This window comes from Microtus oregoni, unplaced genomic scaffold, assembly GCF_018167655.1.
Source record: "Microtus oregoni isolate MIOR12 unplaced genomic scaffold, Mior012 000028F_ref0000031, whole genome shotgun sequence".
In the NCBI taxonomy this organism is placed as follows: Eukaryota; Metazoa; Chordata; class Mammalia; order Rodentia; family Cricetidae; genus Microtus; species Microtus oregoni.
This window is the reverse complement of record NW_024543087.1, coordinates 27,467,430-27,600,926: the sequence shown is the minus strand read 5'-3', so window position 1 is coordinate 27,600,926 and position 133,497 is coordinate 27,467,430. Positions and strand designations below refer to the sequence as shown.

General features: G+C 40.1%; 1 protein-coding gene across 13 annotated transcripts; it reads left to right on the top strand.

Moving 5' to 3' along the window:
• The first annotated feature begins 13,870 nt into the window (after positions 1–13,870).
• On the top strand, positions 13,871–132,729 carry Tfdp2 (transcription factor Dp-2). Of its 13 annotated transcripts, none has more exons than XM_041676882.1 (13): positions 13,871–14,186; positions 19,472–19,540; positions 42,346–42,450; positions 49,582–49,648; positions 85,414–85,517; positions 97,284–97,405; positions 100,046–100,093; positions 104,320–104,482; positions 106,612–106,758; positions 120,399–120,550; positions 124,162–124,328; positions 132,219–132,324; positions 132,514–132,729. In XM_041676882.1, the coding sequence occupies exons 3-13, from the start codon at positions 42,436–42,438 to the stop codon at positions 132,695–132,697; spliced, it is 1,275 nt and encodes a 424-aa protein (XP_041532816.1). In that variant the 5' UTR covers positions 13,871–14,186; positions 19,472–19,540; positions 42,346–42,435; the 3' UTR covers positions 132,698–132,729. The 13 variants fall into 13 exon arrangements, with proteins under 13 accessions (XP_041532816.1, XP_041532811.1, XP_041532817.1 ...); XM_041676877.1 differs by lacking the exon at positions 19,472–19,540 and adding an exon at positions 108,961–109,029 and having other exon boundaries at positions 13,873–14,186; XM_041676883.1 differs by lacking the exons at positions 19,472–19,540; positions 42,346–42,450 and adding an exon at positions 108,961–109,029 and having other exon boundaries at positions 13,873–14,186.
• Positions 132,730–133,497: the final 768 nt, after the last annotated feature.

Below are 133,497 nucleotides of genomic sequence, written 5' to 3'. Positions count from 1 at the left end.
TTGCTCTTCGGCTTTCTGGCCATATTTTATTGACAGAGCTTAGTGATTCTTGTAAGATTTAAGTAAATAAAGTCTGCCGAGTAGTGGTGGCGCATGCCTTTAATCCCAGCACTCAGGAGGCAGAGACAGGAGGATTTCTGTGAGTTCAAGGCCAGCCTGGTCTACAAGAGCTAGTTCCAGGACAAGCTCCAAAGCTACAGAGAAACCCTGTTTCAGAAAAAAAAAAAAAAAAAAAACAACAAAAAACCAAGATTTAGTAAAATTGCCAAATCAAAATACTATGTTGTTTGTGGCTGTAGAGACAGCTGTTAATCAAAAACAATTGAAGAACATTGTTTCTTCATATGCCTTTTGAAAATAATTTTAATATACTAATACTTCTTAGCATATTTTCTTTTCACCTTGTAGACGTTCCAGGCATTCGTCTCCAGCAAACTCAATAAGGACAGTGTTCCTGTGCAGTCTATCTTAAAGTGTTACTAACTGCTCTGTACTGACTTACTGATCTTAAATCTCTTATATCCACCTGTGATATGGTTTCCCAATGTCAGCATTGATCTTTGTTTTGTTTTGTTTTCATGACAGGGTCTTACCATATAGCCCTGGATATCCTGGAACTCACCATGTAGAACCGGCTGTCCCCAGACTCACAGAACTCTGCCTGCCTCTGCCTCTTGAGTTCTGGGGTTAAAGGTGTGCGCCACCATATTTTGCAACACTGACATTTTGAGCTGCATCTGTGTTTGCTCTGGGATGCTATAGTAGACACATATGCTTGGCAGTATCCCTGCCCAAAATGCTTGCCCAAATTGGCCACCCTGGGAGGCAAAAATATTGCCATTTAAGAACCACTGATACAGGCTATTAGGAGAAAAATGAAGATTTGGTAACTAGTTGCATTGCCAATGTTCTCTGCCTTGTTTTCCCTTAGGAAATGAATTTTTAACAGCAGTGGAAAAGTAGGGAGTATCCTAAAATGCAGTTTCTATTTTGCTGGGGTAATAAAGAAAAAGTTGTGTTGATTGTCTGTGTTCCTCAGCCCTCACCTCTGTGGTTGGATCAAGCCTGGTCCCTGAGCCTGATGGTCAACTCTTCCCCTACTGAGCTCCACCCAGCTAGTACTTATGCACCTCAGTCCTGCTCCTGTGTGGTCACAATTAGTAGACATGTGACCTCATGGTATGACTGATACATTCTGTAGATCATCTGTGACTTGATCTGTCCTCACCCCAGTTTTCCCGAGACAGGATCGATCTTACTCTGTGGCCCAGAATAGCCTGAACTCATGGGTGCTGGGATTACAGGCATGAGTCACCACATCTGGCTTTGCTTCACTTTCTTCTCTGAACAAGGAAAAGATTGTCCCAAACCTTCCCTAGATTTGATGCTTCCGGAAGCGGAAGCCATGTTTGTTCTCCATTCTGCCCCAGCCCCCTCCAACTTAATTAACACTGTGCCTTCGTTGTTTATGGGTGAATTTTTACTTCACATTTATCTTTGATGTTACATTTATTGATAATATCTTATACTTGTTGAAAAGGAAGATATTTACAACTAGAGTCATGATGTTTATTGTAAAAAAATCATGTCTATGTATTTTCAGATATATTTTTCTAGAGATATACATCCATGATATATATGGGTATAACAGCTTTTTGATTGCTGGTCTGGGAATGGACCGTGGAACCTGGTGCATGCTGAACATGCCCAGCTACTTTTAACTTTTTAAGGTCTAGTTGAAACTTTCTTTCACAGGTTTTATATATTTGACTTCAGATAAGTAACATTGTATTTTAAGAGTACCCAACACTCTGTTGCTAGAGGAAGGAACCACAGAAGTAGCCCTTAAGCAAAACATCTAATTAACATCTAATTGGGGACTTTTTTTTTTTTTTTTGGTTTTTTTTGTTTTTTTTTTTTTTCGAGACAAGGTTTCTCTGTGGTTTTGGATCCTGTCCTGGAACTAGCTCTGTAGACCAGGCTGGTCTCGAACTCACAGAGATCCGCCTGCCTCTGCCTCCCGAGTGCTGGGATTACAGGCGTGCGCCACCACCGCCCGGCTAATTGGGGACTTTTGTTTTTTGTTTTTTTTCTGTTGTTGTTTGGTTTAATTTGGTTGTTTTTTGAAATAGGATCTCCCTTTATAGCTCTGACTGCCCTGGAACTCACTCTGTAAACCAAGCTGACCTCACAAGATATCTGCCTCTGCCTCTGCCTCCCACATGCTGCAATTAAAGGTTCCCCAGACCCACTCTTCCTGGCTCTGGGAACTGGTTTTTAATGTAAAATAGAACAACCCAAGAGGCTGGCAAGACTTTTACAGTTCTTTGTTTTTTTCAAGACAGGGTTTCTTTGTCTAGCGCTACTCATCCTGGAACAATGTAGACCAGGCTGGTCTTGAACTCACAGAGATACACCTGCCTCTGCCTCCAGAGTGCGGGGAATAAAGGTTTATAACACTACCCACCCAGTGACTTTTACAATTCTTTGAGGAGATGTAATTGCTGTGCCTCAGTCCTTCAACTTTGAGTCTAGAGTCACCAAGAAACAGTCTGAAGAAGACTTGAATCCACTTGACCAAATTTTTTTTTTGTGTGTTTTAGATTTGTTTTGTTTTTTGAGACAGAGTTTCTCTGTTACTGTATTATCCCTGTCTGTCCTGGAACTCCCTCTGTAGACCAGGCTGGCCTCAAACTCACAGAGATCCGCCTGCCTCTGTGCCACCATTGCCTGGCCACTTGAATAATTCTTAATTCCTTTAGGAAGTTTAGATTGTGCTTTTTAAGTAAAAGTAGGAAGTTTCAGACACACTGTGAACCTGTATGATTCTCCTGGTAGGGAACCAAAAGCCCAAGGAGCTTTCAGAATCGGATAATTCCGAACTTCTGTTATTCTGTTCTCAAAGCTTTCCTTCCCTCTGCATTCTTTTCTCCACATCTAGATAGCCATTGAGACTGAATAGGAAAAAATGACATAGGAACTCCAGCTTAAATGGTTCTTAGTTTAGTGTGATAGAGCGCTTGTGCACAGGGCCCTGGGTTTGATCCTTACCTACAATCAGTGTGTGAACGATTCGGTTTCTCCATGTTCTCTCAGCAGCATTTGGTGATGTTGAATATGATTTCATGTGCCTTTTACCATCTGCTCACCATCATCTTTTAAATCTTTGTTCATGTCTTTGTCAGATTGCCAATTGGATTGTTTGCTAAATGAGCCGTAATTTTTTACAGTGAAATCAAACTTCAGAAGTCATTGAGTAGGATTTTTCAAGTTATTTAAGGCAAAATGTTATAGCATCTTGAACATCGCCTTATGATGTGCCTAGCAAAAGGGCTGTTACCTCTGTGCCTGTAGTGCGGGGCTCACACTGTGAAAGAAACCAAGGTTTCAAAGGCAACTTAAGATGTCCCATAGTGTGTCTGGGACAAATATATATATTTGTATATCGCATTCATCATGATTCTAACTCTGTGCAAAACTCTATGATTTATGTAAAAGTTCAGGATGATTTTGTGGAAAATTAATTTAAAAATATGAAAAAGTATAGATTTGAATTCTCATGTATCAGTATTATGATTTTATTTCCCTGTTATTGTTATGGATGTCAGTTTTATTAAATAGTTATTGAGACTGTCATAAACCATCTTAAAGATCTTTAATAAAATTGAAGATGAACACAGCCATAGAAACACTCTTCATTTTGTTCTGGGCTTTTGTTTAAGACATACTTTTTTGTTTGTTTGTTTTGGTTTCATTGTTGCTGTTTTCTGAGACAAGGTTTCTCTGTGCAGGAACGGTGAAGACTGTCCTAGAACTCAATCTGTAGATCAGGCTCGGCTCAAACGCTTCACCAACTGAACAGTCTCTCCATAATATTTTTTTATCTGTTTTAATTTATAGGTTTATATTTTATGTTACTTGAACTTTTATTGAATACTGTTTCCTACTCTGGTTTCTGCACACTGAGAAAAATTCCAGAAGGGGCTCAGGTTGTGCCTGTTAGGAGTCAGCTTTCCTGGGGTTCGTGAAGCTCGGGGCACTCTCCAGTACTCCTTAAACTAGGTGTGGTCTCACACATGGAGAATCCCAACATTTGGGAGGTGGGATCCAAAAGGTCAGGAGCTCAAAGCCAGCCTCTGCTACCTAGCAAGTCACAGAGTAACTCGGGTGTAGCTCATGGTAGAGCACTTGCCTTGCAGGGATGAGACCTGGGTTTGATCCCCACCACTGCATAAAAGAATGAAAGGGAAGGAGAGAAGCCAGAGAAATAAGCCTGTTAATGACAGGTGTCACTCAAGTTAAAATTTGCGTGTATGGTTAAAGGATAAAAGGGTTTGCCTCTCTGGAATCCATTTTGTTTGCTTTTTTTGAGACTGGGTCTCACTCTGTAGTCCAGGCTAGCCTCAGATTCATTATGCAGCCCAGGTTAGCATTGATGAGGCATTTCTGTCTCATCTTCTCAAGTGCTAGGCTTATAGGCATGATCTACCATGCATGACTTTATATTCTTTATTTAATTTTAATTGTTTTTAAGATTTTACTGTGTAGCTCGGACTGGCTCAAACTCATAGCAGTCCGTATTCCCTAATCTCCCAAGGGCTGGTATTGTAACCGTGCTCCACCCACTGGGTCTCTCTAGGTTCTCTTTTAGACTCTTATTCTCTCTCTAGGTTCTCTTTTAGACTCTTATTCTCTAGTTAAATTCTTACAGAGAGGAAATTACTTAACAAGATGATTTCTTCTTTGTAATTGGGGAATAATTTGTTGTAAAGCTATAGCATCTTTTAAAATATTTAGAAAGATTATATAAATAACTGAAAGGCAATTTGATATATTAATATAGTAGAATTAGCCCTGCAGAGAATAATAATAATAACAATATTTTATTAGTTTTTTTCGAGACAAGGTTGCTTTGTAGCTTTGTAGCCTGTCCTGGAACTAGCTCTTGTAGACCAGGCTGGCCTCGAACTCACAGAGATCCGCCTGCCTCTCCCCTCCGAGTGCTGAGATTAAAGGTGTGCACCACCACAGCCCAGCTCCCTGCAGATTTTATAATCCTTTCTGAAAACTATAATTTAAATTATTTAGGAAACTACCATGATACAATGAATGAATAGCTGTCCTGTAAATGCTAGTGTATTAAAGTCACTTTAGTTGGGTGTGTTTTATTTGTTGCTTTAGTTTACATACATAATTAGAGACAAACGGTGGTGGAAGATTCAGCCAGATTATCTGTTATGCCCTTATGAGCCATGCCTCTGCCAGCCCCCCAGAGATCACCAGGAGTCCGAATTTGTATGCAAAAGCAAAGAGCCTTTATTGCAAGCTTGACTTTGGAATTTCCTTTCACAGTGGTTAAATCAGCAAGAGCACTGAGCTCAGCTGTGCAAGGATTTTTAGGAATAAAGAACGGAGGGGAGGGGAATTGCAGATTCAAATGGGGGTTGAACTCCTGATTGGGCAGGAGTGGGGTAACAGAAGTCTTGTCAAACAGGAATTGGTACTGGTGGTGCCGCAAGGAAATTGGCAACCTATGTACAAGTTAGGTAAGCTATCCTTAATGTTCTGCAGCATCTAGTACTTGTTTATCTCAATTCTGATTGGTCCCCCACAGGGTACAGTCTGTGTTTCTTCCTGGTTATTATGAGAGTGAAGCCTGGTCCCACCCTCTTAGTCTGCAGCTTAGTCTGTAACCTGCCATGGCTGCACTCATGTTAAGTTAGGCCTCTTCATTATCTAGTCAGGCTCCCTAGCCAGAGTAGCATCTCTACCTTCTCTGAGTCCATGGTGGTGCAATTGTTCTCAGCCATCCTTAACACAGTTCCTCATGTTGTGCTGACCTCAACCATAAAATTACTTTCGTTGCTGCTTCATAACTGTAATTTTGCTACTTATGAACCACAAGGTAAATATCTGTTTTCTGATGGTCTCAGGTGACCCCTGTGAAAGGGTCATTCGACCCCCAAAGGGTTAAGAACCACCACTGTGGTGGGACATTCGATGATGATAAACACCCAGGTCTTTGAGGAAAGGAAGAGGTTTTGTTACTGTGTTTTTTTTTTTTTTTTTTTTTGGTTTTTCGAGACAGGGTTTCTCTGTGGTTTTTAAAGTAATAGTCTGATGATGAGGAAGAACGAGGGCGCTATGCAGGTAAAAGGAGACTTTATGTGGAGCTGGGTTTCCCCCCCAAGCATCTAGATTAGGTTGGCCTGTGAGGGATCTTCCTTGCTGGATTAGTGGAGGTGGGAAGACTCATCCTCAGTGTGGCTGGCATCATTTCATTGGCTGGGCCCTGAGCTGAATTAAAGGGAAGAGCACACTGAATGATAACACGAATGAATGAATTCATTTCTCTCTATTGTATTCTTTTAAAGATTTATTTTTATTTATGGTATGCCATACATGTACAAGGTGCTCTTAGAGGCCAGAAGAGGGGATCAGATCCCCTGGAACTGGAGTTAGAGACAGTCATGAGCAGTACAGTATACGTGCTAGCAATAACTCAGGTCATCTGCGAGAACAGAAAGCATTCTTCCTCCCTGAGCCGTCTCTACAGCCACTCCACTGCTGACTCTGGATGTAGTTTCCTTAGCTGCTCTGTGGGCCTGCCACTTTGGTTTTCCCAAGATGATGCTCTGTAACCTGGAATTGTGAACCAAATAAACCCTTTCTCCCTACAATAGTTTTGTCAAGTGTTTTTTTTTTCCTTCTTAATTTATTTAAGTTTATTTTTTGTGCATTGGTGTGAAGGTGTCAGATCCTCTGAAACTGGAGTTATACAGACAGTTGTGCACTGCCATGTGGATACTTGGAATTGAACCCAGGTCCTCTGGAAGAGCAGCCAGGGCTCTTACCTCCTGAGCCATCTCTCCAGCTCCTTTCTCAAGTGTTTTATCAGCAAAAGGAAGTGAAACTAAGGCATGCGTTATGTAGAACCGCCTCCAGTCAAGACATTCATTATCGACTCTGCACTTTCATGCTTAAATACATACGTACAGTCTGGGCATGGTGGTGACGCAGCCTTCAGCAGCGACTACCTCGGTTCCATCCTTGGACTGAAATTTCCTACCTGTTCGCACTCCTGTTCTTTGTAGCAATCTCCCCGAATAAACCACCAGCATGTACTAATCCATGTCTAGGTGGGCCCCGTTGACACACACCTCTAATCCCAGCATTTGGGATGCAGAAGCTGGCACATCTGCCAGTAGAAGAAGCCTAGCTTTGGCTAGGGAGTTCAGGGCAACCATGGCTACATAGGGGCTTTGTCTCAAAAGGAAAAAAAAAGTTGCTTCTACGGGGGACTGAGGAGATGACTCAGCATGGTAAAGTGCTTGCGACGTCAGCATGAGACCACCCTGAGTTCTAGCTCCAGGATCCATGCTTTAGAAGGGGGTGGGGCCGCATTCAACGTGAGGAAGTCGGCCAGACAGGGGCTTCCCAGTATTGTGCTGGCTCAGCAACCAGGCAGCACAGCCAAGTGGTGAGCCCCAGGTTCAGTGAGAGACCTTGTCTTAAAAAATAAGATAAATACACCCAGTATTAACCTCCAGCCTCGACAGATACATGTAGATGAACGCGTGCTCATGTGTGCACACACATGCATATTCTACATACTAAATAAATAAAAATTTTAAAAAAATATATTAATATATTTTGTCAAAATGTTTGTGGCAAACAAACAGGTCTCTGTACCCTTAGTTGTTATTCATTTATTTATTTAATTTCCATTGGTGTTTTGCCTGCATGCGCGTCTGTGTGAGGGTGTCGGAAGCCCTGAAACTATAGTTGCAGGCAGGTGTGAGCTGCCATGTGAGTGCTGGGAATTAAACCTGGGACCTCTGGAAGAGGAGTCAGTGCTCTTACCCGCTGAGCCATCTCTCCAGTCCCAGTTGTTAAATATTTTGACTCCCACCCTTGTATAATAGCCTAAAACTCCAAAGACATTTCTACAGATGTAAGAGACATCTACAAGGAAATTCAGAGCATCAAAATAGGGGGGAAAAAGGCAAAATCCAAAAAGTTGTTTATCAGTAAGAATTTATACATTTTTTAAAAAATTTATTTGCTTTTTGAGATAGAGGCTCCTCTAAGCCTGGGCTAGACTTGAATTTCTATGTAACCAAGAAGAAGCAGGAGGATGCAGAGTTCCTGGCCAGCCTGGGCTACAAGAGTGAGATCTTTTCTAAGCAGGTAAATAAAATGAAAGGTGAAATTAAGAAGTTTGCTTTCATGTAGGGTAACTGAAATTCTTCTACTACTCGAATGAACGAGGGAGAGGCTGTATTTCAAATTCAAGGCCCCCGTTCCACCCTGTACTGCTTCCGTGGGTGGTTCATCTGTACGTGCAAGGAGTATAGCTCCCAGAAGGCACCCAGGTTGACTTGACGTTTCCCTTAAGTGCTTTTCCTTCCTTCAGTCAATGAATGGATTGGATATAGAAGAGGATGCATTAAAAAAAAAAAAAGATATTTGTAACTGTTTTGACAGCAGATTTTTCTGTGTGGTTAAAAAGGGGTCAAAAGGGGTGTCCGGGCTCACATTGTGTTTGGCTGGTGAAGCAGTAGCAGCAACCCTTTGGGAGTTTGTAGGAAATGTGGAATCTAGGCCATCCCTTGTAATATAAAGTTTAATGAGAATTCCCCGGGTGATTCCTAGGACATTAAAGCTGGAGAGGCCCAGACTTTCACAAGCCTGCAGTTTTCATAGCTCCCTTCCCTTCCGTGGTTCTGTGGCACACGTATTTACAAGGGAGGCTGACCGCTGAGAGTTTCCTTATTATTACTGTGTGCATGAGTGAGTGCGGACCTGTGTGGGCCCTCGCGTGCCTGTGGAGGTCGGAGGACAGCTTTTAGGAGTTGTTGGTTCTTTCCTTCCATCGTGAGCCCTGGGGATTTAACTCCTTATCAGCCCATCGGGATTATGTAGCAAAAACCTTTACCCATTTTCCTGGCTAGTTTTATGTCAGCTTGACACAAGGTAGAGTCATCTGAAAGGAGGGAATCTGAGCTGAGAAAATGCCTCCGTAAGAGCCAGCTGTAGGTCATTTTTTAAATTGGCGATTGATGCAGGCGCGCGGGGGGGGGGTGGGGGGGGGGTGGGGGGGGGGTGGGGTGGGGGGGGGCACTCGTTGTGGGTGATGCCATTATGGTGGTTCCAGATTCTATAAGAAAGCAGCCTGAGGGGCTGGAGAGATGGCTCAGTAGTTAAGAGCATTGACTGCTCTTCCAGAGGACCTGGGTTCAATTCCCAGCATGCACATGGCAACTTAGTACTGTCTGTAACTGCAGTTCTAGGGGACCCCTCACACAGACATACATGCAGGCAAAACACAAATGATTGTAAAAGAAAGAAAGAAAGAAAGAAAGAAAGAAAGAAAGAAAGAAAGCAGGTTGAGCAAACCCTGAGGAGCCGCCAGGAAACAGCCCTCCACTGTGGCTTCTACTTCAGCCTCCGGTTCCTGCCCTGTTTGAGTTCCTGTCCTGACTTCCTTGATGATGGGCTGTCAGGTGGAAATGTAAGCCAAATAAGCTCCCCTCCCACTTGCTTTTTCTTCATGGTGTTTCAGCACAACACTAGAAACCCCAACTGAGATATTCACATTCACGGAGCCAAATCAGGAGCTCTGTATTTGTGCGTTTTTTGAGACCTGTTTCTTGTAGGGCTTCTTCATTCCTGCTGGCCTTGGACTCACCATAGGGTAGAGTCTGAATTTGAATTCCCTGAACTTCCTGCTTCCACCTCCCCAAAGTGCTGCCAGTCTAGGCCAGAATCGCCGTGCCTGACTAAGGGTGACTTTATCTGGGTATCTTTTTGTTGGCAATGGTAACTGAACTCAGGGCCTTGTAGGTGATAGGCAATAGGCAAATGCTCTCCCAGTGAGCTACGTGCCCAGTCTTTGTCCTTTTAAAATTTAGTTTAGTACAGAGTTTCCCGGGTTGCTTTTGAACTCACTATGTACCCTAGGTTGGTCTTGAGCTCGCAACTCTGCGGTCTCAATCTTCTGAATACCTAGGTGTGCAAATCATGCCGTGTTCCTTATACTTTGCTTCCCCTTTCAAATGTACTTACTGGCTAGCTGCTGTGTGTTTGTCGATAATGGCACTGAAAATGAGTCGCTCTGACTCCGAAGGCGCTCACAGCTCAGCAGGCTACAGATCCAAGTGGATCATTACATCTTTATTCAACGTTAGCAAGGCAGACAACATTGTATGAGGAGAAAGAGCTGGAAATGGGCGGCCAAGAGACTCCTCTTTGGAGTAAGGAAAGCTTAGCTGATAAGGCATAAAGTGAACTGGGTGAGCCGAGGGGTTTTCTAAGATCACGAGATACCACTTAACAGCTCCTGAGACATTTATGTTTGTGCTTCTGATCTGTGCTCAGTGTTTGGCACACAGTAAGTGCCTAGTAAGTGCTGAATCAATAGATGTGCCGTCCCAGCTCAGACATCTATTCTCCGGCACTGGAGATGATGAAGACTTCATTTCTTTTTCAAAGGAAATAGGATCTCTTAATGGAGAGATGAGAAGGTAGACAGAAAGCTGCTTGTGCACATTGCTAAATTGAAACTAGGAGTGGGAATGAAAAATTGATTTACATGAATTTTCATCCCTGTAGCAACTCAATTTATTCAGTACCGGAGAACTTTCAGTATTTGGCTTCAAAACCAAGCTGTTCTTCCTCGTTCTGAGTTCTTGGCCTGTTGTGAAACTAGCGTTTACCGTCTTTTACAGCATACCCCCATTAGGTCATGGAAATTCACAGTTAGATCAAACTAGTGTATGGAAAAATTTGAAGGCTTCTCCTGCGGATTTAGCTCTTTTGGCTTTGGAAAGTACTGTGGAATGTGGACTTTTCAGTTATCTGTTTCAGAAGCAACGCTGAAGAACAGATGGCATACTTGGTGAACATTTACTGTTCGTATTGCGTGTCTCGTGCGAATGCTCACAAGAGGACACCAAACCACACAGTAGCTTCATATAGTTCCACTTACTTTTGTTTTTCTTCTGGCTTTTTGAGACATGATCGTTCTATGCAGCCCAGGCTTGCTAGAACTCAATGTGTAGACCAGGCTGGACTGGAACTCAAAGAGATCTACATGCTTCTTCCTCCCGCATGCTGAGACTGAAGGCATGCATCACGTGACTGGCCCAACTTAGGTTTTGTCTTTCAAGCTTCCACCGTAGAAAGAGTTCAAGGGAATATGGCAAGATGGATCAGGGGTTATAGGCATTTGCTGCCAAACCTGACACCCTGATTTTAATCCCGAGACCCACAGAAGAAAAGAACCCATGTCGGCAAGTACTCTGATCTCCACACTTATGCATTCCCTTGGACGTGGACTGGTTCCTTGACCTGGAGTGAGGTCCTGGGTACCCCTTTCTCCACATTAGCCCCCACAGTTCGTGTCTCTGCTTCCTTATAGCTATACATGTTGAGGCACTTCATAATTCTCTACTGGATCTAGGTAAAGATTTTTTTTTTCTGCCATGCTGACTTTTGTATCTTTAATGCCAAGATTAGTAATTTTGTTGCTTTTTGTTTTGTTTGTTTGCTTGAGACACGGTTTCTCTGGGTAGCCCTGGCTATTTAGGAACTCACTCTGTAGATGACTCTGGCCTCAAACTTAGAGATCTGCCTGCTTCTGCCTCCCTAATGTTAGGCTTAAAGGTTAGTCCACTCCCACCCAGCATGGTATTTACTAAATAAGGTGAACACAATACACTAACAAAATTTCTTGTGGAAATTAAATAAATCCGAATTCACTTGTCAGTGGGAAAGGCAATCATTCAATTGAAGTTTTTGGATTTTAGAATCATAGGACTACTGTGTGTTGAAATTTTGGAATTCTGAGGATTTTACCCATGAACATTGTGCAAAATTTATATCGAATACTAGCAAAGAAAGAGCCAAAGGTGTTTGTTCCTTGTCCCCCTCACCTCTTTATACATTTATTCTACTCCATCTACCTTTCTCTATATTCTATCTATCTATCTATCTATCTATCTATTGTTTTTGGAGACAGGACTTCTCTGGGTAGCTTTGGAGCCTGTCCTGGAACTCACTCTGTAGACCAGGCTGGCCTCGAACTCACAGAGATCCACCTGCCTCTGCCTCCCGAGTGCTGAGATTAAATGTGTGCACTACCACCACCCCATTGTATCTCTATTTTTTTGAGAAAGGATCTCCTGTAGACCAGGTTGGTTTTAAACCCCTGGCTCTGCCTCCCAGAAGCATATGCCACCACTCTGGGCTGATATTTACTTAGCGGTAACCTCTCAGAGTTGATTTCCCTTATCACACTACTTTAGTTCTGTGCTTAGTTTATTTTTATCTGTAACATCATGGAGTATAGTAGCTTTGTTGTTGTTGGACCTGTTTTTGTGAAATGCAGGGTAATGTAGGCCAGGATGGCATCAAATGGCTTTGTAGCTGAGGTTGACTTTGAACTTCTGATTTTTTGCTTCTACCTAGGAATACCAGGATTACTATCATTTGAGGGTGTTCCCCCCTCCCCCACAGTATTTCACTGTTGCTTTGGAGGTCCTAGAACTCACTTTGTAGACCAGGCTGGCCTCGAACTCATGGAGATCTGCCTGACACTAGGAGTAAACAAAACCTGCCCTTATGCTCGCCGAGGCTTGTACCACCACTGCCTGGTTTAGATTTCTTTTAGTATTTCGACGATCATCTTCCCACCTCATTGGAACATAAAATCAATGAAGCTAAGAATTTGTGACTCTTGTATACATATCCCCAGCATCACAAATTGTGTTTGGCTCATTGAGTTATAAAGAAATTAAAATGAGAAAGATCGAAGTATCTAAATTTTTAATTTATTTTACTTTGTTTTTTTTTTTTTTTTTTTTTCGAGACAGGGTTTCTCCGTGAAGTCCTGGCTGTCCTGGAATTTGCTCTGTAGACCAGACTAGACTGGCCTCAAACTGGCTTCTGTCTCCTGAACGCTGGGATTATTATTTAAAAGTCAGAATCTCCTATTTTACCTCCAACCTTCCGCACTAACAAAGGCTCACACAGGATTTTACATATGCACCTGAAACGGCAACCCCTACCCCCACCCCCACCCCCTGCCCTTTTTTTTTTCCTTTTTCGAGACTATGTCTCACTGTGAAGCCCTGCCTGGGTCTGAATTCAATAGGTTGTCAATGCTGGTCTCAAACTCGCATTGCTTTGTCTGTGTCTGCCTTTGTCTGAGTCCGGGGATTAAAGACATGAGCCATCACATCAAACTGAGTATTTAATAAATGACCAGGTACTTGGGAGTGTGTGCCTTCACTTTCTCTTCGACTTCAACGTGGTTGTTGTGATCAGGTCTAATTTGTATCCGCACTTCTCCAGGAATTGAAGTAGGACCCCCTCCTCTGGGGTCTACGCGTGGCCTCGGGGTCACTATTGTCCCTCAGCCTCTCAGCTACTTCAGGAATAGTGGAACGTCGAAGGTCCGTGATGAGATGTAAGGACCTTAGTTCCGGTCTTCCCTAGAGAGGTGGGATGGAAAAGAACCACGCTCTAGAGCAGAGAGAAGCCAGGTGGTGGGCGGAGGTGAGGTGCGGGGCCGACGGGGGAAGGGCGAGCTTAGCCATTCAGGCCTCTGGCCGCGCGGCCGCCCCCGGAGGTGGCAGGGGACCGGCGGCAGGCAGGGCTGCAGGGCGGCCCCTAGTGGGGAGCGCGGCCACGGAGGTCAAAGGGCCGGGGCGAGCTCCGGGGAGCCCGCCACCCACCTCGGCCCCTCCCCTCGGCGGCGAGCCCGGGGGCGGGTTTTGTTTACTCCCTACACGCACCGCGGCCCGGCCAATCCGCGGAGAGCGTCGCCGCGCGTCAGGACCCCGGACGACCAATCGGCGCGCACCGTGCTGCTCCGCCGCCAAAGCGAGCGCGGGGGAAGCGGCGCCGCGGCCGTGTCGCTGAGGGCGGACGGCGTTGGGCGCGCTGGGCTGTGCGGCCGTCGCTGCCTGGCACGCGGGGCGCGCCTTGACCCTTCTTGCCACCGCAGGCTGCAGACGCGCGCGGGAGCGTCGCGAAGGCCGCGGCTGCGCTGGTGGAAGCTCGCTCGCTCGCTCGCTCTCACCCGACCTGGCTCTGCTTGAGGAGCGCCAGCTCCCGAAGACGCGTCCCGGACGTGGGCCGAGGGCTGTACGCGCCGCCCGCCCCTCTGCACCGAGCGGCCGGTAAGGTCCGGGAAAGGGCGCGGGCCTGCACGCCGGGGCCTTTGGACCGGGCGCGGTTCCTGCCTGTCGGCCCTCCCTGTCTCGTCGCGGGACTTCTTGTCGCGGGGCTCGCTGCGTGTCCCCAGGGTTTCTGGGCAGCCCGGCTAAGCAACCCTCCCCTCCTCCCCCCCAGTGCCTGATGAGGCTCGGAAGCCTGCAGGCTCTCCCTGCTCTAGGATCAGGAAGGGCAAGGGCTGCCTGGATTTTCACTCAGGTCTTCTGACTTTTCCTCCGGGCTTCGTGGTTCACAAGCCTCTGGTTTCTGCCGGGCGCTTCACAGAGTTCCAAAGCTCTACGTACCTGGAGACCCCCCAGGCTCCCTTAAGTAACTTTTACTTTTAAATGGAGGTTCCATTCTCTATCCGATGTCTCGGAGGAATTAGGCAGGACTCATGGTTGCTGTGCACAGGGCAGTGGGAAAGTGTCCGTGGGCTCCCGCCGAGAGATGGCACGGTGACGTGCATGGACACTCGCCCGTGTTCCCGTGCTTTGTGTGGGCTCGGTGTATTCATCTGTGGACCAGATCTGCCTCTGCGAGGAGGGGGAGGGTGGCGCGATCGGGAAAGGGTCTGATCTCGGGGATGCACTTAGAACAAAGCTTCCCTCTATGAAACGCGTAACCACCTCGCCCGGTGGGACTCTGGACCCCATGTTGTTTCCCCTTTCCATTTGAAATAAGTCACCGGTCTTGTATAGCCTGCTTGTAGCTCGGTGGGACAGTGTTTGCTGAACATTCCTAAAGCCCTGGGTTCGATTTCCAACGCTGCAGCAATAAAAATGCCACAGCCAGAAACAGTTAGCAGGTTCGTGCTTTTTTCTCTGGTAGTTGCTGAACGTGCTTTCGAGTCTTTGAATGCTTCTGTGTCTTTCCTCATTCCATCTCAAGGGGCTCCGACTCCCTAGCCCACGTCCCTACCTTCCTCTACAGACTCGGCTGCCGCCTTTCATTTGACTTATAATTTTTTTTTTCTGGGTCACTTGTGTTTTGTTCCCTTAATGGTTTGAAATCATCTTAACCAGGAAATACGGTTTAACTTACTTGTCTTTTTTTTTCAGTGTGGCAGAATTCAAAGTTGAATATAAAGTGTCGACATAATCTGTTTTGCATTTTGCTCTTTCCGTTTCACCGGTTAACATCAGCGATTTAGGTAAAGCTTCACACCACTGTCCCATTGCTAGAATTGGTGTCTATTCTCACATCGCAGCAGGAGATAACTTCCGCGGCCAGACCCCAGGTTCTGTCACGCTTGTGTACTGGCTCTGGACGGGCTTACTTTTAGAACATCTTGTGACTGGAACTAGCTTAGTGTTATGGCAGACATGGTGTCTGTAGCACGGTGCTGGCATGCGGTTGCAGTTTCAGGAATGCAGCGCTTACATTGGTTAAGAAAGGCCCGAGATTATTAAATGCCCTAGTTACCTTAATTACATGCCGTTTACTTAAGAAAGGAAGTTGAGTTTTAATTATTCCTATTAATATTTTGTGGCTATAATTCCCTCCTCTCCACCCTTGTGAATGTGCAGTCCTTGGCATTTGCAAGTTTTACCCATGCAGCCAAAATTCTTAACTGAGCTGTGAGCTTTCAGTACAGTTTGAGGGCTGGGCCATAGCTCAGTGGTACGGTAATTACCCACACCCTATTTGGAGGCCCAGCACTAGGAAAATAAGAGTAATAAAACCCCACCTTTAAATAGGATGTGCATTCTTTTTTTCTTTTGCTTTTGTTTTGTTTTGTGTTTGGAGACAGGGTTTCCCTGTGTAACAGTCCTAGCTGTCCTGGAACTAGCCCTTATAAACTCACAGAGATCCGCCTGCCTCTGCCTCCCGAGTGCTGGGATCAAAGGTGTGCACCACCTCCGCCCCGCTAGGATGTACATTCTTTTCACGATCTTTTAGACTCATTGCAGTAAGTGTCATAATGGATCTCAGAAGAAATCAGGCTGGGAGTTTGTAAGGATTTTAAAGCCAATTAAATGTAAAATGGGGCTGGCAAGATAGTTCAGTGGGTAAAGGTGCTTGACACCAAGATTGCTGACCGTAGCTGCTCCTCTGGGACCCACAGGGTGCATGGAGTTTCAGGATAACTCCTGGAGGTTATCCTCTTATTTTTCCACGTCTGTGCTCTCCTCAAAAAAGAGAGTGAGAGAGAGAAAATTTACTCCTTTAGGACTCTAAAGATCCATAAATTATTTAAATAAAGGCTAATGAACCCTTCGAAGTGGTTTGCAAAATAATTTGTATTTGTACATTTTTGAGAGGTCATTCACAGTTTCATAGACAAAGTTACTTGAATAACTAACTTTTTTGTGTGTGTTTTTGAGACAGGTTCTTGCTATGCATTCCAGGCTGGTCTTAAACTGACTTTAGCCCACGGTTGCAGTAATCCTCTTGCATTAGCCTCCCTACCTCCCCCCCACCCCTGGTTGCTAGGATTACAGGCTTGGCTTGTACCACCATTCCTAACCTAATTTTTATTGGTTATTTCTTTTATTGAACTGGTAATTGTATTTTCACATTATGTTCTCATTTCAGATATTTCAAGTTACATACAATTAATTGTCCTCTTATTTCTTCTCTCTTCTAGTCTGCTAGTTTTGTTGTGTGGCTCAGGCTGGTCATTTATCTACTAGGTAGTTCAGGCTGGCCTTAAATTTACAGGAATCTTCTTGCCTCAGCCTGCTGAATGCTTTGATTACATGAGCGTGTCAGCACACCTGGCAGTTCTTTTCTGCTTTAGGCAAACCTCCCTCCCTCCCTCCCTCCCTCCCTCCCTCCCTCCCTCCTTCCCTCCCTCTTTTCCTCCCTCCCTTCCCCTCTCCTCCCCTTCCCTCCCTCCCGTCTTTATCCCTAACACAGGGTCTCACTATAGTTCTGGATGTCCTGGAACTCACTAAAGAGTTTTTTCTTTCACTGTCCTTTTGAAAGCTCTTCACAGGACTAGTGACTTCTTTATGGATTATACCGTTCTCTCTGTTTTAATGTGTATGTGCACATGTGAATGCTATTGTCTACAAGCGCACATGTGGAGGTGAGAACTCAAGCCACTTTTCTAGGGCTCTCCACCCTGTCTGTCTGAGACGGCGCTTACAGAAACATGAGCTCGCTGATTGGCTAGTCTGGCTGGCTTGCTAGCGGGTATCCACCTCTTTCTCCTCCACTTCTCCCCCAGTGCTAGTAGGGTTACAGATGTGCGCCGTTATTCCTGGCTTTCCACTGCCTTTAAAACAGTTGATTTGTTTCATTGGCAGTCACATCCTGCTAATTTATAATCATATAAATTAAACTCTTACTTTCAACAGAGCCTCACACTGTAGCACAGGCTGACCTAGAACTTACTATTTAGCTCCAGCTGATCTAAACTTGCATTAGACCGCTTGCCTTAGTCTTATGAGTGCTAGCTTTATAGGCCTAAATCATTGTGGCTGGGGCAGAAATTAAAATTTTGATTTCTTATATTAATTAAGGAGATAAGTTCTGGAGCTGGCATTCCTTGTTTTAAATCTTGACTGTACAATGGGCTTCAGTTTCTTCATCTTTAAAATGGGATTAATGTTAGTATTGATCTTGTAGGATTTACAGTCTATATTAAGAAAGGGAGGGGCTTTTAAAAGACAGCACTTCTCAGTAGAGAACCACAAAATTGCTTTTTTTGTGCTCTCCTAAGTCTGGGTGGTGGTTTTGAGATAGGGTCTTGTTCTTCTTCTCAACTCACTGTTTTTTGTCTGAAATCACAGGCACATTCCACCATACCTGGTTCTGCCAGTTTTTCTTTTTAAATTTGATGACTTTTTGTGTGTAGTTATGGGCATGCTTGTGTGTAGGCACCTGCAGTGAGCAGAAGAGGACATCAGATCCCCAGAGATGGAGACTCAATTGTATTGTTACTGCCCCTCCCCCAAGATAGGGTTTCTCTATGTAACAACCCTGTCTATCTTGGAAATTCACTCTCCAAACCAGGCTGGCCTCGAACTCACAGACATGCACTTGCCTCTGCCTCCCGAGTGCTGGGATTAAAGGTGTGTGCCACCACCACCTGGTTACTTGTATTATTTTTTAAAAATTGTATGTATGTGAGTGTGTCTGTGTGTATGTGAGTGTGTCTGTGTGTGGGTGTGTCCACTTGAGTGCAGCTGTCCGAGAAATCCAGAGGTGTCAGGTTCCTGGAGCTGGAGCTCTAGGTGGTTGTGAGCTGCTCTACATGAGTGTTGGGATTTGAGCTGGGTCCTCTGCAGGAGTAGTAAATGCTCCTAACTGCTGAGCTGTCTCTCAGTCCCAAACAGATTTCTTTGTAACGAAATATTTAAGTCATATTTTTCTCTTGCTACATTACAGGTTTGACTTATTAGAAATTAAATCAGTGTAAGCCAAAAGTAAAGAGGAATATTATGAAAAGATTTATGAAACCTAAAAAGTATTGAAAGAATGCTGGCAAGATGGTTCAGGGAAAGCCTTTCCTGTGCAAGCTGATGATACAGACCTTCAATCCCCAGATCAGATCCCAGGTGAAGGGAAAAGGAGAACGGATCCCATAAAATTGTCCTCTAATCTCCACACAGGTGCTGTGGCTTGTGTGCCCATTTCCCAAACAAATAAGATAAATTTTATAAATTTGAAAGCTATCAAAAAAGAAAAAACCTAAATATATTTCAGAGGGAATATAAACATACAATAGCAATTATAGTAGCCATCTGTTATTAGTCTTAGTACTTACTAGAGATGCTATGGCTAATGTTGCCCTTGTGAATAGGGGTATGAGTATACCTGGTTAATTAAATATGTAACTGTGAAAATAGTGTATTTAAAAATAAGATGTAGGGCCCGGCGGTTGTGGCGCACACCTTAATCCCAGCACTTGGGAGGCAGAGGCAGGCGGATCTCTGTGAGTTCGAGACCAGCCTGATCTACAAGAGCTAGTTCCAAAGCCGGGCGGTGGTGGCGCACGCCTTTAATCCCAGCACTCGGGAGGCAGAGGCAGGCGGATCTCTGTGAGTTCGAGACCAGCCTGGTCTACAAGAGCTAGTTCCAGAACAGGCTCCAAAACCACAGAGAAACCCTGTCTCGAAAAACCAAAAAAAAAAAAAAAAAAAAAAAAGAGCTAGTTCCAGGATAGGCTCCAAAACCACAGAGAAACCCTATCTCGAAAAACCCAAAAAAAAAAAAAAAAAAAAGATGTAGATAATATATATATATACTATAAAATTAGAAAATATTACACAAAAGATTGTTTTTTCTCTCTTCACTTTAGGTTTGTATTGAAGTATGCAGTATGCACTCTGACAAACTGATGAACAGAGAGCCTTAGTAGACTGTCCAGGTGTGTATGTGTTTCTGTGTCTATACTTCTGTAAATACACACATATAAGCATAAATTCACTGTACAGAGGAAGAGTTTGAAGCTCGTTTTAACTTGGATTGTTCTTGAGTGAAAACAAAGAACTATTACTCTCATTTATATAGAACATTTTCTAAGTTTTTTGGTCTGTGTTCATGTGTATGTGCCAGTGCAGGTGCATGTGTGTGCACACATGAATGTGGAGGTCAGAGGTGAATGTCAAGTGTTTTCTTCAGTCATTTTACTTTGTTTTTTGAGACAGTCTCTCACTGAACCTGGAGTTCACTGATTTGTTTGGACTTACCTAATTCACCAAGCCCAGGGATCTTCCTATCACTGCTGTTCTGATGCTGGACTATAGGCACATGCCACTGCACCTGACATTTCTGTATGGGTGCTGAGGATCGGAACTCAGGCCCCATGTTTGCACGGTAAGCACTGTACCAATTGAGCCATCTCCCAGCCTTTTCTTTCTTTCCTTTTTTTTTTTCTGAGACAGAGTTTCTCTGTAGCCCTGGCTATTCTGGAACTAGCTCTATCAACCAGGCTGGCCTTGAACTCAGAGATCTGTCTGCCACTGCCTCCCAAGTGGTAGAACTAAAGGCCTGCACCACCACTTTCCAGCCAGCCTTCATTTTTTGACTTTTATTACAGGAAGGATAAATTTTTGGCTTAACATCTAGTTATTAGGATTCCTACAGCAGCAGGCATACATAGTAATGCTTTTTTCTTCTTGTTCTGTTTTATGAGTAGCCACTTGGATGAATTTAAAATTAATCTGTATCTGTTTTTAATAATCAATCTGTTTTTAGTGAAGTGTTTATGTCTAAAATTAGAAGCCTTCGTTCTCCTTTTCTTCCTTTTTCTTTTTCTTCTTTTTCTCAGATAGGGTCTCACTGTGTAGCCCCAGCTTGCCTGGACCTTCTTATATATTTTCTTATAAGTTCCTATATAGTTTCTATAAGTTGGCCTCAATCTTACAGAGATCTACCTGCCTCTTCCTCCTGAGTGCTGGGATTATAGGAGTGAGTCACCATGCCCAGCTCCAGTTTGTATTTTGTAATTCACACTTAGTTACTTTTCTTATTAGTGTGAATCAGTAGCTTACAAGAACAACTTAAGAAGGAAAGGTTATTTTTTATTTTTAAAAAGATTGATTTTAGGGGGCTGGAGAGATGGCTTAGAGGTTAAGAGCACCTCTTCCAGAGGTCCAGAGTTCAAGTCCCAGTAACCACATGGTGACTCAACCATCTGTAATGAAACCTGGTGCCCTCCTCTGGTGTGCAGACATACATGCAGGCAGGATATTGTATACATAAGTGAATAAATCTTAAAAAATTAATTTTATTTTTATTTATGTGCATGTATGTGCATGTGTTTCTGCCATGTGTAGAGACCAGAAGAGAGAGTCAGACGTCCTGGAACTGGAGTTATAGGCAGTTGTGAGCCACCTCATGTGGGTGCTAGGTGCTTATTTTCTTCTGAAAGAGCAGCAAGCCATCTTCCACCTCCAAAAGGGTTTACTTTAGCTTGTATTTGAAGTAGAATCCATTGTGATGGAGAAGTCATGGCAGCAAGAGCTTGAAGCAGCTGGTCACATTGTAGCTGCAGTCATGAAGTAGAGAGGGATAACAGCTAGCAGTTCATAGCTTTTTTTTTAATGCTTTCTGGGACCCCAACCCAGGGGTGCTGCTCGTAGTTATGATGGGTACCCCAATTAGCCGTATCTGTCTAGACAGTTCTCCATAGATATATTCAGAGCCTTGTCTCTTTAGGATTCTATATCCTGTCAATTAGACAGTATTAGCCATCATTTTTACAAATTGTGAGTCTTATTTGAGTTGGGTAGCTCTCTAATTAATCTTTAAAAAGATAGGAAATCGAGGTCAGGTGTGGTGGCACACACCTTTGATCTCAGCACTTGGAAGCAGAGGCAGAAAGAGTTTGAGCTCAGCCTGGTCTACAGTGAGTTCCAGAACAGACAGAGAAACCCTGTTGCAAAAAAAAAAAAAAAAAAAAAGAAAAACCCCAAAAAACCCAACAACAAAAAAAGATAGTAGATCTAGTGTCCAAAATGAGGAAAGTAGTAGGCTAGGTTTATTTTCAGGGTTCCCCTGGGCCTAATGTCCGAAGTTTGCCCTTTTTACTTGTTATAGTTAGTTATTTGTTATAGTTAGTTACTGCTTTAAATTGAAAGAATTTTTAAATCTTTCTATCTTTATTACTAGAGGTAAAACTATCTTAAAAAATACTTGAGGTGGAGGGCTGGAGAAACGGTTCAGTGTCTAAGAGTACTTGCTGCTCTTGCTAAAGATCAGGTTCAGTTCCTAGCACCAACATGGCAGCTTACAACTGCCTGCAACTCCGGTTCCAGGGATTTGACACCCTCATCTGGCCTCCAAGGGAACCAGGCAAGCTCATGGTGTACATATATACATGCAGGCAAACACTCATATGCATAAAATAAAGTAGATAACTCTTTAAAAAATGGGCCTCCGGGCGGTGGTGGTACATGCCTTTAATCCCAGCACTGAGTTTGAGGCCAGCCTGGTCTACAAGAGCTAGTTCTGGGACAGACACCAAAGCTACAGAGAAACCCTGTCTCGAAAAACCAAAAAAGAAAAGAAAAGAAAAAGAAAAAAAATTAATGGGCACTGAGCGATGGTGGTGCTTTAATTTCAGCACTCTAGAGGCAGAGGCAGTGGATCTCTGAGTTTGAGGACAGCCTGGTGTTCAAGAGCTAGTGCCAGGACGGGCTCCAAAGCTACAGAGAAATCCTGTCTTGAAAAATATCAAAAAAATCAAATAAATAAAAATTAATGAGCTGAAAAGATTGTTAGTGGTAACAAAGCACTTGTGCTCTTTCAGAGGATCAGGATTTGAGTCCTAGCACCAGTGGCTAACAGCTCTAGTTAGGAATTGGTGCCTTCTTGCCTCTGCTGACACTACACACAAGCAGGCAAAATACCAGTACACAAAATAAAAGTAAATAGTTAAAAAAAAATACTTTTGGGGAAATGTGATAGATTAAAAAATTGCACATATAATAATCATTTAGTGAATTTTCACTAAATATATCTGCCAGTCTCAGACCAGAAAGATAGTGGTGCCCTAGCAGTAATACCTCTTTCTAGTCTTGAGCCTTTTCTTCCCCAGGGTGACTACTGACTTATGGACTGATAAAATTTTTGTTCTGACCTCTTTCTCTCTTCTCTCTCCCTCCCTCCCTCCCTCCCTCCCTCCCTCTCCCTCTCCCCCTCTCCATATCTATCTATCTATATCTATCTGAAAATATTTTTATTTGTATATATGTGAGTGTGTGCCATATGTGTGTGGGTACCCTCAAGAGGCCAAACGAAGGTATAGAATCTTTTGGAGTTGAAGTTACAGGCAGTTCCAAGACACCATTTTTTTGGTTTTCAAGATAAGGTTTCTCTGTGTAACAGCACCGGCTGTTCTGGAACTTGCTTTTATAGTCCAGACTGGCCTCAAACTCAGCAATTCGCCCGCCTCTGCCTCCCAGAGTGCTGGGAATAAAGGTGTGTCCCACACTGCCCAGCCAGTTCAGAGACACTTGGTATGGGTTCTGGGAATCAAATTCGGGTTCTTTGAAAGAACAGGAAACCCCTAACCACTGAGCCATCTCTCCAGCCTCAATAATTCTTTCTTTCTTTCTTTCTTTCTTTCTTTCTTTCTTTCTTTCGAGACAAGATTTAAAGTTGATCTTGAACTCACTGAATAGCTGAGGAGGACTTTGAACTTCTGATCCTGCCAACCAACCCCTCCTGAGTGCTGGGATTACAGGCATACACCACTACACCTATTTGGTTTGTGTGTTGTGCTAGGGATTCACATGAGAGCTTTTAAGCAAGCACTCCAACTGAGCCATATCCCCCAGCCCAAATGTTTGACTTGGAACTATTTTAGGTCATAGGAAACTTACGAAAATAATATAAAGTGTTTTGTTATAGTCATTGTTCTATTTCCAATGATATTAACAGTTTTGTGTATGTTGTGCATATGTGTGTTCATATGTATATATGCAGTAAGCCCCAGGCATCCATCTATTGCACTCCTTCCCCTGCCAGTGCTGGGGTTACAGATGAGTGCTTCTGCACCTGGCTTTTTTATGTAGGTGGTAGATCCTAAGTCAAATCTTCATGCTTTGATGTGACTGCATCTCACTAGCTCAAATATTAAGTTTTACATTAGTGTAGCATAGTGTTTCAGCTAGTAGCATACATAACAGTGCTCTCATAAGGATATAATGGCAATAAAAAATTCCTAATACCTAGTGATTAGTCCATTGTAGTCTTGCATCTTAGTAATATATTGGTGAAGATATTCATATAAACAAAGCCCATTGTGCTACTAGTCATAAGAAAATTTAATGTGCTGGGTGGTGGTTGTGCAGAAAAGGGCACCAGATCTCAGTATAGATGGTTGTGAGCCACTATGTGGTTGCTGGGGATTGAACTCAGGACCTCCAGAAGAGCAGCCAATGGGGGCCTCTTAGAGAGATGGCTCAGTGGTTAAGAGCATTGCCTGCTCTTCCAAAGGTCCTGAGTTCAATTCCCAGCAACCACATGGTGGCTCACAACCATCTGTAATGAGGTCTGGTGCCCTCTTCTGGCCTGCAGGCATACATGCAGACAGAACACTATCTATAATAAATAAATACATAATAAATAAATATTAAAAAAAAAGTAAATCAATCTTTAAAAAAAAAAAAAAGAGCAGCCAGTGCTAACCTCAGCCATCTCTCTGGCCCTTGTTTTTTTTTTTTTTTTTTTTCAAGACTTGCTTTATTATGTCCTTGACTGACCTGGGACTTGCAAAGGTCTGGCTTTGAACTCACAGAGGCCTCCCTCCACCCTACCTCCCTTGCCTCCCTTGTGCTGGCATTAAAGATGTTTGCCATCATGCCTGACTCTTTTTTTCTTTAAATAATAATCCTTTATCCTAACTTTTGTATATTTTTTAGTGTATGGTCCACCCCCACCCCCACCACCTCTTTTTTTTTTTTTTTTTTTTGAGACAGGGTTTCCCTATGTAGCCCTAGGCTGTTCTCTAACTAAGATCTTCCTGCCTCTGCCTTGCGATTAAAGGTGGGTGCCATTGCTGGCTGTCATTTCATTCTCTTGACAATGTCTTTTGCAGTGTAAAAATTTCTTTATACATTTTCTGTTTATTTTGGGTATGGATGTTTTATTTGCATCTGTGCATGTACATCATGTGCATGCCTGGGGTTCACAGCCTCAGGAAGGTTTCAGATCCCCCGAAACTGATGTTACAGGTGGTTGGGAATTGCCATGTGGGTGTTGGGCATTGGGCACAGGTCCTCTGCTGAAGGACCTTGAACTCCTGGTACTTTTTCATCTCCCAAGTGCTGCAATTATAGGCATTTGCTACTGTGCCTAGGAAGCACAATATATTAAATATACTGTAGACTTTGTTTGAATTTCATTCACTTTTCCACTATTTATATGTATATATATTACACTATTATATATGTGTATATTTTGTTTTATTAATTATTTTGTTTTTTCGAGACAGGGTTTCTCTGTAGCTTTTGGAGTCTGTCCTGGAACTCGCTCTGTAGACCAGGCTGGCCTCGAACTGACAGAGATCTGCCTGTCTCTGCTTCCTGGGTTCTGGGATTAAAGGCATGCGCTGCTACTGATTGATTTATATTTGGTGTTTTTGAAATAGAGTCTATGTAGTCTTGGCTGGTTGGTGTCCCTGAAAGTGTCATGGCCAACAGGGAAATGATCGGAGCTGGTGAAGAATGAAACACGGGTCAGCATCACTTTAGCAGGTGCTGGGTCAAAACTTCCAGAGTCTGACCTCTCATTTTCCTTACACATTTAAAACTCAGTAAAAATTTGGAAAACAGTCTCTGTGTGACTGTTATCACAGCTAAGCTTCAGGGATGGCTACATCAAAACTTCTTTGCAAAGTAGCAAAGCTCCGGAGGTCTTTAAAATAAGAATGAGTTGTATTGAGTGTAAGAACCCAGGGAGGAAGGATTTGTCATAAGCATAAGAATGGGTTCTATTGATGGAGGATGTGAAGTACACAGGATCTCTTTCATAAAGATTGTTTTATTCAATGAGACGAAGCTCAGAATTAGGGCTTAAACAATGCTCAGGATTTGGGATTCAGGTGTAGACTGGCTCCTAATAGAATAGCAAAGGATCATCAGGTTGTTAGACAGCAGCCACTCCAGCCGTCCCTGGTAGAAAATAGGCCTTTGTGCTTAACAATTCTGGCTTCTCCAATTCCTGCTCTGAGCTGCACCTCCTACACTGACTGTCCTGAAACTCTATGTAAATCAGGCTCGTCTCAAACGCACAGAGATCTGCCTACCTCTGCCTCCCAAGTATTGGGATTAAAGGTATGCACCACCACTGCCCAGTTTTATTTACTTTATGTGTGTGAGTCTTTTGTCTGGATGTATGTATGTATACTGTATTCATACATGGCTTTCAAGAATATCAGAAGCGAGTGTTGGGTCCTCTGGAACTGGAGTTACAGATGATTGTTTGAACTTGGGTCCTCTGAAAGAGCAGAGGTTAACCACTTAACCACTGAGCCATCTCTCCAGCCCCCATCTACTTTTTTATGATTATATATATTATATAACACACACATATATTTGTAGTGGCCTAACTTTTTAGTGAGCGCTGTAATTTGAAACAGTACTTCTTGTGCCAGTGAGATGCTCAGCAGGTGAAAGTGCTTACCACCAAGCCTGATGACCCATGTGGTGGAGGGAGAGAACTGACTCCTTGAAAACTGTCCTCTGACTTCTCCATATGTTAAAAAGAAAGTTTATAAATTAAAGCCTTCAGTACTTCCTGAATCATGTATGACTTAGAAATTTTAAGTGCTGTTCAAAGTCTCCCTTCTTGTTATAGTTGCTCAGACTATGTTTCCTTCTGGTTTCTTCCTTTTTCCTCTTGCATTATCTTCTGAAATTAGTACACCACCCATAGAACTGAATGCTTACATATACTTATATTATATTCATATCTTTTTTATTTTAGTGGTTCCCTGATCGTGAAATTTGAGTAGTTTGTATTTTTCAGAAGCACATATTGTGGAAGGTCTCTTGTAGTCTAGGCTGGCCTTGAGCTTGATAAATAGTTGAGGTTGGTCTTGAGTTCCTGATTCTCCTGCTTCTGTTGTCTGACTCCTGGAGTTGCCCGTGTGTGTCACTATACCTGGCTGTTAGTAGATCTGTATTGAATGTCTATTGAAAGTCAACTTTTTTTTTTTTTTTTTTTTAAAGACCCAGTCTCATGCTATTCAGGCTAGCCTTAAGCTCACTTTATGGCTGAGAATAGTCTTGAATGTTTGATTTTCCTGTCTATTTCCCACATGCTGGGATTACAGTTGTGCACCACCACACTTGGCTTTGAAAGTCAACTATTTGAAAATATCTTTATATCCCCTGATATATATATATATATATATATATATATCAGTGTTTGTGTGACCCATGTGTGCAGGTGCCTGAAGAGGGCATCAGATCTGGAACTGGAGATAGAGGCAGTTGTAAGCTACCTGATGTGGGTGCTACGAATCAAACCCAGGTTCTCTTGCAAGAGCAGCAAATCAGCAAATACTGCTGCTCCGGCTCTCTACCTGCATTTTGAAAACTAATTTGAGCCAGGTGGTGATACATTCCTTTAATCCCAGCACTTGGGAACAGAGGCAGGCAGATCTCTGTGAATTTGAAGTCAGTCTGGTCTACGAGACCTAGTTCCAGGACAGGCACCAAAGGCTACAGAGAAACCATGTCTTGAAAAACCAAAAGAAAAAAGAAAAAGAAAACTAATTGATAGTCTGTTTTGATATTATCCTTCCTGAGTACCTTGAGGATATCACTTTGTTTCTAGTGTTGTTGAGAGATCTTGTGCAGTGTAATTGTCACTCCTTTGTAGATAATTTGTTTTTCTCTCTGTCTGCCTTTTTGGTCCAAGGTTCACTTTACTGCCCCCATACCAGGGACCAAACCCAGGGCTTGGCCATCACTTTACAGGGTCAAAGACATGTATCACCACTACCCAGTATATCTCAACTATTTTTAAGAGCATGGCTTAGCCAGGCAGTGGTGGCTTTTAATTCCAGCACTCGGGAGGCAGAGGTAGACTGATCCCTGAGTTTGAGGACAGCCTGATCTACACAGTGAGTTCCCGGACAGTCAAGACTGTGTAGAAACCTTGTCCCAACCCCCCAAAAAACAACAAAATAAACAAGAACAAAAAACACAGTTTAGTGCTTTCAAGTACATTCATGCCATTGTACAGCCTTCTCCAGAACTTCTTTTATCTTGCATCATTGAAATTCTATATCTGCTAAATAGTAGTTCCCTATTTCATTTGCCCTAATGCCTCCAGCCACCATTTTATTTTATAAAGTCAGCTTCTCTAGTTACCTCATGCATGACATAAAGCGCTTATCTCTTAATGTCAGGTTTATCTCACTAGTGATGATGCCTTTAGGCTTCATCAGTGTTACAGCATTTCATTTCTTTTTGAAGCTCTCCTTTTTTAATGCACTATGACATTTATATGCTCCACTTGATTATAAATTCATCCTTCAATAGATTCTTAGCTTTTTTTCCTACATCTTAACTATTGTGACTGGTGCTACTGTGGACATGAACGTGCAAATATATTTTTAAATCAGGACATGGTAACTCATGTAATTGCAGTACTTGGGGGTCAGAGGCAGGTAGATCATCAAAAGATCAGGGTCAGTCTAGTCTACAGATAAGTTCCAGGCTTCCTACCGAGGACTGCACTGTGAGACCCTGTCCCCAGAACAAAGACTTGTTTGTGACTTCACTTTTAGTTCTTTTGGGTATGTACCAGATGTGGAATTATTACTGCATCACATGATTAGGTTGGTGGGTATTTTGTTTTTGGAGTGTTGGGTGTTGTTTCTGGGGCTTCATGCATATTAGGTAAACACTGTACCACGGAGCAACACTGCTAACTTTAGTAGTTTTTAGTTTTGGAGCAACCACCATACTGTTTTTTTCACCATAACTATATATATTTTCACCAGCAGTACATACAGCCCCTTGCAAATACTTGACATTTCCTGTGTGTGCACATGCACACAGGGGCGTGCCAAGCTTTGTTTCTCTTGGGTATGAACTGGTATCTCATTGTGGATTTGGTTTGTATTTTTTTTTAGTGATAGTGAGCATTTTTCATGTTTTTTTTCTTTTTTTTCTTTGTGTGTATTTGTGTTCACTTTGGTTCTTTATTTTTTATTTTAAATTTTTTATTCATTTTATGTATCAACCATAGTTCCACATCCTTTCCCCCCCACCACCATTTTCATGTTCTTATTGGCCCTTTATCTCTCTCTCTCTCTCTCTCTCTCTCTCTCTCTCTCTCTCACACACACACACACACACACACACACACACAAAATGTTCTGTCTGCATGTATGCCTACTCACCAGAAGAGGGCACCAGATCTCATTATAGATGTTTGTGAGCCAACATGTGGTTGCTGGGAATTGAATTTAGGACCTTTGGTAGAGCAGCCAGTGCTCTTAACCTGTGAACCATCTCCCCAGCACTATATTTTTCTTTGGAAGTCCTTTGTATTCTCTTTTCCTCCCCATAGGTGGAGGATCTGGCTGTATTGCCTAGGCTAGTCACTAATTTGTAGGTTAAAGTGATCCTTTCATCTTGGCCTCCCACTGGTAACTGGGGCCACAAATATCCTTTGCCCATTTTAAAATTAATAGAGTTTTTTTGTTGGTTTGTTTGTTTGTTTGTTGTTGTTGTTGGTTTTTTTTTTTTTTAGTTTTTCGAGACAGGGTTTATCTGTAGCTTTGGAGCCTGTCCTGGCACTCTTGTAAACCAGGCTGGCCTCGAACTCACAGAGATCCACCTGCCTCTGCCTCCCGAGTGCTGGGATTAAAGGCGTGCTCCACCACCGCCCGGCTAACAGAGTTTTTGTATCATGATATAGTTTCTTTAAAAAATATTTATTTATTTATTTATTTATTTATTTATTTATTTATTATGTATACAATATTCTGTCTGTGTGTATGCTACAGGCCAGAAGAGGGCACCAGATCCCATTACAGATGGTTGTGAGCCGCTGGGAATTGAACTCAGGACCTTTGGAAGTGGAGGCAATGCTCTTAACCTCTGAGCCATCTCTCCAGCCCCGCATGATATAGTTTTAAGAATTTTTTTGTTTATCTGCAAATTAATTTTTTGTCAGATACATGATTTGCAAATGTCCTTTAACTTCATACTATTTTTAGGTGTGTATGTGTGTGTGCATGTTTGTATGCACACATGCATGCTCAGTGTATATATGTATGTGTTCATGTGTGCCTACCTATAGAGGCATTTCATTTGTATTTTAATAAATAAAGCTTGCCTGAGGATCAGAAAAATTAAACAACCACACTGGCCAGCCCTATAGACCAGGCTGGCCAATGACACACATTTTTAATCCCAGTAGCCGCACTAGTTTGCCATAGAAACCAGGCAATAGTGTTGCACGCACGCCCTTAACCCCAGAGTTTAGAGAGGAATATAAAACGGAAGAGTCAGCTTTCAGTTTCAGTCCCATTCTGAGATTCCTGGAGACAGGACTGCCACTTCTAACTGAGGTAGAGGGAAGAGCCAGTGTCTGGCTGTTTTGTTATTCTGACCTTCAGGTTTAACCCCAGTTTCTGTCTGAGTTTTTAAAACTACCCGTATATATATTGTGTAGGCTAGAAGTTGACATTAGGTGCTTTTATTTGCTTTTTTTTGTTTGTTTTGTTTTTTGAGACAGGGTTTGTCTGTAATCCTGACTGTCCTGGAATTCACTCTGTAGATCAGGCTGGCATGGAACTCAAGAGATCCACCTGCCTCTGCCTCCCAGTGTTGGGATTAAAGGTGTGTGCCACCACCTCCTGTCTAGCTAACTTTCTTTAAGTAAAACAAGTAATATTTTACTTAACTATTTGTCTGTTTCTTTTGCTTGCTGAGTCTTATTTATCTTTTTTTTTTTTTAATGGAGCTTATACTCTAATGTATTCACATGAAAGAGACTGTTTGTTCTTCCTCCCTGTAAAGTATTTCATCAAGAGCTTCATGCAGTCATGGTTTCTCTGTGTAGCCCTGACTGTCCTGGAACTCACTGTGTAGTCCAGGCTGGCCTTGAACTCTTAAAGACCTGCCTCTGCCTCTCAAGTGCTGGGATTAAAGGTGTGCAGCAACCCCGCCCAGCTCGGTATAGCGTTCTTATTTCACAGTTTGACATATTTCATTCCACGCTCTTCTGGCTTTATGGATACTGATATTTCTTTGTTGTATGTTGAGTTGATATGTGGTCCAGGTTGGCAGCTCCCTCCCTCAGTGTTTCACTGTAGAGCCCTGACTGGCAGACTGGAACTCATGGCCTCAAACTCCGAGAGATCTGCTTCCTGAGTACTAAAGGCATCTGCCAACTATGCCCAGCTCTGTTAGGTTTGACGAGATTTTGAAATGTGATTTTATTTTACATATTGTCAACTTTTTAAATGTTACTTGCAAGCTTTTATTATCATTAATTAAAAATATTGATACTCTGTTAAAATTATATGTATTTGAATACAAATATCATTAAGGTTTTAGCAATACATTAATAATCCAACTGTGCCAGGGATTAAGAGAGGAATTTACTTTAGGGAATTTATATGGTGAAGTATAAGGGCGTCCAGTTTCCCTTTAGTGTGAAGTGACTAGTTACACTAATTGCTTTGTTTGAGCTGGGGATGTAGATCAGTTGATAGTATCTTGCCTAATATATGTTTTTAGCACTGATGGCACATACCTATAATCCCAGCTGGGAGACAGGGATTAGGAGTTTAAAGCTTGGTTTAAACTTTATCTGCATAAAGTCAGTCTGTCTGGGTTCCATGTGACACTGTCTTTTGTTGTTGTTGTCGTCAGAAGGCAAAAATGAATAAGAAAATAACTGAGTATGATGTACCTACTGTAATCTCAGCCTTGGGAGATATAGCCATGGAGGTTGGAGGCAGAAAGATTGAAGAATTTCATATAGCAATATTCTGTCTCCAAATAAAAATAACAGAAACTCAAATACAATTGATATAGCTGTGTTTAAAGGAATTAGAATGCAGAGCCAGCAGGATTGCTTTGTAGGGAAAGGCACTGGCTGCCTGATGACCTGAGTTTATTTCTGGGACCTATATAACAGAAGGAAAAAACTGACTCATAAAATGTTGTTTTCTCCTTTCCCTTTCTTTCTTTCTTTCTTTCTTTCTTTCTTTCACTTTATTATGTATAGTGTTCTGTCTGCATGTATCCCTGCAGGCCAGAAGAGGGCGCCAGATCTCATTATAGATGGTTGTGAGCTACCGTGTGGTTGTTGGGAATTGAACTCAGGACCTCTGGAAGAATAGCCAGTGCTCTTAACCTCTGAGCCATCTCTCCAGCCCTAGAAGGTTGTTTTCTGACCTCCACACATGGACTGTGGGACATGCATCCCATCCTATGTCCCACATACACCAAGTAATTATATACATAAACATAGCAAAATTTTAAAGAATTCAGATGCAAATAAATTTTCAACTTTTGGAGACCTAAATTTCTGGTTCAGATACTGTAACTGTTTATCTAAAATCTTTTATCTGCTTCCGCTAATCTGAAAAGAGACATCTCTTAGCACCTCCCTTTTTGTTGTAAGAACAGACTTCCTAGAGCTTTCTATATGTTGTTTTTCCTCTAGCTCCTCCCCATCCCATGTTGTTAACCTTTTGGCTGTAGTGTATCCTATCCCTTTCTTTCAGCCATCAGTTTACTGTTTTTTTTTTTTGTTTGTTTGTTTCTTGGTACATATATGTGTTATGTTAATTTTGGAGCTTTGTTCATACTCAACTCTTCTATAAAACGTCTATGTTTCCATGCATCTTTTGTATGTTTTAATAGTTGTACTAATTGTCATTAAGTAGTTCATTCTGACGTTTACTTTTAGATAGATGTTTTCATAGATATAATGTAAGCACTATGAAGGCACAGACTGTCATTTCCCTTGGCATCTTTAATATTTGGCATTTAATGATCATTGTATTGTTCAGTGTTTGATGTGTAGCAGTAATCAGAAGCAACTTATTTATTAATAAGTGAGTTAATAAAGCTAAAATAACATTTTCCCATCATTCCAGTGCACACATGTGGTATATTATTATTTCTTTTAATATTATAATACCCGGTTTTGTCATCGTAGTATCATTGGAGGAAAAAGCTTATATAAGTCTAGATTTAAAATAGGAGCAGTGAACAAAAATAATTCAATCCTTTTCTTTGTAAACAGTGTATGTTCTGGGTGTGATGGTTCACACTTTTAATTTCAGCACTTGGGAGGCAAAGCCATATGGATCTCTGTGACTTCCAGGATAGCCAGGGCAACATAGAGATCCCTATCTTAAAGAAAAGGAAGACAAGAGAAGTGTTAAGAGTATAGCTCAGTGATAGAATGTTATTCTAGCTTATGTGAAGTCCCTTGATTTCACCGTCAACATTAAGAATGGGGTTATTATATTAATTGTTTTGTGGGTTTTTTTTTTTTTTTGGTTTTTCGAGACAGGGTTTCGCTGTGGCTTTGGAGCCTGTCCTGGAACTAGCTCTGTAGACCAGGCTGGTCTCGAACTCACAGAGATCCGCCTGCCTCTGCCTCCCGAGTGCTGGGATTAAAGGCGTGCGCCACCACCGCCCGGCTTGTGGGTTTTTTTTTTTTTTTTGGTGTGTGCATGAGCATATGCATTTGTGTGCTCATTTTATGGGTGTATGTGTGTGTCAGGTCAAGTGTGGTGGAGGGCAGAGGACAACTTGTGGAAATTGGTTCTTTTCTTGAACCATGTGCATTCTGTGGATTGAACTACTGGAAAACACCTTTTCTTGCTATGCCATCTTGGTGGTGTATTTTTTATTACATTTACTTAATGATGTGCATGGGTGTGTACCTGCTAGTGTGTGTGTGTGTGTGTGTGTGTGTGTGTGTGTGTGTGTGTGAATTAGAGGACAGGTTTGGGAAGTTGGTTTTTCTCCTTCCACCATGTGGGTTTTTCTGTGTCTTACGATCAGCTGTGTTCTGCCAGCTATATCCCAAATAACTACTCAGAGACTTATTAATTACAAATGCTTGGCTAATAGCTCAGACTTAATACTAACTAGCTCTTACAATTTAACCCATTTCTGTTCATCTGTGTGCTGCTTCAAGATTTTTACCTCTCTTGTTTGTCCTGCTTCCTTTTCTTCTGGCTGGTACTCACGATTCTGCCTTTTTTCTGGTTCTCCTGCCTAACCTTATCCTAACTGTTGACCAATCAGTTTTTTTATTAAACCAATCACTAAAGGAATATACCACAAGACCCTGACCAATAAATAAATAAATAAACAAACAAACAAACAAATAAATAAATAAATAATTGTCTCTTACATTGTTTCATTAGAACTTATAATACTATTTAGAAGGAATGCCATTTACAACGTATACTGTTTTCATTTAAGAATTTGCCGGTATCAGGCTTTCCTGCATCTGAAACCAATATAATATCAGCAAGGTCACATTCTCATTCAGAGAGAGAAAGCAAAGGCAGCCTCCTGGAGGTACGGGAAAACATTTCTGTCCCAATCCTTTTAGTAGTCCACAAGATATGTTCTTTCAGACCATGTGTAGATAGTTTCATTTTCTTCCGCATGGGTAGCATTGGCCATAAGTTTTGTCTTGGATATCAGCAAATTCCTTGTACTGTGTGTGCATCCAAATGATTTGCCTCTAAGTAAGATCAAGTGAAAATAATTAAAAGGGAGAGCTGAGTTCTAGAGATAAGGTACTATGAATATGGTCATAGTAATTGCAGGCATAGAAGATGTCTTTTATTTTCCATTTATTTATTCAGATCATTTATTTTTTATCATATGGATTTATGCACATATATTCATAGTTTATCTTATAATCCAGTACTGCTGTTTATTTTGTGGCTTGAGTTATCCCATCTTGGGATGCTTTTTGCCTAATGGGTGTGTGGCTCTGACACTGAAACTCAGGACTTTCTACATCCCAGGCAAGTATTCTACCACTGAGCTTTGTCCCTAGCCCTGTCCCCTACCTACCTACTATCCACCCACCCACCCATCCATCCATCCATCCATCCATCCATTTAACGTGTATAGGCAGTTTGCCTGTATGTATGTCTGTATACCACGTGAGTACCTCTACCCATAGAGGCTGGAAGAGAGGACTGGATCCCCTGGAATTGGAGTTATAGACTGTTGTGAGCCACCATGTAGATGCTGGGGATTGAATGCAGGTCCTCTGGAAGGGCAACCAGTGCTTTTTACTCTATCTAAGCCAGCCCCTTAGCATTTTCTTTTAAAAAATGAATTTTTATCTATTCTTTTTATATCAATAATAAAATTAAGCTGAATGTTGTGGTGGTTTATGTATGTAAAAATCCCAGTTCTTAGATGGAGAAACAGGTTTAATACAAGTTTGAGACCAGCCAGAACTACCAAATGAATTCCTGGATAGCCTAGAAATAAGAAATTGAGGATCTGTCTCAAACAGTGAAGCTAAATGTTCTCTACTACAAATATATCTTCCATTATACCTTTAAAAAATTATCATACAAAGATATGCTAGTTCTAAAATCCTTTTGTTCATTGTGATGAGACTGTGATATTTATAATTGTGATGTGTGAAATTCAGAATTTCAGATGTGTGTATATGCTAAATATGTATGTCTTTATTTTCCACTGCTAAGTCATATTGAATAGGCTTTTCATGTATTTAAAAATACTGATATATATTTCACTTAACAGACATTCCCTGAGCTCTTTCCATGTACAGGCTTTGGATATAGAATGAACAAATGAGCAGGGCTCCTGCCCTTATGGAATTTACACTTTAGTTGGCAGAGATAGACCACATAAATACATTTATTATGGCAGCTCAAGGTATCTATGAAAAGAGAAAGTAGCTGAGCAGTAAGTAGAAGCCTCTGACCTTTTCTTGGCAGAGAAAAGGGGATTGTTTTCCTTGAGGAGGGACATCTGAGAAGCAATCTGGAGGAATTTAACCAGATAAACCCCTCAGGCAGGAGAAACAGCGTGTACACAGTCCCTGAGACAGGAGGGTATATTTATGAAGAACTGTGAAAGACTAGCAGAGTGGTGAAGAGGTGGCTCGACACGTGAAGGATTTACTGCCGAGTTGATGACCTGAGTTTGAGCTTCGTAACTTGAATTTGATCCACCATGCCCCACATGGTGGAAGGAGAGACCAGTTCCTTCAACACATTTGTGTACTTATACACACTCATGTACATACACTTACACATTCAGACACCAAGAAAACCAAAAACTAAAAAACACATTTTCCCTGTTTAAAGATAGTGGAATTGGATCAGGAAGATACATGGGCAGTGGTTCAGTAAGAAACTAAGCACATATTTTTTATCTGATTTACACTTCCAGTAAGGCTGGTACTTCATTTTTTATTCATTAATTCATCTGTTTATATTTGTATCTTTGTGGTGCTGGGTATTCAACCCAGAGTCTCCCACATGCTAGGCCAGTGCTCTACCACTGAGTTTCATGCCAAGTGCTTATTTTGGATGTTTTAAACTTTGAATCATGAGAATGTTTTTAAAATTAGTAATGCCTGGTTACTTTGATGAACTTTAATTTTGTAGCTTTTTTTACTAGCACTATTAGAAAGTTTACAAATCCTGCTTGAAACAAGAAATTGCTTGTTTTTTTTTTATATTTTGGTTAGTATATCATCTTGGGTTTTATGTTGGAACCTCTAAATTGTGATTGGAATGTAAAAGGACTTGCATGTTGAGACCATCTGTGGGAGTTACATTGTCTGAAAGTTGAGAAGAGATCATGACAGATGGTGAGGTCGAAAGATTGACTTTTTGAGCTTGACATAATGTGTTCATGAAGCTGGAAGAAGAAATCCGACTTATGTTTTTAACTAACAGAAGATCTTGGAAACAGAAAAGAGTGTGCAGTTGTTGAATTTGGATAAACATCATGCATCAGCACACATGGCTGGTTTATATCTGAGACTCACCAGCATTGCCAAAGATAGCAACTTCTGAAAATATTTGGTGTCCCTTTTTCTTCTTGACATTTTGGAAAGTTTAAAGTCAAATATTGAAGAATTGCAGGTAATTTTTATGTTAATCAATACAAAAGAATCTTTAAAAATTAAAAATTATCTTTTAAAAACATTTAAGATATTCAACCTTTTTAATTGTAATTAAAAACTTTTTTTTCGGTTTGAAAATTGAGGTTTCTGTTGTAATTTTCATTTCTCCTTTATGCAGATTATTCATTGCTTATTTTGGAAGAAGAAACCATAACTTTTTGTGGGAAATCAAAACTGTCCATTACTTCACCCCCAATATTGTTTATCCTGTGTTAGGCAGTATCTTAGTGATTTTATATATATTGTTTTATTTAATGAAGTATATATGCCTTTAATGCTTGGCAGAAAACAGAAATTGAGGCACAGAAATATAATGGTAAATTTGTTTAATAAACATTTAGGCACCTTTGGCTCTATTTTAAACATTTATCATTTAGACCACATTTAGAGATTTCAGTCTGTGCCGAGTTCTGGTAAATAGATTCCAAGAGAATACGAAACGTAATTATCTTTGGCTCTGTCAGTTTCATTGATGTGGCTAAACAGTATTTTTATTGGTAGTCTCTTACTGTAGTGTTCTGAAATAGATTCTGTTAATTTCCTAATTCTTTAACTGTTCCTCTCCCCAACGTGGTACTGGATCTAACCCAGACTCTTGGTAAGCACTCTAATTATTGAACAACATCTCCAACCTTTTGTTAGTTTCTCTTTCTTTGCTTAAATAGCACAGTGCCATTCAGTAGCCTGATTTTTAGGAACTAAGATACAGTATTGAATATTGAGTACAGAAATGAAGTAGATGCATAGGGAAAAGCAGCTGTAGCCATCACAGCCATGCTCTGGGCTAGGGAGGGAGAAAAAAGGGATCCCTTGTAGCCAAATCTGCTGGCTCACTTCATTGCTTATGGCCAGAACTAAGTCATATGTTATATGGTCAAACATTTTGGTGCACACATTGCCACCTTCAACTTCTTAAGGAAGAGAACAATAAAAGGGAATAATATCTGCCTTGAATCTATATATAGGAAGCTCATAAATCTTAATTAATCCAAATCATATTTTCTGTCAGAATTGTATTTTAGTAGGTCATAATCTAATTTTTTGATATTTGATTTTCTCTTTTTAATGAGTAACACTTTTTATTTAATTTTTTGGTATGCATTAATATTTTTCCTTCATGTATGTCTGTGTGAAGGTGTTAGATCTGGAGTTATAGACAATTGTGAGCTGCTATGTGGGTGCTGGGAATTGAACCTGGGTCCTCTGAAAGAGCAATCAGTACTCTTTACTGTAGAGCCATCTCTCCAGCCTCCCATTCATGTTATTATTGTGTATGTTTATGATGTTATTTATGTTTTAAATATTTTATGTTTTTGAGTATTTCATACATGTTTACAATGTATTTCTAGCACTCAGGTGCCCTTTTCTATTTTATAAATTTTTCTTATATCTTACTGAGTCCAGTTCATGCTGACTGTGTATGTGCATGGGTATGTGAAAATCGTAAAAATATTTCTATTGTTAGTAGTGTGTATGATGTGTATGGGTGCCCATGCCACAGCACGCATATGCAGGTCAGAGTACAACCTTGTAGAGTCACTTCTCTTCTTCTAACTTTACTTTGGTTCCTGGGATCAAACTTAAGTCTCTAGGATTGTTCAACACCCTCTCAGCCATCTCTCTGGCCAAGTTGGGTTTTGAGAAAAGGTCTCATGTAGCTCAGGCTGCCCTGGAACTTTCTGTCACCCAAGGCTGGCTTTTAATTATTGATCTTCCTATGTCTTCATTCATTCATTCATTCATTATGTATACAATATTCTGTCTGTGTGTACACCTGCAGGCCAGAAGAGGGCACCAGACTCCATTTCAGATGGTTGTGAACCACCATGTGGTTGCTGGGAATTGAACTCAGGACCTTTGGAAGAGCAGGCAATGCTCTTAACCTCTGAGCCATCTCTCCAGCCCCCTACCTCTACATTCTTAGGTGTATCTTTTTTTCTTTCTGAGTGCCTCTCTTTTAACTTGAGTGCTTTAAAATCTGTTTTAAGATAATTTATTTAATGTTTATTTATTTATTTTTGAGTTAGAATTTCACTGTATAGCTTAGGTTAGCCTGGATCACTGTGTTACTATGTCGCCTAAGGTAGCTTTGCACTTGTAATTTCTCTTGCCTCAGCTTGTAAATAATACTAGAGATGTGAGCAACTATGGCTAGCAAAGTAGTTTTAAAAGAAAAATAATATGAGATCCACTCTTCTAAGATCAAATAAACATACAAAAATAAGAAAAGCTGCAGAACTAGAGCAGAGAACTCCTGAATGCCCTTCCCCAGATTTACCAGTTATAAACATTTTTATACATTTTATTTTCATTTCTCCCATACATTTTAAATTTGAAGTTTAGTCCTTGTTGTCAGGTCCCTAGCCTCCTAAGGAATTTTGGTGTTTTTATTTTCATTTTTCTAATATAAATGATATTTCACTTACAAAAAGACCCTATAGTTTATGGACAAATATCCAGAAACAACAGTGGAATCCGGGCCTGTTGCTTATACCTGTAATTTTAGCATTTAGAAGGTGGAGTCAAGAGGATAGCCATGAATTTGAGGCCATTTGAACTACATGCTGAGTTCTAGACTAGCCAGGACTCTGTAGCAAGGCTCTGTCGAAAGAAAGAAAGAAAGAAAGAAAGGAAAGAAAGAAAGGAAGGAAGGGAGAGAGAGAGAGAGAGAGAGAGAGAGAAAAGGACAGAGAAACAATGCCCATTCTCTCTGTCTCTCTCTCATTATCTGGAATGTGGATTTTGTCCAGTTATCCGTATTGGTCTTCTTAGGAATCATGTTTTTCTGATCCAGTGTTTATTTTGAGAGTGCTCACTGAATTGAGTTTTCCTATTTTTTTTAAAAGATTTGTTTATTTATTATGTATACAGTGTTCTGCCTACATATATCCTATAGGCCAGTAGAGGGCACCAGATCTCATTACAGATGGTTGTGAGCCACCATGTGGTTGCTTGGAATTGAACTCAGGACCTCTGGAAGAGCATTCAGTGCTCTTAACCTCTGAGCCACCTCTCCAGCCCAAGTTTTTCTATTTTTTTAGTTTTTTATTTTATTTTATTTTTTCTAAATATGGATGTTTTTCGCTTCCTTCTCTTTTTTTTTTTTCTTTTGGCTCTAGCAATTTTGAGGAGTTAAGGAGTTTAGGCCACTATTTTGAAGAATATCTTTCACTTTGTATTCCTGTTTTTTTTTTTTTTTTTCGTTTTCATGGTTAAGTTTGCATACTAGACAATAATGTCAGAAATATCCATCTCAGTGCACTTAGGACATATGATGACTTATTATTGGTGGCCATTTGGTAACTTTGATCATTAAAGTAGTGTGTGTAAGGTTTCTTTACTGGAAATTTTGAATTAAGACATTTTATAAGGAGGTATTTCAATATCATGTCCGTATCTTGTGGCATACTCGTAGTTGGTGTTCCCCTTTGTATCAATATACAAGAATCTATACCAATATATTTGTCTAAAAACAGTAACTCACAATTATAAATCTATTATCCCATCATCCCTCTTTTTTTTTTCAAAATGATCCCTGAGCTTATAAAATTCCTCCCTCAACCCTCAATCATATACTAATTATAATCAACCCCTAAATGATGTCCCTAAACCCAAGGGCAAACTTTACTGGGAGAGGGGACGTCATCCTCTAGAATTACTCCCAGGTGTCATGGGGGCGACGTTCTTTCTGGGGGATCCTGTGAAAGTAAAATGATGGTTAAATTTCAAGATCAATGTCTTTTAAAATTGCAAATAGTCTCTGAGTATTTTGTGCATGTCTGGCCAAAATGTTGTATAAGATGTGCACCATTTCAGCTAACCAAGTTGGAACTGTCTTGTGCAGCTGGTACCCAAAGCAGGTCTTGTAGTAGCACTATCAGTATCATGACGTCATATCAACCAGGTGGAGTTGTTATGGGGCCCCATCTTCTTCCTGGAAACTTCAAATGTCACTTCAGGAAAAACTCATTGTTCATTGTGAAAAACTTAAACATTAATCATATAGACATATATGTATATATTCACTGAAAGGCATGATAGATATATTCAATGAAAAGTATGATAGATATGAAGAAAAGCAAAGATGTTTTCTAAACTCATATTTCTTTCTGTCCCATATCATGGCTCTTGACATGAGACAGAAACTCCAGAAACTCTGGGTTTTTCTCTTACTAACAGGCTTGGAATTGGAGAGGGACTGAGCCAGAGTCCAACTTCAAAACCAGCTTTATAAATTTAAAAATATGGTTTAATATTACTTACACAACCCTTTCAGTTTTCTTGATATTTCCTATTGGGCAGGTATTTTTCCATCTGTCAGTATCCAAACATCCAGGGTCCCTTGAATTTTTCAAAGATGAGTGTTTTCCTGTGGAGATAGGAACAGAACCCTGCCCCCATTCTATATGTTTTTCTTTTTTTTTTCTTTTCTTTTTTTTAAATATTTATTTATTTATTTATTTATTATGTATACGATATTCTGTCTGTCAGGCCAGAAGAGGGCACCAGAACCCATTACAGATGGTTGTGAGCCACCATGTGGTTGCTGGGAATTGAACTCAGGACCTTTGGTAGAGCAGGCAATGCTCTTAACCTCTGAGCCATCTTTCCAGCCCCCTCTATATGTTTTTCTTACCACCTGTATGAATATCATCATTGTGGATGAGTTGTCATTTCTCCTTTCCAAGAGGTTTCTCCTCTTCAAATCGAAACTATTAATTTTGATGGTATCCACAATTTTTCTTCTCCTGTGGAAACAAGAGCAAAACCCCTTCCCCAACGTAGCACATCTCCTGGCTTCCATTGAGAGGTCAGCACATCTTTGAAATAAATCGGTTGATTTAGTTCAGCAGACTTTTCCATTATCCAATGTCTTTCTGCTGCTGTCGTTCTTTTCTCATTAGCGTTAAGAAAATTCAAGGTTAATAAAGCATTATGTAATCTATTTCTGGGGGTATTTTCGGTCCCTTACTGTTTCATTGTGATGGTTTCAACAACTGTAGAATTCATTATATTTATCAGTTGACATTCTTTTAATACTTTACATTTCCTTGTATCGTCTCTAATTGTTTTGATTGGGTTTACAGTTTTGCTGTCATTAGGATAGTGTGGTGGGCTTCAGTGTGTAGTTGTAGCTCTTTAAGTTGGTCCTTGTGTATTTTTGACACATCTGTCAGTGTTTGAGCATTTTGTCCTTTGGAACAATAAAATATTCGAGGTTTATCTTGTACCTTTTCTGCCTTGCCTTGGAATCAGCCCTTTCTCCATGAAGCCCTGGTGTTTCTTTCAGTGCATTATTTAAAGCAATGTACTATAACTCTGCTGTGTCCCTTGAGAGTAGAGCTCACTTGTCATATGACTTAACTGCCTTAAACCCCTGTTGTTACCTGGAATGAGGTAAAAATGATCCATGTTTTTCTAGTGCTGTCCTAGGATTAACTTAGACAAATCACTTAGAAGTATGTGTCTCAGTAAATGTGACATAAATACCGCCTATTATTACATTACTGTTCCCTCTTTTCCCTTTAACAGGATATTTTAAAGAATTATTGAAGACGAAGGTTTTTATTTTTGTATGTTTTTAATGGTTATGCAGAATATTAAATAGAATACAGTTTTGATATGACGGCAAAAAGTGTAAGTATTTTTATTTTTTAGAGATAACTTTTTAAAGTGAACTTATGCTGTTTTGCTATACATATTTTCTTAGTATTCTGGTTAATAAAATTAAAAATGTTGCTTGGATTAATAATTATTTTTGATTGTGTAGTGTGTGAGATAAACTTAATACTAGTGAATATAGTACTTTCGTAGCCATTATAGAATTTCTGTAGATTGGTGCCAAGCTTTTCTTTTTCAACAGCTGCAAATTACTATCTCTATAAAGCTTCCAATTTGGCTTCTTTTCTGGGGACTGTTAAAATTGGTTTTGGTTGCTAGAGAGTTACTTGGCCTTATTGAGCACATCTCTGCTTTCTTTGGCGTGTGTGTGTGTGTGTGTGTGTGTGTGTGTGTGTGTGTGTTAGTTCAGGGAAATGTGTATGCTCTGTTATTTGGAAGCAGATTGCTTCATTCCCTGAGGTATTCCCTGAAGACCATCAAAGCTTTAGATATGTTGGAAAAGTTATGTAAGTCCTTCCTCTGTTTAAATTATCATTTCTTTATAACTTTATTATAAAAATTCGGGCTATCCTAGGAGTTCAAAAGTAGGAATTTGGTAGCCCCACAGAAAGATCTGGACCAAACCTGGAGTCTGTCAGGAATTGGAGCAGTATATGTTTTCATCGCTCATCCTTTTCTCATGCTATCTATCTGCTTCATGTCTCCCTCCTCTCCCCTGAGGATCACCTCCCTTCTCTCCTGTGCACATTCTGAGAGAGATGTGCAGGAGGGAAAGAAGCTCTCTGACCCTTTCATTGTTGTCACTTCTAATTGCAGGCTCTTTAGGGAATCATTTCTTATGGGAACAGAGAACATGTGTATGTGTGTGTGGGGGGGATTACCTTTGCCTTTTAGATCATACTTATGGTCATGGAAAATGAAAATTCTGTTAAAAAAAGTTAAGGATCCATTTATGGAAGTGTATGTCTGTAGTCCCAGTTATTCAGGAGCCCGAGACAGGAGGATGGTGAGTTTGAGGCTAGACTAGTCAATATAGCAAGACCCTGTCTCAAAAACAAAACAACAGCAACAAACCGACTTAGTCATTACAATAAAATTCAGTTTAAGGGAAAGATTAAATATATTGATTCATTTAACTGAAAAGTCTAAGAGTTCTCTGACTTTAAATACCTCTAGATTTAGAGGATTGAAGGATGACATCATATACTGTGTCCCTGCCCCATCTTTTGGCTTATTTGGGTTTTGTAGTTTAGTTTATAAGAAAATAAGGAACATTCTGGTTTTGCTAATCAGTTTCAAATTCCGCATGGTTACCATGCTTAGCCCACAGACCTAGACTGGATGAAAGGAAATAGGATGCCAGAAGTGTGAGGCCTGGGCCAGGGGCCTCTCAGTAATGTTTCTTGCCAGAACTACACAGGATATGGCATGGATTTTTTGCAGAGGAGTTGAGATGAGGTACTGACATATATCCTCTGAATCTTATCATATAATGCTTACTATCCAATGACTCTTCTAGAACAAAAATTCAGGTATATTATAAGCTCACCTAGTATACAGAATAGGTTTTCTGTTTTTGCGGCAGTGTCTTGCTCTCTAGCCAGGCCAGCCTCTCAAACTCACAGTCGTTCTGCAGCAGTGTCCTAAGTCTAAGTGCTGGGATTGCAGGCATGCAGCGCCATGCCCGTCTTACAAAAGAAAATTTGACAAACAATCCACGGTTTTTTGCCTTCTTAATGAAAATTTTTTATATACACTGTAATTTTGTTTTACAGAAAATAATGAATACTCTTTCTTATCTTGATACTTCTGCACCATTTTAAGAGGCTTTTTTGTTCCTCATGGTATGGACAATATACATTTCTCTTATGTGTATGCTTTTACACACACACACAATCTTCTTTCCCTTTTTTTTTTTTTCTTTTTCGAGACAAGGTTTCTCTGTGGTTTTGGAGCCTGTCCTGGAACTAGCTCTTGTAGACCAGGCTGGTCTCGAACTCACAGAGATCCACCTGCCTCTGCCTCCCAAGTGCTGGGATTAAAGGCGTGCGCCACCACCGCCCGGCTTTTCTTTCCCTTTTTAAACAGAATAGAAAGTTTTGAGTACATTGCAAGGGGCAATGAACTCAACTGTAGCAAGAGTACAGTCTATAGGTTTGTATTTTTAATCTTAGCCACTTTAACCAGCAAAAAGTTGTATGTGATTTATTTCTGATTACTAGTTAGGTTAAATTCTATGTGTTTATTGGTTATCTACATTTCTGTTTGAAAATTGTGTATATTGATATGTTGGAAGCTATTGGCACCTAAATAATAACTAAAACTTAAATACTACTTTACCATAAAAATATGCACAATTATTTGATATAAGGTATTCATATCTGTTGTCTCCATATGTTCTTTTTTATTTTTTTATTTTTTTTTTTTTATTTTTCGAGATGGAGTTTCTCTGTGTAACAGTCCTGACTATCCTGGAACTCACTTTGTAGACAAGGCTAGCTTCTAACTCACTGAGATCCACCTGCCTTGGTTTCCCAAGTGCTGGGATTAAAGGCATGCACCACCATTTCCCAGTCTCAATATGTACATTTTATAGTGACGATTCCAAAATCGTCTTGCCTGTGAAAGGTAGATTTTACCTTTAAGTATAGATCATCTCATTTGAATTGCTTTCTATGTCAGAAATACTAAATATCAGTGCAGTATATAATGTCCTTATTGAGGAATACAATTGGATTGTTAAAATAGGCTTAGGGCTAGGCACACATGCTTTTAATCCCAGCACTCAAGAGGCAGAGGCAGGTGGATCTCTTTGAGTTTGAGGCCAGCCTGGTCTACAGAATGAGTTCCAGGACAGCCAGAGCCACACTTTGAAAGTCAGTTTAAAAAAATGAAAACAAAAACAAGCCAGTTGTGGTGGCATACACTGGTGGGATTTGTGAAGGAGGTGGAGACAGGAGGATCACAACTTTGAGACCAAACTGGGCTACACATTTTACAAAAAACCAAACAAACATACACAAATTAGAACAAAAATAGGTTTAGGTATTTTTGTTTAGCATACTTTTAGTGACTGCTCAAGTTTGTAGTACATCATTAGAATACCCAGTTATTATTCCATATTTATTTATTTTGCATTATGTCTATAGTGAAATACCCAGATAGAAGACATTTCTTAGTATCTAACTAGGCAAACAGTGTGACATAAATTTGTGAGTTCTTTTTTATCTTGTTCAATCAAATATTTTTTTTGTTGTTTTTTTTCTGAGATAGTATCTCACTGGATAGCTTATTCTGTATTAAGGTTAGCCTTGATCTTGGGTTCCTCCCAGTTCAGCCCCTCAAATACTGGGATCATAGACTCATATCACTTTAGTTCTTTTTTAATTTTAATAATCAATTTTAAAAATTAATAATTAATTTTTAAATTTATTTACATTGGTTTTGAGTGTTATATACATGTGCATACAGATGTCTCTTTAGTTTAAATTATAGGAGATTGTGAGCTCCATCACCTTGAAATTTTTTTTGTTGTTGTTTTGTTGTTTTTTTTTTTTTTTTTTTTTTGGTTTTTCGAGACAGGGTTTCTCTGTGGTTTTGGAGCTTTCCTGGAACTAACTCTTGTAGACCAGGCTGGTCTCGAACTCACAGAGATCCGCCTGCCTCTGCCTCCTGAGTGCTGCACCTTGAAATTTTGGAACCAAATCTTATTGTCTATAAGAGCATTGATCACTTCTAATCACTTTCTCCAACCCTTTAATTCCTTATTTGTTTATATGTTTGTTTATTTGAAACAGGATCTTACGATCCCTGGCTGTCCTGGAACTCACTAAGTAGACCAGAATGGCCTTGAACTCACATCACAGAGATCTGCCTCCCAAGCACTGGGAGTGAAGTCTAGTACTAACATCCTTTGTCCTAAATTCTACTCAAATAGGTAGAATAAAGAAAGAACATTCTGTTTTTTTTTGTTTTGTTTTTTTGTTTTGTTTTGTTGTTGTTTTATTTGTCTTTAAGACTGGATTTCTCTGTGTAACCCTGGTTGTCTTGGAACTTGCTCTGTAGACAAGGCTGGCCTCGAATTCAGAGATCCAATTACTTTTGCTTCCTGAGTGCTGGGATTAAAGGTGTGTGCCACTACCGTCTGCCTTTTTTGTTTTGTTTTGTTTTGAAACAGGGACTACAGAGTTCTGACTGTCCAGAACTCACTATGATACCATACTGACCTCAAACTCACAGCTATCTATCTGCCTCTGCCTCCCCAGTAGTGGGATTAGAGGCTTGTGCCACCAGACCCTGCAGAGAATACATGCCTTCCGAGACAAAAATATCGGACTTCTTGGAGCTTGAGTTACATTTGGTTATGAGTTGCCTGACATAAGTACTGCATAGTATACACTCTTAACCTTTGAGCCATTTCTCCAGCAGATCCTCCTGACTCTGCCTCTTGAGTACTGGGATTAAAGGCTTGTGTCACCACTGCCCAGTGAGAAAGAATATTTTAAAACGTTTTTCCTAGCCAAGTTTTTTTTACTTTTAAGTAATGTACTTTGAGGTTTTAAACTGTGAAGTATAAAAATAGAATTGAATATGCACTTTATTAAATGACTTTTGGTAGTATTTTTTATGAACTTTAGATTAAAATACCTTCCAAGATTAAAAGTAGGCTGTCATGTTGAGACTTAATTGACCTTTATCTCATTTTTAACTGTGCAATTAAGGTATGGGTGTACAGCTGCTTAAAAAGTCTGTGGGTTTGTTTGCTGCTTTACTCTTCATGCAAAAGCTGGTATGAAGAACAGGTGTTTAAACCTAACAGTAACCCAGTAACTGACATCTGTACTGTGAGTATGTGGTTTTTGTTGAGGCTTTTTTTTTTTTTTTTTTTTTTTTTGGTTTTTCGAGACAGGGTTTCTCTGTGGTTTTGGAGCCTGTCCTGGAACTAGCTCTTGTAGACCAGGCTGGTCTTGAACTCACAGAGATCCGCCTGCCTCTGCCTCCCGAGTGCTGGGATTAAAGGCGTGCGCCACCACCGCCCGGCTGAGGCTTTTTTTTTTTTTTTTAATGTTAGTTTTATAAAATAAGAGAAATGTAAAACAACTCTCCTAAAAGTTACTGTATGTATTATGTGGTCCTGTATTAAACATAGGGTGCACAGATACATGCACGCACACAATACATACATACATACATACATACACACACGTGTGCAGACAAACTACCCATATACATAAAATAATAAACTTTTTTTTAAAGTCAAATGCAAAAAGTTTCAAAACTTCTTGTTCTTTAAAATCTTTTAAGTTACTGAAGAGCTGATTTGCAGAATGGTGATGCTCATTTTAGTATCGTTTTGTATACTTGTAATTTGTTATGAGGATAGTTTTTTGGGGAGATAGAGTCAATTTTGAGAATTGAACCCAGAGACTTGGGTATGCAAGGCAAAGCCTGCTGAACTATACCAGCACAGATCAATATTAAATTAAATCTACTCAGTACACATACTCAGATATACAACCTACCATAAAGGTAAGGATTTCTTATTTAGCTTGATTGTAGTGATCATTTAATAATTTAGACATGTATCAAAGCATCAAGATAAGGACCAATAATTTGAGACCATATAATGTGTTCCAGTCAAATAAAACTGTTTCAAAGGTATCTTTGAAAAGCGGGTTTAAGTTATCAATCTACAAATTTGTAATGTTGAAAGTTTGCAGAACATTACCAGTTTGTAATATTATAAGATTATAATACTTTAATGTATAAAATATAATATATAGTAATAATAGGTCTATTTACTATAATATGCTTTGAGCTAAGTTGTTGGGGTTTTTGTTTTGTTTTGTTTTCTTCGAGACAGGGCTTCTTTATGTAGTCTTAAATGTACTGGAACTTGCTCTGTAGACCAGGCTAGCTTTGGATTTAGAGATTGAGCTAAAAGTTTTTTTTTTTAAATCTTAAAAAATATCATTATGTGTGTATATGATGCAGTAGACGTGGGGGAGGGGCTATGGGCTATTGTCTTGTGGAGGTCAGAGGACAACTTTGGAAGTGATTCTCTATTTTTATGTGAGTTTGAACTCAAATCTTCAGTCTTACTCAGCAAGCACTTTATGGACTGAGCCATCTTGATGGCCCCTGTTTTCAAAATGGAGATTCCCTTAAGCTCTGAAACAGATTTTTAGAGTTTTGATGAAAATTGGGTGTGGTCAAGCATTCCTATAATTTCAGCGCTCTTAATGTCGAAACAGGAGGATCAGAAGATTAATCCTCAGCTGTATAGTCTGAGGCCAGCCTGGGGTCTATGCAGCCTTATATCCACAGCAAAACCCAAATATTTCTTATGATACTACATTTTCATCTGTGATACCAGATAGCCTTGTAGCTATTAAGTGAAATAAACCATCTGAAGGCAGATTGTTTGCTGATAAACAGCACTAACTAGTAATGAGTGTTGACTTGGACTGAAGAGTGTGAGCCATGTACTATGCTGCATACTTAGCATTACTCATCTCCTTGGGTCTGCATAACAACCAGAACTGATAAGTCCTGGCAGCACATCCTAATTTGCAAATGTGTAATTTGAATGGCTTGACGAGAGCACATTAACAGTGGGCTTTATGAGCCAGTGCGGACCCAGACAAATGGGCTTGATGCTGCTGTCGTTGTACTCTGTGGTCATTCTTAAAAACATTGTAGAAGTGATTAAGAACATTAAAAATTAAGGGCAGCAATGAGGATATAATTACTCTTATTTTTATAGTGCTAGAGATCAAACCAGGGCATTATACATGCAAGGCAAGTGTTCTGCTACTGAGCCAAGCCTCCAGCTCTCAGGATGGAATTGTGATTTATCTGTTGGCAGCTGCTATATTACTTGTCTTCAAAATATTTAGAAAATCTGTGGATTTTCATAAGTAACATTCCATTAACTTTTAATCTAAAATTCTTAGTTTCCACATTTAAAACAATATGGTAAGATTTTCTTTTTAGTAATATATTCCTATGGATGATATAATTGATTTATTTCATAGTACTTTATATAATACTTGATACTACCTCTGGTGAAAAATATAAAAATAATTTATTAAGTAATGCTATAATACTTCAGATCCTAGTATTATTACTATTTTTTTAATCCAGGTTTGTTTGACATCTACAAATGCAGAACTGAGGGACTTTATAGATCAGAATTCCAGTCCAACAAAAGGTAAGGATTAGTGAATAAAAAATTTCTGGATTTAATTTTGTTGTAGTTCTTCTAGAAAATATACAATTATAAGAATTCTTTGTATACAATAGTTACATAGTGTTAGGTGTGTCATCACATACCAAATGAGTCATACGAATAATATCAGTTGTCTCTAGGAGGTGGAAGGTCTTTGTGTACAATGTTTCCCTATCTCTTTCTTTAGGACTTTTAAAACCCCTTTACCAGTGATCTTATTCCAATTGACACTGCTAAATCTATTTTTTCTGTACGTGGCTAAAGTTTTAATGCTTAGGGGGCTGAGCCAGGATGATTACTGAGTTTAAGACCAGTGTGGGCTTTATATTGAGTTCCAGGCTTTATATTGAGTCTTTGTCTCAATAACAAAACAAAACAAGGTGGGAACTAAGGAATTGATTATATGTGGTTATTGACTGATAGAGGAAGGAAAGATACTTTCTTCTGTGGTGTAACTACTGGTAAGCTGCCCAAAGAGAGCTAATTGGGAAGGGAAGGGGATTAATAGAGATAAAAGGGAGACAGATGAAGGTAACAGAGAGTCAAATGTGTTTGGAATATATTGTATATATGTACAAACTGTCACAATAAAATCTGTTATATATAATTAATATGCTAATAAAACATTTAAAAATTAAAAAATGTCTCCCAGTTTTTTACTTTCAAGTTGTTTAACTTGTAAGAAAGTGCAGTGGAGAAAAATGCAATAAATGTGTTTTCTAATAGATAAATTTCTCTGACTAATCCATGACTTACTAGGGCATACTTAATATCAGAAATCTGATTCACCAACATAAGAACTTCCTTGACAACTGCAACATCTTTATATACATCTCTATAGTATCTTTTAGCATGTAGGCATACATGAAATATTTATGGATGTTTGCCACTAGATTCAGAATAATCTACTGTTAGGAGGGTAGAATGTATGGACATTACAGATAAAGCAATATTCTTTGTAAGATGATTAAGTATTTAAGTTGAGTGATGTGGGATATCTTTTTTTTTTTCCTGCTTTGTAAATACTTGACATTTTCCATTGTATAGGGTAGGAACAAAATATTTGCCATTGTATTACAGTTTTAAGAAAAACCAACTTTCTTAAAAGATTTTGTCTACTTTATGAGATGTGTCATGGAGATTACTGAAGTCTGTACTTGGTATAAAAATACCTATCTTAATAAATAATATTTATAGTCTATAGGAATTACTGTTGAGTTTATGTGCTATAAAAGTATTTGAGAAATACTTTGTCTTGGTGTTTTTCAATTTTCCCCCCACATGCTGTCATATATAGGAATAGTAATGTAACATTTATTGAATGCACTAGGGCTAAAAAGAGGATTGTTAAAGGTCATAGGCGTTATACCAAAGAGCTGTAGCTCTGAGTGCTTGGATTAAAGGCCTATGCCGCCATGGTGTGTGTGCTTTTGTCTTGTTTAGGCAACTATATTGTTGAGGTATCACTGGTGTAACTTCCATGTTATTTCTATGAGACTAGGGAGCAGACTTCCCTAGCTCTTATGATGTTCCTATTCCCCCTTCTGTGATGTTTTGAGCCTTGAGTGCTGTTGTGTTGAATTATCTATCCATTGATACTAGACACTGTAATAGTTTAGATAAAATAGCGCAGTTCCCCAAGGGGCGGCAGTGGGCCGTGAGGGGTGGCCAGTCCCACCACCCCAGTCCTCTGTGGATCTCAGGCAGGTGAGAGACCTCGGTGGGGTGGGGCAGCCGGTTCCAAGAGGAGCTGCAATGGGTGAGAGACGGATAGGCACGCCATGCAAAGAGAGTGTTTGGGTATAGTTTATTCACTGGGTTGTGGAAGGGAAGGGGGAGGTGAATGGAGGGGGTGGGTGGGGGAGTGGAGAAGAGGCTGCAGCAGCCACCTCTTCAGAAGAGGAACAGAAGGAGAGAGAAAGCAGTGTAGGCTTCAGGCTAAAAGGGAGAGTGGGCAGGGCTTGTCTCTTAGACAGGACAGATCAGTAGAGGGTCATAACAGACACCCCACGATCAGTTATTTTCTGCACTTTGACCAGTCACAGTTTCACTTAATGGTCAATGTTACGAAGGGAAGCTTCTTTGATGAGAGCTGAGAGCTCCTCTCACCTGTGGGGATAAGGATAAGTAGAGTACAGTTAGGAATTATGCTGGCTTAGTAAAATGGTGGTTGTAGTTCCATGGTGTCATTAACCCCAGGTCAGGCTTGAAGACAAGCACTTTTACCTGCTTAGCCATTTTACTAGCCACCAACAACTCAAATCTTAATTCCATTTTTTTGTGATTATTTTGGTTTTTTTGTTTGTTTCTTGGGAGAATCAGCATCGATTCAGAACCAGTATCTGAAAATCTGATTGTTTTTCTTTTTCCAGTGGTACAGTTAACCCTTTAAAAGAGCAGAAGGACAAAGAAAGGCTAACAGTAAAACTTTTAAGTATTTTGTGGCTTCCTTTTTTTTTTTTTTTTTCCGAGACAGGGTTTCTCTGTGTATCAGTCCTGACTGTCCTGAAACTTATTCTGTAGACAGGCTGGCCTTAAACTCTCTTAGCTCTGTCTGCCTCTGCCTCCCCAGTGCTGGGGTTAAAGACATCTACCAGAACTGCGCAGTGTGACTTTTAAGTATTTTATCAAGGTCTTTCCTGAAAGGACACTGTCTCTTTTCATTCAAGGAATTCTGCTTCTACAAGCTGGCTCAAGTCTGGAAGTTAGTTCACAGATCAAGTTTCCCTTTTGCCATGATCCAAAGTAGCTTTTTTTTTTCATTTGTTTGAGAATTTTTCTGCTTATAAAGATCAAACAAGAATTCAGTAGGCTACTTACCTATTTCAAGCCTGGAAACACATGACTGATTAGCTAGTACCAAAGGTCCATATGAGTCAGGTTACCATGAAATTCACTTTGCTGTGCTGATCATTGTAGGTTAGGCTGTTATGGACATTGCTTTTTCTATCCTGCCCATTAGGATCACTAATATCATCTGACCTCTGCTACCTCAGCTACTGGAGAGAAGATTCTCTTCCAGGGAACACTTAGAAACCTTTAGCTTATTCTTTTCCTTTGTCAGTTTATCCTGAGATTCTAGAAGCAACTTATTAGCATCATCATTTTCCTACAGATTATTAAAAGTTAGTTGTGAATCAGGATAACCAAATGTATTTTTTTCCTTAAGTCTGTAAAATAGTTAATACCGGGGGCTTTCAGTACTCTACACACTCCCAGGAGAGGCTTCAGTAACTAGAGAGGCTTTGGTAACTGTAGGTACTTAGCAAATTGGAAAACCTATTCCAGATACACAAAATATTCATCCTTATACTTTTGTTGCTTTAGACCACTTCTGGTACCAATATCTATATTCTCTAGAGTAACAGAACTTAATAGAATGAATCCCTTTAGAAGGGGGATTTATGGAGCTGGAGAAATGGCTCAGTGGTTAAGAGCACCGCCTGTTCTTCCAAAGATCCTGAGTTCAATTCCCAGCAACCACATGGTGGCTTACAACCATCTGTAAGGAGATCTGGTGCCCTCTTCTGGCCTGCAGGCACACATGCAGACAGAATACTGACAATACTGTATACATAATAAATAATCTTTTTAAAAAAAAAAAAAGAAAAGAAAGGGGATATATTAGAATGATTTCCAGACTGTGGTCCAGTTAATCCAACAATGGCTGCCTGTGAACAGAAGGTCCAGGAATCCAGTAGTTGTTCAGTTCATAGTATATACTGAAATCCCAAAGAACTAGGCTCTAATGCCAGTGAGGAATGGACTTGCTAGCAAGGGCAGGAACATGCAGGCAAAGATCAAAACCTTCCTTTATATAGGCTTCCAGCAAAAAGTGTGGCCCAGATTAGAGGTGAGTCTTGGCACCTCATAAGATCTGGATTCTAAAGGTATGTCTTCCTCCCTCAGAGATCCAGATTGGAAGTGGGTCTTCTAATAGCCATAGCAATCACCCAGACTGTCTTTTTTTTTTTTTTTTTTTTTTTTTTTCGAGACAGGGTTTCTCTGTGGTTTTGGAGCCTGTCCTGGAACTAGCTCTTGTAGACCAGGCTGGTCTCGAACTCACAAAGATCCGCCTGCCTCTGCCTCCCAAGTGCTGGGATTAAAGGCGTGCGCCACCACCGCCCGGCTCAGACTGTCTTTAAACTGATGCTTTTCCTGCCTCTACTCCCTGAGTGATGAGATTACAGGCATGTGCTTACATGTCTGGCTTCATTTACTTTATGATATATTTAAAGTTTTATTTGTGCTACATGGAGTCTGTTCACGTATGTATGGTTTGTGAGTCAAAGAATGGGCAATTTATACATAGAAGTTGAAAATGCCTTCTGATTGGGTTTCTCTTCCCATTCTCAACCCTCTGTGGTTTTTCGAGACAGGGTTTATCTGTAGCTTTGGAGCCTGTCCTGGAACTAGCTCTTGTAAACCAGGCTGGACTCGAACTCACAGAGATCCGCCTGCCTCTGCCTCCTGAGAGTGCTGGGCGTGCGCCACTACCACCTGACTCTCAACCCTCATTTTTAACCAAATATATTTGTCTGCACTTCTGTTTTCTAGTTCTTTGAGTCAGGGACACTGTATTTTGTATTAAAGTTTAGCACATTGCAAAATCTATAGGTTGGTGCTTTTCTTTTAGCTAAAAGCCATATAATCTGTTGAATTTGCCTGGTTGGTCAAGCATGACCCTGTTGATCCCTCTATAGCTTTTAGAAAAATCAAAAAATAGCCACCTTTAAAATAAGGCCCACACCTTTAATCCCAGCTCTCAGAAGGCAGAGACAGGCAGAACTCTGAGTTTAAGGCCAGCCTGGTCTACAAAGTGAGTTTCAGAACGGCCAAGTCTACACCCAGAAACGTGTCTCAAAAAACTTAAAAAAAATTTTTGTAATGGAGAATTTCTAGTTATTTGCAATAGGATTATTCATGTTGTTGAGGCATTCAGCTTGGGCTGGGGGTGTCTCTGCACACATGGCCGGCAGAGTAACAATCTGAGTAAGGCAAGAAGGAAGTGCAGTTCATCCAGCACAACTCAGTAGCTAGTGTTGGTTCAAACTTTCACTAGAGTCTGACATTGGACAGTTTGTTGTAGGCATACTTAAGTACAGTATAATTTGGAAAAAAATTCCTGGTGAAACATAATTCCAGGTGCATAATAAAGCACATGCATAACTGCAATTGAGGCTCCTGTGAAAGTACATCATCTCTTCCATAAAGATGGGTTCTATTGATAGACTCATGTGTTACCTTTAGGTCCTGAGAGAGCGTCTAGTATGGTCTCACTCAGTTTTATAGACAAGCAGAGGTCACCTAGGCTATTAACCACCTCTGGTCCTGTTTGTTGCTTATTTGGTTTTGTGTTTTGTTTTGGTTTTTCAAAACAGATTTTCTCTGTGTAGCCATGGCTATCCTGGAACTCACTTTGGAGACCTGCCTGCTTCTCCCTCCTGAGTGCTGGGATTAAAGATATGTGCCACCATGTCCCAGCTCTATTTGTAAGAGTATGAGGAAGCTGGGGTCCCAGATGTCCACAGGGATGTCCCCAGCTAGGACCCTGGTCAGTGGAGGAGAGGGTGCCTGAACTGGCCTTGTCAGACTGATGACTATCTTGAATATCACCATAGAACCTTTGTCCAGCGACAGATGGAGATAGAGACAGAGACCCACACGGGAGTACTGGACTGAGCTCCCAAGATCCAGTTGAAGAGCAAAAGGAGGAGAATATGACCAAGGAAGTCAGGACCCCGAGGGGTTGATCCACCCAATGAGACCGTGTGCCTGAACTAATGGGAGCTTACCAAATCCAGCTGGAATGGGACTGAATGAGCATGGGATCAAACTGGACCCTCTGAATGTGGCAGACAATTGGGGCATACTAAGAAGCCAATGATAATGGTACTGGGATTTGTCTCTATGGTATGTTCTAGCTTTTTGGGATCCTAGTCTATTTGGATGCATACCTTCCTAAGCCTGTTAGACTAATCCCAACACTCGGAAGGCAAAGGCAGGTGGATTCTGTGAGTTTGAGGACAGCCTTGTCTACAAGAGCTAGTTCCTGGACAGTCTCCAAAGCTACAGAGAAACCCTCTCTCAAAAAACAAAACAAACAAACAAAAACGACTAGCGAAAGATATTTGGAAAGATAGCTGTTTTACTTTTATGTATAGGAATTTTATCTTTTTATGTTTTTTGAGGGGAGGGAATGGGGGATGGGGAGGCAGGATTGCTCTGAGTAATAACTCTGACTGTCCTGGAACTCACTTTGTAGACCAGGCTGACTCTACCTTCTTTCTCCTTTATCTCTGCTTGGATTTCCAACCTTGCTATATTCTGCCTTGCCATAGGCTGAAGCAGCTTCTTTTTTAACCAATGGCGATAAAACATATTCACAGCATATAGAGGGGAATCCCACATCAGAAAAAAGAAAAAAAAAGAGGGGGGCTGGGTAGCAGTTTTCTTTTTTTTTTCATTTTTAAAAAATATTTATTATGCATACCGTGTTCTTCTACAGTGTATGCCTACAGGCCAGAAGAGGGCACCAGATCTCATTACAGATGGTTGTGAGCCACTCTGGTACGTGCGAATTGAATTTAGGACCTGGAAGAACAACCAGTGCTCTTAATAGCTAAGTCATCTCTCCACACCGTAGTTTTGGTTTTTCAAAACAGGGTTTCTCTGTGCAGCTCTGGCTGTCTTGGAGCTCATTCTGTAGACCAGGCCAGCCTTGAACTCAAAGATCCACCTGTCTTCTGAGTGTTGGAATTTAAGGCATGTGCTGTCACTGCCGGGCTTTAAAATAAACTCTTATTTTAGAGCACTTTTAGGTTTTCGGGAGATTACCAAAGTAGTGTGAGGGATGGCAGGGAGGCTCAGGAGTATGCTGCGCAAGCTTGAGGGCCTGAGTTCAGTCCCCAGAACCCTTGTAAAGGTGGAAGGAGAGAAATTACTGTACAGAATTATCCTTTGTGTACATGTAGAAGCCAGAGTTTAGTGTTGGGTATCTTTCTCACTTGCTCTCTTCCTTAGGTTTTGAAAATGTATCTCTTACTGAATCTGAAGCTCGTTGTTTTGGCTAGGCTGGCAATGACTATGTGATAGGATATTTTTAGCTCATTAATATTGTTGTTCTTTTTTTAAAAAATGCTGCAAGATCCCCGCGGCAGTAGGCAGCAGAAATGCTGTAGGTCCCAAATGGTGGCGGCAGGCCATGTGGCGGCAGATAGCGGGCCCTGGGAGTAGCCAGTCCCAGGCAGAGACAGCTGCTGGTCCCAGAGCAGTGGTGGCGGGACATGTGGCAGCAGGCAGTGGGCCCCAGGCAGAGACGGGTGCTGGTCCCCGAGCAATGGCTGGTTCCAGGCAGGGAGATACATGGCGGGCGGGCAGAAGACAGAAACATGGATAGATACGACATGCAGGATGAGGTTGAATGTTTATTCAGGGAGTTATGGAGGAGGAAGGGTGAAGGGGGGGACAGAGAGAGAGAGAGAGAGAGAGAGAGAAGAGGAGAAAGAGACAGAGAAGGGGGAAGAGAGAAGTGGGGAGAGAGGCAGAAGCAAAGCTGCCTCTCCGAGAGGAAGATGGAAAAGAGAGCCAGCTCAGGCCTGCCTCAGCGGATGGGGAGGGGAATGGGTGTGGCTTGTCTCTTAAAGGGACCAAAACCATAACAAATATGCTAAATTAATTTGGTTGATTTTTATATTTCAAACCAAATTTGAATTTCTTTGATAAGCTCATTTAGTTAGCTGGGTGGTAGCTCTGGCCTGTGATCCTAGCACTTGGGGAGCTGAGGCAAGATACTGCCATAAATTCAGTGTCAGTCTGGGTTGCACACTGAGACTACCTCAACATAACAATTCCTAAAAGAAATGTGTAACTCTGCATTTGGGGCATTGTTTTGGAAATCTTTTATTACTGTTGTTTTTAATCCTTTATAGATGTTTGTGGCAAAACCACTGAAGGTTACTTAAAGTGTTATTCTGTAGTTCTCAGAGGGACCATAATAATGAATTTCTCTCTGGTTAAAAATGTGACTACTTGTTGAGAATGAGATGAAGATTAGAGGAATTTGGGGAGTTAATGTAGGAAGTCATTGTTAAAGATTGCTTCAGTGTTCAAAGTATTTTGTTGTTTGTTTTCATGAGACAGGGTCTATTTACATAGCTCTGGCTATCCTGAGACTTACTATGTAGATCAGGCTGTCCTCAGACTCACAGAATTTGGGTGCCTCAGCCTCTGGAGCACGCTGGGATTAAAGCTTGTACTTTTGTGCTCAGCAGAGTGCAGAGTCTTAACACATTTGGTAGTTACATAAAGTTCCGTGGTCAGTTCACAGATTGATGGTTTATACTCTTTTTTGTTGTTGTTTATTTGTTGGTTTTTGAGAAAAGTCTCTTGTAGCCTAGACTGTACTTGAATTTTCTGAGTAATCAACACTGTCCTTGAATCCCTGATCCTCCTGTCCCCACTTCCCAAATTCTGGCATTACAAGCACGTACTATATATACCCAGCACCATATTTTCTTCCATTTATTTAACAACCCAAGCCCTGAGATATTTAGTAGTAAAGTTTCTGTTTTATTTTATACTACTTTGAGGAATAGGAAAATGGCATATGGTTGCTGTTTCTGTTAAAGTTTCTTGGCAGACTTCGAAAGATAAGGTCATGTTAGGGTGAACTTGGCCTTTCTTACTGGGCTAGGCTTGATGGCTGTTGTGTTTTTGTGAATGTAGTCTTAATCCTTGATTCTGTATTTGGTTTCAGGATATTTTTAAATATCTCACTGATCTGAGCATAGATATTTGCTAAATATTCTACAAGTAGTTTTGTTTATTGATCTATTCATTCTAGGCTTTTCCCTGAAGAATATTTAATACCAAATAATTTTCCTTTTGCTTGTATTTCTGTTTATCTTCAATATAAAGTATATTGAAATAACAATGATAGGTTTGTCATGTTAAATAGCTAAAAAATAGAATAAATGAGAGTTAACTTTTAAAAATGAAAATCTAGAATCAGATATCATAGCAGTTGCTAGTGATTTCTACAGAGTTTGAGGAAGGAGAAACAGATGTCCAAGAACAACCTGGGCTACAGAGTTAGACCTCCATCTCAAAAAACAAAAGCAAAAAGTAAAAGAAAGTCCAAGTAGTTTCCAATTTAAAACAGAAGATAAAAGAAAAAGACCAAAGTAAAAAGCAACTGGTCACCACATCTTTATCTTTGGTGTTAACTGCTTTCCCAGTGTATATTCTGGATAGGTAGAATTATAGAATATTGTTCTAGTTTTCAGCTCCGTATTCTAGAGACAAAAATAGTGGAGTCTTTTTGTTCTATGTGTGGCATTTTGCCTGCTTGTACATATGTGCACCATGTGTTTGCTTGGTGTCCACAGAGGTCAGAAGGTGTCTGATCTCCTGGAACTGGAATTACAGATGACTGTGAGCCACCATGTCAGTGTGGGGATTGAACCTGCTCCTCTGCAAGAGCTCTGAGTACTCTTAACTGCAGAGCCATCTCTACAGCCTTTAAGTAGTTTTGATAATGTAGCTTGTTATGCCTGATTCATGATACAATGACTGGCTGGCTGCCAGATAAGCCTGTGTCTGTCTCTTAAGAACTGAAATTTAAAATTACTTGACCATATCTTTTGTCTTTACCTTTTTCTTTTTTTTTTTTCAAGACAGAGCCTCCTGTTGCCTATTTGGGACTCTAACTCACCTTGTAGATAAGAGTGGTCTTGAATACCCAGTCAGTTATAAAAGAAATTTTCCGGTGCTGGGATTACAGGCAGGAGCTACAGTGCTGGGCTTTAGAATTTTTTATGCTAGTAGAATTCAATTTGACTGTACCCAATTTGTTTATGTGCTCAGGATAATTGTTGAAAATTGCTCTTGTTTTCAACAGTTTAGGCTATAATGATAAAACTACTGTGAGCACTCAAGTAAAAGTTTATGTGTTGACATACTTTTTCATTTCCCTAAGGTAATATCTAGAAGTGGAATTGCTGGGTCATATGGTGAGTATATGTTAACTTTTTAAGAAATCACAAGACATGTTTCCCAAAGTATCCACATAAGTTTGTATCCCAACTAGCAATGGTTTTTAGTTCTTTTTCAGTACTTTGAATGGTCAAGGCATGATTTTGTTTGCTTTCTATTTTCTGTTAAAGTGAATTTGTATGCTGTTTTAAGATTTACTTAGCTATTTATTTACTTTTTTTGGTTTGGGGAGCAGTGCTAGAAAGATGGTTTAACAGCTCAGAGCACGGACTACTCTTGCAGAGGACATGAGTTGAATTCCAGCACCTACATGGCAGCTTACAACCTTCTGTAACTCTAGTTGCAGGGGATCTGATACCTTCTTCTCCACAGGCACTAGGCACACACATGGTGCACAAATACATATGCAGGTAAAATACTCCTACTCAGATACAAATTTCAAAACTATTTAAGAGGGTCTGAATATAGGGTATATATACCTAAGGTATATAGAAAACAGGACAACTTTCAGGAGTGAGTCTTCTCGTTCTACCATGTGGGTTCCAGGGATTTTAACTCAGGTCATCAGGCTTGGCAACAAGTACCTTTACTTGCTAAGCCATCTTGCTTCCCCTGTGTCAGGATTTTAATTTGTGCTTCTCCAATGACTAATCATGTTACTGAATGCTTTTGTATGCTTTTTTTTCGTTAGATAGCTATTTAAATATTTTTGAGTCTTACACTACCCCATCCCTACCTGGTGTGGGAGGTCCTTCTGTCTGTGTTTTGCTTTTATTGGTTAATAAAGTAACTGCTTTGGGCCTATAGCAGAGCTATAGGGGAACTGAGCTAGGTGGGGAGAACTAAATGGAATGCTGGGAGAAAGGAGGCGGAGTCAAGGAGAGATGCCATGGAGCCACATCTTGGTCCATTAGCTTTAGCTTCTTTTTTTGTGTTTCTCTGTAGCTTTGGAGCCTGTCCTGGAACTCTTTCTGTAGACCAGGCAGGCTGGCCTCGAACTCACAGAGATTTGCCTGCCTCTGCCTCCTGAGTGCTGGGATTAAAAGCATGAGCCACCACCGCCCAGCAGTTCTAGCTACTTATTGGATATCTCTCAACATCTTAATTTAACTCATCTCCATTAATTTGTGCATCACCACGAGGTTGTGGCCTACCAGCAAAGTTTCGGCACGTCTGTCTCTGGCAGCGGCTTCATGGCTTCTCTTGACTCTACTGCCCTTTCTGCCAGCATTCAATTTAGTTTTTCCTGCTTAGCTAAATTCTGCCTTGCTATATGTCCAAAGCAGTTTCTTTATTAATCAATGATATTCATAGCATACAGAGGGGAAACCCACATCACTACATAGTGAATTCTAGGCCAGTCTGGGATACATAGTCTCTAAACACAAGAAAATATGGGCTTTTCTTACTAAAAATTTTCCCTATTTTTTTTTTAATCTAGACGTTTCATAATTAAAACTCTGTTGTTTGTTTTCAAGACAAGGTTCCTCTGTGTAACAGCCCTGGCTGTCCTGGAATTCACTCTGTTGAAAAATTTTACCTTACTTGCCTGCTTCTGTCTTCCAAGTGCATAATTATCATTATTAAACTTATATCTGGTAAATTTTTTAACTAATTTTGTATATGAAATGAGGGATAAAGTTTCTGTTTTATGGGAATATCTAATGATTTCAGGGTTTATTGAAAAAAAAACTACATTTTCTCATAGAATTCCTTTGAAATTTTGTCATGTCAGGTGGTTATTATTGAGGATTGAATTCACATTCTGCTCTGTTGTTCTGTGTCTGACTTCCACCACTGCTACACCCAGTTGAGCTCATTGGTTCTCATTTAAGAGCTACTTCATTCCTTGGGGACACTTGGCAATGTCTAGAGACATTTCTTATTTTCATAACTGGAGGTAGCAAAGTTGCCTGGAGAGAGACTAGGGATGCTACATCACCAATTCACAAGAAAGCCCCTCAAAGAATTAGCAGTCCAAAATGTTAATAGTGCCAATCTTGAAAAATTGCTATACTTTTAATTAAGCTTTAAAATCAAGAAGTTGTAAGTCCTTCAATTTTAGTCTTTTTCAAAATTGTCTTATTTATTCTAGCTCTTTTGAGTTTTTGTGTTTGTTTGTGTCCCTTGAGACAGGGTTTCTCGGTGTAGCCTTGGCTGTCTTGGAACTTGCTCTATAGACCAGGCTGTCCTCGAACTCACAGAAATCCTCCTGCCTCTCCCCTTGAAGGCATGCACCACCACCACCCAGCTGCTCTTTTAGATTTTTTATTTTAATTTAGTTTTTGAGATAGGGTCTCATATAGCCAAGGCTTCTCTTCAATTCACTGTGTAGCTGAGAATAACCCTGACTCCTGGCCTCCTGCCTCCACTTCCCAACTGAATGTTGGGACCACAGTTGTACTCCATCACACCTGGTCTGTGTGGTAGTGGGAGTTGAACCTACAGTTCAATGCATGGTAGATAAAGCACTTTATCAAGTGAGCACATTTAAGAAACAAGCGTGGTGTGGCACACCTATAATCCTGGTGCTTGGGTAGTTGATTCAGGAAGGTCTGGGGCTCTAGGTCATCCTTGGCTATATAGTGAGTTTGAGGCTACCCTGGACTATGTGTAACACCGGTGGGGGTGGGAAGAGGTGGAGAAAGGAAAAGGAAGACAAGAGCAAGTTGACACAGTGTAGTGACTACTGCCTAAAATTCTAGAGCTTGGGAGGATAAGGCAAGAGGATCACTTCAAGGCCAGACTGGCAATAGAGTGAGACCCTGTCCTAAACCGACACCAGGGCAGGGCAATGGTAGTGCACACTTTTAATTCCAGCAGTCAGGAGGCAGACGCAGGCGGATCTCTGTTTGAGGCAAACCTGGTTTACAAAGACCATGTCTCAAGGAAGCAAATGAAACAAAATGATCAGGCCCCAGGAGAAATTTTCATTTCATCCAACCAAAGACTGGGAGACAGAATATCAGGGACAAGGACAAATTTGCAATATCATACTTGCAAATTTAAGGAAGTGAGACTTTTGTAACTGCTTCCTGTGTTGCAACATCTCTATAGCATCCAGAGCTCCTTTTCTTCTCTGTCTCTCTAATTACCTGTACTTCCCCCTTGGTAACACATTTTTCTAAAGGCAATAGTGTATTTCCATATGTAAAGAGACTACTAGTAGGAAGGAGTAGGAAAGAAAATTAGTAGGAAGAGTATGCATTTTTTTCAGGTCTGTCTTAGTTCATTTTATGTTGCTGTAACATACCTAAATACTTAATAAAATTAAGAGATGTATGCTGGGCAGTGGTGACACATGCCTTTAATTCCAGCACTCCAGAGGCAGAGGCAGAGGCAGAGGCAGGTGGATCTCAGTGAGTTTGAGGCCAGCTTGGTCTACAGACTGAATTCCAGGACAGCCAGGGTTACATAGAGGAACCTGTCTTGGAAAAACAAAACAAAAAAGTTTAAGAGATGTATTTAGGTCACAGTTTTGGAGCTACAAGTACAAAATCGAGTTGACCTTTTGATGAGGGCCTTCCATCTGCTATCATACTATAGTAAAGTGGTAACATCAGGTCAGGGAAAAGGAAAGAGGGAGAGAGTGAAAATCTGAACACAGAGCAAAATAGGAAGGAAGGGATTTGGGGAGGACCAACGGTCATCTTTTATAACAGTTCACTCACATAGGAATCAAGACCTAATTATTTTTCAAGATGAGCAGTGATGTATTCATAAGATCTGAGCCTATAAATTATCCCTGAAAGTTTCCATCCCTTAAACATTCTGCTGCTTCTTCACAGTGCCGTACTAGGAACCATCTTTCAGCACATGAGCATTTTGGGAACACAATAGCATTTCTAAACTATAGTAAAGTCCTATATATTAAAACTCAAAAAACTTTTTGCACTACCATGTCTGCAATGCTGGGGTTACAGGTGCACACTACCATGCATCACTGTCTTTGCTCAATAGTGGTGCTTTTAGCAAGGTTGGGAAACATTGAGATGAGTAATGAGAAGTGAAATACTGAGGAAGTTGAGTGGAGATTTGGAGATACACAGTGCTGACTAATAAACAGTTCTAAACTAGGGTTTAGAAAAGAATGGAAAAGCCCAGGATAGCCATTGAGAATTTTAGTAGTCATCTATGTAGTGGTGGTAAATGACCTGCAAAAGGGAAGTTTACATTCTTCCACGCCCCCCCCCCCCCCCCCCCCCCGCCCCCCAAACAGGGCTTAGCTGTAGTTTTGGAGCCTGTCCTGGAACTAGCTCTTGTAGAACATGCTGGCCTTGAACTCACAGAGATCCACCTGCCTCTGCCTACCAAGTGCTGGGATTAAAGGCATGTTCTCTGCCCCCCCCCCCCGCCCGGCTGGGAGTTTGCATTCTTAAGAAAATAGCATTGTGTTATCACTGTTACTACAATAAATATCTGAGGCAAATCAACTTAGAAGAAAAGTTTATTTTGGCTCATCATTTTGGAAGTTTTACTTTATAATTGATAGGCCTCGTTGTTTTGGACCTGTAGTGGTGCCCTATATCATGACAGAAGCACTTAGCAGAGAAAGCCCATTTACTGTATAGTTGGGAATCTAGCCTTCATGGTTTGGCATTTCCAAAATCCATTTAAAGGCACATCTTGTTAGATCCTATATCTAAAAGTTTCTGCTACCTCCCAACAGGATTATTGGCTGAGGATCAAAACTTATTATTATTATTATTATTATTATTATTATTATTATTATTATTATTATTATTCAGGGTCTGTTTATGTAACCTTGGCTGTCCTGGACCTCACTGTGTAGATATGGCTGACCTCAAAAGAGATTTACCTACCTCTTCCTTCCAAGTGTGGGGATTAAAGGCATGTACCACTATGCCCAGCTAAGATCAAAGCTTTTAACATCTTTTAAAACCTTTAAGGGATAGTGTAGACTTTAGCAAACATCAATCCCTTGGAGAATGTCTATGCTGAAAATAGGACTTGGAGCAACAAAAGTAAACTTGTTTACTGTGTTATGTTTTAAGAAAACAATATTTATTCATTCAAGTGGTTTCAGGGATTAAATTTTATAATGTAAGAAAGCAATGTTCAAACTTACTAATTGCCACTTGTTCATGATAGCTAGGTCAGCTAACTATCCTTGTGCTGTCAGTATCATTTCTATCTAGATATATTCATGTCTGTCATTATTAAATGCAGTTGGTCAGGTTGCTAGTTAACATAGCAATTTCCAATTCAGAGAAATCATACAAACCTGGAAGAGAGATGTTTAGTGTTTTCTAACCAATAATTGTAATTAATAATGCATAACTAGATTTTTAATTTTTGTGTGTGTGTTTTAGCTGCATGTGTCTGTGTACCACGTGTGCAGTGCCCACAGAGGCCAGAAGAAGGCATTAGTTTCCATGGAACTAGAGTTAAGAGATAGTCGTAAGCTGCCATGTGGGTGCTAGAAATCAAACCTGATTCCTCTAGAAGAGCCATTCGTGATCTTAACCACCTGGCTGCCTCTGTAACCCCTAAGTAGAAGAAATTGTTTAGGAGGATACTATAAAATTTTTAAAAATACATAGTGCGTGCATATGTGTGTGTGTTTGGAGGTTGGAAGACAACTTATGTGTAATTATTCAGCCACAGATAAGGCTGCACTTCTGGGTTCTGCGCCAGGTAATTTCGTTATGGGAGTCAGTTTTCTCCTTCTATTGTTTGGATCCTGGGGATTCAACACAGGCTTTGATGGCAGCTGCTGGCCCTCCAAAGATGCTTTTTATTATGACAGTGGAAGATCCTGTAAATTTCCCACACTGTCTGTCATACTCCTGTAAAGGAGTATAGAAGGTAATGATTATTATTTTGCCTGCCAAGAGAGACAAGGGAGTGCAGTAGATTGAGTATTTGGGCTACTCTTACAGTTATTGTTAAAATATATTCAAGGTAAATTATATTTGAACTTGTAAACGGTGTTCAGTTTTGGGTAATGAGAGGAATGATCCATAGTTGAGAGGTATGGTGAGTAGATTTGAATCTCATTTTCTTTTACTCTGAAACTGTAAGGTGGATATGACCTCATCTACTTCCCAGATGTCTCAGTCTCTAGTGACACAATAAGCCCTTAGCTGATCTAACAGGTTATAGCTGTTTGTACCTACTTTATAAGATCTTCTACTATGATGATCAAGGGCAATGCAAAAGATGGGGAGTTAGAAACTATTTCCACTGTGTGTGTGTGTGTGTGTGTGTGTGTGTGTGTGTGAGAGAGAGAGAGAGAGACAGAGACAGAGACAGAGACAGACAGAGAGACAGAGACAGACAGACAGACAGACAGACAGACTCACACACCACACCATGGAAGCCAGAAGGAGAAGGAAGGTGTCAGATCCCCTGGAGCTGGAGTTAGTGAAATTGTGAGCAACCCAACATGGATGCTGGAAAGTGGACTTGGAAACTAAACAACAGATCCTTTGGAAGTGCAGCAAGTGTTCCTGTCACTGAGCCATCCTTCCAGTCCCCATTCATTGAGTTTTGTTTTTCTTCCTTTTTTATTTTTTGTTTTTCAAGACAGGGTTTCTCTGTAGCTTTGAAACTTGTCCTGGAACTTGCTACCCTCCAACTCACAGAGATCCTCCTACCTCTACCTCCACCACTGCCTGGCGTCAGTTCATTGAATTTTAATAGAGTGCTCAAATACAGTAGATTCACCCATGTTGATACTTTAAGATGTTAGACTAAGAAAAGATTTGGGGTCTTGTAAGTTATATTTTCAATTTTTTTTTTTTTTGGTTTTTTTCGAGACAGGATTTCTCTGTGGTTTTGGAGCCTGTCCTGGAACTAGCTCTTGTAGACCAGGCTGGTCTTGAACTCACAGAGATCCGCCTGCCTCTGCCTCCCGAGTGCTGGGATTAAAGGCGTGCGCCACCACTGCCCGGCTCATATTTTCAATTTTAACATGTGCACAAACCAACTTAATTCATACCCCATACTAGAGCATTGTTAGTGCATATTTGTATGCATATTTTTGTAATATATGATAGCAAAGAAAAGTTTGACTAAGAAAAATCATCTGGTCTCTTTCAGTCACTATTGATTGGTATGTTGGGCAGGTACTCTTTAACATGCTGATATGATACTTAAAAAAACAAAGCACAAAATTCTTGCATTCCTGGAGCTATTGTCAGAAAATACATTAAAAACTGTTTGGTGACTCATTCCTATCATCCCAACACTTAAGAGGCTGTGGCAGTATTTCCACATGCTCTAGGCCAGCCTGGGCTACAACATAGGAGCCTGTCCCAAACAATATATACAAGGTAAATTATATTTCAACTTTAATCATTATCTGTCTCTAGGTAGGGACAAGAAGCAAGCAAACTAACAAGAAACCTTGTTTCAAAGGGGAGATTTTTCCATGTAGGTGGTGTATGACTAGAGGGGAAAAGTCACCTCAGTCATTGTTGATAGCAGTGCTCACAGAGAACTGGGAGAAACTAATAAGGCTGCTGGAGGCAGGGATTTTTGTTTGGCTTTTGTGTGTTGTTTTCAGTACTACTTTATCCCCAGGCTTCAAAAATAGTACTTGGCTATGATCAATATTCAGTAAATACATGTTGATGGAAGTGCTTGCTATTTTAAACTTACTTAAAGATATATGCTTTAGTAAAATAATTTTTACATCTAGCCAGTTGGAAATTTTATTTCCATTGCTTTATTTCTAATGTTATTGCAGCAAAAGCATATGAATATTGATAGCTAATCTTATAGTTATCTAATATTGCAAAGAGTAGACTTGGACATGAACTTAAAGGTCATCTTTTGTTAAATCTGTGTAGGAAAATGGAGAAATATATTAGGTATGTAATTTTAATTAATAATTTAAAAACTAGGACAACATAATTGGGTGCCCTCTTGAGAAAATGGAGAAAGGTATTTAACCCTAAATATAAAAGGGCTAACCCCAAAAGTTTAAGACTTCTATCTGTGGGAAAGTGGGAGGGAAAATAGAGCACAACTAAGCTGCTCTTTGTTGATATCAGAAGCGGGCCTGTCATTCACTTTGGCGTTGAAGCATGGCCTATCTCAGGGGGCAGAACGAGGACTTTTTTTTTTCCCCTCCCACAAGAGTTGGACAGTTTCTACAGGCTCAGAAGGCTCTGAGCAGTTTTTCAAGTTTCTCCTCCTTTTTCTCGCTGAAATTCATGGTGCATTTGCTCTGCTTTCAAAATGCGTTAAGGTCTTCTGCTTTGTGACTGCCTTGAAGCCAGCAGATAGTCGGACATGTATAATTCACATTATGCAGGTCTTGTGAGTAAGTTAATTTTATTTTTTAAACTACTTAAAATTCAGATGATATTTAGAAAAACAATAGCTTGGACTTAGGCATTTTATCACCTTCTACCTTTAAGCATTTTTTTAAAAAAAATTTTAAAAAGCATTTGTAATTTAGCAAGAAAACCAAGCTCCATGCAGAAAAACCGCTTTCTCAGCACCTGTGTTTTGAGTTTCTTTGGTTGTGTCTTTGTTACTTGGGAAGTTGCAGCACATCTGTTCAAGCCACTTGACCGGTTTTCTTGAGCATCTTTTTAGTTTTATTGAGAAGTATTTTAAATTGAGCTTGTCTGAGCTCGATTGCTTACGTCTGACACAGTCTCAAGTTTCCACTGAATGGTAACAAAGACTGTAGAGTGTTGTTGGTACTGCAGTGAGAGGCATGCTTCCTCAGACCAGGTAAGAGAGACCAGTTTGTTTCTCACAGCCTGGTGAGTTTTTATGGTGTTTGTATTTGTTCAGCAGCTGCCATGCTAAATAGAAAAGTAGCCAGGAACATGCTGATTTCAAGACGTCCTTGCTAGTTACAGATAGAAAAACTACAGAGCATGGGGGTAGGGGATGGGGGAGGGGTAGAGTTAGCCCAGTTTATCCTCAGCTATTTATATAAATTTATTAAAATGCAGAATAATTCTGGAATCTTTTTTTCATTCAAAAGTTAAAGAAGCAGTTGAAGATAATAGTTATTTAAAAGGTACTTCGTGGTTATTCCTCGTGAAAGCAGTTCTAGTGGTAGTTTTTACTTTCATTTTTTCCAGTAAATAAGATTTGCCCCTATTAAATATTTTCTGTTTATGAAAACTTTAAAATTTTAAGCAACAAAGTATGCTTCCTCAGAATCTCTAGAAATCAACCTGCACATGAAAAAAATTCAGCCATTGTAGTTATTTTTCCCTTTTTTCCCCTAGTACAATTTTCTTTAAAGTATTTGTGCTTTGAAAATGTCAGCTGTATTCTAATGAAGCTCCAGCATTGTTTGCTCATAAAGGAGCCGGTGCATTCCACTGCTTGATGGTTTATTATGAGGCACAGTGTGAGAGTGGGTGGCACCATTTGGTGTCTGCCTCTTGGGGTAGTGACTGCCATTATGTTAGCTTTAGACTGGCAAAGAAAATATATCATGCAAGATGCTATACAGAATCTGGGTGCTGTGAAGAAAATCTTATCCCTAAACAATTCCTAGTGAGCCAGGAATGTGTAACAGCCTGATTGAGTTGATCATTTCAAGTATACCCTTGAAGTCTGCATTGTGGTTACAATTTATAGTCAATGAAGCACATATCTTGTTGTTTTTTAATATCATTCTTTTTACTTTAATAAGAAGATAAATGTTTTTGTAAGCTATAATATTTTAATGGATATAGCAATGTTTTAAATAATGTACTTCAAATAAGTTTAAGGAACTTAGTATGGGTAGGGAGGGGGAGTTGGAGAGGGGCAGAGAGCCTTTCTTTCAGTTAGGAAAGCTCTGGTGAAAAAAAAAGCAACAGATGTTTCTTCTGTTACAATTGAAGTTGTTTCATTCAAAATTCAACAGTAGCTGGAATGAGGAGAAAGGGGTCATAAATCTGACCTAAATGGTGAATAAATAAAACAGCCGTTTATCATCTATAATTTATTTAAAATTCACCCTTTATATTCAGGATTTGAGAATCAGCATAACAAAAATGAGTATAAGTTTTTGTTAAAGAGGTTGTTTTAAAGAAACCTCAAAATTTGTATAATGAAAATAGAGAAAGTTAATTTAGTGCATTTAAGTTACACAGGAAATAGATCATTAGATTAGATATAACTCTTAAAACCCAAAGTCAAATAAAATAATAGGAAATGCTTAGTTGCAGAAGATTGTAATTGCATAATAGGTACAAAGGCTTAAAATGAAACAGGAAACATCAGTTGTCTGTGTTGATAGGTCATTTATATAAGAAGCATGAGACTTTCCAAAGACTTTCTGAATGAAAAATGCAGGAGAAATGTTTTGAGTGTAATTGAAGTGAGAGTTGCAGTTTGTTTATGGGAAGAAAAATTATAAGCTGAGGTTGGTTGCTCATGAAAAAAGGGTGATGTTTATTTGCTGGAAAGAGCAGGAAGGAAAATAATATGCACATAATGAAAGCAGTCATGTCCATTTTACAAATTTTTTATCCATCAAATTCATTATAAGTAAAGTACAAATCTTCCCTTTCCTTTTATAAGTAATGCAGGGAGTTCTGTGGTCTTGTGTGATTCTCACACATTACAGCTGTCATTTTCGGGTGGAAGGAACTGTAGGGTCTTATGTAGCTCACTCTATTAGAACCTTTTTTTGGGGGGATCATGGTAAAAGGGCTCACTGCATAGCTCTGACTGGCATGAAACTCAGAGAAATCCACCTCCCTTTTACCTGCTCCCCCACCCCCACCCCCCATATACTAGCTTTAAAGTTGTAAGCCATCATGCTGGGACTGGCCTAGAACTTTTGATCCTTCTGCCTCTGTTCCCCGAGTCACCACACCACTCCTGTCTAACTCTGAGGTCTTTTGGTTTTGTTAGTATGGTGATTGAACCTAGGCAAGCATGCTACCATTTAGCTACATCCTTTGCTTTTTGTAAAAAAAAAAAAAAAAAGGAAAGAAAAGAAATTGTGACAGATGTGACAGACCATGAGGGCTGTAGCCCACAAGGGAGTCAGTTTTCTTCCCCCACCTTTACACGGGATCCTGGATCCTGAGGTTGAACTCAGGTCATCAGTCTTGAGGAACAAACACTTTACCCACTGAGCTCTGTATATCTTGGGCCCTGTATGCTTTTCTTAAAGTAAACCTTTTGCTTGTTTGATTTGGTTGGGTTTTTTATTTTTTTTTGTTTGTTTGTTTGGTTGTTTGCTTTTTGAGGCATGGTCTCTATATAGCTTTTCATGGAACTCATTTTGTAGACCACGGTGGTCTGCCTCTGCTTCCAGATTGCTGGTATTAAAGATGTGTGCCACCTACACCAGAGTAACTTAGCCTTTGAAAACTTGTGCTAAGCTCCAGATCTTTTTAAAATTTTATATGTGTAGATGTTTTACCTGCACACATTTCTGTTCACCACTTGCCTTCCTGGTGCCTGTGCAGACTCTTAACATCTGAGGGCCCTCTCTGGCCCCAGCACCAGATCTTCTGTTAGGCATTTATTAGTTTCCATATCTTACTCTGTAAAGTTAGTAGTAATATTTAATAGCCAAAAAATTCTTCGGCTACATTTAAAATTTTGTGCATTGGACAAGTATACATTGTAGTTTCTAAATATTTAATTGATTTCGGGAGAATGAGAATGATTCCATTGTTCCGTGTTTGGCTAGGAACTGTAGGCTTCCTTAAAGGTTTCTTCAGATAAGGATGAAAGAGTTTAGAGACTTTTGAGGTTTATCAGATTGCTGCCTTAAGATTAAGATTCTAAAATTGCCGGGCAGTGGTGGCACACACCTCTAATCCCAGCACTCGGGAGGCAGACGCAGGCTGATCTCTGCGAGTTTGAGGCCAGCCTGGTCTACAAGAGCTAGTTCCAGGACAGACTTGAAAAAGCTGCGGAGAAACCCTGTCTTGAAAAACCAAAAAAAAAAAGAAAAAAATTCTTAAATTGATGTGCATACACTTTAAAGGAATAACAACAAATAGTCTTGACCAAATTTCAATGGAATAGACAACCTTTAAAAAAGTATAACCGTAATAGCATTGTAGATTGCAGGTATCAGAAATGAGTGACATTTACTATTACACAGGACACCGTATTATATAATATATATTATAATGAAGAAAACAGTAATACAGAAATTGCTGAGATTGTGACACTTCAAATTAAGACTTATAAACTAAGAAGTGAATTTTCTTAAGATAAATACCATAAAAGTAAATTTTTTTCTTTTTTTTAAATTGATATTTATTGAGCTCTACATTTTTCTCTGCTCCCCTCTCTGCCTCTCCTCTCCCCGCTTCAACCCTCCCCCAATGTCCCCATGCTCCCAATTTACTCAGTAGATCTTGTCTTTTTATACTTTCTACTTCCCATGTAGATTAGATTTATGTAAGTCTCTCTTAGTGTCCTCATTGTTGTCTAAGTTCTTTGGGATTGTGGTTTGTAGGCTGGCTTTCTTTGCTTTATGTTTAAAAACCACAGATGAGTGAGTACATGTGATAATTGTCTTTCTTTGTCTGGGTTACCTCACTCAATAATGTTTTCTAGTTCCATCCATTTTCCTGCAAAATTCAAGCTGTCGTTATTTTTTTCGGCTATGTAGTACTTCATTGTGGAAATGTACCACATTTTTTTTAATCCATTCTTTGATCAAGGGGCATTTAGGTTGTTTCCAGGTTCTGGCTACGACAAACTAAGCTGCTATGAACATAGTTGAGCACATGTCTTTGTTGCACGATTGAGCATCTTTTGGATATATACCTAAAAGTGATATTATTGGGTCTTGAGGAAGATTATTTCCTAATTTTCTGAGAAATCGCCACACTGACATCCAAAGGATTTGTATCAGCTTGCAATGCAGAAGTGTTCCCTTTCCCCCACAACCTCTCCAGCATAAGTTGTCATCAGTGTTTTTGATCTTGGCCATTCTTACAGGTGTAAGATGGAATCTCAGAGTTGTTTTGATTTGCATTTCTCTGATGACTATGGATGTTGAACATTTCCTTAAGTGTCTTTAAGCCATTTTAGATTCTTTTGTTGAGAGTTCTCTGTTTAGGTCTATACTCCCATTTTTTTTTTCTTGGATTATGTGATCTTTTGGTGTCCAATTTCCTGAGTTCTTTGTATATTTTGGAGATCAGACCTCTGTCTGATGTGGGGTTAGTGAAGATCTTTTCCCATTCTGAAGGCTGTCGTTTTGTCTTGTTGTCCTTTGCTTTACAGAAGCTTTTCAGTTTCAGGAGGTCCCATTTACTAATTGTTTTTCTCAGTGTCTGTGCTGCTGGGGTTCTATTTAGGAAGTGGTTCCCTGTGCCATGTGTTCAAGTGTTCCCACTTTCTCTTCTGTATGGTTTAGTGTGGCTGGCTTTATGTTGGGGTCTTTGATCAATTTGGACTTGAGTTTTGTGCATGGTGATAAATATGGGTTTGTTTTCATTTTTCTACATGTTGATATCCAATTATGCCAGCACCACTTACTAAATATGCTTTCTTTTTTCTATTTGATATATTTTGCTTCTTTATCAAATATCAGGTGTTCAAAGATGTGTGGATTGATATCCGGGTCTTCTATTTGGTTCCATTGGTCCTCCTGTCTGTTCTTATGCCAATACCAGGCTGTTTTCAGTACTGTAGCTCTGTGTAGTAGAGTTTGAAATCAGGGATTGTGATGCCTCCAGAAGTTCTTTTATTGCCTAGCATTGTTTTGGCTATCCTGAGTTTTTTGCTTTTCCAAATGAAGTTGAGTACCGTTCTTTCAAGATCTTTGAAGAATTTTTCTGGGATTTTGATGGTCCATAAAAGTAAATTATGCAGCTGTGCGGTGGTGGCGCACGCCTTTAATCCCAGCACTCGGGAGGCAGAGGCAGGCGGATCTCTGTGAGTTCGAGGCCAGCCTGGTCTACAAGAGCTAGTTCCAGGACAGGAACCAAAAGCTACGGAGAAACCCTGTCTCGAAAAATCAAAAAAAAAAAAAAAGTAAATTATGCAATCATTTTATGTTCAACATATGTGTGGTAAGTAGACGTATACATGCCACCATATATATGATATTCAGAGAAACTTATGGAATCATTTCTTTCCTTCTGCCTTTATGTGGATTCCTGAGATTGAATTCAACTTGTTATGCTTGTGTGGCAAATGTTTTTACATGCCATTTAACTGGCCTATCTATCTATCTATCTATCTATCTATCTATCTATCTAATCTATGTGTGTATGTCCTATCTATACTCTATATCTAAATATACAGGGAATATCTATATCTATATATCCTGTATAAGAACCAATTTTTATTATATACAGAATTATACTCTATCATTTACTTGTAAAACAGGCTATTTTGTTGTTGAGGCTGTCCTCATTATATCGCTAAATATAACCTTGAACATCTAATACTACTGCTTTTTTTGTGTGTGTGTTGAGATGACAGGCATGTGCCACCACTCTGTTTTATGTGGTTCTGTATAGGAACCCTGGATTTCATGCATACTAAACAAGCACTGTACAGCATTTTGTTTATTGAGACATGGGTTTCCTCTGTAGCCTAGGCTGACTCTGGGCTCACTATATAGCCCAGAGATAATTTTATTATATATATACATACACATGCTCTCTAAATCTAGTAGCCTAGATTGACCTTAGACTTACTACATATTTGAAGATGACCTTGAACTACTGATTTTCTGTCTCTTCCGGGTGCTGGGGTTACAATTAAAGTCTACTACATTCAGTTTATAAATAGGTTTTCCTTTTTTGAGACAAGGTCTCAATAAATAGCCTTGTCTGGCCTAATATATATGTAATCCAGGCTGGCTTTGATTTGTTACAGTCCTCCTGTTATTGACCTCCAGAGTACTGGGATTATAGACATAAGCTATCATACCTTCAGTTCCAATAAGCTCTACCACAGTTACTATACTGTTCAAAGCATGGAATGATAGAAGGCTTTAGGAACATGGTGTACTTATAGATTTGTCCTCGTTGTGAACTCTTCATCTTAAAACTAAGGTCTTAGCTGAGTGGTGGTGGCGCACGCCTTTAATCCCAGCACTCGGGAGGCAGAGGCAGGCGGATCTCTGTGAGATCGAGGCCAGCCCGATCTACAAGAACTAGTTCCAGGACAGGCTCCAGAGCTATGGAGAAACCCTGTCTCGAAAAAACAAACAAAAAAACTAAGGTCTTAGGGAAGCCAGTCTTACCTATTATTTTTCCTCAAACTAAGAAATGTAGTTATAAAAGACTTACGTCAGTATGCCCAGAGAGTAATTGATATAGTTATTCTCACTGCCTTACATATGTATGTACAACTTGGAATAATTGATGACTACCTATGAACTTCTTATCTCTGGGGTAGGGTTAACAGGGAAAATTTACCTGCTGCTTATACTTTTTGTGGAAAGAAGCCTTTTACATTGTGAATACTATACTTCGAGTAACTCTTTATAATGCATCCATGGAACTGTGTGTGCACAATCTTGTCAATTGTTCCCTTCCACCATGCTGGCCTTAAACTCCCTATAATCCTCCTGCCTCAATTTCACAATTACTGGGATTACAGGTATGTGCTGCCATGCTGGTAAGGATCTAGGACCTTATTGTATAGTAACAGTGTTTTCTACCATATTCCAGGCTACAGATTATCAAGTAAACATGTAAACTAACAGCACATAACTTTGGTTTTAGTAAATTACTTATTTGTAATGAATATCTGGCAGATTTGAGGTGATACAAAACCCACTGACTTGAAATACTTACCATATAGAAGACAAGAACTTTTTTTCTTAGAGTTTTATTAGTATATATTAATTATACATAGTGGGTTTCATTATAACATTTTTATACATATTCATAATGTATCTTGATCATAGTCACCCCTCTTACTTGCCCTTGTTTCCTACTGCTACTTCTAATTTCCTTCCTCTTCCCAGCTAGCCTGCGTTCTGCTCCTTCCCCTCTCTATTTTTTGTGTGTGACCCAATAGGTTTCATTAGGGTTTCACAGAAGCATATGTGAGAGTTTGTTTACAGGCACATGTGCACCTTACAAAGTGACTGTATTACTGAGAAAAAAAAAATAATGTTTTTCTGTTACCAGCCATTAACTGTGTATAAATACTCAGGGAAGGATGAGGGAGTTAGAACTACAGAAAAGATTTTAAAGGCGCACACCTTTAATCCCAGCACTTGGGAGGCAGAGGCAGGAGGATCTCTGTGAGTCAAGGCCAGCCTGTTCTACAAGAGCTAGTTCCAGGACAGGCTCCAAAGCCACAGAGAACCCCTGTCTCAAAAAACAAAAACAACAACAAAAGAAGATTTTTTTGTAAACAGGTGCTTTGTCTACATCCAGCCACGGAGATAGAAATTTTTAATGAAAGTACTCAACTTAGGTTGGCCTGGAACTTGCTGTATCCTTAAGGCTGCTCTCAGACACGCGATTCTGCTCAGCCTTCTACATGCTATAGTTAAGAGTTGCACTATGTGAATGTGATACCCCAGAATGTTTTTTAATAGATAGATGGTTTTTTTTCCCTCTTAGAATTTTAAATTGAATTTAGGGCCTTGTGTATCTTGTCAAGCACTCCAAACATTGAGATGCACCCCAGCCTTCTTTTTCACTTAAGGGAAAAATAAAAAGATGTTTTTGAGCTGAATTTGGTGGTACATGCCTTTAATCCCAGCACTTGGTAGGCAGAAACGTGTGGAGTTCATGACTAACCTGGTTCCAGGACTACATATAGAGAAACCCTGTCTCAAACAAAACACACAAAAATGTGTTTTTAAGCATTTGTTTGTCTTGTATGTTTCTGTATGTACATAAGCATACTATTGCATATATGTGGGGGTTAGAGAAAAATATGATTTCCAGGGATCAAAATCAGGTTGGCAGGCTTGGCAACAGGCATTTCAATTCTCTGAACTATCTTGCTGACCTCTCTTACTTTTTGAGGAAGGGTCTCATTAAGTGCTCAGGCAGGTCTGGAATTTTCATTCCTGTCCACTCAGCTTTTCTAGTAGCCGAGATTTCAGGCCTTTCTTGTCAGAAATAGGTGTGAATAAAGTTTTTAGTACACAATAAGCTTTTGATATTGATATATAACCGTAAGATTTCTTGCTTTTTGTAGTCTTCTAAAAATACAGGACTTTCAGAAAGGCTCAGAGTGTAAAGATGTGGGCCATAAGTCTGATGACCTAAGATTTGTACTCCAGAACATGTGGTGGAAGGAAACAACTGCAAGTGGTCCTCTGATCTCCATGTTTATGCCACTAATAAATAGTTAAATAAACAAATAAATGTATGTAAAGTGATGCCTGGCTGTGTTGGCGCATTTGTTTAATCCCAGCACTCGGGAGGTAGAGACAGGCGGATCTCTGAGTTCAACGCCAGCCTGGTCAACAAAGCAAATTCCTGGACAACCAGATCTGTTACACAAAGAAACCCTCTCTTTAAAAACCAAACAAACAAACAAAAAAGGAAGTGTTATGTAGGAAGCTTCAGTGATAATTCCTAAAGTGGATATTCTTGTCAAATGAGAACATGAATAACTTGAAGCAAAGTTTGAGTAATGTACTTAGTATGATGTTATGGCTCATAGTGATCCCCTTTTATATTTTCTAAGGAAAAGAACTGCCATGTGTTCTCTTTGAACTCATGTCTTAAAGTTATATAATCTTCAGAGCCCAACTTTTTAATTTAAGATCTATTTGTAATCCTTGTTAACTTTTTATAAATAACAAAAATATCTTACTTGAGTATAAATTAGAATGATTTGTTACTGCAGCATGAATGCCATCTGAGAGGAATTTAGAAGCTTCATGAGAACTATTTCCAATTAAGTACTATTTATTTTTACAGTCATAGATTCTGACCTTTGTGGTCACACCCAGCCACCTCCATCTCCTGCAACCACTCAGTGGCTGCTCGTCTGAGATAAAATATGCTGCTTTCTGCACATTCTCTTATGAGGCTTATGAAGAAAGCTTACTTAACCATCTGTTGGGTATGCCAGTGCTGGTGACAGAACTAAAATTAGTGGTTAAAAATGGAATAAATATTAAGAAATTAGAACACATAAAACAAGATTACAGAAATGAGTTACCAAGCACTTTCTCTTTTATAAAGGTAAATTCAATGTGTAGAGATATTTAACTTGAACTATTTTCTTAATTAGAAATGGCACAGAGAAGAGAGTACAGTCATAAAGGAGTTCTTCCCAATTGTGCCTGATTACAAGAATCAGTCGAAGCAATTTTAAAAACATGAATTTCTATTTGGATTTTGATTCATTTTATGTCCAGTGGACCCCTGAAATGTATTTGTTGTTGTTTGGTTTTTCAAGACAGGGTTTCTCTGTAGCCCTAGCTGTCTTGAAATTCGAAATTCACTCTGTAGACGAGGCTGGCCTTGAACTAACTCATAGAGAGGTGCCTGCCTCTGAGTGCTAGGGATTAAAGGTGACCACTGCCCGGCTGTTTGTTTTTGTTTTTCTGAAATGAATTTTGAATGACAGCTTTACCCTGCCTCTCCTCTTCATAGTGTAACCAAACACACTGGGAAGGATGGTTATTTGTTTGGTTTTCAAAACAGGGTTTCTCTGTACTTTTGGTGCCTGTCCTGGAACTAGTTCTTGTAGACTAGGCTGGCATCTAATTTACAGAGATCCGCCTGCCTCTGCCTCCTTAGTGCTGGGATTAAAGGTGTGTGCCACCACCTCCTGGCTGGGAAGGATGGTTGTAAAGAATTGGATACAGGAGGGTTTCTGGGAGGTTGAGGTACATTGTACCAGGAAAAAATAAACTACAAAATTGTTCCAGAAAAGACTATAAACTACAAAATGATATCCTGTCTCAAAGAAATACAATACAAATAGCAAAAACTGCCGTTGGAAAAATATTCACTTGCAAGCATAACAGAATAAAGAGGTCCTACCAATAAGTGACTAACAACTAATAGAAAGACAGGAATAATTCTTTTTTTTTTCTTTTTTTTTTTTTTTTGGTTTTTCGAGACAGGGTTTCTGTGTAGCTTCGGAGCTTGTCCTGGAACTACCTCTTGTAGACCAGGCTGGTCTTGAACTCACAGAGATCCTCCTGTCTATGCCTCCTGAGTGCTGGGATTAAAGTTGTGCGCCACCACCTCCTGGCAACAGGAATAATTCTTAGGAAGAACAATTATGTAGCTTTTATTTTGTTGGTTAGTTTGAGTTCACTCTATAGGTGATGATGGCCATGAACTCCCCTAATTTTCTTCCTCCACTTGTTGAGTGCCAAGATTACAGTCATGCATTATCAGGGTCAGCCTTTTAATGACATAGCTTTAAAATTTTTAATGTTTATCATATATGTGTATGGAGACACACACACACAAACACACACGGTATACATGAAGTTAGGATAATTTGCAAGAATCTGTTTTCTTCGTGGGACAGAACTTGGCTGGTCAGGCTTGGCTGTAGGCAGTGTTACTTGCTAAATCATCTTACCGGTTCATCCTTTGTATTATGTTAAAGTTTTTATTTAACAAAAAAAAATCTTAATTTGTAGACATTTTTACCTGAAATTCACTATGTAGCAAATGCTGATGTTAAAATTGTATCAGTTCTCCCACCTTAGCTCTCTAGTGCCTAAACTTCTATGCCCAGCCTCCTTTGTAGTTTTCCTTTGTTGTTATACATAATGAGTTATTTTTATTTAAGACAATGTGTATGCATACATGTCTATGTATGTGTATGTGAATGCATGTACTCCAAAAGGCTAGAAGATATCCAGTCCCCTGGAGAATGATTAGATTATAGACAGATGCTAGTTATGTGAGCAAGTACATATAAGTGTTATATATTTTCGACAGAAGTTTCTAAAATATCACTATAACTCTCATTGTATATGCTGTGAATAATGAAGCCTGGTCGATTAGGGAGTGCTGCTAGAGGGTATTGATACATCTGCTGCCTTGGCCTCTGAACAGACTCTTGAAGCAGTGGGAATAAGGCATGGAAGATGTTTGGGAGTAGAAATTTCAAGGTCAAAGGGAAAATTTATAGGTAACAAGTTTAGGAAGGAGAACTTTAGATATGATATAGGGCTTTAGTTTTAACTTTAAAATTTCATTTGTTTGTTTATCATTTATTTACATGCCATAGCATAAGTGTAAAGGTCAAAGGACAACTTGCAGGAGTTGGTTCCCTCCTTCTACCTTGGGGACCAGGGATCACACTCAGGTTGTCAGGCTTTTACCGCAAGTACTTTACTCTCTGAGTCATTTTGCTGAAATGACTAGTAGCCACGTTTGAAAAGAAAAAAAGTAAAATTATAATTTAAAAATTCATGCCAGGCAGTGGTAGCCCACGCCTTTAGTCCTACCACTCGGGAGGCAGAGGCAGGTGGATCTCTGTGAGTTTGAGGCCAGCCTGGTCTGCAGAGCGAGTTCCAGAACAGCCAGGATTGTTAAACAGAGAAACCCTGTCTCAGAGAAAAACAAAACAAAACAAAAAATAAACAACAACAACAAAGGAAATTCATTCTTCAAGAATTTCACCCATGTATAAGTGTATTATGATCACATTCACCTTTATTTCCCTCCTCCAGCCTCCCCTAAGTGTGTCTCCTTAACACATCACCCTCAGAAACATCACATCCTTGTATTTTAATATACAGCTCTGTCCAGTTAGTACTACCTGTACTACACAAGTATGGAGCCACCCATGAAAGCATGGGCTGCTCTCCTGGTAGCAATACCTGCAAGGAAAATGAGTGCTCCTACCCCAGCTGGTATCAGCTGCCAGTGCTTTCTCCCCATCTATGCCAGGATTTTGACTGCTTTGATCTTGTGCTGCTATGTATTCCTTCTTGATTGGTCATTGATCCACTCATCATCATTCAGTATTCTGTTTATAGTTTCTTTTGCTACTTATCTAGCTTTATTCCATTATAGTCACATAGAATACAGGGTGTTATTCCATTTTTCTTACATTTGTTGAGGCTTGCTTTGTCTCCTGATATGTAATTAATTGTGGATAAAATTCCATGTGATGGCCGGGCGGTGGTGGCGCACGCCTTTAATCCCAGCACTCGGGAGGCAGAGGCAGGCGGATCTCTGTGAGTTCGAGACCAGTCTGGTCTACAAGAGCTAGTTCCAGGACAGGCTCCAAAACCACAGAGAAACCCTGTCTCGAAAAAACCAAAAAAAAAAAAAAAAAAAAAAAATTCCATGTGATGTTGAGAAAAACATGTTTCTGTAGTTTATTGGTAGAATATTTTGCAGATGTCTGTTAGGTCTGTTTGATTTATGATGTCAGTTAACTCTAGAGAGTTGGATATTAAAATCACCCACTGTTACAGTGTTGGGATTAATCTGTGGCTTTATGTCTAGAAGTATTTCTTTTATGAAATTGGTTGCACCTGTATTTGGTTCATATATGTTTAGAATTTTAATATCTTTTTAAAAATAGACTTACTTTGTGTGTGGTCAGTGTGTAGATGTGTGTGTGTCGTGGTGCATGTGTGGAGATTAGATTATAATTTTCAGGAATTGATTCTCTTCTACCATGTGAACACTGTCTTCAGGCTTGGATGAAGTGCTTTTATCCACTGGACCATCTTTTTGGCCCTGTGACATTTTATTTTAATTTTTTTGTGTATGGGTATTTTGCCTACATGTATGTCTTGTGTGCCTGGTGCCCATAGAAGCCAGAAGATGGTGTCAGATCCTTTGGAACTGGGATTATATGCAGATGGTTATAAGCCACTATGAGGATGCTAGGAAGCAAACCTGGGTCCTTTGGAAAAGCTGCCAGCGTGCTTAACTGCCAAGCCATTGCTTTAGCCTCTTGATGGATTGTTCTCTTGAACACAAAGTAAGCTATTTCTCTTCCGACTAATTTTGGTTCAGTGTTTATTTTGTCAGATACCAGAACAAGCTATACATGATTGTTTCTTAATTCCATTTTTCTTCAAATACCTTTTTCAATCTGTTTACCCTAAGGTATCTCTCTACCTTTGGTGATAAGATGTGTTTATTAGAGGTAATATAAAGATGAATCTTGTTTTCTATTCTAGTCTGCTAGTCTGTCTTTTTATTGTGAAACTGAGACCATTGATACTCAAAGTTATTAAAATGTATATTAATTCCTGCCATTTTGTTGAGTTTTAGATTTATGTTGACGAATGGCTCTGGTGTTATTAATTTTCTTGACCTCTTAGTTGTGTTTATCCTCTCTTCAGCTTGAAGTACTTCCAGTATCCTCTTTAGACCTGATTTTGTGGTTGAAAATTCCTTTAGTTTATTTTTTATCATGGAAAGTCTTTATTTCTTCTTTAATTATAATAAATTGTTTTGCTGTCAGTTGTCTTTTCAGGCCTTCCTGCCTTCAGTGCTTCTGTTATTCGGATAGCCCTACTTTTATAAGTGACTTCATCCTATGTGGTGCTATTTTGTTTGTGTTTTAATAAAGATTGCCTGAAGGCCAGAATACAGAGCTAAATCCCTTGAGGCCAGGGAGTGGTAGATCTCACCTTTTATCCTAGTACTTGGGAGTCCTTGCCTTTAATCTTAGCACTAGGAGGTGGAGACAGGAAGTGTATATGGCTTGACAGAGAAAGGAATATAAAGTAGGAGGAGCTGAAGGCAGGAACTTGGAGACAGGAACTGAAGCAGAGTCCATGGAGGAATGCTGCTTACTAGCTTGTTCTCCTTGGCTTTCTTAGTCTGCTTTCTTATACAACCCAGTCCCCCAGTGGGCTAGATCCTTCAACATTTGTTGAACATGCTCTAGAGGCATGTTTATAGGCCAATCTTTCTTTCTTTTTAAATATTTTTTTGGTTTTTAGTTTTTTGTTTTGTTTTGTGTTTTTTTTGTTTTTTTTTTCTTTATTTTTTGTTGTTTTTTTCTTTTTTTTTTCTTTTTGTATCTTTGTGTTTTTTTTTTTTTTAATACAGGGTTTCTCTGTGAAACAGTCCTAACTGTCCTGGAACTCACTTTGTATATCAGGCTGGCTTCAAACTCACAGAGAGCTGCTGCTTAAGTCTCCCAAGTTCTGGAATTTTCAGGCCGATCTTAAGGGGAGGCATTTTCTCAATTGACATTCCTCTTCTCAGATGACTCAAAATTGTGTCATTTTGACAAATTAAGCAAGACATGAATCTGAGTTCAGCAGTTTAATCCAGAGGAACATCAGACTCTTCCATGCATTTATAGGCATGAGGCTGAGATCAGTTTATCCACCTGTCAAGTGAGGTTGGAAGACTGAAGTTCAGAGAGGAGAGCCAGTCATCAAGAACTGGAACAGCCAGCTGGATAGGAAAAAAAATAGAAGAGGAAAAGAGGAAACACGAGAAAAAGCACCTATTGCAGAGCCCCAATTATGTGAAATGCCCAGGATGATATAAAATCACCATGGTCTCTAGCCGTGCTCAAACAGTAGTCTTGTGTGTTGACTGCTCCACTGTCCTCTGTGAGCCTACTGGTGGAAAAGCGAGACTGACAGAAGGATGCTCCTTCAGGAGGAAGCAGCAGAGTGACTCAGATGCCCAATGAAAAATAGTTTCACAGGAGTATAGTCAAGTCACGTAAAATACTACTGAGAGGTTAACTGGAGTTGAAAGTTGATACTTGACCTTGGAATCAGCAACTTAATTGAATTTCAGTTTCTTCATATATAAAAACACCATTACCTTAAGCATTAATGAGATCCTCACGAAAGAAATCATTCATAGAATTGGGGGAGTAGAGAGGTGGCTAAGTGCTTAAAGAGGTGGCTGCTTTTCAGCACCCACGTGTGATCGCTTACAACTGTCAGTAACTCCAGTTCCATGGGATCTGGCACTCTGCTGGCGTTTGCAGGCACCAAACATGTACATGGTAAAAAAGACTGGTAAAAAACAACCATACATATGTGTCTGCTGAGGACTGAGAAGTGTGTGTGTGAGAGACAGAGATTAAGGAGTGTGATCAGGCTCTTTGTTGGTTTCAGTTTTTTGAGACAAAGTCTCACAGTATAGCCTTGGCTGTCCTGAGAATGGAATTAACTCTGTAGACCAGGATGGCCTTCAGGAGAAGTGTGTTTTGTTTTGTTTGCATTTGAAATCACTACGCTGACCTTCCTGCTTCTACTCTGTATCACTATGTAGCTGGGGTGGGGATGGAGTTGAACACTGGCTTAGAATATGTGATGCTTTTGTTTTGACCGAAGCATCTCAAAATAACAGCAAACAAACTCACTAGTAGATATTTTTTCTTTAATATTAAAAAGGCCACAAATAAGGCTAGAGAGATGGCTCAGCTGTTAAAGGCTAGGATCTCAACATTAACCAAAAAGGCCCCAAATCTATCGACTTGGCATTCTGAAAACATGAGCCTCAGCTGCTTCATCTTTGGTCACAGAAGCTGCTCTTTGAAGCAGGCGGCAGTAGCTACAGACACTCCCAGTTTCTCAGAGTGCTGAGAACAAGTAACTGTTTGATGTTCATGGATAAATGGAGCACCAGGCTCACGTCCTCCAAGACTCAGGGAATATTGTTGAAAAAGGGATAGAAAGAATCTTAAGAGCCAAAGGCTGGGGCAGAGTATTAAAGAATGTTGTGACAAGGCTATGATTACCCATATAAAACCTACACTTGATTGAGCCCATCAGCATCTCATCATAGTATGGGAGAGGGACTCATGAGCTTTCACTCAAGGGACTATAGGTCTTAATGGTTATTGGAGGAGAGAGATGTTTCCTAAATGGCATAAATCTGGTAAGGTGCCCGTGTTCCTATAAATAGCCTCTCGCCTATAATTCAATTTAATGGATCACAAAAAAATACATGAAATATAATAAGTAATTAGAGTTGGAGAAAGACGAGAGGGTAATGAAGGTCAAGGGAATATGCTCAAATACATTATATGCATATGAGAAAATGTCATAGTGGAAATCATTGTGTATAATTAATGTATGCTAATAAAATCATAGGTTTTATTATGAATGTACTATAAATTTGAATACTTTATGTTCACATTATACTTCATACATTTTTATATTCTATATGTAATAAAGGTCAGTTTGGTTTTGTGTATTGTAATTTTTCATTGGAAAACAAATACAAAACTTAGAATCTTGCCTTAGATTTGAGGCAAACTGGCTGTAAACAGATTCTCTTGATTTTTTTTTTTTTTTTTTTTTGAGACAAGGTTTTTTGTAACCCTGACTGTCTGGTACTCACTATGTAGACCAGGCTAGCCTCAAACCTGAAGATCTACCTGCCTCTGCTTCCCAAGTGCTGGGTTTAAAGGTGTGCACCACTACTGCCCAATCAGATTTTTTTTTAATGTGGCTAAGTTTAAAAAGCAAATAACAAAAGAAAATGTTTCTGGTACAATAGCAGCATCACAAGACACATTATATGTACCTGGATAAGACACTCATTTCATAGTGATGCAACTTTTGTAGTTGTTAAGTACACAAACTGTTTTATAAACGTCCTGTAAAATACAAATAAGAGTGTTTAACAGAACTGATTATACTCACTTCAACAAAGAGGTCAATATGTATTTTCAGTTAAGACTTCTTAGTTTTGTTGTAGTTTGTTTTGTTTCTTTGGTTTTTCACAGCAGGGTTTCTCTGTGTATCCCTGGCTGTCCTAGAACTCAGATCCACCTGCCTTCCCCCACCAAGTGCTGGGATTAAAAGTGTGCACCACTATCCCACAGGTACAATATGTCTCTAAATGTAAATTAGCAGCATGGGATAGGCCCATTGGTGTCAACTTGATATTGCAGAACACTGACTTCCTATCTTGCTCTCTTTTCAGGTAACATTTCACTTGTTGCATTTCCAGTTTCCAGCACTCACTCACCAACAAAAGTTTTACCGAAAACCTTAGGGCCAATAAATGTGAATGTTGGACCCCAAATGGTAAGAAAACTATCGAATCTTGTATTTGACACTTCACTTAGGCAAGACCAGTTTATAGTATTATTATGCTGAAGATATTTGACAAAATACTTTACTAATCTCATTTACTTTAAATAAAAGTTTTATTTTTATCTGAGTGTAATTGATTAAATATTAATAAAAGTTTTTGTGCTCTTAATTTTTAAGTTTAACATATTTCACTCTGTGGGTTCTGAATGTGTTATACTAAAGATTTTCTCTCTTTATAAGGCCTCTCTTTTATTGTTGAATTAACTTGAAATCTATTGTATTTTGTCTGTCTTCTGTTTTCTTTTTCTTATAAAATAACCTTTGTGAGCCAGGCGGTGGTGGCGCACGCCTTTAATCCCAGCACTCGGGAGGCAGAGGCAGGCGGATCTCTGTGAGTTCGAGACCAGCCTGGTCTACAAGAGCTAGTTCCAGGACAGGCTCCAAAACCACAGAGAAACCCTGTCTCGAAAAACCAAAAAAAAAAAAAAAAAAAAAAAATAACCTTTGTGAAAACCATGTGTTTGCCTATAAATTGAATGATTAACTGAATTTATAGGTGTGCACCACTAAAATTAAGTTGAATTTATAGCTAGAGGTATAGATTTCAAATAGATTTTTTTTCCATTTAAAGGTTATTGTAGATCAGCTCATGCTTGAACTTGCATTGGGAGGCTACGTAGGAAGATTATCACAATTTCCAGGATAACCTATTCACATAGTGAGTTCCAAGTAATCTAGGGAAACTAGGCAGTGGTGGCGCATGCTTTTAATTCCAGTACTTGTGAGGCAGAGACAGGAGGATCTCAGTGATTTCGAGGCCAGCCTGGCCTACAAGAGTTAGTTCTAGGACTGGCTCCAAAGCTACAGAGAAACTCTGTCTCAAAAAGCCAAAAAAAAAACAACCAACCAAACAAAATCAAAACAACAAGTAATCCTGGGAACTGCAACTCTGTCTGGAGGGAGCAAAGAAGGAGAGAGACCAGATAGAGAGGGTGGGGGATAAGTAGCTGGGGAAACAACAATATGCCATTTTGAATTCTTTTTTTTTTTTTAAAGATTTATTTATTATGTATACAACATTCTGCCTCAATGTATGCCCGCATGCCAGAGGAGGGCGCCAGATCTCAGTACAGATGGTTGTGAGCCACCATGTGGTTGCTGGGAACTGAACTCAGGACCTCTGGAAGAGCAGCCAGTGCTCTTAACCACTGAGCCATCTCTCCAGCCCCCATTTTTAATTCTTAACTCTAAAAATAATGGATGGAAAATAATTATGTGTGTGTTTCTCTAAAGGCATTCATTCATTCTGCTATCACTCAGAAACCTTGTTTATAATCACAGTTATATTAAAATACTCTTGCCTGGTTTGGTGGTTTGTACATATAAACCCCACACTCAGGAAGTTGAGTTAGGAGGATTTTAGTGCATTTGAAGCCACGGAAACCATCTGAAAAGCCTACTGTAAGGGAGTGGAGAACAGTTAAGAGAATGGCTGCTCTTGGGAGCTACAGTAAGTACTCTCTTCTGTCTTCTGTGGCAGCAGGCATGTAAGTGGCAGGCAGAATACCCATTTATAGAAAATACACAAAAAAATCAGCCGGGCAGTGGTGACACCTTTTTTTTTTTTAAAATATTTATTTATTTATTTATTATGTATACAATATTCTGTCTGTGTGTATGTCTGCAGGCCAGAAGAGGTCACCAGACCTCACTACAGATGGTTGTGAGCCACCATGTGGTTGCCGGGAATTGAACTCAGGACCTTTGGAAGAGCAGGCAGTGCTCTTAACCACTGAGCCATCTCTCCAGCCCCCAGTGGTGACACCTTTAATCCCATCACTTAGGAGGTAGAAGCAGACAGATCTCTGCGAGTTCAAGGCCGGCCTGGTCCACAGAGCAAGTGCTAGGACAGGCTCCAAAGCTACACAGAGAAACCTTGTCTCAAGACCCCCCCCCCAAAAAAAAAAAGAATATAATAGTGGCACATGCCTTTAATTCCAGCACTCAGGAAGTAGATGCAAATGGATCTCTGTGAATTTGATGCCAGTCTGATTTACTTTTTATATATTTTTCTAAAGACTTATTTATTATGTGTACAGTGTTTTGCCTGCATGTTTGCATGCACACCAGAAGAGGGCACCAGATCTCATTATAAATAGTTGTGAGCCACCACATGGTTGGTGGGAACTGAACTCAGGACCTTTGGAAGAGCAGCCAGTGTTCTTAACCTCTGAGCCACCTCTCTAGCCCCTGCCAACCTGGTTTATAAAGTGGGTTCCAGGACAGCCAGTGTCTTGAAAAACAAAAAAACAAAAAACAGAAAAAGGAGAAGAAAAAAGGAAAGAAAATAATTATTCTTTCATGTTCTTAGCATATATCTTCAGGTTAATCAGCTTTTCTAAGGAATGGTCTCCTAGCCAGATGACTGGCAAGTCTAGTTGGATTAATGCTGTTTTTAAAATTATGTCATCTTTTTTATGCGTATAGGTGTTTTGCCTGCATGTATGTCTGTGTACTACCTGTGTGTACAGTACCCATAGAGGCAAGAAGCAGTAATTAGATCCACTAGAACTAGAGTTACAGACAGTTGTGAGCTGCCATGTGGGTGTTGGGATTTAAACCTGGGTCCTCTGACAGAGCAGTGGATCCGTCTCTCTAGACCATAGTTAATGCTTAAGATTGAGGACAACAGTATGTAATGATTTGGGCAGAATTTTATTTTTCATCTAGAATGAAATAGAAATCAGATTCTAGTTTTTTGTTGATGTTTTGTTTTGACCAAAAAGTCAGAGTTTTCCTGTAATGGGCCTTGATATCGCTACTTTTTTTGTATGAGAGATTTCCTTAGTAGTGTTACCAGGGAAACGGTAGGTGGGTGTTAGGTATATTTCTTAAGAGGAACTTCTCCGCTGACGCAAATAATTCCAACCAGACCAAATTAGACCGAATTAAGATGCCCATGTTTAATGCAGTGCTCCCTGGAGGATGGGAGCAAAACCTGAGACAACAGTGCTCCTCTTTTGGGTCTCAGCCTAAATAGCCTGTGGGAGTGGTCCTGACCCTCCCTGGGAGGGGTCAGCACTTGGCAGTCTTCCCATAGGTGGAGTCCGGACCAACGCAACTCCCAGGGGAGGGGCTTTCAAAGGTGGATGCCAGGTAATAACCGTGGGGTGTTGCAAGGAGCCGGCTTGTTAGTTCCTGGCTGCTCAGCACCGAAATAATCACACAGAAACTCTATTATTTAAAACACTGTTTGGCCCATTAGCTCTAGATTTGTATTGGCTAACCCTTATATCTTAATTTAACCCATTTCTAGTAATCTGTGTATCACCTCGTGGTCGTTGCCTACCAGCAAAGTTTCAGTGCATCTATCTCCAGCAGCAGCTCCATGACGTCTCCCTGATTCTGCCATCTCTTTCCCTGCATTCAGTTTAGTTTTCCCCGCCTAGCTAAATTCTGCCTTGCTGTAGGCTCAAGCCCTAGTGCTGGGATTAAAGGCATGCGCCACCACCCCCCGGCCTTTTTCTTTGATTTTTTGAGACAGGGTTTCTCATGTGTTATGGAGGCAGTCCTGGAACTCGTTCTATAGACCAGGCTGGCCTAGAACTCATAGAGATTCTCCTGCCTCTGTCTCCCAAGTGCTGGAATTAAAGGTGTGTATGTACCATTACCACCTGGCAGATTCATCAGCTTCTTAAAAGCTAGTTTCTAAACTGGGCAGTTTAGAAGCTCCAAAGCTTCAGAGAAACCCTGTCTTGAAAAGCCAGGAGGGGGGCGGGGAGCTAGTTTCTGCCCTTCCCTTTTGATCTCTTGGAAGCTGAAGCTTAACTGAAGGTAGAGATTTCAGATGGGACTGTCAAGCCTGCCTAGAAGGTAGAGGCACGTGCCGTTAACTTGCTGACAAATACATATGCCCACAAAAAATGTAAACCCCTCTCTCTCTCTCTCTCTCTCTCTCTCTCTCTCTCTCTCTCACACACACACACACACACACACACACACACACACACACAAACACACACACAGGACTGGGGAAAGAATTTTCATTGGTTGTGAAAACTAATTTATATTTTTATTTGTCTTTGTGTATATATGTGTCTGTGTGAATGTGTGCCCTACATGTGGGGGGTACCGGTGGAGGCCAGAAGAGGTCGTTGGACCCCTGGAGCTGAAGTTACAGATGCTCACATAGGTGTTGAAAACCTAATTCTGGTCTTCTAAAAGAGCATCAAGTAACTGCTAACCATCCCTCAAACCTGGGAAACTAACTTAGCAGTTTTAACTAACTTGCCTTAGTTAGGAGACTTGACCTTTCCTCACGGTTTAACATATAAATGATATATATCTTAAGAACATTCATGTGTATATTATGATGACCTCATAGCTGTCTTACTTGAGAGGAATAGAAGCTACAAACTTGCTGGGCGATGGTGACACACTCCTTTAATTCCAGCACTTGGGAGGCAGTGGCAGGTGGATCTCTGAATTTGAGGTCAGCCTGGTCTACAAAGTGAGTTCCAGAACAAACTCCAAGCTATGCAGAGAAACCCTGTCTCTAAAAACAAACAAACAAACAAACAAGAAAGAAAAAGAAACCACATGCTTAGTGAAAGCAAAAATGTCATTTAATAGAATATAATACTTAATTGTGAACGTTCTTTTTCAGAATAAATATGCTCTCCACTTTTTTAACTCTAGATGGCAGTAGTACTTTAGATATGTTTTTTAAGGCAACCAGTCTTCTTTGTAAGAGTGTTTAGTTACTATTGATTTTCCTAGTCTAACTAATCAGTTGTTCTAGAAATGATAGGCAGGATTAAATTAAAGATATTTGAGGTTAAGGTCTGAGAAACAGCTGATTCTAAGATTTAAAATGCCTTTTCCTTCTCTTAGCTGAATGTTAGAAGTACGTTTGCACTTATTTTCATATGTATACATATCTGTCCACATGAGTCAGTGTGTATATTTGGAGATCAGAGAATTCACGAAGTCACTTCTCTCCTTCTACCATGTGGGTTTTTAGGTTTGGTGGCAAGTGACCTTTACCCAACATGGCCTCCTTGTCGACCTAGTGGTTGGTTTTTCAAGTCACTTAAATTTGGAATTTTAAAATTTTATTGTTCAGGGATATAAAATATGCTTTGACTCAGCTGGACCATGGTGGCACACGCCTTTAACCCCAGTGTTTGGGAGGCAGAATCAGCTACATCTCTGTGAGTTCAAGGCTAGCCTGGTCTACAAAGTTAGTTCCAGGACAGGACAGCTAGTAGTATTTCACCTTGTATTGCCGTACAAAAGACTTTCACACTAGCCTCAACCTTTACACTATTTCCTTACCACCTGTAGGATTGTCACCTCTATGGCTGAGCTGTCATTTCTCTTTCTCAAGAGGATTTTCTCTTTAAAGCTGAATCTTTATTATTATGGTTTTTAAAGCTTTTCTTTCCCTTTGGGAACAAGAGCAAAACCTCTTCCCTAACAGCACATCTCCTGACTTTCATTATAACTGCCTGACCTGTAGGATTGTTTGGTATAACTGTAACATGCTTTATATTATAATAAGCAAAAACCTTTTATTTTCTTTGAGACATATGCTAGACCACTGTCTGTCTTTATTTGTGCAGCTATACCTATGATAGCCATAACTTCTAGTAAATGTGTGATTACCAAATCATTCTTTTACAAACTCAAAGCAGTTGCCCATTGAAAATCTGAATAGGTTTCAATGATGTGTTGTACATATTTTAATTTTCCAAATTCTGCAAAGTAGAACACATCCACCTGCCAAATTTCATTCCTTTGGGTGACTTTCTGCAGGTTGTGGTGTTTGATTATATAAAGAACAAGATTTCTTTTTAACAACAAATGCAAGAGAAATTAAGGGCTGGTTGATTCTTAAATACAGTGAACATCTAGTTGCTCCTGTACCAGATGTTGTAAAACCTGCAGTTTTTCTTCTGTTGAAGGCCATTGCTTAATCCATATTGGTTTCTAAGTTAACCATTTTAAAGGCCGTTGGTACTTCTGAATGTTTGCTAGTTGTTTTGTGTTTTTGTACAGCCTGAATGGTTGGTGACTGTTTTTTATGGTACCTTATAATACCCTTCCTAGAAACATTTTGGTGTATGATATAATTGAGAACTGTGTCCTTTGTGTTAGTGTTTTTTGTTTTGTGAGATGGGGTCTCATTGTATTGCCCTAACTGACCTAGAACTCAGTCTGTAGACCAGCTGGCCTCAACTTCAGAGATCTGTGTGTCTGTCTTTCAAGGGCTGGAATTACAAACTTGAGCAATCACTTGCAGCTTTTCTGTGAGTGTCCTTTGGCATTGTATAGACCCTGCAGAATGATGTGGAGTATGAACATGAAGACAAATGCAGATAAGCAGTCCAGCTTTCAGAAGACAGTATAAATGGAATCGTTTCTATATAGTCAGTTTATACAGATTTTTTTTTCTCTTGAGTCTTCACCAAAGTATTACTAGTATGGAAGTTTTCAAGTTGTTACTAAAGTAGAATTCTTACATGCTCAGTAGCTGTTGCATCCATTATCCAAAGAGGCACCAGTCTTCTTCCATTAACTCCCACTCATTGGAGCATTCTTTTTTGAGACAGGTTTTCACTGTAGCTGTGGCTGGTTAGAAAATTGCTACATACACAAATGTTGGCTTCAAATAAGTAGAGGACTCCTGTCACTGCCTCCTTAGAGTGGAGTCTGTAGGTGTGCACCACCACACCCGGCTTCCAAACCTTTTCCAGATAGATAGATAGATAGATAGATAGATAGATAGATAGATAGATAAAGCAATGCTTTCACAGTCTCATGAAATGACTTAGCATCTGTTCCCAAACCTGATGGCCTGAATTTAATGCCTGGAACCCACTTAGTAGGAGGAAAGAAGTGATTTCAACAAGTTGTCTTCTGACCTACACATATGCACCACACATTAATTTTTTTGTTTTTTGAGAAAGGGTTTTTCTGTGTAGCCCTGACTATCCTGGAACTCATTTTGTAGACTAGGCTGGCCCCTAATTTTTTTTTTTAGTTGTATTGGTTATGTTTCTATTGTTGTGATTTAAAAAAAAATGAGCAAGGCAGTTTATAGAGAAAGTTTATTTGGAGTTACGGTTATACAGGGACAAGAGTCCATGGTGGAGAAGTACTAGCAGCTGGAGTAGCAAGCTGAGAGCTCACATTTTGAACCACAAGCATGAATCCAAGAATGAACTGGAGTGGCTCGAATCTTTGAATTCTCAAAACCCACTCCTACTAGCTTACTTCTTCCAGCGCGGCCATGTTTCCTAAACCTCCCTCTCAGGAACACCAAGTATTCAAATGCCCAAGGTTGTGGTAGACAACTCATTAAAACCAACACAGAGATTTAAAAAGAAAAAGGCAGATGGTGGTAGTGCTCACTTGGTATTTTCGAGACAGGAGTTCACACTCTCACTCTCTACAGAAAGCTATAGAGGAACCCTGTCTCTAGGGGGGAGAAAGTTCTATTACCAGTGAAAACAATAAGCCCTAAAAAGCAGTTTTAGTTACACATTTTGACAGATAACACAGCTGTCACCTGAAAGGAAATGAAAAATTATTTTGAGGCTAGATAACAGTGAGTGACAATGGTGCAAGAACATGAATTATATTGCCACCTGAATAACATGTAGTTCATCAAAGTTCCATGAACTTTTATATCACCAGATACATTGATGGGGACATCATCTAGCAGGGAGAATTCTACTGTAGGTTTCAGATACTATCTGCTGACACTCTTAGTTTTGGGGTTAGTGCATGCTGTTGAGACACTAAATTAATACATTCCAACGTTTTACTTTAATAGTTGAAGGAATTTAGGGCAGACAGAGGTGAACAGTAAGTAGCTCACCAGCACTTGGTAGGTAGCAGGAAGGTCAGGAGTTGAAGGTTATCTCCAGCTATGTGGTGAGTGCAAGACCAGCTGGGGCTATGTGAGACTCTTAGGGAAAAGAAATTAAGGCCAAGATCATTGTGCAGAAATGGCTAACATTATTTATAATTGAATAATTATCTATAACTGAATATTTAAAATCCATATGGTACAGGTTTTATGTATTTTAAGATGGTCTCTTGTGGTCTAGGATGTTTTCAAGCTTACATCCTTCAAAATGCGAAGATTACAAGCATGGACCATCACATCCAGCTTATATGGTCCTGGGGATGCGTAGGGATCAAACCCAGAACTTTATGCTTACTAGGCAAGCACTCTACCTAAATTGAGCTACATTCCAGCCCCATTTTATGTATGTATGTATGTATGTATGTATGTATGTATGTATTTGTTTTTTGTTAAGGGTTTCACTGTGACACCTAGAGTAGATTTGACTTGCTATGTAGATAGACCAGGCTGATCTTGAATTTATAGTAACCCGCTTGTATCTACCTCCCAAGTGCTGGAGTGATTGGCATGTGCCACCATGCTTGGCCAGATTACTTTATTTAATAATGTGGGGTAAAGTTGAGAGATGGAAAAATGAAAATAGAATTACATTCGTCCATTAAATCATTACTCTCACTCTAAAGGAAATAGATTTTATTTTGAGACAAATAAGAGTGGCCCATGGTCTGAGAGCACAAATTTAAGTTGTCCCAGGTGACATGTTCCCTGTGGATGTGATTACATGGAGTTTTGTAGTCACAGAATGAAGATAGTCATCAGTCAATCCATTCATTCCTGGGGACATCAGGTATGCAGATTACAACAGAACTAGAAAAACTGCTGAAGGTCTCAGATGCTATTTGATGATATGCTTAGCTTTTGGCTTAATGAAAGCCAGTGGACTGTTAAGTTAATAGATTTCAAAAGGGATGTTTAGCCAGATACAGAGGTTGATGATAAGTGACCTTTAGAGACTGAAGAGTCCAATATCGTTTGGCTCTCTGTCTGCAAATTCTAACTCTTCTTCTATCCTGAGATTCTGAAGTCTAAGTCCACCTACAGAATGTAGGTGTGGCTTTTTTAGGGAACTTAATTCATACATCCTGGAACAATCCGATTGTTTAGTGGTTTGGGATGTATGTTGGGTTCAGACTCACTGCTGTCCTGGGTCACATAAATCAGGTTTTATTATAGTTTCTGCATTTAATTTCAAATAAAGTTTTTGTTTCCCCTTTTCTCTGGGGTAGTGGTTGGGTGTTTTGGTTATTTTGCTTTTAAGACAGTGTCTCATTTGGAAGCCCTTGTTGGCCTCAAACTTTCTAAGACCATCCTACCTCTTCCTCCCAAGTGCTAGGATTAAAGGTTTGTGTATGTGTTACACACGTGCACTTGAAGGCCAGAAACATACATTAGTTGTCTTCCTTCATTCTTTTGTGTATTCATAGGAGACAGAGGTCTCTCCCTGAACTTAGGGTTTGCGTGTTTTTGGCTGGACTGGAAGCTAGTAAATCCTGACAGTCTCTCTATTCCCTGACTCCCTCAGAGCTGGGCTCCAGGTTGTGGTGTTGTTTTGGTGGGAATTGAACTCCAGTCCTCAGAGCTGGGCTCCAGGTTGTGGTGCTGTTTTGGTGGGAATTGAACTCCAGTCCTCAGAGCTGGGCTCCAGGTTGTGGTGTTGTTTTGGTGGGAATTGAACTCCAGTCCTCAGAGCTGGGCTCCAGGTTGTGGTGTTGTTTTGGTGGGAATTGAACTCCAGTCCTTAGAGCTGGGCTCCAGGTTGTGGTGCTGTTTTGGTGGGAATTGAACTCCAGTCCTTAGAGCTGGGCTCCAGGTTGTGGTGCTGTTTTGGTGGGAATTGAACTCCAGTCCTCAGAGCTGGGCTCCAGGTTGTGGTGCTGTTTTGGTGGGAATTGAACTCCAGTCCTCAGAGCTGGGCTCCAGGTTGTGGTGCTGTTTTGGTGGGAATTGAACTCCAGTCCTCAGAGCTGGGCTCCAGGTTGTGGTGCTGTTTTGGTGGGAATTGAACTCCAGTCCTCAGAGCTGGGCTCCAGGTTGTGGTGCTGTTTTGGTGGGAATTGAACTCCAGTCCTCAGAGTCACACAGCAAGCACTCTTTTTTTTTATTAAAATGTTTAATTTATTTTACATTCCAACCAGAGTTTCCCCTCCCTCCTCTCTTTCTGTTCCCTCCCCTGATCTTCCTTCTACACTGCCATCCCTGTCCACTTTTCTTCCTCTGTCTCCATTCAGAAAGGATAGGGCCTCCCTTGGGAGTCAACAAAGCCTGGCATATCAAATTGAGGCAGGACCAAGCTCCTCCCCCCTGCTTAAAGGCAGAACAAGACATCCCACCATAGAAGAATAGGTTCCAAAAAGCCAGATCATGAACCAGTATCATACAGGTCCTTGTCCCACTATCAGGGGCCCTACAAACAGACCAAGCTACACAACTGTCATCCAGATACAGAGGGCCTAGGTCAGTCTCAGGCAGGTTCCCAACTGTTGCCCTAGAGTCCATAAGCTCCCACAACGTCAGGGTCAGCTGTCTCTGGTTTCCCCATCGTGATCTTGTGTGTCTCCCCCTCATCCCCCGTCCCCCACCACTCTTTGCTCATATGATCCCTTATTCTCTTCAGCTGAGCTCCCGGAGCTTGACCCAGTGCTTGGCTGTGGGTCTCTGCATCTGCTTCTGCCAGTTACTTAATGAAGATTCCATGATAACAATTAAGGTAGTCACCAATCTGATTACAGGAGAAGGCCAGTTTAGGCACCCTCTCTACTATTGCTACAAGTCTTAGCAGGTTCATTTTTTAAAATTTCTGGGAGTTTGCCTGCACTAGGTTTCTCCTTTACCCTAAGATGGCCCCCTCTATCAAGGTGCATCTTTCATTACTCACCTTCTCTGTCTCTCCCCCAACTCAACCATTCCAATCCCTCATGTTCCCCACTCCCCACCATCTCCCCTCTACTCATCTCCACCTCCAGTTTGCCCAGGAGATCTCATCTATTTCCTTTTCCCAGGGTGATCCATGTGTCCATCTTAGGGTCCTCCTTGTTACTCGGTTTCTATGGGGCTGTGGATTGTAGCCTGGTTATCCTTTGCAGATAACCAAGGAGCCATCTCTCCAGCTCCCAAAGTACTAGGATTATAGGCTTACCATTTAGGACAAAAGCTTTTTATTTTTCTAATGGTAAGACGTTGTTAGTTGCCAGTTTGATCCTTCCAAATTGTTGTTCACCTACTTGAATCCACATTTGTGAGATCATGCCAGGAATCAGGATACTGATGTTTTAAGAATGCTAGGGTCTAAATAAATCAAAGATACTACTAATAGTTTAGATGATTGTTGAGACAGCACTGTGCGCTAGCCAGCAACACCCTGTCTGTCTGTCTGTCTGTCTGTCTGTCTGTCTATCTATCTATCTATCTATGCATCTTTTATCTGAAATGTGTCTATGCACCGTGTGTGTGTCTGATGTTTGTAGAGGCCAGAAGAAGGCATTGGGTCCCCTGGAACTGGAATAATGGACAATTATAAGCTGCCATGTGGGTGCTGGAAATCAAACCCAAGTCCTTTGTAAGAGCAGCCAGTGCTCTTAACTGCTTGAACCATCTCCAGCAACCCCTTTCACTTTTTAAAGTAATAATTTAAACAATTTTTGTTTAAAAATACTTAAACTTGTTTGAGATAAGGTCTCACTTTGTAGCCCTGGCTGTCTTGGAGCTCACTATGTAGACCAGGCTAGCCTCAAGCTCACAAAGGTCCGCCTGCCTCTGCCTCCCTAATGCTGGGTTTAAAGGTATGAATACTTAATTTTACTTTCTTGTTACCAATTCTACAGATTATAAGCACACCACAGAGAATTACCAATTCAGGAAGTGTTCTGATTGGGAGTCCGTATCCCCCTGCACCAGCAATGGTCACTCAGACACACATAGCTGAGGCTGCCGGCTGGGTTCCCAGGTAAGAGGGCCAGAGATGACTGTTTCTAAGTCTTTCCTTACTGTCCTGCTGTCTCGTCCTTGTCTTCCTACCTCCCCTTTTTGCATTTATTATTTTACAAATGTGTGCACACATGCTTGTCATGTATCCTGTGTGGAAATTAAAGGAAAGCTTTGGGAGTCAGTTCTTTCCCACTGTGAGAGTCCTAGAGATCCAACTCAGTTTGTCAGGCTTACCAGCAGGTGCCTCTAACACACTAAGTCATCTCACCAACCCAAATATTATTGTTAATTACGTATATATAAAGGGGTGGGATATGTGACCATGAGTGCATGCCGGTGCCTGTTTAATTCCGAAAAGGGCATTGGTTTCCTGGAGCTGGAGTTTTAGGTGGTTGTAATCTACCCAAGGTCAATGCAGTAAAACAAGAAAGCCTGGTTCTCAGAGCAGTATATGCTTTTAACCACAACACTGTCTCTCCAGAACTTCTGTTTTTCAAATTGTGTGTGTGTGTGTGTGTGTGTGTGTGTGTGTGTGAGAGAGAGAGAGAGAGAGAGAGAGAGAGAGAGGGGGGGGGGTTTACATATTTGTGAGCATACATGTATATGAATGAATACATATAGTGGCAAGAGGTTAACAACAGGTGTCTACCTTCATCACTCTACATTTTATTTGAGGTCTCTTGTTGAAGGCAGATCTTGGTGATTTGGCTAGTCTATCTAGCCAGTTTACCTCAATCATCTCTGAGTGCTTGCCAGGATTACAGGCAGGTTACCCCATAGTCCTAATTTATATATATGTGCTGGGGTCTGGTTGTTGGACTTGAATGGCAAGTGTTTTATACACTAAGCCATCTCATCAGCCCTTGAGTTCTCTTCTTGTTTTGTTAATTGGCATTATTTATTTTGGTTTGGGGGGTTTTGAGATTGGGTCTCATGTAATTTAGGATGGTCTCCAGCTCACCAAGGCAGCTAAGTGATCATCCTGACTCCTGATCTGGGGCTGCTGTGAGTTTGGGTTTTACTGTTGTTTGAGACTGAATCTTGGGATATAACTTTGGCTAGCCTAATACTTTATATAATGCTGACTAGTCTTGAACTCTCAGTGATCCTTCTGCCTCAGCCTCTTAAATACTGAAGTTACAGTTATTTGCCACCATATCCAGTAAGTTTAGATCTTTAAAACTAATATATTGCTTTAAAATCACTACTTATGATTGAGTTCCATGTGTAGTCCAGGCTTGCCTCCATACGCAGTATCACCATGTCAGTGAGTACAACCATATTTTTTATAGTTTTTTCACTTTAACTTCATTTGCATTCATGTTTTGCCTGCATGAGTGTCTGTGTGAAGGTGTTGGATCCCCTGAAACTGGAGTTACAGGCAGTTGTGACCTGCCATGTGGGCCTGGGAATTTAACCCAGGTTCTCTGGAAGAGCAGCCAGTGCTCTTAACTACTGAGTCATCTCTCCAGCCCTGAGTACAACCATTATTTAAGCTGAGAAAAATGATTTAACAAATTATCACTAGATCTTCTGACTTTTTAAAACTTTGAAATAGGACTACTTTTTACGATTATAATACTTAGCTACTTTGGAGATATAAAAATTAACTTTATAATTTTTCACACTTAAAAGAATTATTTGTATTGGCTTTACTCATGATTTTTCCCTTTAACTTTCTTAAAAATCAGAAAAGAAACTAGGAAAAGAGGACAAATATGTTAAAATTTTCATTAAAACTTCCCTTGATTTTTTTTTTTAAAATAAATATTAGGCAGTGAAATAGATATTCCGTCTATGTTACCACTTAGCCCCCATTTATGTTTACCTTTGTTTATAAAATGCTTTTTCCTCTGTTACTTCAGCACCCTGTCTTCTGGAAGAGGTAATGAAGCCAGGAGTGGTGGTGCATTAATGTAATCCCAGACCATTGGGAGAGTTCAAGGCCAGTCTGGGTGACATAGTAAAACCTTGTCTCATGGGGTGGGGAATGGGTACATAAGCATGCAAGAAAGAAAAGGAGAGACTAGAGACACCACTCAGTGGGTAAGAATACTTATTCTTACAAAGGAACAGAAATTGGTTCCCAGCACTCAAATTAGGTGGCTCAGAATTTCAGCTCCCAGACATCTGATACCATCCAGCCTCTGTGGGCACCCACATACACATGGCACATACACATAAATAAAAATTAAAAGGAAGAAAGAAAAATATTAAAATAATACTCTAAACTTTATTTTATCACTTTTGAAGTTTTAGTACTTGAGGTGTTATACATCTAGTAACATACTGCTTGCGTTCTACCCTATGTTTGTTTATGCAAACCAACAGTAGTTCTTTATTAAGAATGACCTTTGTTTCAAGGATAAGTAAGTTAATGAAGTAAAAGCCCTGTCAAGTTTTGCCATATACAGATTGACAGACATATCCATATAAACAAGAGTTTTGTAAAAGTTAATTTGTACTGTTTTCCTACCCAAGTATTCATTGAGCTTATTCCAACTTAAGAATTATTATGTTTTCCTGTCTTTATCCCATGGTAAAAATTAAGTTTTCTCATGTGTACATTCAGAGTAGAATGAGTCAAACTATAGTAAGTTAATTTAAGAAACAGAGTTGTGTTATGTGCTATCCTTAAGCTATCTTTTTGTCTTTTTAGTGATAGAAAACGGGCTAGAGAATTTATAGACTCTGATTTTTCAGAAAGGTGAGTATAAGTGTCTTTTGTTTCATATTCTACAACGAAAAGGGGGGCTCCTTTGTATAACTTTTAACTTCATACAGTTTCTGCCATTATTTCATTCTGCACTGAGCTTTCTAATTCACTTTTTTGGTGGCAGGAGGAGGGAGTTTTGAGACATTGTTTCTCTATAGCTTTGGAACCTGTTCTGGAACTTGCTCTGTAGACCAGGCAGGCCTCAACTCACAGAGATCTGCCTGTCTCTGCCTCCTAAATGCTGGGATTAAAGACGTCACCACCACCGCCCAGCCTTCCATTCACTTCTTTGCAAAGTTTCAGTAGATATCCCATGACATTAGTCATTAGGCCCCTCCCTCCTTTTCTGAACGAAAATGTTCTTCCAAAGTAAATACTCTATAGTTTCCTAACAAGCCCAAACTTTTAAACAATTGTTGGGTATTTTTTTTAAACACTTTTTAGGGTATGAGATCGTCTTTTCTTAGAATATTAGTATAATGGTTCTCCTTTTGTATAACAGAATTACTGTGGTCTCTCTCAACAAGTATAAATATCTCTCTAGTCAGTTACCTCTGGCATTAAAGACTATCAGTGGAAGAGCGCTTATGTAACATTCATTAGTCCTACTTTTATGACCAGCACTAGGGAAGAAAGAAAGGATCTATTGGTTTAGAGTCATTTTATTAGCCTAAGTTCAAAAGGTCATGCAAGCCACTATACTAGGTTTCATATTAGTATTACACTATATTAAAATATAGTTGTCCATTCACTTCTATAATATGATAATTGTTCTGTTAATAAATAAAGCCTTAGTAATGGTTTTTACAACATCCTCCACTACATAGGAAATTATAAACCTATATGGGCTAATGTGAGACCCTGTTTTCAACTGAAAAAAACAAAGTAATAGAATCTCTTATTCCATCAACAAATATAGTTAATGAACAAAACAAGTGAACAGTACTGCTTTATATCTACTCAATAGCCATTAGAAAAAAAGACACTATTGACTTTTACAAGGATATGAAGCACCCAGAATGCTCCTGGGCTACCCATGGCAATATAAATTATCACAGTCATTTCTGTAAAACCAACATAGATAAACCCTGACTTACTAGTGTTCTAAATGTGTTGAATAGGAGTGTGTGTGTGTGTGTGTGTGTGTGTATGTGTATCCACAAAAATTTATTAAAATCTTAGATTTATTTTTATACATATGAGTATTTTGCCTGCATATATATGTATGTACCACATGCATTCAATGTCCAAGGAGGCAAGAAGACATCAGATCTCCTAGTGTTGGAGCTACAAATGCTTGTGAGCCACCATGTAGATGTTGGAAACTAAACCAGGTCCTCTGCAAGAGATCAGCAAGGGATCTTAACTACTGAGCCAACTCTTTAGCCTAGCCACACACACATTTGCTACTTAATGAAATTAATTTTGGTGGAAGTTACATTTTGTTGTTGATTTTTGTTTGTGTTTTTTGTTTTTCTTTTTTGAGCCTTCCAAGTACTAGTATTATAGGTTTGCATCACCATACTTGGCAGTTAAAGAGGTTTTTGTTTTAAGATTACTTGATTGTATGTGTGTGTGTGTGAGTGAGAGAGACATACATACATACATACATACATACAGGTACCCTTGGAGGGCAGAGAAAGCATTGAATCTCCTGGAGCTAGAGTTAAAGGTGGTTGTAAACTGCCTGATGTGGATGCTGGAAACCAAACTCTGGTCCTCTATAAGAGTAGTATGTGTTTTTAACTGCTGAGGTATCTCTCTAGCCCCTAACTGTTGGTGGAATGTTGTTAGTTCATTCATGGCTGCTCGGCTCCAAAATAATCACTCAGAAACTATATTGTTTGCAATACTGTTTGGCCAATAGCTTAAGCATATTTTTAGCTTGCTTTTATATACTAAACTAACCCATCTCCGTTAATCTGTGCATTACCACAAGGTCAAGGTTTGCATTACCACTACCAAGTTTTGACAGGCTCCAGCAGGACTGCTACATGGCTTCTCCCTGACTCTTCCTCTATCTGCTTAGAATTCTTGCCTTGCCCTATTCTGCTAAGACACTAGCCAAAACAGATAAAAGCGATGCATAGATAGAAGGACTTCCCACGCCACCTAACATTTTAAAAATCACATGTATTTATTGTGTATTTATCAGTGTTGGTGTACATGTGTCTGCCAATGAATGCATATGAAGGTCAGAGAACAACTTAATGGAATCAATTCTTTCCCTCCATTGTATGAGTTCCAGATCCAACTTGGGTCATTAGACTTGGAAGCAAGTACCTTTACCTGTTGAAACATCTCAGTAGCCCCTCAGAGTGTACCTACTACTATTTAAACGCTCAATTAAGATTTTCTGTTTTTCTGTTCCTTTCTTTTCATATCAATCAGATGCTTAGTTCTACTGATTCTAGCCTTTCTGTGTTTGCAGTTCTGTCTGTCATGTTTTCTACCATTGACCCAGCTTCAGGTCATCACCTCAGCTATTGCAATAGCTTCTTAGCTGGTTTTTCTTTCCCTTCCTTTTCCCCATAAAATTCACCTTTAACTTTAACACAGTAGTTTTTGCCTACATCAGTATCTCACTGTGCAACTCAAATCAGTTAGAAATTTCATTGCATTTCAGTACTTCTGTGCCTGTGCTCTGAGGATGCATTTATGATTCTTCCCTAATTGTATTAGTCAGGGTTCTCTAAAGGAACAGAACTAACAGAATGGAACACACACCCACACACTAACAGCACTAAAAGGCAATTTAGTCTGGCTTACAAGGTGTGGTCTGTGTATTCCAACAATGGCTGTGTCACAATGGAAAAAGCCAAGAAGTTGATAACTATTCAGTAGTGCATTAGGCTTAATGTCTCAGCATTCCCTTGATGTCACCAGCATCTGGTGCTGGAATCCTGGAGGATTCCTGAAGAGCTGCTATTGACCTTTGGTGTTGAAATCCTGAAGGAGTTGAATTCTAGTACTATTAAAGGAATACCTCAGCAGCGGTCAGAGCGAGGGCAAGCAGGCAAAAAGCAGTTTCCTTCTTCCATCCTTGGGCTGTCACCAGAAGGTGTAGCTGAGATTTAAGGTAGATCTTCTTGCTTCAGTCTGATTAAGGAGATTTAAAGCTAGCCTTGTGTATGTAGTGAGTTTCAGGCTAGCCAGAGATACACAGTGAGACCCTGTTTCAAGAAATACAAATTAAAGAAACCTAGCATCTTGGGTTTTAGTTGATTCTAGATATAGTCAAGGATATAGTCAAGTTGACCACCATCACAGGAATGTGGGGGGAAGAAAATAGATATCATTTTCTTGTCTCATTCTTTTGAAAAGAGCGTGTCTAGTCTTTTTTTTTTTTTGGAACATGTAAATAATTTATTAATGAGTCAGATTTTGCTGGTAAACATGATGAGATGAAGTCAAAATTTGTTTGCTTTGTGTTTAAGCCTGGTTTTCCCATGTTTGTCATTGCTCACCTTGAGGTCTATATGGGGACCCCCTGCTGTTTTTGCCATCCTGTATTCCTTGCTGCTTCTCCTGACTAAAGCACCTCATTTCCTTCCTTTTACCTTTACTTCACTGTATGACTGTCCCCTCAAGCCATCTTCCTATACGTTAAAATAACTGTCCATCTTTCCACAGGACATTGCTGAGTAACTGTGGCCTGACACTTTTGCCTTTGGAATTGTCCACGTTGTGAATGTGTTTCATCCTCATGTTCTAAGGCTTATTGAGGAAAAGAATTTCACCTAAATTTTTATACTTCTGGTCCCTAAAACAGTTTTTACATATATTTGATGCCCACATATTATTTGAACTAAACTGACCCCTCAAATCTTAATGGCTAAGAACTGACAGTGATTGTTTTAATGTCAAAGAAAAGATAAATATTAATTAAGATATTATCTCTAGAAGATAGAGTTGTTGTAATCTTTCACAAATTTATTTCTAGTGTCTCAAAGTGACTGACAGGACAGTAATTTTTCAGTACTTGCTTACTAAATGGACGACATAAAAAAGCACTCTGTATATTGTTGAGCTTTTAAGATAAAAATTAAATTTGAAAACATTCCCTCGATTCAATTTAAATTTTCTTCATTTGAAACTAACTAAAACATGGAAACTAAAGGACTGTCTTTCTGGTTTTATTTTTGCATAGTTTTATAGAGGAAGTCTCTTTAATTATAATGGAATATCAATTTTTCGTTTATTTTTTTCTTTTCTAGTAAACGAAGCAAAAAAGGTGATAAAAATGGGAAAGGCTTGAGACATTTCTCAATGAAAGTGTGTGAGAAAGTTCAGCGGAAAGGCACGACATCATACAATGAAGTCGCTGATGAACTGGTATCTGAGTTTACCAATTCAAACAACCATCTGGCAGCCGATTCGGTAGGTGAATCATGAATTTCATACAGACTCTAGTACATAATTCAGTTTACCTATGAGTCTGAGTGGTAGCTCTGAGGAAGCTAGGGAATCATTCAATCGAGTGCTTCCTATTTCATGTTAAGGGGATTTCTATTGTAAATTTTTAGTTTGCTTTAGAAATACTCTTTTATTTGAACAGATGTATTTTGAATATTTTTAATATTTGATGTTTGCATGTATGATGTATGTGGGCACATGCATGCCATAACATTTATGCCAAGTCAGAGAACACTGTTGAGTCAGTTCCCTCCTTACCTTCACCTGGGCTCTAGACTGAACTCAGGTCATCACGCTTATCTGGGAAATGCTTTACCCCGCTGGTCCATGTTGTTAGCCCCCCAATAATTTTGGAGCCTTGCACTTGGGAGATTGAAGCAGGAAAAAAACCAACAATTTTGAAGGCAACTTGCAGTATATAGTAAGTAAAAGGCTAACCTGGGCTACATAGTGAGCCCCCCCATGTCCAAAAAAACAAAATAAAATTCAGTTGCATAATTTACATTTTATATTGATTTAGAATTCATTTTATATTTAGATGGATTCAGTGTTCCCCACTCTCCTTTATTATCATGAAATTTAATTGATTCAATTTTGTCTTAAAAACTTCCTGTCATCAGGCAGAGGCAGGCAGATCTCTAAGTAGAGGCCAGCCTGGTCTACAGAGTGAGTTCCAGGAAGAGAAATCTTGTCTTCAAAAATCAACAAATAAAAAACTCCAAACGCAGAAGTTCTTATCTACAATAAGATTAAAAACCTCATTATACAATCAATATAAATGTATTTATTCAATAAATTCTTATTACCAAAAGAAAGGAAAAGGTTACTTGAACCAATTAGTGTGCTAGAGTATAGATATATCTTGCGACAAGTTCCTGTTCTTATTACAGACTGAAAACAGCTAGTCAGCACTGTTTCATGAACCACACTGTAAGCAGCACAATTTTACATAGACATTATCTTTGATATGCTTGTGCATATGTGTATGTTGTCTGTGTTGTATGCGTGTGTGTAGAGGCTAATATGCATGAATGTGCAGATGCCAGGTTAACATGAGTATCTGTCACTCACCACCTTATTTATGTATGTATGTATTGTATGTATTTATAGACAGGGTCTCAGTTTACATCTCTGACTGGCTTGGAACTCACAGAGAACCATTTGCTTCTGACTCCCAAGTGCTGGTATTGAAGATGTATGGTACATTCCTGGCATACTCACCTGGAGCCTAGGTTTCTCACTGAACCTGAAGCTTAGTGATTGACTAACTGGGAGGCCAGTAAGCACCCAGGATCCACGTGCCTTCACCACCCTTGTACTGTAGTTACAGATGCATGTCTACTGCACTTGACTTTTACGTGGGTGATGAGGATCCAAGAGTATGAAATTCTTCCTAATAATGCAGGCACTTTTAATACTTTACCCTTTTATATATATATATTTGTCATGGATTTTAATTTTTATATATTCTGGATTCCATAATTGTTTTTATATAGCTGAGATTTGGCCATATATTTATATTCTACATTTCCAAGCTTCCATTTAAAAAAATTTTTCTCCCACCTTAGTGTTTTTTAGTGTCAGTCTGGTGGTAGTATGTTTGTTTCAGGTGATTCTGTGTTAAGGTATTTTCAGAGTTAGAGATAGGGGAACCCCGTGAGAGCACTTGCTTAGCACAAATGAGGTCTTGGGATCAATCCTCAGAACTACTAGAAAGTAAGGAAGCAAAGAGTGTCCTGAGAGCTGGGAAGACAGCTCAACAACAGAGGCACTTTGCTGCCAGGCCTGATGAACGAGTCAGACAGAATTCTCTGGTGGAAGAAGAGATTGGACTTCCACAAGTGGCTCTCTGAACTCCACCTGGACACGATGGCCAGAGTTTGTGTCTTCCAACACACACACACACACACACACACACACACGTAAAAATAAATAAATGAATAAAAATGTTTAAAGTGTCTTTGTTACATATTGAATTTTGAAGACATTTTAGTTGGACACAATTTTTTCAGCAGTTGGGAAATAGTGTCATCAACAGCAGAAGCATGTGAAAGATAACCCTTAAAATTATCACTTAATAAAGATATTTTTAGCAGGCTTATGATCAGAAGAACATTAGACGAAGAGTTTATGATGCTTTAAATGTGCTAATGGCAATGAACATAATTTCAAAGGAAAAAAAAGAAATCAAGTGGATTGGCTTGCCTACCAATTCTGCTCAGGAGTGTCAGAACCTGGAGGTGAGTGGGAAGTACTGTCGGATAGTAGAGTTTTTGTTTGTTTATTCTCCATATATAGAAATATAGTCATGCAATACTAAAATATTCCTAGTTGTTTATGTTTGCATCATTACTTTAAGATTTTGTGGAGAATGTTGAATTGGAACAGTTTTGGAGATGTAATGTGCAGTTACAAATCATGAAACTGAGCAACAAAATGTCAGTGAGTGTTCTGGGCATGAAGGTGATGATGGTGCATCCCTGTAGCCCCAGCTCTTGGAAGTAGGGAGAAGATCAAGCAAGGATCAGGGTCATCTCCATCATAGAATTCAAGGCTAGCCTGAGTACATACCCTGTCTCAAAGCAGACCTACAACAAAAATTCAACACAAAACAACAACAACAACTGTAAAATTAAATGAATGGATTTCATATGTGTTGTTTCTTAGATAAGATCTTTATTCTAATTTAAAGTACCTGCCAATAAATTTTTGGTAGGTCATCTAATAGATCTAATTTTACCTGATTAGTTACTTTGATGCAAGATAAATCTGTGCTTCCAAACAATAGCTCAAGCTGGTGGTGTGTTTCTTATTCAATACGTATAACTATGGAAGTTAAGTTTACCTTTGACTCTACCGTCAGTAAGTGACAGCATTTTAATGTGGCCTCCACTAATTTTGGAAAAATGTTAAAAAAATATTTTTAACTTGGTTAACTTTAGGCACTATAGAAAAATTTCCCTAAATGGGTATGTTTCTGACACTATTACTAATTGGTTTGTTATAATTTTACTGTTAAGACCATGAATAATATGAGCTGAGGTGAACAGTGGCTCTTGGAGATAATTATAGTTGATTTCAGATTTTACTCAGTACTCTTGCACTCAATCCCCTCCTAGAAATAAGAAATACTATTATTGTTCTTGAGAATGACAAAAAACAAGCCACATTCTTCAATAGTGTTTTTATATCCTACAGTTGAAATTTCTTCCTTTTTCTTCTTCCTGAATAGGCGGAGGGGAGCAGAGAAAAATGTAGAGCTCGATAAATATCAATCTATCAATCTAGATAGATAGATGTATAGATAGATGGATGGATGGATAGATAGATAGATAGATAGATAGATAGATAGATATAAAATCCTGGGTCCAGCAGTGTGCACCTCTAATCCCAGCACTTGGAAGATAGAGGCAGGATGACCACAAGATCCTGTAATGTCTGGGATATATAGCAACAGTATGTCTCAAAAAAATTTTTTTAAATAAAAAAATACCTGGTAGGGGGCTGGAGAGATGGCTCAGTGGTTAAGAGCATTGCCTGCTCTTCCAAAGGTCCTGAGTTCAATTCCCAGCAACCACATGGTGGCTCACAACCATCTGTAAAGATGTCTGGCGCCCTCATCTGGCCTTCAGGTATACAGACAGAATATTGTATACATAATAAGTAAATAAATAAATTAAAAAAAAAAGAATTGTTTTAAAAAAAATACCTGGTATAAGGGGAGGAATATGGTACAGAAAAGGAAAGATTAGGTATAATCTGAGTTAAGTAGTGACAGTGAGATCGGAGAGGCATGTTAGCGAAAGAGTCAGGTATAGCTTAGCCTGGTTGGATGTGGGCATAACTGCAGATGGGGGCTTAGCTTTTATCCTTACAGCAGTATCACACAGATGTCCATCTGAGTCTCAAGTATTGAAAATGCTGTGATGGTTGTTATCACTGTGGAAAGGAACTCTTAGTGTAGACCAGAGTAGATCAGGAGCAAACGGGAAATAATTTTTTGGAGCAGACAAGAAAAGGTGTTTTACATGATGTGTCAAAGAAGAAAACAAACTGGATGTGATGTCATACAGCAATATATGTAGCACTTGAGAGGTAGACTCAAGGGGAACTTGGGTCTTGATCCTAGCCTGGGCTACATAGGGAGTCCCTATCTCAAAATACAACAATGGATGAAAGTATAACTTCATTTTAAAGGTGTGTTTGGGGACTGGAGAGATGGCCTGGTAGCTGAGAGCACTTGCTGCTCTTGTACAGGACCAGGGTTCCGTTCCTGACACCCACATGGTGGCTCAGAACCATTTGTCACTCCAGGGGATCCAGTGCCACCTTCTGGCCTCCAAAAATACCAGATATCAGATTAACATGACATACATGGAAGTAAAACACTCAAAAAATAAAAGTAAATCTTTGTTTGTTGCTTTTAATATCATGTCTTAAAGATAGAGAAGCAGAGGCGGATAGAACGGATAAAGCAGAAGCGGGCTCAGCTACAAGAACTTCTCCTTCAGGTAAAGCTCTGGCATATTTTTTTCACTACCTTCGTTGCCTATATGGTGTTTCTCTTTTCATTTACTTCCAAAGCCAGTGTGTTTTATAGCTGTAGTGCTATCAGGTAGTATCTGGAAGAATCCCAATACAGTCACACCCATCATAGGGCATTAATCTTGAATGCTTAGCCTTTCAGGTGGCCCAGCTGTCACATTTACCCCCCATCCCTAACTCCCAGATGCCCACCTTGAATACAGCAGCTTTTTTGGTGTTCATCCTTACTTAGAGGTTAGACCGTCAAGTTTTGCTACTTGTTTTGTTCCTAAAGGGGATCTTTTTAGGTCTATCAGGACTGGTGAAGTAGTTGTGGCCCGACCTATAGTCCCCATCCAGTCTGTACTAAAAGGTCTACATTGTCTTCCACCAGCAGACAGAAACAGGATAAGTACCACTCCATGCTGAGAGACTATTTCTGCCCCAATGGGAAGGCAAAATGAGAAATGCGTATTGGAAAAGAAGGTCTCCTCATCGAAAGGCAGAATACATCTCAGGAGCTAGCCCAATTTGTCTATGAAAAAACAAATGGCTGCTTTCTGTGACTAGAGACCCGGAGAAAGGGGCAACATGAAATGCCAGGTTTCTATATCCACTGGGAAGTTCAGGTGTACCATCTTATAAAGGTACCTGGGCTCCTTAAGTTGGACTGGTATTCTGGATCCTGGAGAGGGTAGTCCCAGGACTCATCAGTGTTTAAATTGGGGAGCTAGTTTCAAGTTCTTGTTGCACAGAAGCCATCCTGCCCTCCAATTATTGCTTTGGCTATTAGGAAAGTGTTCATAAGAGTGTAAGAGAGACATAATCCTCAGTTCTGTCCTTGAAGTGTGGTGAGGTTGAATTTCTTGAGCTTCTCTGGGATATGATAGGTTGGAGGGGGGGGGGACAGGCAGACCCGTTGGGATATATGGGGGTTTTGTTTTGTTTTTTCAAGACAAGGTTTCTTTGTTTAACAGCCTTGGCTATCCTAGAACTCGCTTTGTAGACCAGACTGACCTCGGACTCACAGAGATCCACCTGCCTCTATCTACTAAATGTTGGGGTTAAAGGTGTGTGCCATCATAGTCAGCCAGGGATATGTAGGCTTTGAAGGAAAGAGAACTCAGGTGATGGGGTTATAGAGCTAGGTAAGGAGTCTCCTGATTTCAAAGGTACAGAGCCAAAATATAGAGGCTTCAAAGGAGCAGGATCTGGCTAACATTTGTGTTAAGCTAGCCTTAAGAATAAAAGAAAGTTGACCATAAAGAACATTAGATCATTTCCATCTTCTTAAAGAATTGGGCCAGTTGAAGGATGGCATTGTTATTGAGATTCTCCTGAGGCATCTTTGTGTCTCTCTTCATAGCCCTGGCTGTCCTGGAACTCATTGTGTAAACCAGGCTGTCCTCAACTCAGATATCCACCTGCCTCTGCCTCCTGAGTGCTGGGATTAAAGGAGTGCACCAGCTAAGGCATCTGTTTTTCATAGCACGCAGAAGTTACTGAGACCATGCTTCCTAACAAAATCATTTTTTTTTGTCTTGTCTGAGGGTCTAATTCTGCCCATTGTGAAGGCAATCAAATAGTGATTTCCTGAGAGTTTTCGAGGGGAAAGATAAAGAAGTCTTGGGTTGTGGTTTCCTTTCCCTATCTCCAGTCTGTTAAGAGAATAATAGTTAGTACAGTCTTATCTCAGGAAGGGGCTAGATCAAGTTGTGGGATTTCTGTACCTACCCCTGGCTTAGTCCCCTGACATTTCCCAGTTTCTCCTTTAGTCCTGTTGTGTAGGATCATATCATCCTCTTGTCCCAGGTCCCATGTTTTTGGTGCCATCATCCCTCACAGGAAGAGTATCAGTCTCAGAGAGGGTGAATCCTCAATGAGGAGTAGCCTAAAGCTGTTCACAGTAGGACAGGAGTTATCTGATTGGGAGGAAAATGACCATAATTCAAGAATCATCAGGGTAGAAAGACCCACCTAGAGTGCAACCAGTGGACATCTGCAAGAGACTACACTTATATGTGTTAGAATGTTGCTGGACAGGAATGTTGTCGTAAAATGGGACTATCAGACTGGAGCTGTAGATAGTAGAGTTCAATCCCCAGCATTACATAAACCCGGCATAATGGTACATCCCAATAATCCTTGCACTTGGGAAGTAGGGACAGAAAAATCAGAAGTTCAAAGTCGTATTCCTACGTGTAGCAGGTTCAAGGCCATGAAAGCCACAAGACCCTGTCTGAATCAATAATAAATAAAACAAAACAAAACAAAACAGGTGGTAGTGTTTATTTAAAAATCGATGGGAAAGGAGCCATACCATACAACAGGGCTTACATGGGAGGTTTATTGTAAGAAGAGAAAGAAGGGAACAGAGACTGGTCTGAGAGGACAAGAGTGGCAGAAGGGAGAGGGAGGGAGGGAGGGAGGGAGGGAGGGAAGGAGGGAGAGAAGAGAGCTGGGAGGTAGGCAAGGCCTACCTTTTTAAAGGGGAATGAAGCAAATATGCACAGGAGGTGCTCTTAGCTGCAGCTGAGGACAAACCCTGTCAGGACCCCAAGGGCAGGCTAATACAGATGCCTGAATACTAACATTCCTCCCTTTTGCTTACCATAATAAGGAGTAGTCGGGTAGTGGCAGCACAAGCATTTAATCCCGGCACTCCAGAGGTAGAGGCAGGCGGATCCCTGTGAGTTTGAGGCCAGGACTTGCTTCATAGCTATAGGAGAAGGCTGCCGAGAGAGAGAGAGAGAGAGAGAGAGAGAGAGAGAGAGAGAGAGAGAGAGAGAGAGAGAGGGAGGGGGGGGGAGAAGAAGGAGGAGGGGAGAGAGGAGAGAGCAAATGATAAAGACCCAGAGAAGCAAAGCAATCAGCCACTGGCTCTTACCTCTACCTTATCATAGCCACATATTGGGGCAACATCTGTCGGGGTCCAGCCTTGATAGGTTCAAGTTTGTACATTCCTTGTAGGGGCATGTGGATTAGAAATATTAGGTAGAATAAGCAGATACAAAAGAAGTACAGACATAGGATAGTATCCGGAGGGCAATCCATTGTATACTGAATGCACTTGTGTTTTCTTTTTTCTTTTTAGGATTTATTTCTTTATTATGTCTTCAGTGTTCTGCCTGCATGTATCCCTGCAGGCCAGAAGAAGGCACCAAATCTCATTACAGATGGTTGTAAGCACATGTGGTTGCTGGGAATTGAACTCAGTACCTTTGGAAGAGCAGGCAAAGCTCTTAACCACTGAGCCATCTCTCCAGCCCTCGTGCTTGTTTCTTAAGACTTTTAAGTACCCCAATCCAAAAAAGGGAAAGAAAGCAAAAAACTTTATTTTTTATTTGTTTTTGGTCTTTTTGTTTTTGAGACAAGGTTTCTCTGTGTAGCTTTGGAGCCTGCCGTGGAACTCGCTTTGTAGACCAGGCTGGCCTCTAACACAGATCTACCTGCATCTGTCTCCCAAGTGCTGGTTTAAAGGTCTGCACCACTACTGCACAGCTTTTTTTAAATCACAATACAGGGGACAAACAAAATGATTACCATCTTAATACCCAAATACCAAGTAACCACACCATAGGTCACAATAACCTGTTAATAGCCACCCTTTAAATTAAATCTCTTGTCAATAACATTGAAGGAGCAAGACTAGTTCTGAACTCTGACCTCCAGGGAATGGAAGAGCCCACTTCTATGGGCTCCCACACAACCTCAGACCGAAAATGGGTGATACTGCCTCCACAAATCCTCAATTTGAGACTGAGAGTGAGACCTGTCCCTATGGCTCACTAGTGTGGCTGCTGGGATTAAAGGTACGTGCCATCACTGCCTGGCCTATATGGCTGATTAGTGTGGCTGCTTTGTACTGATCTTCAGGCAAGCTTTACTAAAACACAAGTAATAGACCATTATAGCAGTGAAGTCTCACATCCAGGGGAATGGTCAGAGGTGGATAACACCAGAGACCCAAGTGTTGGTACTGAATGGAAGGCAAAGCCATTAGTGAACAAGAAAGCAAATTTGTTGCAGGTGAAGTGAGCTGATCTGTCGGGGGTGGAGCAGGTGGGTAGGGTCCCAGTGTGAGGTGGTTACCTTTCAGTGGGACTTGCCACTAAGCAAACATGTTGCACCCAACAGCATTAGTGTAAGAGGTTTATTGGGGGTGTGGAAACACGAAAGAGTGAAAGGCCTTGTCGGAGTGGGTACTTGAGAGAGAGCGAGGCAGACAGGAGGAAGAGAAGCAAGCAAGAGAGAAGGCAAGAGAAAAGAACAGACGGCGTGGAGCAGAGATAAGAAAAAGTTTGGAAATAGGGTATCTCCTTCCTTCTATCAAATCATTGGCAGAATGTTCCAAAGGCCCCATAAAATACTGGGTTATAAGGTGCCAGGGAGTGCCCATTTGGATTTATATCTAAGAGGTGTTTGGGCCAGATCTGACTCCAAAGGTCGACGCAGTTCAAAAGCTTTGAAATCAGGCACTGGACACAGAAGTATGAGGTTTTCCAAAAGACACCCCAGCAGGGAGTTTGGAGGTGTAGATGATGATACAGTTCCCATGAGTGAAGCAGAGAATACAGACCCAAGGGTCTGCAATCTCTAGCATCCCAGGAATACAGAGAGGAACAGATTAAGTAGGCACGGCCTGTCCTATGTATCATCATGCAAGAACAGGGGTCAAGAACTCCAAGCCTGAGAGAGCCATGGTTGCCTGGTACCAAGACTTGAGATCAAAAGGTGAGAACCCATACTCAAGAGACAAGTCCTCACTCGTGGGGAATGGCCAGAGGTGGAGAAGTGGGGGCTCACCAATCATGCCAGTGTTGGATGGAGAGGCCCAGTGATCCTTTTGTTTGAGAAGTTAGGCTTTATATGTGAACCAGGTCCCAGGGTCCTAGTGTGCCTCAGACTGCCGGCAGGTAGGAGGAAGCACAAGGAGAACCTGCTGAGGTCATGGAACCAATGTTATAATTTTAAAAAACAGTTCGAAGAAATCACTCTGTACAACAGGGCTTGCATAGTAGGTTTTTGGAAGAAGAGAAAGAAGGGGCAGAGACCAATCCCTGAGGACTGGAGTGATGGGAAAGAGAAAGAGATGAGAGGTGGGCAAGGCCCACCTTTTAAAACAAAAGGATGCAAATGTGCACAGGAGGTGCTTTTAGTGGTTGCAGCTGAGGAAGTATTCTTTCAGGACCCCAAGGGAGGCCAGTATAGATGCCTGAATACTAACAATAGAGCTTTGGAATGTTTAAATGCCCAGCAAAAAGAATGAAAGTGAATATTTTCCTTTGCTTATCTTTTTTTGTTTTTGTTTTTGTTTTTCGAGACAGGGTTTCTCTGTGGTTTTGGAGCCTGTCCTGAAACTAGCTCTTGTAGACCAGGCTGGTCTCAAACTCACAGAGATCCGCCTGTCTCTGCCTCCCGAGTGCTGGGATTAAAGGCGTGCGCCACCACCGCCCGGCTTCTTTGCTTATCTTTATACCAGAAACATACCTATAATTTATAAGTCCTAATTTTTTTCTCTTCTCTTCTTTCTCTCAATCCAAACATTTATAGAAGATTTTAAAACTTAAGGGCAGCTTCGCAGCATTCATAGACTCAGGTGGCTTCAAACTGTAAATGAAACTCAAATTATTACTGAAAACAGTATCTTCAGGTTTTCTATAAACATACAATTTAGTTCCTCTTAATGCTTCATTTTTATTCCTTTTATCAAATGAGATTTACAAAGTAGTCATAGAAAATAAATTATGCAAGTTGTCCCTGTATATTAATTTTTTTGTTGTGGCTAAACTGATTTTGCTTTTTTTAGTATGTCTCAACTCACTGCTCATATGACACAGATTAACGATTACTTCTACATGCCACCACTTCCTCTTATCTTTGTTTATTAGTTACTTTTCTCACATGCCCTAGTTAGGTTTAACTATCAACTTGGCACAGCCTAGAGACTTCTAAGAAAGGAGTCTCAGTTGAAGGATTTCCCAGATCAGATGGTGTCTGGGCATGCTTGTTAGGGATTATCTTGATTGTTAATTGATATAGGAGAGTCCAGCCAACTACCAGTGGCACCATTCCCTGGACAGGTAGTCTGGGGCTGTGTAAGGAAAGGGAGGGAGGGAGGGAGGGAGGGAGGGAGGGAGGGAGGGAGGGAGGGAGAGGATCTGCAAACAACAAGTATTCCTCTATAATTTCTGCTTCCAGTTCTTGTTGAGTGATAGACGGTAACTTGAAAAAAACTCTTTCCTTCCCTGAGTTGCTTTTGGTCAAGAGTATTTTACCACACAACAGAAAGGAACTAGAACATCACCTCATTTAGTATTATCAAGACAGCCCCACACAGGCATGGCTAGAAGTCTGTCTCCCAGGTGATTCTCATCAAGCTGACAGTTGAGATAAGTAGTGTGACTACATTATACTTATAGATAACGCATGCCTTACTTAATTGTCCTTTCCTGCCTTTAAACCTTTTCCATAAGGAACACATTTAAAGCTGTTCAGCCTCTGCAACAAATGATATTGAGTCTGAAAAGAACAAAAAGCCAAAGGGAGTAAAACAGATAAGGAAATCAGTCCACAGTACATAGGAGGTAATTTTATTTTTATTATTAAAATAGAAATACTAAGTTAGGCATGTAACTCAGTGGTAAAGTACTTGCCTGGTAAGAACAAGGCCTTTGGTTCGATACCCAGCACTGCAAAAGAAGATTAAAATAACAGTATGTGTTGACTGGGGTTTCTGTCCCATCAGGTCCCACATCTGTTTAGTCCCAAATAAACACACAGAGGCCTCCATTAATTACAGACTGGTTGGCCTATTTGCTCAGGCTTCTTATTAACTCTTTTTTTGTTTGTTTGTTTGTTTTTTGTTTGTTTTTCGAGACAGGGTTTCTCTGTGGCTTTGGAGCCTGTCCTGGAACTAGCTCTTGTAGACCAGGCTGGCCTCAAACTCACAGAGATCCTCCTGCCTCTGCCTCCCGAGTGCTGGGGTTAACGGCGAGTGCCACCACTGCCCTTATTAATTCTTATAACTTATATTGGCCCATAATTCTGATCTATGTTAGCCACGTGGCTTGTTACCTTTTTTGGCAAGGTAGTCACATCTTAATTGCTGTGTGTCTGAGTGAGGACTGTATAACTGATTCTCTCCTCTTCCCAAAATTCTCCTGTTCTCATTGCCCCACCTCTACTTCCTGCCTTGGTTGCCCTGCCTCTACCTCTTGCCCAGCTACTGACCAATCAGCATTTTATTAAACAAGTACTAGAAACAAATCTTTATAGGGTAAAACCATTGTCCCACAGCAAGTGTGTTCCAACTGCTTTCATCATCTACACAATTTTGGTGCTATTAAACAGTGAGTCATAAGTATATAGGAGCTCTTCCTTATCACTGTTTGTATTCCTCTGTTGTACTCACATCATGGGACCCCCAAGCAAGACCACCACAGAGCTGGTATTCCATGCAAACACACTGGAGTTTATTAATTACAAGTTAGCTAACTAGGACTGTAATCAGTCACTCCATAATCCATCACTGATGCAGCAGGTGGGGGAAAATGACCCCAAGGTTTCAGGGTAAGGGGCTTTAAAGGGAAAAACTGCAAGCACGGTGACACAACCCTTTGATTTAAGGATTGGGTAAAAGTATACAACTTTTGGATTCCTTGGCTGGGATATAGGGGAATTTTAAAACAATGACTGTCAGCAGATAAGAATTTCAAAACATGGGCTGGAGAGATGGCTCAGAGGTTAAGAGCACTGGTTGCTCTTCCAGAGGTCCTGAGTTCAATTCCCAGCAACCACATGATGGCTCATAACCATCCGTAATGAGATCTGGTGCCCTCTTCTGGCCTGCAAGCAAACATCCAGACAGAATGCTATATACATAATAAATAAATAAAAAAAAAAGAATTTCAAAACAGTGGTTAATCAGATACCCACAAGGACATTTGAAGCAAGCAGATGTTGTTTGGACCCCCTGGTGGTCTCTTTGACTAGAGCTGGCACAGTTTCTTGGGAATGTTTATGACTTTGCTGGGCTACATGCTATTACTTAATGTCTCCCTTTAGTCCGAGGAATCTGAAATGGCATGAGTATATAGGTTTACAGATCAAGCACTTGATGATAATAACCACAAAGAAATATTAATTTACCATTTATTAATGACAAGCAAATTTTCAAACTGGTAATGAATGTGACTTCATTTTTACATAAAAATTGAGGTTAGCATGATGGCTAGTAGGTAGAGACACTTGGAATGTTAATCTGCTGAACTGAGTTCAGTCCCTAGAATACCACAGAAGGTGGAAGGAAAGAAACTCCCCCAAAGTTGCCCTCATTCACACACATAAAATAATAGTAATAAATGTGAATATTTGATACATACTGCAGGTCAGGAAGTATCTTCAACATCTCCCAGAGTTGTTACTTTGATTTGAGTCAGTTTTGAGACTGTCACCTTGTATAATTACTTCATTCATGATGTACAAGTACGTTTAGGATATAATGCATAATTATTCAAATTCTGTCCTAATCTCAAGACAAAATTAATTTAATGATGTACTAATCTCAAAAAAATGTTATTCTTGGTTTGAGACAGAGTTTGTCTACGTAGCCTCTGACTGTACTAGAACTCACTTTTCCCCCCATTTCTGAGTTTACTTAAGTCGATTAATTTAGAAATCCCATTCAAACAAAACTTCTGACAACATGTAAACACACTGCCATATTCCTGAAACAGATGCTAACACCTGAAAAAAGGTTGTTAACGGCTTGTGAGGAAAGTTGTTCATTTATAAGACCTGTCTTCAGTAGAACTAAGCCATTTTACATCTGGTAACTTTCCCAGCTGAAAATACCATTAAACTATAATCAAATATAAAGACAGTTTTGACGGATAGATCAGTACCATTGGTTATAGCTTTTAATCAGGTTCTTTCCTGGCGCCACATGGAAAAAGCCACTCACATCATCAATAAACAAAGGCTTTTTTCTTATCACAATTCATAAGTGATGTTAATTATGGTCCTTGTCAAACACATTTAGTAAAGGTTATTTACAGTATACTGGCCAAGCATGCACTGTTAACAGTTACAGAGAGGCCTGCCAGTTTCCTGGAGATCATACAGTGCCTAAAAATGGTGACAGATCATACATCATTTTAATTAACACAGTTTCTATCAGAAAATGTTCCTTTTTTGACCACAATTGCAATAGGTACATGAAAATTCTTAGAAAAATATGAATTCCCTTCAAGAAATTCATGCATATTCTGTGCACTACAGGATATGGCATGGAACTCACTTTTGTAGACAAGTCTAGCGTCAAACTCAGAGATCTCTCTGCTTCTGTCCCCAAGTGCTGGGATTTAAGGTGTGTGCCATCATGTCCAGCTCAAGCAACAATATTCTTAAAATCAAGCATTCCAATACAATTTAATCAAAAGATAAACTAATTTTATATTTATATGCTGAGGAATGGTGGTAGGGAAATACTACAAGTCTTTTTTATAATTTTGATATTTTCTACAAGAATAGAAAACTTTGTAGAGTAAAAACACTGCAGTTCATACTATGTGATTGTCTTAACTGAGGTGTGAAGGCATTAACAGTGCAGAGTGGTCACGTTGTATTTTGTGAGTCTAAGCTCCAGTGATGACACAGGACAACACAAGTGAGCACTGGCTGAAACAACATAGGTTTATGATGTAGTAGAGTCTCAATTAACTTTTTGTCAGAAACCTTATACTGTTGCTAATTATTTTTTAATTCAAACATTTATTTACATAGCTCCCTCCATATGGGATCTCAACCCCGTAGAAGCTGTGTTCTCACAAACATGATGGCCGGTCTATGCTCACAGCACTTGGGAAGTAGAGGCAAAAGGACCAGAAATTGAAGATCTTACTTAGGTCCACAGCAAGTTAGAGACCCACCTGGACACCTTGTCTATAAGTCAGCCAAGCTATGTTCTAGAAGGGAAGAGAAGTTACAGAGATGTGTTTGACCCCTTCATTCTTTTTCTCACTTCTAGTTGAAGAACATTTTTTTCTCTGGATGTAAGAGGTGTTGGGGAATGAATATAAGCAACTTTTGGGTTGGTGGTTGTTGATGTTATTTGTTTTTAATTTATTTCATGTGTATAGGTGTTCTGCCTGCATGTATGTCTGTGTGAGGGTGTTGGATCCTCTGGGACTGGAGTTACAGACAAGTTGTGAGCTGCCATTTGGGCGCTGGGAATTGAACCTGGATCCTCTGCAAGAGCAGCCAGTGCTCTTAACCACTGCCCTGAGCTGTCTTTCCAGCTGCCTACTTTTGTTTTGTGGGAATAGAAAATAACAAATGTAACTTTTAAGTTTGATAGTCGTAGTGATAGTGGTAATTTTGATAGTCTTTGACATTGACAGTTGGACAGTTAATACTAGAATAAATTGGTATTCCTTTTGAACAGTGAGTTTTAAGAGACAGTGTTTATTTTCTAGGGAAATGGAACCCAGCCATTTTAAGATACTTTTGTAAATCAAACTTTAGTTAAGGCCCCAAACCTGAAATGAAACAGTTCTGAACATAAGTAAGATTTTCTTTTTTTTTTTTAACATAAGATGAATTTGGTGTTTTTGAAAACCGTTGTTTCATGAGAATATGAAAGAGAGACGGCCTAAATTCTTTTTTAAAATTGGTCGTCTTGCGGGGGAACCCACCTTCCTGCCGTCAGGAGGGCATTGCTGCTTCCATCTGTTTTCTGTTTTGAGTATGCCAGATGTCATCCTGAGAGTATTCTCTGGTTTAAAGGAATTGTGTAACTCTGAACTAGATAAAAAAGGTGTCTAAGGATGCCGAATGAGGTGAGTTGATACAAAATTTACTTGGGGTCACTCTAAAGAGAATTATTGCCTGTGCTGCTGAGTCCTCCCATGTCTCTGAGAGCCTGTTACCCTGGGAAATGGAAAACAGAGGCCACAATATTTATCTTAGTTAGACATCATCAAAATAGATGTGTATTTTGCTGGGTATGGTAGCGCATGCCTTTAATCCCAGCACTTGGGAGGCAGAGGCAGGTGAATTTGTTTGAGGACAGACTGGTCTACATAGTGAGTTCCAGGACAATCAGGACTACACAGAGAAACCCTGTCTCAAAAAATAAATAAATAAAAATAAAAGAAATATGTGTGTTTTACTTTTGAAATGTGTTTATTGAACTTAATCATTCTCTTTTATCATGTTTAACTTTTTATTTGCTAGTACAGATGTTTAAATACTCGAAGTTTGAAATAGATATTTAAAATGTATGTTAATTCATTTAAATTCAATGTCACTTTTTCATATTAAATGATCACCTTTTGTTTATTGAACATTACAGCAAATTGCTTTTAAAAACCTGGTACAGAGAAATCGACAAAATGAACAGCAAAACCAGGGCCCTCCAGCTCTGAATTCCACCATTCAGCTGCCATTTATAATCATTAATACGAGCAGAAAAACAGTCATAGATTGCAGCATCTCCAGTGACAAGTGAGTAGGAACTAAGGGAGGGGTACAGGGCCTGCCTTCTGCTGATGTTCTTCCACGTAAAGATGGTGCACCCCACTGTCTACAGCCCTTCACCTGGCTTCAGTGGGGTATGTGCAATGTGTTCTCGGGCATGGTGCTGTTTTCAGCAAGAGTGAGCGCTGTTGTTTACCATACAGTCCCTACCCCATGTTGGGCTTGCCTGTCACACATATGGTGGTACCTGGGCCCTAGCTGTCATGTGTGTCACTTTTGTGGTAACTGAGCAGGTAACTGCAGTAAGTTAGACATCAACAAGGGCCCAGGAGGAGTCACTGTTCTGGTTTATTAGGAAAATATATCAGACTAGTGTGTGGCATTAAAGCAATTGTCTCATTTATTATATCATACTTACGTATGCTATTTGTTATTTATTTGGTCTAAGGCCCAGTGTGTCCTCTGACTATGTAGCCACAGATGGCATTCAGTTCATCTTCCTTCCACAACCTCCCACATGCTGAGATTAAAAGACGTGTGCCATAACACGTGCTGTTTTTGCTTTTTTATGAATGAACACGTGAGCATTAAAATCCTGGGTACAAGACTGGGAGATGGCACAGTGACTAAAGTGTTTGCTGTAAAAACAGAGTCCTGAGATTGGATCCCCACCCCCATAGAAAGGCTGGTGTGTTGTCCTTACCTATAACCCTACTCGGGGGCGGGGTGATGATAGCAGAGTGGGAAGTTTGCTAGGGCTTGCTCAGGCAGCCTAGCTCAAACAGTGAGCTTCAGGCTCCGTGAGAACCTGTCTGAAAAAAATAAGTTGGGAAGTAATAAAGGAGGATACCCAATGCCTTGTCTGGCCTCTACCCATGTGAACACATAAATCAATAAATCTTTTAAAAATATCTCAAACAGTTTAAATAAAATTGACACCATTCACTTTAGCAAATATGAAGTAGCACTTTTCAAAGTAGAGCATTCATTGTATTTTACCTGGCCTTCAGAAGGAAATTATGTGCATAGGGGACAAGACAGGTCCCAGTTGTGATCCAGCGCCTCTCCCTGCCTGCTCATGGAGCTCCTGTTTACAGCCTTGTGAAGTTGAATGAGATAATGCTTTTAAAAGATTTGGGTCACTGTAACATTTTATAAATGCTAGTTGCTGTTCTTAGGGACAAGCAGTTTTCATTTTTTAAATTTCTTAGCCTTTCTAAGATCTCATTCCTTTCTCCATAGAAATAAAAATTAGGGCCAGCAAAATGGCTGAGTGGATCAAAGGTGCTTGCTGCCAAATCTGGTGACCTGATTCTAATTCTCAAAACCCACAATGTAGGAGACAACCAACTCTAAAAACTTGTTCTCTGACCTCCACACATGTTCCATTGTGCACACACACTAAAATAATGTAGAAGAATTCAAGAACCAAAAAATTAAAATCAGTTACTTATTTTGCCAATTTATAGAAACTATAAATAAATTCACATAATATCTAGCCCAGTAAAATGTTGGATGTCATAGTTATTATTCACATCCCCAGACTCTACAGAAACCTGTCTTTAAGAGGACTATCCACATATAACACTGAGAAGCCTTCAAAGTGGTTAACATCTTTGGAAGTGACCTACAAATGTCGTACTGTAATTACTCTCTAAAGTTAGTCTCTTCCTTTATGAAGGACTATATAATTCTCTTCTTAGATTATAGAGCTTCCACAGCTGAGCATGTAGTACATAGCCTGTGAACCCAGTACTCAGGAGGTTGAGCAGAAGGGTTGCTATGAGCTGGCCAGCATTGGCCAGCCAGGAGAACTGCAGAAGAAAGACCTGTCTCAATAAATAAATAAATAAATACATTAAATTTAGAAGAATTAAAAATTTCAGGAAAATTGGGAACCATTGGGAACTATTGACCTTAACAGTTTGTGGTCACTGTTCACCCAGGCTGGAATCTATTTTGGTTCTATGCCTTGGGTGGTCACTGACTCATGCCTTGCCTTGCATCCCCTCATGGAGCAGCTTGCACACACTTGTTATTTGAGGTAGGTCCGTAATCTTGTCTGTCAGTTACTTTGGTGAAGCAATCTTACCCTTAATTAGCCTGGAGGCTTTCCCACAATGCAATTAAATTTACAAAGCCATCTGCATGTAAAGATGCCTGAAATCATCCCTCTGGCAGGTGCCCACTTCCAGTTCATTGTGAGCTTGTTAATATACTTCAGACTCACTTCAGCCTCCTGCTTTAAGTTAGAATAGTATAAGTCTCAACCTCACATGCATTTAATAGAGAATCCCATAAGAAGGTCAAACCCACAATTATTCAGAACTTGCACTATAACAAACAGCACAGAACCTGTAGATGGAGGTCTCAGGCCTGGCTAGGAGTCAGTTCTGTCCTTCCCCAAAGTATTTCCTGGGGATAAGTTTAGGCCACATCTTGTTGTCCCTTTCTTTGCTTCTTGATTGTGCTGTGTATTCAGGCATCTAAACTGATTACTTTTCAAGAACATTCTGATAGCTGCTATGTAGTTTATATGTGGTACTTTTGTTGGTTTGTGACAGATTCTCACTTTGTAGACTAGACTGGACTAGAAATCTTGAAACCTAAGATGGCTTTAAACTCAAGTAATGGTATTAAAGGCATGAACTACCATACTGAGCTCTGTGACACTTGCTTAAGATATTTTATTCTTAGTTCCTCACGAGAGGATTTGGCTGGGTTTGCTTTGTTACAGTTGTCTTCCATTTAATTCAGATATGTTCAGTTCAAGTGACTGAAGTCCCAGTTACCTAAGAGGATCCCTGAATCTAGGAGTTCAGACCAAACTGTGCAGTGTGGTACATCCTCATCTCAGATCAAAGGGAAAAGTTTTCCTGATTGACTGAGTATTCTGTGGCTAGCTGGAAAATTGAACATTCACTTTATTTCTTTAAGACTAATTAAAGGGGGCTGGAGAGATGGCTCAGTGGTTAAGAGCATTGCCTGCTCTTCCAAAGGTCCTGAGTTCGATTCCCAGCAACCACATGGTGGCTCACAACCATCTGTAATGAGGTCTGGTGCCCTCTTCTGGCCTGCAGACATACACACAGACAGAACATTGTATACATAATAAATAAATAAATAAATAAATAAATAAATAAATATTAAAAAAAAAAGACTAATTAAAGCCAGTCTACTAGAAACCCCAGAAAGCAAATTAAGCAGACAGAGCACAGGATGTAAGACCTTGCAGAGCTCCTCTACGGCACCAAGACCCCATACTTCCTTTCTTTATTATTTTTATTTTTGTTTGTTTTGGGGTTATTTTGTTTTGTTGAGACAAGGTTTCTCTGTGTGGTCCTGGCTGTCCTGGAACTCACTCTGTATGACAGGATGGCCTCAAACTCAGAAATCTGCCTGCTTCTGCCTCCCAAGCGCTGGGATTAAAAGGATGTGCTACCACCACCTGGCCTCCTTTATTTCTTTAAAGAAAAATTATTATTAAATTTATGTATTTAGGTGTATATGTGTTAAAGTTATGTATTTAGGGGTGTGGTGGGGGGAGAGAACTGAACTCAAGTTGTCAGGATTGGTACCTGCACCTCTACCTATGAGCCATCTCACTCAACCCTCCCCATCCTTGCTTTATTTTGCAGGTTTGAATACCTTTTTAATTTTGATAACACTTTTGAGATCCATGATGACATAGAAGTACTGAAGCGGATGGGAATGTCCTTCGGTCTGGAGTCAGGCAAATGCTCTCTGGAAGACCTGCAAATTGCAAAGTCCCTGGTCCCGAAAGCGTTAGAAGGCTATGTCACAGGTATGCTGGAGATGCTATGTACCCGGTCGAATGTCAAGCTGACTTGTTAAGCATTCTCACACATGCAGTTCAGAGAGCATGCGCTAGCTTCACTGGGAGGCGTTCTTAAATACTTTATATAATTAAAAAATAAGTGATTTTTTTTTTAGAGTACAAGCTTACATCTATACCGTATATATTGTACAAAAATTGGCTGACTCATCACTGAGTTTAGGGCCACAGTGATATTTTCTCTAATTCTGAGAGTTTGAGTAGAGTCTTGTAAAGCTTTTAGTGAAAAGCTTGATGGAAGTTTGGCCTTTTGTTTTTGTTTATAATTCTTCTAGGGGAACTTAAGAGTATTTTACAAAAAAAATAAAAAAAAACCAATAGATCTCCCTCACTCTACTGGGATGCTGTGTTTATCTGTTCAGGGGATCTGAATTCGGAGAGCAGAAGATGTCTTAGTTTTCTGTGGCAGTTCACCGTGACCAAGGGGTTTGTAGAAGGAAGGGTTGGCTTTGGCTTAGAGTTACAGGGGAGAAGAGTGGATCATGGCGGCAAGCAGGAGGTGTTTAGGCTGGAACAGGAAGCAGAGTGCTAACTGGAAATGGCTCGACTCTCGAAACCTGAGAGCCTGCCCCTAGCAAGGCCATGCCTCTAATACTGGAGACTACACTTTGAAATGCCCAAGACTTCTGGGGACACCTCAGTCAAACTACCGCAAGGAATATAATAAAAAATTTAAGTATCAGGAAAAAAAAACAAAAAACAGAAAAAATGGATTTGTGCTTATGTTCATTATTCTCTTTACAGTAAAACCTCTAAATGGTCTGTGTTTCCTGTTCCATATTCCTCTTCAGGTTTTACATTGTTTCTGTGAAATAGTGAGTAGATACTGGTTCAGTGACTCATCACTTAGGAGAAAAATGATTCTGTTAAAGTTATTTGTGTACCCTCCTATCTGTGACTTTCTCCACACCTGTAGATGTAGCCTCGAATGTCTTCTTTAAACAAGAATTTGCTGTTAGCCCAGCCTTGCCTCTAATCTTGGCTTTCTTACCTCAGCCTCCCAAGTGCTAGTCTGACAAGTATATATCACACTCTGGCTTTAAGTTTCTTATTTCTTATCTGTTCATTTGCTTTTCTTTAAAGCAGTGTGGTTCTCAACCTTCCTAGTGCTACAGCCCTTTAATACAATTCCTCATGGTGTGGTGAGCCCCAACCATAAAATTATTTCACTGCTACTTCATAACTATAATTTTACAACTATTATGAAGCATAATATAAATATGTGATATGCATAATATCTAGTTTGTAACCTCTATGAAAAGGTCATTGTTAAGAACCACTGATTTAGGCGGCGAGAACCAGAATGTTCTCAGTTGGTAGAATGCCACCCAGAGGTTGAGAGCCACTGCTATGGAGGCAAAAACAAGTATGATAAGCAGGGAAAAGAAACATTGTTTTGTCTTCTGATATCAGTAAATTTATGTCTTTCTGGTTGTCTCTAGCCTAGGCTGAACTTGAACTCATAGTATTCTGTCTCAGTCTCCCGAGTGCTGCGATTACATACAGGACTGTGCCAACTTCATGGAGTGATATTTTCTTTAGTGGCTTGATTTTCTTTGACTTAACATTATATTTGTCATATTTAATGTTGCTATAATACATACATTTTTATTTCCACATTAAATTTTGTTGCGTGAAAAAAATCATAGTTTGTTCATTTCAGTGCTGATAAACTTCTAGTTCTCCCCCCCCCCCCACAGTTGATGTTATAATACAATGCTGCTTTGAACATTCTATCCATGTGTCTAATGCTATGTGCAACTTACAGATTGAAATTACTAGGTCTGCATTGGATGGGTCTTGAACTTTCTTAGATGATGCGAAAATTTTTCAATTTGATTTTACTAGATTTTACTTTCCCCTAAAAAGTAGAAATATTCTACTTTCCTAGTCGGCTTTTGAATTAAGATTTAATTCTCATAAAATGAAACATCCATTTTAAAAAGTTTTTATGTGGATGGGTATTTTGCCTACATGTATGTCGATGGACATGTGTGTCTCATGCCTAAGGAAACCAGAGCAGGGTTTCAGAATCTTTTGGGACTGGAGCACAGAAGTTGTGAACTACAGTGTGGGTTCTGGGGATTAAACCCAATCTTCTGGAAGAATAGCCAGTGCTTATAACTCCTGAGCCATCACTCCAGCCCTGTAACACCTATTTGTAATTCAGTGGTGTTTTAGTATATTCACAAAAGTTTGCAACCACACTTAATTCCTGGATACTTTTTTTTTTTCTTTTTAAAGACTCACTACACAACTCTGGCTGGCCTAGAGCTGACTATAGATACTAGTGTTGGAGGAGGGCCCCTTGTTTCGTTCCTGGCTGCTCAGCCCCGAAAGAATCACACAGAAACTGTATTAAGTAAATCACTGCTTGACCCATTAACTCTAACTTCTTATTGGCTAACTCTTATATCTTAATTTAATCCATTTCTAGTAATCTGTGTATCGCCATGTGGCTGTGGCTTCCCTGGTAAAGTTTAGGTATGTCTGTCTCTGGCAGCGGCTCTGTGGCTTCTCCCTGACTTTGCCTCTTTTTTCCCAGCATTCAGTTTAGTTTTCCATGCCTAGCTGTGCTCTACCTTATCAACAAGAAACTTGGCAGTTTCTTTATTCACCAATGGTATTCACAGCATACAGAGGGGAATCCCACAACAGACCAGGCTGGTCTCAAAGTCATAGACCCACCTGCCTTGCTTGCCGCTGCTGAGATTAAAGGCATGTGCCACCACACCCAGATCCTGGGCATTTTTATAACCATAAATAAAAACCACAGGTCATTAGCACTCCCTACATACTACAACCCCAGCCCCTGGCAACTAGTAGTTTAGTCTGGTTTTAATGTTTTTGTTTTTTTCTTTGTTTCTTTGTTTTTACGACCGTGGTTTTCCATCACATATAAACAGGATTGAATATTATGTGGCTTTTGTAATGGCTTCTTCTACTTTGCATAGTATATTTAATAGACTCATCCAAGCTATTCCATGCCTTTGTATTAGGTATTTCTGGTTGCCCAAAAATGCTTAGGATGAGAAGTGCTTTAGATCTGGCTGCGTTTTGTTTGTTTGTAGTTGTTGTTTTTTGTCTCTTGGAATCTTTGAATTTGCATAATAAAGTTATTTGAGAGGTAGCACCCAAATCTAAATATAATATCTCTTTGTGTTTCATATACAATTCTACCCAGTTACTTTGTAGGGTATTTTAATATGCTTGTGTTTGACTGTGACCTATCATATGAAGTCAGGTATGGAATTTTACACTTTTGGCATTATGTCAGTACTTAGAAAGTTTTAGATTTTGAAACATTTCAGACTTGGGATTTTTGGATTAGGGAAGCTTAATTGGTCCCCATTCCTTTTTAATTGGTAAATAATATTCCATTTTATAAAGGTACCACATTTTCATTCATCAGTTGGTACACATTTGGATTGTTAGTGTTTTGGTTTTTTATTATTTAGTTAGTTAGTTTTGGTTTTTCGGGACAGAGTTTCTCTGTGTAACAGTGCTAGCTGTCCTGAAAATAGCTCTTGTAGACCAGGCTGGCCTTGAACTCACAGATATCTGCCTGCCTCTGCCTCCCTGTAAAGACATGCGCTACCACCGCCCGGCCCTAGTGTTTTGCTTTTACAAACATGTCTACAGCTTTGTTGGAGCAGAACTGTTAGATTTTTTTTTTTTATGAGATACTAAATGGCTTTTAAAGTGCCTATACCATTTTACAGTTCTACAAAGTAATGTGTGAGGCTTCTGATTTTTTTTTTTAAATATCCTTCTCACTACCCTCCACACCTCAATTTTTTGGCACTAGTGATTGAATACATAATTTTTTGAATGATAATTACACACTCTACTACCAAGCTACTCCTATCCCTGTCCATCGTTATAATTTTACATAGTGGACATGAAATGGTAACTCACAGTGATTTTTATTTAATTTCCCTAATGATTTAGGATGTTGCATCTTTTCATGTATTTATTGGCTGCTTATACATTTTTCTTGGAGACATAATTTTCTTTTTATTATAAATTGAAAGAGTAGCCAGGTGCCAGTGGTGCACACCTTTTAATACCAGCACTTGGGAGGCAGAGGCAGTTGGGTCTCCTTGAGTTTGAGGCCAGCCTCATCTGCAAAGAGAGTTCCAGGACAGCCAGGACTATTACACAGAGAACTCTTTTCTTGAAAAATCCAATAAATAAATTGAAAGGGTATAGGAGGTATAGTTAATAAAAAGGTTTACATTCATATATTTTCCACTAACTTGGAAATGTTTGTGGTTTTGCTAATCTCAACAATATTATATATTCTCAAAGGTACCTTGAACATTTAAAACTATTTGGGACTTTTCATCTAGAATTTCACATTTTTGGTTGTTGCTATTTTTTTCAAGATGGACTCTCAATATTGTCTAGGCTAGATTTTAACTCCTGGGCTTCTGTGACCTGGTGCCTGAGCCTCCAAGTAGCTGAGATCATAGGTGCACACCACTGTACCTGACTTCACATCTCTGAAACAGAGTTTTAATATTAGTTGTAAGGAATATAAATTCAAATATAAGCAGAAAGGTAGTTTGCTTTATCTTTTTGCTCATAGGTCTTTTTAACTGAGATTTGATTTCTGTTGTGCTGCATGTGTTAAGTCAGTACCATCTGCCTTCTGCAAGTGTGGCCCCCAGCCCCTCCTGCACCTCAGCCGATTCTAACCATATATGCACTGTTCCCTGCTCCCTTCGCTCCATGTTTTCATTAGCCTCATCGGACTGGAAGTCCAGCAGTGTCTGAATAAAGGACCGGCTCAATAAATCACCACAAGTTTCTTTCTCTTATTCCCAGTGGAAAGGTTCAGGGTGATTAGCAGGCCCTGTAGTTTGATCTCTTCATGACCTCATTTGCAGACTGGGCTACAGATTTTCCTGTCAGTTCAAAGGGACATGTCCCTTTAGTGTGAAAGGGAGGGAATGGCCCTTGGACGAGAGTATGAGAACCACCGTGCAGAGCCTGTAATAATGTGAAGAAATGTGGGCTTTTCAGATCCACTGTAGAAGGAAATATACTCTGTAATGCTACAACTGAATAGCTGTGACCCAGCAGAAGGTCTCCACAGTTCTGTACACTAATTCATATTCAGCACAGGATTCAGCTTTAATTTCATCTTGTTCAGACTTGTTCTTATTAAGTGTATTCACAATCTGCTTTTCTTCTTAGAATTGGAGTCTTTTTTCTCCTCTCACAGCTGCCTTAGCCTGTGAAGAAAAGGCCCAGCAGGCCAGTCTAAAGTCTAAAATCGATGTACTCGTTTATTTAGTTTCCTCATTCATGCACGGGCTCGTTCTCAGTGGCTAGACAGAATTCCTATCTTAGCATACATGACTCTATGTTTTTTGCATAGTAATTACAGAAATTGTACAATAAAGGGAATGGGAAAGTATCTGAGTAAGAGCACTGGCTGCACAAGCTTGGCCTCCTGAGTTTCATCCTCCAAATCCACACAAAGAGCCATTCTGGTAGCGTGCATCTTCATCGTGGGATTCCTGCAGGGAGATGAGGAAGTAGAGACAGAATGGGCCTGATGCTCACAGATCAGCTGTGAGTGTGCAGTGCAGCAACCCCAGAGATCCTGCCTCACACCAGACACAGGAGCCTGCTCCCCAGCCCACTGACTTCCACAAGCATGCCATGGCACGCACATGCCCTGCCCCACACACACATGGGGCGGGGGGGAAGGCTTGAGGGCTGCCAAGATGGTTTGGTGGGTGAAATGTTTGCTGCCAAGCCTGAGTTTCATCTCCAGAACCTACATGTTGGAAGGAGAGAGCCAACTGCTTAAAAAGTTGTCCTCTGACTTCTACACGCATGCCATGGCACATCCACACACCCCCATAGAAACAAAAATACAATACAATAAAAGTGTATTTGAACAAGCTATTTTCTGAGTATTCATTGGGTTTTGCCTTATCATGTGATGGGGTCTGTGGTCTCGACTCCCCCCCACACACTGTTTTTTCTGTGTAGCCCTGGCTGTCCTGGAACTTGCTTTGTAGACCAGGATGGCCTCAAACTCACAGAGATCCACCTTCCTCTGCCTCCCAAGTGCTGGGATTAAAGGCGGGTACCACCCATGCCCAGTGATGTGAGATCTTTTTCTCTTTTTTTTGGGGGGGGGGTGGGTCGAGACAGGTTTTCTCTGAAAAATTTCTCTGTGACTGCCCTTGAAATCATTCTGTAGACCAGGCTGGCCTCAAACTCGCAGAGGTTCATCTGCCTCTGCCTCCCAAGTGCTGGGAACAAGTTCTAGAACAAGTTGGAGACCGTTACATAGAAATGCCCTGTCTTGAAAAACTAAACAGAAAAAAAAACAATTGTTGTAAGAGACTATATACATTCATTCATTAATTCTGAGGTCCCTAGACATTCAGGTTACAGTTCTCTCTGAGCTAACATTCTAGACAGGGAGGCATCCTGCAAGTAACAATGTAGTAAGAACTGGTCTGCTTTGGTGGGAGAAGCATGGCATATTCAGGGAAAAGGAGATGCCACGACATGCCCTTATGGTTTCCTGGGAGCTGAAACACCTCTTACCTGTCTCACCTTTATTAAAACCATCACCACAGACCTGGAGAGAAGGCTCGGCAACTAAGAGCATGGGTGCTCTTCAGAGGACCCAGGTGCACTTTCCAGCATCCACCATGGCTTACAACCACCTGTAGCTTGAGTTTAATGCCTTCTTTTGGTCTTCATGGGAACCAGGCCATGGTACACAGATACACATAGAGACAAAATATCCATACACATAAAATAAAAATAAATTTTAAAACTGCATTATATGAAAGCACAATCTTAAGACTACTTTGGATTATAAAGCAAATGACACCAGGGGTGGAAGTGGAGGGGCCTCTAGGTAGGAAGAAGCATAGATCATTGATGAGCAACAGGATTGGCTTCACCTGCATACACAGGGTTGGGAGCCGGTTCAGTTGGTAGTGTGCTTGCTATGCAAGCCTGGGACCATCTGTATGTAGTTCAGTCCCCAGCACCTGTGGAAAAAGCTAGACGTGATGATGTATGCTCATATCTGGCGCTTAGGGAGACAGGTGGGAAGATCCCTGGGGCTTGCTGGCCTGCTGACCTAGCCTGATTAGCAAGTCCTAAGTCTCACCTGTGCACACACACAGTGGGAGGTGGGGGAAGGGTGACAGGAGTGTATCTGTCTGCCTGATCCATAAGCTGTGTGGTCTCTCCTAAAACAGTTGTGATTTGTCTTGTCTCTGTCCAATTCCAGCTTCGCTGTTAATGTCACTGTCGTAGTGTTTCATGGTGAGGATGGCAGATGTGTAAGATAGCCCACATTCTGGCCACATTCTTACTACACCCAGTAAGCAGCCTTGTCAGGTGTTACATAAAGACAAAGGGAGGCTAGAGTAGTTAAGTTAGAGTTGATACTGCTGTTGTGGAAGACAGCGCACAGCTTGGACCCACACCCCTTTCCTCCACTGGCACCTCGTATACATACATTCCCTCTCGGGCTTTTACAGATACACATGATTTAAAAATAATAAAATAAGTCTTGGGGAAAACAAGAACACTGAACTAAAAGGAGCCAGTGATGGTTTTATTGTGAATTCTTTTTCCCTGAAGTCTGTCTTCCTTTATTTTTTTCCATTCTCTTTCAGGAATTTATTGGTGCCTCACCCCACCCCACCCCACCCCCAAAAAAACAGGTTCTTCATGGGGCAGGAGAATTGTCCAGCTGTCCCCAAGCGTGCAGCCCATGCTTACTTCAGGGCACAGCAGAACAACCAGAGTGCAGAGCCTACATTTTCTTTCTTTTTTTGGTGTTTGCAGATATCTCTACAGGACCTTCTTGGTTAGACCAGGGACTGCTTTTGAACTCTACCCAATCAGTTTCAAATTTAGACCTGACCACTAGTGCCACTGCACCCCAGTCAAGGTATGTATTTTTTCAAGGTGAGAAAAGCCAGCCCCAGAGCTCTGGCTCTTCTGTGGGGAGCCAGGGCCGTTGTCACTGCTGCAACAGGTGGGTCAGGTTCGTAGCAGATGTGCTCAGCGGTACCTCCTTCCTCTGTTTGTTCCTGTCTGCACTACACTAATGAATCTGTGTTTTTAACTTACTTGCTAGTGTGAACCAAGGGTTGTGCTTGGATGCCGAAGTGGCCTTAGCAACTGGGCAGTTCCCTGCCCCAGACAGTCACCAGTCCAGTAGTGCGGCCTCTCACTGCTCTGAGTCCCGCGGCGAGACCCCCTGTTCATTCAACGATGAAGACGAGGAAGATGAGGAGGAAGATTCCTCCTCCCCAGAATAAAGACAGGAGAAAACTCATGTTTTAATATTTGATGCTCATGTGTGTCTTTAGTGTGAGCTCTTGTGTTTTGAAATGATTGCTTCAGTCTTTGCCTTTGCATTTGTGTTTAGTGAAAACTAGAGAAACACAATAAGCAAATTACATGAAGGCTGAGATGGTTAAAAGTTAAGTAAGCATGAATGGGAACTGATCAGCAGAGCCAACAAAGCATGCCTTCTGAAGAGATGGAGGGGACAGTCCATGAAGAATGACAGCAAATGAAGTTTGTCTTCAGGGAGGTGGAGTTTGAAGACCCCACAGTGTGTGAGACTTTAGACTTGAGATTGCTGCAAGGACAGTGTGCAGTGATGACGGCTTTTGCCCCGTTGGGCAGAAGTGAGCCTGGAAGTCCCAGTGGGTGTCCAGGGAGCCATGTAGATTGCAGTCCTTGTGGCCTGAGGAGCACAGGTGAACTGCTGAGCTAGTTGGAAGTCTAGCTGAGGTGCTTCATGCATCTGCTGCCTTAGCTTCTAGAAGGGAGCAAGCGCTAACTTTAAGTACCTAGGTGACATTTAAAATAATTCACAGAAAACTGACGTGACCATTTGTCAATGCGTTGGTGCATAGGAGTTCCTAGGGCTACTTCTGGAAGCCAAACTAGAATAGCATTTCCATGTGCATTAAAAACTTTGCCAGCACTGCCTTTTGCCAGCATTCTAAATTTGGAATTTTATTGAGAAGGAAACTGTATTTATAGTCTTAATCAAAGCTATGCATTTCATACAGCTTTTTAATTTTCAGTGAAACAAAGAAGCAAATTC

Excerpts from the sequence above, each read along its gene's own strand:
- Tfdp2 (XM_041676877.1), top strand. Across the intron at positions 106,759-108,960 it reads AGGAGTGTCAGAACCTGGAG|ATAGAGAAGCAGAGGCGGAT; the intron begins GTGAGTGGGAAG and ends CATGTCTTAAAG. Across the intron at positions 124,329-132,218 it reads GTTAGAAGGCTATGTCACAG|ATATCTCTACAGGACCTTCT; the intron begins GTATGCTGGAGA and ends TGGTGTTTGCAG.